The 144179-nt window shown below is 39.1% G+C and overlaps 2 long non-coding RNA genes across 2 annotated transcripts; both read right to left on the bottom strand.

Annotated features, from left to right (window-relative positions):
* Positions 1-843: 843 nt before the first annotated feature.
* Positions 844-119163, bottom strand: LOC105717700 (uncharacterized). Its single transcript, XR_010343329.1, has 6 exons — positions 118988-119163; positions 105148-105228; positions 8449-8626; positions 6259-6309; positions 3993-4135; positions 844-3606 (listed from the first exon to the last, which is right to left on the bottom strand). It is a non-coding gene; the product is annotated as an uncharacterized LOC105717700 (long non-coding RNA).
* Positions 65799-70269, bottom strand: LOC135275755 (uncharacterized). Its single transcript, XR_010343330.1, has 2 exons — positions 70179-70269; positions 65799-66159 (listed from the first exon to the last, which is right to left on the bottom strand). It is a non-coding gene; the product is annotated as an uncharacterized LOC135275755 (long non-coding RNA).
* Positions 119164-144179: the final 25016 nt, after the last annotated feature.

Raw genomic sequence — 144179 nt, forward strand, 5'->3', positions numbered from 1 at the left:
AAGACCTCTAAGAAGTCATCACCTTAGGTGTTTTCTGGAGAAGCGGCATGCTTAGAACATCATGTGCTTTCTCTGAGAGTGTAAGTAAAACCCTACTTCATGGACAATTGTGGGTGTTGAGGAAATGCATAAGAGTGGAAGACAGAGGGGAAAGGAATCAGATTCTAACTTGTATTTAAACTAGTCACCTTGTTTTTAGCTTTTTAAAATATTGACTTTCTAGCTCTCTTTCCTTCTCTCTCCCTCCCCTCCCCTCTCCACCCCTCCCCTCCCCTCCCCCATCACCTCCCCCTTCCCCTCCGCCCTCCCTTCTTCTCCCCTCCCCTCCCCCTCCCCTCCCTTCCCCTCCCATCTCCTCCCTTCCCTTCCTTTCCCTTCCCTTCCCTTCCCTGCTTTCCTTCCCTTTCTGACAGGGCCTTACTCTGTCACCCAGCTTGGGGTGAAGTAGCACAATCTGAACTCACTGCAATCCCAAACTCTTGGACTCAAGAGATCCTTCCTCCTCAGCCTCCCAAGCAGCTGGGACAACAGGTGTGTGCCACCATGCCTGACTCAGCTAGGTTTTTTATTTTTTATTTTTTATTTTTGCAGAGATGAGGTCTCACTCTATATCCCAGGCTAGTCTCCAACTCCTGGCCTTAAATGATCCTCCTGCCTCAGCCTCCCAATATTGACTTTCTACACAAGATTTAATGTGAAGAAATAGTTCCATGGCTTTAAAAGAGAAGGGTAAGAGAAACTTGAAAATCACATCTATAAAATATGACACTTGGCTTCTCAGGTTTTTATTCCATGCCTTTAGGGACAGTGGCAGTCAACACCAGCTTGAGGCATGGGATGGATTTCTACCAAAAGCCTCTGTGAACGTGCTCTGAGAAGTTTCTACAGAGTTTGAAATATAGCAAAGAAATATGCCAGTGCTTCTGCCTATGGAGTAACCGACTCTTCATAATGCCACTCCCAATAGGTAATCGAGGTAACACAGGTGTTTTCTACAGCATGGCATGTTCCTCAAGAATCAAAGTTGGCCAGAAACACTAAACAAGGATAACACAGACCCTTTTTGAAGCTGTTTTTCTTTTATTAAAATGAAGTTAAAAAGATACTGGAAAACTTTCTCTCAAGTATTGATTCTTTCTCTCCCCTTTGCTGAACTTTTAAGGGGAGGTACAATGGAGTACATAGCACACTTGTAATCAGAACTGGGTTTAGGTCTTAGTTCTGTTACTTATTATCTACATGCTTTCGGATCTGTTATCTAACCTTTTACATACAAATGTATTCACCTATAAAGCAGAAAATAAACAACATCTGTGCAGCTTAATTCCTATGACCGTTAAATAGAAAGATGAAAAGCTGGTCACAGCAGGGTCTCTCAGACTAACGGCTACATTCCTGTTTACGTTTTTATTTGAGTTCTTATTGTACAAATTGTTAATAGAATGGCCTGGTAGCTGTGGGAGATATTGAAAATGCAATTGGCTATTATTTTAATATGTATAAGAGTTGGGTGGTCCAGGATGATGAAACAATGCAGTCTTCCATCAAGTTCAGACGCATTTAGAAGTAGGCAGAAAATCGGCCTCCATAACTTAGTATCCAAGGAAACAGGAACTCTAATGAGGTAATCAACCTAAGTTCAAGTTACAGATGTCTATGGGTAGAAAAAAGAATTAGGTAATGTATAAGACATGAATTTAAAGGTCTTGGACCGTGTGCAAACCTCCTTTGAGTTACAGAGCCATTGACATAACAATTATCAATGGGGTTTAATACATCACATCAAAGTTGCTGACAAGAATTTTGTTAGCATCCTGTCTGAAATTTTTCTTTTTGCAACCCTAAGCGTGCTGAGAAAGCAACCCCACATCATACAGGGTATAATATATTAGTATCCTTAATTGGCATAAAGAACTGTCCTGAATGCATGCAACTCTCTATATGTCTTCTACCCATTAGAAGTCTTGACGAAATTCACATTAGTTACTCAAAAGGGTAAATATCCTCCTTAGTGGTAAGTAGCTCATAACTCCGAGAAGAGTTAGAATTCAGCATTGAAATGTAGAAGAGGCCGGGCACAGTGGCTTATGCCTATAATCCTAGCACTTTGGGAGGCCAAGGCACGTGGATTACTAGAATTCAGGTGTTCGAAAGCAGCCTAGTCAACACGGTAAAACCCCGTCTCTACTAAAAATACAAAAACTTAGCCGGGCAGGGTGGTGGGTGCCTGTAATCCCAGCTACTTGGGAAGCTGAGGCAGGAGAATTGCTGGGAGGCGGAGGTTGCAGGGAACCGAGACTGTGCCACTGCACTCCAGCCTGGGTGACGGCAAAACTCTGTCTCAAAAAAAAAAAAATGTAGAAAAAGAACACCATAGTTTTAATAGTTGGTACTTATGAACTCGCTATATTTAAGAATGCTTGGCTTACTAAAGTGGCCACCTAATAACTGCAAATTTAATTGAGTAATTGAATATTTAATTTAAACTTGTGATTTTAACTTGAAATCTTTCTAAATTGACAAACTTTATTAGAATATTTATGAGCACTCAAAATTCAGTATATTGTTTATTAGATTTATAAGGAAAGGTTTGTTTGTTAAGTTAGACAAAGCACTTAAGGAGAAAATCAAATATATCAAATTTAAATAATATTCTAAAATAACTCAAAAGAATTACATTATTAAGTTTATAATTGGGGAAAGTACTATCAAAAGATCTTTAAAAGTGAATGTTAAAAATTGTTAAGAGAATAATATAATTTATAAGCAGAATTTAAAAGCATAAGGAAGAACTAGGCTTTCAACTTTGTAACTGTAACTAATACTAATTTTAGAAACCAGAAATATTTCAGAATGGACTGGTCTGTACATTTAAAACTATCCTCAAATAAATCTTTTTAAAAAATGTTAAATTAACAATAATAACTCAAAAAAAATTTTGTTAATTTAACGAGCAGTACTCAATGGGGTAAAGGCTGAAATCAACCTTATTCTTTTTTACCACTTGCTGTTAAACTTGTTCTGTAAAAAAAGTTCTTTATTGACTCCTAGCTCTAATCTCATATGGGTTCCATTGCCTTTTCTCATGCTGTCATAAAATAAAAATCTCAGTCCTGTCAATCAACATTTTAACTCCAGGTCAGAGTCATTTCAAAATTCCAAATTCCAAAGTGGGGCCTTTTGGGAGGTGTTTAGGTCATGAGGACTCTGCCTTCTTGAATGGTTTAATCCCTCTATGAAAGGGCTTGATGGAGGGAGGGATTTTGTCCCTTTTTTGCCTTGCTGTTTTCTGGCTGTGAGGACACAGCACTCCTCCTTCTGGAGGACTCAGCATTCAAAGCACCATGTTGGAAACATAGATCAGCCCTCACCAGAAGCTAATGCCTTGATCTTGGACTTCCCAGCCTCCAGAACTGTGAGAAGTAAGTTTCTGTTCTCTATAAAGTGTGTAGTCTGTGGTACTCTGTTACAGCAGCACGAAACAAACTAAGATAACTTGCTTCAGGTCAGGAAGCCCAGAGCAGAGGGTCTGCGGAGTCGGCTTCTGTGTCCCAGTTCCACAACTCCCAATTCCGTAGCAGCAGCTCTTGTCTTTTAGAATTGAACCTAGGAAAAAAGGGGAAGGAGGAAGAGCAAGGGAAAAAACTTACTTTGATGGCAAAGTTATAATGAATTTATGTTGGAACTCTCTGACTGTGGCAGATTCCATGACTGATTCTTCTGATAGGGCATTATTTGTGGGTCTCCCATAGGGCTTCCTCTGGGGTCTTCCAACTGTGGTTTTAACTGAGATAGAGTTATGTCTGAGCTTTGTGCAGTCTAACTCTTTATCGAAATCCTTTCTCCATGCAGACATCCTCTTGGATGGGAAACTTTGGAAAAACTATTCTAGAGTGGCTCCATTCTACTGGATCCACACCTAAGCCTAAGGAAAACATATATTTTTTTCCTCCGCCACCAGAGGAAAGGCAACCCACTTTTCAGCTGTTCACCTGTTTTCTTTTCCATCAGCTTCATTTTTCTCCAGGATGCATCACACACTAGACTGTGTCTCCGACATCAGAGAACATAGATCCGAATCTTCAAGTGCTTTTATTTGCCTTAAGTTATAAGGAAGGCAGCTTCTTCTCTCCATCTTGGGGAAGAGGGAGGATAGAGAATTACTACAGTTTTTCTACACTTCTCTCCAAAGTCGTTTTCTCTACATCAGATCTTTCATACCTTCAAGGTGGGTTATGGGCTAATGTTGGCAGAACCTAATTTGCAATCTTTTGGTGACTGTTGCACCTTAATTTAGGAGTAAAGATACTTGAAATTTATTATATTTTGCTCAACTTTGGGAATCTAATCTTGGGAGTTCTATTTTAATGTCTATTGTGCAATCACTACTAAAAATGTTTTGCACTGATAATTCACAGTTGGAAGATATTTTCATAGAATATGACTTTAGTATCATTAGAAATTATTTCTCAAGCTAAGAAATATATACCCTATGGCATATTCTCTGAGATATGTGCAAAATGTTTTGTTTCCCATTTAAAAGTATAAGAAAAATAGCATTCTACCAGAGGCTGAGAACAAATACTTTCATGATAATTCAGAAAACAAGAAACAGACAAAAATATAAACCTAAATAGTGCAACCTTGAGATGACCACTGGTAACATTTTGATGTGTGTTTGTGGAAAATAGATTTCCCACAAGACTGGGATGATATTATTTGCATAATTCTTTTGTGAGCTACTATGTATATCTAAATATTACTTTACAAAACTGTATCTGTATTTCTTTGGTATTTGTAAAGTACAGTAACGTATATCATTAAAAAAGTGAATTATACAAACAGTTTTATGCTAAAAACCATAGTCTTCCACTCCAATTTTTCCTAACCCACATCCTACTCTTTAGATGTGACCAGTTTTCAATGTTTTGTTTTTATTTTGAGATGGCGTCTTGCACTGTCGCTCGGGCTAGAGTACAATAGTGCTATCTTGGCTCACTGCAACCACTGCCTCCCAGGGTCACGTGATTCTCCTGCCTCAGCCTCCCAAGTAGCTGGGAGAAACACTATACCCGGCTAATTTTTGGTATTTTCAGTACAGACAGGCTTTCACTATGTTTGCCAGACTGGTCTCAAACTCTTGACCTCGTGATCCGCCCTCCTTGCCCCCCAAAGTGCTGGGATTACAGGTATGAGCCACTGTACCTGGACAGTTTCTGGTTTTGCTACTTCTGGTGGATCTTCCTATTTTTAAATCAGAGGTTCTCATTTATGATTTCACATTAAAAATCACCTGGAAGTTTTTGGAAGTTCCCCGTAATTGCCTTTCCCTGATATACATTGATCCAGATCCCTGAAAGTGGGACTCAAGCAGTGGCATTATTTTTAATGCCCAATAGGGGCCGGGCGCGGTGGCTCACACCTATAATCCCAGCACTTTGGGAGGCCGAGGCGGGTGGATCATGAGGTCAAGAGATCGAGACCATCCTGGTCAACATGGTGAAACCCCGTCTCTATTAAAAAATACAAAAATTAGCTGGGCATGGTGGCACGTGCCTGTAATCCCAGCTACTCGGGAGGCTGAGGCAGAAGAATTGCCTGAACCCAGGAGGCGGAGGTTGTGGTGAGCCGAGATCGCGCCATTGCACTCCAGCCTGGGTAACAAGAGCAAAACTCCGTCGCAAAAAAAAAAAAAAAAAAAAAATGCCCAACAGGTAACTTCGATGCATTGTGAGAGTTAAGAACCACTGAGATACAGAACATACTTACACAAAAATTCTTTGACATCCATTTTAGACACTGTCATTACTTCGCTGTCATGCAGTGAAGACTTATTTACTTACACAACCCCCATCTTTCCCTATTCCTTGCTTTCCACTTCTATAGTTATATAATTAATGTTTCCTCGTTGATTGTATTTATAATTTAAAATATGCTTATACCTCTATGTCTGGTTTATCAGATTTAGACATTATTAAATTTAGACACATTCCCCATGTAAGATGAGAGTATTACTCTTCTTACCCTATCTTCCACCCAGCTATCAACTTCCACTAACAATATCAGTATCGTGCATTGTAAAGATTGATAGAATTAGCATTGTGTTCTAGAATGATGTATCCATACATTGATTCGAAACTTCATAAACCAGAAATATTATTTATTTATATATACAGCAAATATTTCATATATAAATATATGTGTATATTTACAAAAACAGCACATAACGATGTTTAAGCAATTTGCTCTGTCACTTACTAGCTTTGTGATCTTCGACAACTCACTTCTTTTTACATCCGTTCTTCAGCTCTACAAAGGGTAGAGAATATCAGTCTCTTAGGGTTGTTGTGAGGATTCTAAATTAACCCATGGCACACAGCAAAGACTCCTATTCTGTTAGTTTTTCTTACTGTCTGTATTCCTGTACAGTTTTGTACAAGCATTACATTTCCTTTACTACTTCAATATACTCTCTGCATGACACAACGTATTTTCTGAATCAAGGTGAAAGAGATCTCTTTTACTTATACTTTAACGTTTTTCTTAAAATTCCATTTTAAAAAATTGTTTTATGTTCTAACCACAGATTTCCTGTATAGCTTCCCCTTGCCTTGTCAGGAGTTTCTGAATACTTTCCTTTTGTCTTATTTCTGAAAACATAATATGCCCCCATTATATCTTCAGAATATTCCAATCTTTTCATTACATTATCTGCTAATGAGAGGCATTCACTGTCTTTTTGGGGACGTCCATCCACCCCTCTGACCTCTTGCTACAGTCTAGACCGGATGCTTTCTAGGCTTCATGGGTGCCACGGGAGTCTAATGCTGTTTCCTGCATACCACAATTTCCTCACTGATTTTTCTCTATTTTTGCTGGTGTAAATCCTCAAATAACTTCCTCAGAATGGTACATGGAAGGCAAATTCTCTTAATCTTGGCATGATGCTATCATGCAATCATGGTTTAGCTCCTAGCAGTATTTTTTTTCATTGACAAACTCATCTTAAAATCCGTAGGAAACACAAAGGTTCTAGAATAATCAAAGCAACTTTGAAAAACAGACTTGAAGACCTAATTCTACCTAACTTTTAAGACTTGTTTTAAAGCTATAGTATTCTAAAAAAATTGTCATATTGGCACTCAATGCCTGTAGTATCTCCCAAATTCCAACCATCCTAACTTACCGCATGTTCCCATTTGGAAGTGACAAAACAGACCCAATCAACTGATATTTGGTATCCCCATCCACAGAAATGCATCTCTAGTAAAATATGTCTCCTATTAATAGACCTCAGCAGCCCCATCAATAGCAGGGATGCTGCCTCCATCAAACCATCTTCTTGACAGTGGAAGGTTGCTGGCATCTGCAGTGCTATTGGACACCTTGAACTCTGTCTATATTTACTCATCACCACTAGTGCTACCTTGGTTCAGACTATCACCTCCTTGTCTAGATTTTGACACCAGCCAGCCATTGGCATCCCCGCTTATGGTCCTACCACCTCCCATTCATTCTGCATAGTGCTTTGTCTAAAGTGCAAATCCAGTAAGTTCACTCCTCTACTTAGCCCGTGCCAACCTACACACACACTGACCCCAGATTGCTCAAGATGCCTTAATATTATCTGCAGAAGACTGTTCCCTCTTTCCTCTTTCTGCAATCCAGTTTTTCCAATGCATTTACTTTCTCTCACATTCAGGTTTTTGCACAAGCTTTCTCTATGTCTGGAATAGTCTTTCTTCTCTAGCACTCTCCCTACAACCTTGGCATCTCCATTTAGGTTACACTTCCTCTAGCAAGCCATCCTTGACCTTCCCACAATTGGATTAAATGCCTCTCCACGTGCTCTTACAGCCCTCTCTTACCCTCTCTTAATAGTTTCTTCTTCTGTTCACCCCACTAGACTGTAAGCTTTTTGACAGCAGATACTGTGACTGTTTTGCTCACTGGCTTCTGGTACATAATAATCACTAAATGCCCATCAAAATACTAAAAGAAGAAGAAACATGTGCAAGGGGATAGTTTTCTTAAATCAACACTTTTCCTTTTTCTTGGGAGTGTCTGGCATTATTTAAAAGTTGTTCCAATGCAGTAGGACTGGTTTACATTACCCTTTCATGAGGGCTAAAATAGGAAACCAGGCTGAGTTTTCAAAATATGCTATTAGCAGTGATCTCTTTTTAATGATTGCCACCTCCTTGCCATTTGGAACTAAGACTGGGCAAGTCTCATACACACAGCCTTAAGGGCTGTTTGCTGCCCAAATCTTGGAACAGAGAAGGTGCTGCTGCTTCAGAGAATGGTGGCTCTTTGCCACAGGAGAGTGGAAGACCTGCAGATTGCAGCGGGCCTGTACAGCTCTTCCTGTGACATTGCTGGATGTTTGTGTTAGGAGAAGATGGCAAAACCATTAGGCTTCCTGATGTATTTGTAACTGATACTCACAGTGGAGAAAGGATTCTGGAGTCCAATAGAGAACTGGCTGTTTTAGGGAGCTTTTGAAAGAACTCTTCTTCCTTCTCAAGCCGCATATGCATTCCTGCTGAATGGGCTGTTTTAGATTTTCCTTGTGAACATGCACATAATCAACAGCCAAAAAGAAAAAGAAGTGTTTTGGCGGTGGCTGTATAAGATAAAGACAGGTTGATTTTATTCAAAGATAATGAGATTTTTGGGTTTTTTTCCTCCCAATGTGTATAGGTAATGACTCTGACTTCTTATATCAAACATATCAAATAAGCATAAATGAGTTCAGAAATCTTGAACACAAGACCCTTGGGAAGCCATGCACTTATAAAACTATGCTTCCTCTGCTCATATCCTCTCTGGATTATTTGTGGACGTGGCCCCAGGCCTGTAACACACATTTTTTGGAAGGGATCAAAAATCACTCAGAAGTACAATAGTAAATAGGTTGGATAATTAACATGGGTACTTATCTTTTAGGTGAAGAATGGAAAGAAGGACAGAAAAGGCATAAGAGAGTCAGTGTGAGACAAAACTATAATGCAATGAGTTGTTTGAGTGTTTGGGTATGCCTTAGTGTTCCTGTGGAAGCTGGAGATTAGCCTTGATGCTCAAAATTGACTTCATGTAACAGGCATTTGTCCATTTAAAGTGGCCAGTAGAAGCTTATTCAACATCAGCCAGGGTTCACTACCTCACAGCAAATTCCAAATGTTTTCCTTTAAACAAAAATCTAAAAGAGGGAGTGATGTTAAATGCTTCTAAATATGTGTCTCTTTATTGATGTCCAGCTCCAATAATCTCAGGCAAATTCATAGGTCCCAAACTCTATCTCTCTCTTACTGGCCAGACCTAAAAGGAGCCACGGCCATACATGTGTGTAAGTAAATTCATGACCATGTGGATGCAGGTGGAGGCCATACACCTCAGACCTGTGCTTAGGACAGCTCATGAGGGCTCCATCTTTAACAAAGTGAGGCACACATAATGTGCATATCTACTGAGAGGCTGCGTTTTCTGAATACTTCCAGGCATTCTTCCACACACTTTCCATAGATAGTCTTCTTGATGATCACCACGACCCCATGCAATTACTAATATAAAATCCTCCTATTTTGCGTGAGACACAGAGAAGTGACTGCTCCAAAGCCAGAGAGCCACACTCAGGCAGACTCCAGAATCGGGAGTCTTATTTAGGAATGTGAACTCTCTAAAGCAAAGAGCTGACTGTCTGTGTCTTTCATTCCTCACAATTTCCTTTGTGAGGTTGGCATTAGTTATCTGCATTTTGTAACTAGGGAGCTAGACACAAGCAAAAATAAATAACTGATCAAATATAATCTACAGCAGGCATTAATAGCCTTTGATGATTAATTGGATATAGAGTAGGAAGAGCCAAGTATGTTTCTCAGGTTTCAGGCACACATGGATGGTTTCATTGAAAGAGAATGAAGAAGATGGTATGAGAAAAAAAAAAAAGAAAGAAAATCATCTCTGTTTTAAACACAGGGAGTCTGAAGCAGAGTAGAATATCCATGTGGGAAAGGCTTGTCAGAAGGGGGCTCCTGCTTCTGAGAAAGGTAGAGCGCTGCATGGTAAGTCAGCAAACTGAAGACTAAATTTAGACAACACCCAGTCAGGGATCAGAAAGAGAAAATGCAGCAATGGGAGCCATTGAACGGTTATTTTATTTGAGGTTGTCTAGTAGTCATCAATCAAACTGTGGGTTTCCTTATTTATGTTTCAGGAGAAGAAATCATGGCAGTGACTGAAAGAAAATAAACTTTGTGATGCTTTTCCAAAAACATGATAAATACTTTATAGAAAGATATAGGTGAAAATGAGTGTATAGAAATAGAAGTAGAAACAGATGCTATAAATGTACATTTAAATATAGATATCAATGGAGGAGCCAAGAGTAATGTTTTGCTGAGAATTTTACCTGGAATCCAAAGGTTTATCTGATTTTACTAAGCTTAAACTGTATCTATGTTACTTAAAAAATGTTGCCCCAAAATTTGCTCTAGAAAAGCACCTTGCAATCTATCATCTAATTTTTCCAGCATACGTACCACTTATTTAAGTATTTTAATGCATATGATTTAGTTAATTTTAGTATTTTGGATCAATCTTCTCTCATCATCTGGATTAAACATAACTGGTGATCAAGATTTCTGTCATATATTCTTTCTGTACTGTTATTGCACAGTGATTAACCAATAGTAGAAGCCAATGATTCATTCATTTATTTATTCAAACAACATTTTTTATTAGTACCTTTTTTGTGCCTGGCACAAAAATAAATAAGTCACAAAAATGCTATTACAGCAAGTCACAGAAGACCACATATTGTATGATTCTATTTATATGAAATATCCAGACTTAGCGAATCTATACGAACAAAAAGTATACATATCAGTGATTGCCAGCAGCTTCTGGAGAGCTGGTATGGGTTTTGGTGAGACAATAGCTAAAAGGTATAGAGTTTCCTTTTTGGGTGATGAAAATGTTCTAAAATTAATTGTGTTGATGGTTGCACAACTCTGTGGATATACCAAAAACCATTAAATTATACACTTTAATGGATGAATTGCAAGATATGTGAATTATGCCTCAATAAAGCTGTTACTAAGATATACAGTTACATAGTTTGTTTTCTCTTGAGGAAAACTTTATATTCAAATGCAATAAATGTGCAAATCACCTTGTAGTAGTATGGTATACATGGAGGTATGCATGAAGAATTTTGGAAAAGGAGGATCTTATTTTGTCTAATAGTATCAAGGAAGCTTAATAGCCATTGAATTGATTAATTGATGACTGGCCATGCCTACAGTTCTCGGCGCCATATTGCCTCTAGACTGGATAACTATCAGCTTTCTCAAACTTGGATATTAATTCATGAATTTAAGGCCTGGACACATAGGAAAGGAACATACCCACTAGCTGCTTGGAGCTCCCTGAAACATTTGCTTTGCATTCAGACTGAAACTCAGAAGAACAGGAAATCAAGCTCTGACATGTGCGCATTTGGTCCAGTGGCCAGAGCTTTCTTTCCTTCGAAGATTAATGAAGCACAAAGATGCCAGCTCTTTCCTTTCAACTCCCCACAATAATCAGCTCTCAGCAGCCTGCCAGTTTAATATTACTTCACTTCAGTGCTCAGGAACGGTCCCAGTTGGAAAGGGCCAGGAAAACTTGGTCCAAGAGTTTTTATGAAGAACAGCTTAACAACCCCTCTAGAACATTCCATAAGCAATATTACAAGCTTTCCTTTCTTTTTATATCTAGAGATGGGGAAAAAAGTAGGGGGGCAGCATTGGAATCATGAGTCAAATTTCAAAGTCAATAAGTTGAACCTCTGCTAGGCCCTGGATATTTTCTAAATTAATTGACCATCAAATTCTTACCTTCTACATCTGCATTACATTAGAGATCATAAAACTATTTGGGAGTTTTTTGCTACTTACAGCAAAGATTGTGTGGGCATAGTGCTTTGAGAGGGCCTGTTCCTTTTCAAAAATTCTTTTGAATTCATAAAAAGAAACAAGATTATCTTTTGTGTTTATGCATTGCTAGTTCCCTCTAAAGAGCTCAAAAGACTTTGTGTCATCTTGTCAGTCTTGATAAGGGAAAATGAAGACAGACTTCTGTATCTGCCGCTGACTCTGCAGGAGAACTTGGATTTTCGCTAGGCCTTTTGGTGTTTGCCAACTATCGCATTAGCTGAATTTTCTGAAAGTCATGCATTCCTTCAGTCCATGTATTAATTCACTCATTTATTCATCCAACAAATACCTATGTAGTGTGCTAGACACTAGATAGATGCTGGAGATATCGAGAGACGAGGTTGATAAGCCTCTGCCCTCAGAGGGTTTACAGGTTAGTGCAAGAAAAAGGCATTCTAGAAGTAAATCAATGAAGTAACTACTGGAGAAATAAATCTAGTGTTGTCACAGCAGATAAGACAAAGGGGAGGGTTATCTCATTTACACAGTATTAGCCCAGAATGCTCTTCGAGGAGGTAGCAATTTAGCTGAAATAGGAAGAGAGGATTCAGCCACACCTGGAAAGAGTCAGGGAAATGTGCTCCAGACGTGGGGAACAGCATGTGCAAAGGCCTTGAGGCAGAGAAAAGTTTGATTGTTTTAGGAACATACAGATCACTGTGGCCAGACAGTGTAGAGAAGAGTGACCAACAGGAATATGAGTAGCACCTTGTATGTGGTAGACACTGAGCCGTAAACTGACAAGAATGATATTGGCTAATTGGATTGGCTAAAGCTTATTGACTATTTCCTAGGGAACCACACACTCACCTAAGTTGTTCACGTGCTTCCCCTACTCCAAATTTATAAGATAGGTTTCGTTATCCTCATCCACATTTCACAAGTGAATGAAAAGAAGGTAAAAGGTTGAGTTGAACACTTAATGCACATAGACAACAATTTAAGTTCAAGACAGGGATTTGAACGTGGGTGTTTTGATGCTAGAGTCCAGGCAGTAGGCAGTCTGCCGTGTTATCACGTGGCGGTTATTTAGCACACAAGGAATAGGGCAGCCAGAGGAGCAAACAGGAAATTGACATATAAAGTCTTGGCTCTAGGAAATCAATGGATGCTCACAGAGCCTCTGAGCAAGGATAAGTCCCATGTCTTGCTGGTGGAGAGGGTGAGGTGGGGCCAGTGCTCTAAGAGAGAGATTAGAGGCTTTCAAAGAACATGGGCTGCCGAGATGGCTCAAGAAATTCTGCAAAATCAAAATACGGGGAGCGAGAAATGACTGGGGCTTGTTGAAATATAATGCTGAAGCAATAGACAGGTTCAAAGCCATAAAGATCTGACCCTCCTTGCTGACTTCTACCATCACCTGCATGACCCCAAGTACCAAGAGTGCCATCAGTGTAAAAGTAAACAGCAATATCTTTTTCCTTATGTTTGTTTGGATGCAAATCAAGGGATAGTAATGAAGAGAAATTGCAGAATGTGGTAATAATGTCTGCATTATCATTCCAGCACATCATACTTTTGGCCAGGAAACAGACCGCAAACTACCCAAGTCTCAATCCCGGTAAGACACCTGCTGACTCTCTTGAGTTAGGCAGGGCTATCCCAAGGATATGTAACTCTGTGTTAAATAAGTCAAATGCGGCGCTATTCTTCAGTCTGCCCTCTTGAGTTCAGAAGTCCGTAGTTTGAGTTCTTGGGGAAATTGCCTTTTTCTAAAGATAATGTTAAATTTAGCTCTGGGCCACTGTATGTGAAGGAAAGTAAAAAGCTAAAAGGTCAATGAAGAAAATGTCAAGTTGGAAACGCCTTGGAAAGTTCTTAGAGCCATGTTCTCTCTTTTTTGTGATAGAAGCCAATGGCTATTTTCCCTTCTTTCTTCATTGTGCTCTGGTTTGGTCCCAGGAACCCGCCTTTAGGAGACAGGCTGGGCCCGCAAGCCCAGCTCTGACAATGGCTTTCTCTGTATAATACATTCCAAGCTCTCGGCTAAGCCCAGGATATCCAGGGGCTCCAGAGGACCCTTCGTTGAGGACCTTCAGTGAGTGTCCTGAAAGCTCCTGTGGCCACCTCAAATCAAAGCATCATGAGAAAACCAGACAGAGACACAAATTTAGACTGTGATTCACCGATTGTTCATATTTCTTCTATTTTTTCAAAACTTTATTTTCATTCCAGAAGTAAAATCTATTTACCACTCAAAACTTGGAAATTACGGAAAGATAAAAAACAAGCAAATAAAAATCACCCATCAACTTATTATACTGTTTATAATTTGGGTTAAATCTCTTTAGTTATTTTTACTTAACTATAAAATGTATTTTTTTTTAGAGAAATATTGTTTTTACAAAAAGCATATATAAGCATCTATATGTATAAATATGTTATTACAAAAAATATACATAACAGAAAATGAGTAATATTCCATATATGGTCTCTACTTCCCATTTTTCTAATAGGGGTTTATTATTTTCTTAATTATTTATAAGAATCTTTCCTTTTTTTTTTTAGACAGGGCCTCGCTCTGTCACCAGGCTGGAGTGCAGTGGCGAGATCTCGGCTCACTGCAACCTTCACCTCCTGGATTCAAGCGATTCTCCTGCCTCAGGCTACCGAGTAGCTGGGACTACAGGTGCATGTCACCACATCCAGCTAATTTTTGTTTTTAGTAGAGACAGGGTTTCACCGTGTTGGCCAGGATGATCTCAATCTCTTGACCTCGTGATCCGCCCACCTCAGCCTCCCAAAGTGCTGGGGTTACAGGCATGAGCCACAGTGCCCAGCTATAAGGCTCTTTTCTATATGAAAAGGATTTATCTTTTGTTAGTTGTGCAAAAGCATTTTTCAAATTTATAATTACCCTGTTAGTAGTTAATCCTTTTTTATATGATAAAGTTTTAATTTTTATGTAATCAAATCCCCTGTATTTTCCTTTATGATTGATACCATTGATACTGTCTTTAAAAAACTCTTCACTCATCCCAAAATTACGTAATCACCTGCCTTTTTTAAATAAAGCTTTTATTTTTTTCTCTAAATGTAAATTATTAATTCCCATGAAATTTATGCTGGTAAAGATTATGAGGAAGGAATCCAGCTTGGTGTATTTCAAATTGGTGAGCCAATGACTTCAATATCATTCACTGGCAAATCCATTGTTTCCCCAATGAATGAAAATGTACCTTTATTATATAAAATTTGTATGCTGGACTTCATTATATAAGATATGTTTCTGGACTTCATTTGCAGTTCCACTGATCAGCCTGTCTGCACCACACTGTATCTTGCTATTTTAATTATGACATATATTTTAACTAACAGGGAAAGATCCTCTTCAATACTCATTTTTAAAAAATTATCTCTAAGTGTACTTAGGTTCTAAATTAACTTAAGAATTATGTTGGAAATTCCAAGTAAAATTCCCTTGGGCTAACTTTCTGGAAATGAATGAAATCAGAGCTGGAGGCAGTAACAAGTTTGGGACCCTGTGTTTGCTCTCTCTCTTTCCCTCTGCCCTCTGTCTATCTGTCTGGCTCTCCGCACCTTCTGATGGTCCTTCACAATGGGCTCCCTCCTTTCTTTTTTGCAGCAGCCCCCCATGGCTGGCCTCATTACATCTGCATTCTTTTACTGTAGGCCCCATTGTCAACTGGTTTCATTACATAGCATTTCTCAGTTGTCTTTCTAAAAGCTCAGTACATCTATTTGTACCAGGACACTGGTCACCAACCTATGGCTGAATTGTCTACCCTAGTGTCAGGTGCCTTCTGATCAGCTGAGAATGAGGAGTGAAAGAGGAAAGGTTTACCTATGATAAATCATCACTATGTAACGTCAGGGACAGTGGGTGGGACAGATTTTCTTACATAAGTGTGTATACAGTGCCGGCATTTGGACACTTGGCTTAACTAGGTCCTAAATGTAGCAGAACACATAGTATATAAAACCATACTTTTAGTATAACTCCAATTTCTAAATATATAAAATTTAAATTATATACCTAATTACAATGGCATTTATTGAGTCCTTATAGCCAGCTAAGCACAGTGCTAAGTCATTCATGACCATTATCACATTAAATTGCTTTCAGTCACAAGGTAAATATTATTCTCACCATTTTACACCTGGTAGAACTAAGGCTCAGAAATACTGAATCAAACTTACTCAAACTCACAAGGTTAATATGAAAGTCAGAAATTTAATCGAACTTATTTTGCCTACAAAGCCTGGACTTTTCAGTATTATATTCGTATGTCTTAAGAAGGGTTGTGGGCCGGGTGCAGTGGCTCACGCCTGTAATCCCAGCACTTTAGGAGGCCAAGACAGGCAGATCATGAGGTCAAGAGACCAAGACCAGCCTGGCCAACATGGTGAAACCTGGTCTCTACTAAAAATACAAAAATTAGCTGGGCATGGTGGCATGCACCTGTAGTCCCAGCTACTCGAGAGGCTGAGGCAGGAGAATCATTGAACCCAAAAGGCGGAGGTTGCAGTGAGCGGATACTGTGCCACTGCACTCCAGCCTGGTGACAGTGTGAGACTCCATCCCAAAAAAAAAAAAAAGAAGGTCTGTGACGAACTCCAAGAAATGCTAAGAAGGTTTTCCTGTGATCAACAGGCTTAGAAACAACAGGATTTCTGTAAGAGGGAGTCTAGTGTTTAAGGGCACAGGCTTCAGAATTTGATCTGCAGTGTTTAAATTCTGGCACTATTGTTCATTTGCTGTGTGTTTTGGGCAAGCCACTTAGCCTCTCTAAGCCTCACTTTCTTCAGCTTAGAGAAGCTGTAAGAATTAAAGGAAACAATCCATGTAAGGAGCCAACATGCATGATCATAGAGCAAGTTTAATAAATAGTAGCTAGTTTTATATATATATAAATCACATGTATGATTTCAATGTTTGGGGGAACAGGTGGTGTTTGGTTACATGAATAAGTCCTTTGGTGACAATTTACTCAGGCACTGTACACTACACCCAATGTGTAGACTTATTCCCTCACCTCCCTCCCATCCTTTCTTCTCAGTCCCCAAAGTCCATTGTATCATTCTTATACTTTTGTGTCCCCATAGCTTAGCTACCACTTATAAGTGAGAACAAACAGTATTTGATTTGCTGTTCCAGAGTTACTTCATTTACAATAATGGTCTCCAATTACATCCATGTTGCTGCGAATGTCATTATTTCATTCCTTTTATGGCTGAGTAGCATTCCATGGTATACACATATACCACATTTTCTTTATCCACTCATTGATTGAAGGGCATTTGGGCTGGTTCTATATTTCTGCAATTGCAAATTGTGCTGCTATAAACATGTGTGTGCAAGTATCTTTTTTGTATAGTGACTTTTGGGTAGATACTGGGTAGATACCCAGTAGTGGGATTGCTGGATCAAATGGCAGATCTATTTTTAGTTCTTTAAGGAATCTACAGTGTTTTCCACAGTGGTTGTAGTAATAGCAATTATTTAATATTTTTCAGTATTTCCCCAAATTTCTTAATGATTATATATTTCACCTTTACTAAGTGAAGGCTGAGGCTGGGTTAGTTTTTCTTATGTTTAATAGTAAACACATGTATTTAGAGTGTCAACATTGAATTATATTAAGCTATTCTCTGGTTTCTCTGATAACTAATGGCATAGTTATCATGTTTAAATAAGCCAACAAGATTTTTATTTGTAGTCGGAAGCCCAAAAGTTCCAGAGCAGACCTTGAGTAGAGTGGCACAATCTCGGCTCACTGCAACCTCTGCCTCATGGGTTCAAGCGATTCTCCTGCCTCAGACTCCCGAGTCGCTAGGATTACAGGAGCCTGCCACTGTGCCTGGCTAATTTTTGTATTTTTAGTAGAGACTGGTTTTCATCATGTTGGCCAGGCTGGTCTCAAACTCTTGACCTTGTGATCCACCCACCTCAGCCTCCCAAAGTGCTGGGATTACAGGTGTGAGCCACCGCACCCGGCCATTTCTGGATAAACCTAATAGAGTCAAGTGGAAATCACTGTCTTTAGTATGCTTTTACCAGTCCAATTGCCCAGATATTCCTTGAAGGCCAACCACCATTCTATGTTCTGCAAATATCCTCTATGACAGTGTTTGACAGTGAGTGAATTCTTCCATCACCAACATCAGAGTTCTTTGCTCAAAATTTAGCCCCTCGAGTACCAATTCTCATTTACTAAGTCAGAATCTCAGGAGATGGGCTCCAGGAATCTTTTCTTTTTTCTCTTTTTAAACTCATTGCATACCAATGAGTTTGCAAATCACTACTTTAGGAGACCTAAAATTGATGAAAGAAAAAGGGAAGTGAGTTGTAAGCCTAGTTATGACTTCAACTAGCTATGTAACCTTGAGAAAGCCCCTTCATCTGTCTATGAATCCAGAGACTTCTGGGATTTCTTCCAGGAATATTATCAGTTTTATCCATGTAAAAACATATGGCACACAGAGTAGTAGGTACATGCTTCATGGAGATGGGACTGGACAATACTTAAAACAAAAGTAGGAATTTTTGGACAAAGTATATTGAGTATTCCAGCCAACATGAACATAGCTAACATAGGAGGGGCAATGACACAGCATTCCTGACCTGGATCATGAGCTTCTCCTTGGAAAGTAGCCAAAGGCAAATTATGAGGAAAGACTGCTGTCCTAGTTCATCTAACACTGCTATAACAGAATAACACAGACTGGGTAATTGATAAAGAAAAGAAATGCAGGTGTCTCCTCCTCTTCTTATAAAGCCATCAGTCCTATTATGGGAGCCCCACCCTGATGACCTTGTCTAATTCTAATTACTTTCCATTGACCCTACCTCCAATCTACATATGAATTTGGGGATTCAATTTCTAATACATAGAATTTGGGGGCACATTCAAACCAAAGCAACTGTAAGCTGCCTTAAATGTCAGAATAAAAACGTTTTATTTTTGTAAGTAGGCAATTACTGGTCATTGATAGCTGATGAGCAGAGGAATGGCATAATGGGAAGTATGGTTTTGTATGTCAGAAAATATAAGAGCCTTGTGAAAGAATGGCCAGTTAGGAAGCTCCTAGAAAGCCATGGAAAAAGACTAATAAAGCCATAGAGTGGTCATGAGATACAAATAAGTAATTCAAAATGACTTAGAAATTCCAGTGTTAGCCCTGACAGGGAAGCGCTTAGAAGCCATCCCGTCCATTTTTATAAGAAGAAAAAGCTGGACAGACTGAAAATAGATGGCCATAGCTATGCACAGGAAAAATTTGAATAAATACATGAAAATATTTTCTTGGGAGAAAAGGTTTACTACAGAAAAGTGATAGATTCTCTTCATTTTAGTATAACTTTAATAAAATGCCATTAAAAATTTCACATAGTTTTTGAGGAGACTTGATATGAGAGTCTCAAGGTTTACTTTCTGGAATAAAGTCATAAGAAAAGCAAAACAATCTTAATAAAGGTAAATAAGATCCTAGAAGGACTCTTGACAGATTTTTAGTTGCATTATTAATTTCAGTTCTTAAAACCATAAGCAAAGTTCTGATGAAAAAATTAGAGAGTAGGTGTTCTTATTTCCCCAATATATCAACTTAGTATTTTAGAAATTTAAATGGGAGTATCAAGGAATGTAGTCATTGGTTGTCTAAAATAGTAAAGGCAGGGTTGTGGTGCATGAGGGGCCTTATCCCAGCACACACATCAAATATATCCATTTTTAGAGTAAGTAAGAGAGGTATATTACTTAGGAAGAAATTAGGCTCTGAGGATACAGCCCAGAAAAGTTAGAGGCTCTGCTTCAAATATTGTCAGATTTCTTCTTCCACATGAAACCCGGTCATCTGTAAAGCCTAGCTCTTATCCTTTGAATTCAAGATGGCAGCATCCATACATAGGCAGGAAGAGACTATAAAGAGCAAGAGGACACAGTCACGGGACAACAGCCCTAAAGGACAGCTTCTGAAAGTTGCCTTCTTCTTTTACCACACTGGTTAAAAAAAAAAAAAGTCACATATTACTTCTAGTTGCCAAAAAAAAATGAAATTTTGCCTTTTTTTGAGCATCCTGGTCCCCATTTAAAATTCTATCATGGAAGCAATGGATATTTGAAGACAAACAGCAGTCTCCATCAAAAAGAAAAGGAGACAGAATTAAGGGGAGAAAAGTGAAAAGGTATTGTAATGTGGACTTTGGGAATATCTTTGTGAAATAGTCTCTGAAATGAGCATAGATGTGGATATTTCTTGGCTCCCTTGGTGTGAATGATATCATAAAATAACCCCCAAATTTCCTAAAGTTCTGCAATCCTGAGTCACAGCTTTCTGTAGCCTCAATTCATGTTATCCCAGAACTAAACAAGACACCACTAGGAAAAAGATCTTGTTTTAAAAAATTTTTTTAAATAATGATAATAACGTATGGAGCCACAGCATCATGCTGTATGTAATATTTTAATCTGTTTCAAAACTTAAAGTTTTGATAACAGTGTCTGGAACAATAACCAATACAGTGTAAAAAATTTCCAAAATAAATAAACCTTTTTCTAAATCATTATTTTTTAATGTCTGCATAGCCTTTCACCCTAATTTATTTCACCAAGACCCCATTGTTGGATGACCACATCATGTAATTCTGACATAGCAGGTAAGGCAAAACCTACCTTGACCGTAAGAATCCCTCCTATTATCCAAGTCAAGCAAACAACTGCTCAACTGTTACAGAACCTGTTTAGCTTAAGCCTCTTGCTCTGTTTTCCCATTTAGCAATTGTCCTGGTAAACTGTTAATCCCAAATTGCTCACTTGGCATTAAAGGATTTTTTCCCTCTTTCCTTTAATCAGTGCAACCAAAGAAAACCACAAGTAACTGACTTTCGGGTATCAAAAGTGGTTTTCCTGGTCTATGACAGGTTTAATTGAATGTGTGCAACAGAGGATGGAGATTGATGCCTGGGCAGGTCTGCTACCCAGATGGCCTACCTAGCCTTGTTTTGCTTTTCAGTTGAGCCAACACTGAAAATGAGGATATTTCACGTAAACATGTAGAGTTCTGGCTTCTCTTAAAATATATGACAGTTACTGGCCCACACACTCACATGATGAAATTGAGTAGAAACTGGTTAGTGGCCATCCTCTTTAGGACACACTTTCTACCTGCACTTGGACTCAATATTGTATCTTTGACTCTGAGACCAAGTGGCGGTTGCTTTTATGAGCATACATGGAATGTTGGTTTTCTCACTAAAGGAAAACCCTCCTCCCTGACCATGTCTCTATCACAATTCAGAAAATAAAAGATAAACTAAGAAAGTTGCATGCTTTAAGGAAATGTTAGAGAGCACATCACTTAGAGGAAATTTAAGGTTCTCAAGTAATTGCCTGTCACATCATCTCACTCATGCTATCAACTTCTTGGCTCCAGAAGGTATTTGAATTTGAGATCCCGGGTATAGAGCTTACTCCTGAAATATTTACCCAACAGGAAATCTAACTTGAAGTTTTTTTCTAGTAAGAGAAACCATCTCTGTAACTTTATCCATCTCATTCTTCATCAAAACGTAGCTCTAGGTGACTGTCTCATACCCCTAGTCATGCTCATGATCCCATCCATTCTCAGCATCTGGGAGTTTTGCTTCCAATGCTAAGTCCATCTGTTTTGTATATCTCTACTCTTTTACTGCACAGATCTCATCAGCAATTAAGAAAACTATTACTTCCCTTTACTACTGCTGTTTCTTCCTTTCATTGCCCAGATACGTTAAGCAGATAGTGTGTGGTCCCTGCCCCAAATTTTGTGTCATTTATGCCATCTGCTACACTTACCTCAAGCCAATTTTGAGTCCATGCAGTCTGGGGTTCATTCCAATAACTTCCTTGATTATTCTCTCATCAAGATCATCAAAGGTTTTCTTCTAGCCACTTTCTGTTACGTTGCTTTCATTGAATTTACTGGGCTTTTAACAATACTGAGTTTCCATGAGTTTTTGAGCCCTTGCTGCCCCTGGATTTCATGACAATAGATAATCTAGGTTTTTCCATCCCCTAACTGTGAATGGCTTCCTAGCTTCATTTTCTGTAAAATCTAAAGTTTCTCCTATGAAGACTTTATTTATATTTACAGCTCTCATTATTGCACTTATCTCTTATGCCCCCAAGTTATGCATCTTTACAGAATATTTTACCCAAATATATGTATAAACCTTTTAGATTGTAGAAGTATTCTTCACTTACAATTAGTTTAATGAATGGTGTTTCATATTCCCAACCACTAATGTTGATATTATTAATTCTACTCTCATTTTAGAAATAACTCCAAAGAAGCTAACATGCACCTGCTTATGAATGACTAGAAACTAGTGTAAATTTCAGCTTGATGGCTGCAGAATCTTGGTGCTGGGGAAGGCAGCAGCTGACAATGATGATTAGGCACCATGAATTAATAGTAGGAAGTCCATATGGTGATAGAGACAGAGAATCTTAATTCAGTTCAGAGAATCTTAATCAGCTCTGTCACTTAATTGTTATATGACTTTATTAGCTATTATTAAGTGATTGCTCTGATCTGTTTTCTTAGCTTTAAAATAAACAATATAATAATAATTAAATTACTTGAAATTGGGATCTGATAAGCACTTTTTGCTCATGGCAGGAACTGGTATTCTTGTTCACTCTGTCCAGGCAACTGAGATTTTCTATCTTCCTTTTCTGTTTTCCCTGTCCCCCAAGCAGCCTTGCCCTGAGTGTGACAGAGCACGAGCAAGCTCCCCGACGCTCAGAACTCCTGCTGGGCCTGGCCGGTACTCCTCATCCCCGGGGAGGTGATTATTCTTCCGCTCAGCCGGAACCATGATGAGGTGCTGTGTCGTCTATGTGGGTGGCTGTGATTTTTGAGACGCTCCTGCAGCTGTGACCCATCCTCACAGGAAACTCCTTTGGATACTGAAATAAGTTCCTTGTTATTCCTGATTTCACTGGCTGCAGTGGTTTCTTCAGAATTTCTACATAGGAGGGTGCTAGGGTCAGCCTTTTATTTTGGGGGAAGGATTTGTCTAGGAACCTTCCTTAAAACTGCACATGAATAGAAAGTTCATTATTTTTACACTGATTCCTTGTTCATTTGAGGGGACTGGAAGGTGCTAAGGAAAACATGCTTCCAAGCCACTGAGAAGCACCAGCTACTTTCATTTTGGAGCTGGCATTTGTACCACTGACATTTCTCGTTTAGGGGAGTGGCATAGCCCCATGGTTGCACAGTTTCCACCAGTTCTGACCTTGGTACCTCACGCTCCTTCACTTCTCATGTGTCCAGTCGCTGATGGTTCCACGCAATCTACTGGCTCTTCCTGAAATGTGACACATTCTTCTGAAAATGATTTCATCCTCCCATCCAGCATCATCCAGCTGTTAATAAAATGACCATCCTGTTAGCAGCACTAGCTCTTTCTTCTCTTAAAAGGTTAAGCCATTCCTTAAATCCAGTAGAATCTTATAATTACTTTTGTTGATGGGATCAGTAATGATGGCCTGTCTTTAATTTCCTCTTTTAACCTTGGTAAGCCTGGCTAGAAGTTTATCAGTTTTATGAATCTTTTGGAACAGTTTTTGGTTTCACTGGTTGAGTTTTTGTTTTAAATTTTATTGATTTTTAATCTAAAATTGTTAAATTTTATTCTATTTTGGATTCAGGGGGTACATGTGCATGTTTGTTACGTGGGCATATTGCGTACTGGTAAAGATTGGGCTTCTGGTGTACCCATTACCCAAATAATGAACATTGTACCCCATAGGTGATTTTTCAACTCTCGTACCGCCCCCTACCCTCACTTAATTATTTTTTCTTTCTCTATGTTCACTTTAGGCTTAAATCACTTTTCTTTTTCTAGATTCATAACGTATAAGATTGGATTATTGGTTTTGGATCTTCTTTTTCTAACATATGCATTTAATTCTATAAATTTCCCTCTAAACACTGTTTTTACTGCATACCACAAGTTTTGATAAGTTGTATTTTCATTTTTATTTGGTTCACAATGTTTTCTAAGTGTATATTGAGACTTCTTTTTGATCCACATACTATTTAGAAGCCTGTTGTCTAATCTCCAAAAATCTGAGTATGTTCCTTTCTTTCCGTTCATGATTTCTGGTTCAAGTTCATTATGGTGTAAGAACATATGTTGTAAGATTTCTATTATTTTAAATGTATAAAAGTGGGTTTTATGTCCTAATATTTGGTTTATTTTAATGACTGTTCCATGTGAGCTAGAGAGAAATGTGTATTCTGCTGTTTGGAGATGGAATATTTTGTAAATGTTAACTATGTCAATTTGATTGATAGATTGATAGTGCTTTCATTAGCACTTTTTTTTTTTTTTTTTTTTTTTTTGAGACAATTTTGCTCTTGTCGCCTAGCCTGGAGTGCAGTGGTGCGATCTCGGCTCATTGCAACCTCCAACTTCCAGTTTCAAGTGATTCTCCTGCCTCAGCCTCCCAAGTAGCTGGAATTACAGGCACCCACCAGCACGCCCGGCTAATTTTTGTGCTTTTAGTAGAGACGACATTTTCACCATGGTGGCCAGGCTGGTCTCGAACTCCTGACCTTGTGATCCACCCACCTCGGCTCCCAAAGTGCTGGAATTACAGGCGTGAGCCACTGCGACCATCCCCACTGTCACTTCTTATTAAGTTAACTCTTGGATGTTTGTGTAAATTTTGTTGCTAACGAAATGCCAATTTATTATTTAGTATTTTGATTCTCAGTGCATCATATATACTTAACAAATATTTGAAAGAAAAATTAGGTTAAATGCTTATACTTATTTCCTTCATTCCTCTCATTTTATGCACTATAAAGTATGCCATAAAGAAAATGTGGTTTGGCTGAGATCACTCAGCTATATGCATTTTTTAATGAGAGTATCAAACAGGTACAATGAGAGTGTAACAGTAAAATGAGTACCAAATGAGGGTATCAAACAGGCACAATAAGAGTGCAATGGTAAAAAGTAAAAGTAGTTTACTGTCCAACAGACCAGAATTTGAACCTTGGACTGATCACATACAAACTGAGTAATTGTGGCCTTTCTGCATCTAAGTCGCCCGATCAGTGAAAATTGTGGACGATAACATCAAACTGGCAGAGCTTTTGTAAGGATTAAACAACAAATTGCATTAAAAACACAACCCACCGGCCGGGTGTGGTGGCTCACACCTATAATCCCAGCACTTTGGGAGGCCGAGGCAGGTGGATCACGAGGTCAAGAGATCGAGACCATCCTGGTCAACATGTTGAAAACCCGTCTCTACTAAAAATACAAAAATTAGCTGGGCATGGTGGTGCGCGCCTGTAGTCCCAGCTACTCGGGAGGCTGAGGCAGGAGAATTGCTTGAACCCAGGAGGTGGAGGTTGCAGTGAGCCGAGATCGCGCCACTGCACTCACTCCAGCTTGGGTAACAAAAGTGAAACTCCGTCTCAAAAAAAAAAAAACAAAAAACAAAAAACAACAACAAAAAACCAGCCCACGCGGAGCACATGACGCCGTATGTGTTTCAAAGTGTTCTATCCTCTCTATGTCTGGAAATAGGAGAGCTTCTGCGACTGGATACAAAAAAGAATTCTCCACGAAGCAAAAGTGATGACATTATTCCAACAGCCACAGGGAAAATTGAGAAAATAATCTTCAAAGAATCAGTTGAAATAAGATAATAAGACTGTCTCATATGAAGATACAGAAAAAAACATTTGAACCTCTAGCCCTTAGCTGATTAATGACAGGCCAGCTTTGCTGTAAAGATTCCCATTAGTGTTAGAGCTTGTTTTCACTATGTAATCACAAAGTGTCTTTCATGTGGGTAGCTTTAGTGACTTGGGATTGGAGCCATTTTAATATTTAGTAACTGTGGATGAGAATTTCTGTTGCCCTGTTTTTTATGCCAGTCACTGGAAACCAATCGTTTACTTCTAACTTTTACCTATTATGGTCCAGTAGCCTGTTAGTGTTTTCTTCCTGCTGGGTACCACACCATGCAAATCCGTTCCATAAATCTTGGGTTTCCTTCCAGGTGTCCTGTCCTGGAAGGGCACAGAACACTAATGCACACGGAATGAAGGATAGTGTCCTGGGAGGCAGTCACTCAGACACATGCCAGGTCCAGAAAAGTATAGCATCCGGCCGAGCCTTAAATAATCAATTTCGACAATTAACAGATGGAGTAGAATTTACACACAGGAAATGTCAGTCAGATAATGGCTCTGTGCAATATCAGGAAGGTTCACTGTGCTAACTTCAAATGTCACTTATTAAAAGAGGCTGATTATGTTTATGTTTGTTTATGTTGGACCACATGATAATTTTACGTGTTTTTATGTTGTAGTTGTGTTTAATTATTCCTGGAATAATCTTACTTTGTTGGTTATCTATACACTAAAAGGAATATGTGACTCAAATGTACAATGTCACCAAACAGTTCTTTAAAAAAAAATTATTGTTTTTGACGTGATGTCCAGAAATAAATAATCTTTGCAATAAAGCATTGTTTTGGGGTTCACTGAATCGGGACTATCCTGGTACCTGAAAAGGATAAACTTGGTAAGTAGCTACGCTCATGATATGGGGACTTAACGCAAATCACATATGCTGTTAAAAATTCAGGTAATGGGTCAGGCTCAGTGGTTCACACCTGTAATCCCAGCGCTTTGGGAGGCCGAGGCAGGTGGATCACCTGAAGTCAGGAGTTCAAGACTAGCCTGACCAACATGAAGAAACCCTGTCTCCACTAAAAATACAAAATTAACCGGGTGTGGTGGTGCATGCCTGCAATCCCAGCTACTTGGGAGGCTGAAGCAGGAGAACTGCTTGAACCTGGGAGGTGGAGGTTGCAGTGAGCCGAGATCACGCCATTGCACTCCCATCTGGGCAACAGGAGGAAAACTCCATCAAAAAAAAAAAAAAAATACTCAGGCAATGATTTTACTTATTTCCATTAACTTTTTCACATAATTCTACCTCCTATTATGTTTAAGAATATGACTTATACACTGTGAATTTTTTTTTTGAGACAAGGTCTCAGTCTGTCATCCAGGTTGGTGTGCAGTGGTGCAATCACAGCCTTGATATCTTAGGTTCAAGCAATCCTCCTACCTCAGTCTCCTGAGCAGCTAGAACTACAGGTGCACACCACCATGCCCACCTATTAGTATTTTTTGTAGAGATGGGGTCTCACTATGTTGCCTAGGCTGGTCTCAAATTCCTGGGCTCAAGAGATCCACTTGCTTAGACCTCTCTAAGTGCTGGGATTACAGACATGAGCCACCACCCCCGTAAGTGTGGATTTTTTAAATAAAATTTCATCTCATCTGAAAACAGCTTCATTCATGTATCCAATCATAATTAGTATAAAATCACTATAGAAATCATAAAGAAAAAGGCAGGTATATAACTGCACAAAACTTAACATTTCTAAGTGTCCAAAACACCAAAATACTTAAAAGTAAAATATAAGCTGGAACAAAATGAAGGCTAATATGCTGAGTAAGCATAGATCTATTAAAATATCAGTAAAAACTATTATCCTGAAGGAAAGGTGGGCAAAAAATAAACAGAAATGAATATTAAGCATGCTAAACATTGTTCACACTCAATGAAATAATGGACAGTGAGGCATTGATGAACCTGGAAACCATCATTCTTAGCAAACTAACACAAGAACACAAAATCAAACACCACATATTCTCACTCATAGGCGGGTGTTGAACAATGAGAACACATGGATACAGGGAGGGGAGCACTACACACTGGGGTCTATTGGGGGGAAATGGGGGAGGGACAGCAGGGGGTGGGGAGTTGGGGAGAGATAGCATGGGGAGAAATGCCAGATATAGGTGAAAGGGAGGAAGGCAGCAAATCACACTGCCACGTATGCACCTATGCAACAATCTTGCATGTTCTTCACATGTACCCCAAAACCTAAAATGCAATAAAAATTAAAAAATAAAAAATAAATAAATAAAAATAAATCAATTACAAATTAAAACACAATTTTATATCTTGTTAGAATAAAAACTTCACACAAATCAAGTCTAACACAGTTTAATTGAGCAAAGAGCAATTCTCGAATTGGACTCCCTCAGAACCGGAAGTACAGGAAGCTCACTTCCGAAACGTGTGTAGGCGTTAAAAAACGTTAAATTTTTTGTGCAATTATATATCAGCCTTTTCATTTATGATTTTTATAGTACTTTTATGCTTATTGTATGTGGATGCACGCATGGAGGCGAATTTACGGAGAGAAAACACCAGTGAGGCAAAGAAAGTTTGATTGGTAACAGCGCCAGGTTTGCCAAGTTGAACACAGTCAGATGGGGTTTGCAGCCTGTGACTGGGAAAGCTCAGCTGATGTGATTGGCTGAAAGTACTCGTAGGCCAGGCTTTCAGTTTACTTGTGTAACAAGTTAGGTTGCAATTTATTACATAAGGACTCCAGGTACACAGGCATCTGCGGGTCAAATTTAGTTTAACAATCTCATTCATCAGATTCATAAAAATGAAAATGTTTGCTGCCATTATCACTTGCTAATAAGAATATGGAGTCATGGGGCGTACCATACCTTGCTAGCAGAAGTGGGTAAATTTTGTCAGAAGCATGTAAAATTAAAATGCACGTATCTTATCAGTCAGAGATTCCACTGTAAGTAACTATCCTCAGTAAACATTTGCACACAAACACAGGAGAATAAGTGCAAGGATTGTTTACTGAAGCATTGGTTGTAATAGTCAAACCTTAGCAATGTGACAGAATTTTATAGGGCAGCTATAAGATTTTAAATAATCTTATACACATATGGAATATTATACTGTAATTAAAAGAAAATTCTTAAAAGAATATATCTTCCTATATATTTACTATATATAATATATATTTAAATGTACTTATATATTTATTTATAAATATACATATGTACCTATATAAATACAATATATTTATATATAAGTACTTATATATATTATTTACATATTACTATAGTCTTACATGAGATAATTATATAATGTATAGTTATATATAAATATATTCTTGTATTTAAATTATATGTTTATATATAATTATATAATATATAACTATATGTATAATTATATAATATAAAAATATATTCTTACGTATATATTTACATATAAATATAATCTTACAGTGGAAAGAATAAGGATTTATTTATAAATATATATTTATAGTAGAGATAATAAGTATTTATGTATAAAATGGAAATATCTAAAAAGCACATTGTGTTTTTGTTTTTTGAGTCTCACTTTAGTGGCCAGGCTGGATGCAGTGGTGTGATCTCAGCTCACTGCAACTGCTGCCTCTGGGGTTCAAATGATTCTTGTACATCAGCCTCCCGAGTAGCTGGGATTGATTACAGGCATGTGCCACCATGCCTGACTAACTTGTATTTTTAGTAGAGACAAGGTTTCACCATGTTTCTCAGGCTGGTCTCAAATGCTTGACTTCAGGTGATCCTCCTGCCTCAACCTCCAAAAGTGCTGAGATTACAGGCTTGAGCCACTGCTCCTGGCCTAAAAAACACATTGTTAAGGATGTAAATTACAGAATATGGGTACTGAATTTTACCATTTATATACATTTAAAACATGGACATTGATAATATACTACTGGCTGGGCACAGTGGTTCACACCTGTAATCCCAGCACTTTGGGAGGCTGAGGCGGGTAGATCACTTGAAGTCAGGAGTTTGAGACCAGCCTGGCCATCATGGTGAAACCCCGCCTCTACTAAAAATACAAAAATTAGCCGAGTGTGGTGGCACCTGTAATCCCAGCTACTTGAGGTGGAGGCAGGAGAATCACTTGAACCCGGGAGGCAGAGGTTGCAGTGAGCCAAGATTGCACCACTACACTCCAGCCTGGGTGACAGAGCAAGAGTCAATAATAATAATAATATATTACTTAGAGTTAATGATTTCTGTAGTTATATGGTTATAAAGTATCCTTCAATTTTATCTACAGTGTTGTATTTCTTCTATTAAAAACAGATAGAAATGCAAAACTATGGGCTCACTGTCGATTACTCCATTTATATTGAGGGATGAATAGGTAGAGGACAGAGGATTTTTAGGAAAATGAAACTACTGTGTTTGATACTATAATGGTAGATACTTGCCATTATACATTTGTCCAGATCCACAGAGTGTAAACCAAGAGTGATTCCTAAGGCAAACTATGGACTCTGGGTGAAAACTATGTGTCAACGGCAGTCCATCGACTGTAAGAAATATGTATCACCCTGGTGGAGGATGTTGACCATGACGGAGGCTGTGCCTGTGGCGGCTGAAGGTACAGAGGACGTCTCTACCTTCTGTTCAATTTTGCTGTGAACCTAAAACTGCTCTAAAAAAATAAAATTGTTTTTAAAAAGGTAGAGAAAAAAAATTTTTTTTTTTTTTTTGAGACGGAGTTTCGCTCTTGTTACCCAGGCTGGAGTGCAATGGCGCGATCTCGGCTCACCGCAACCTCCGCCTCCTGGGTTCAAGCAATTCTCCTGCCTCAGCCTCCCGAGTAGCTGGGACTACAGGCGTGTGCCACCATGCCCAGCTAATTTTTTGTATTTTTAGTAGAGATGGGGTTTCACCATGTTGACCAGGATGGTCTCGATCTCTTGACCTCGTGATCCACCCGCCTCGGCCTCCCAAAGTGCTGGGATTACAGGCATGAGCCACCGTGCCCGGCCGAGAAAATGTTTTAAAAGATTAATAGTTACCATTTCTAGGTACAGAGATAGTTGTTTATTTGCTTTTTAGGTTAAGAAAGTGAGAGAAAACATTATTACAAAAATTCACGAAAGGTTGTTGACCAAAAACTTAAGTAGGTAATCTACAGAGGCGAATGCAAGTGAAAAAATACTCAGGATCTCCGTTAGCCAAAGGATGCAAATCAAAACCACAACTGGCACAGATTTCTGATACCATGTATGGTGCACAGTGAGTGCACTGCCTGAGGAAGCCTGGAGCAGATGGGACAGGCCCTTTCCCGCAATCCCCTTCCCAGCTCCCCTCACCCTAGGGGAGCTGGAAGTAGTAGACTGAGAAGAGGAAGGAGGATTAAAAGGGCAAAGAGAAATGAAAGAAGAGATTACACCTGCCTCTATACTAGGACCACAGGTGAGGGCTTATATTGGGGAGAAGGAAAGTTTTGAATTAATATATAAAGTTTTCGGCCGGGCGCGGTGGCTCGAGCCTGTAATCCCAGCACTTTGGGAGGCCGAGGCGGGTGGATCACGAGGTCAAGAGATCGAGACTATCCTGGTCAACATGGTGAAACCCCGTCTCTACTAATACAAAAAATTAGCTGGGCATGGTGGCGCGTGCCTGTAATCCCAGCTACTCAGGAGGCTGAGGCAGGAGAATTGCCTGAACCCAGGAGGCGGAGGTTGCGGTGAGCCGAGATCACGCCATTGCACTCCAGCCTGGGTAACAAGAGCGAAACTCCGTCTCAAAAAAAAAAAAAAAAAAGTTTTCAACTTGACTACAGGACTTTTCTACACCTGAAAGTGTGACTTAATAATCTCAATAAGAATATTCCTGGCCAGGCGCAGTGACCCACACCTGTAATCCCAGCACTTTGGGAGACCGAGGCGGGCGGATCACCTAAGGTCACGATATCGAGACTAGCCTGAGGCAGGAGCATCGCTTGAACTCGGGAAGTGGAGGTTACAGTGAGCCAAGATCATACCACTGTACTCTAGCCTGGGCTACAGAGCAAGACTCCATCAAAAAAAAAAAGAATATTCCTAAGACTCAATGTGACAGACTCAAGATGACATCAGAGGGCTTGGATAAGGAGATTTGATTCCTTACAGTTGAAAGCAGTGACAGAAAAATTGAAACAAAACACCATTCACCATCTACCAACAACCTAGATAAGCCAAAGACTGGAAATTCAAGAGGAGAGTCACATTTTGATAGAGTAACCATCTGTCTGGCTTGCCCAGGCCAGCCTCCGATTATGCTTGTTCCAGAGTAATTAACACCTCCTTTACTCTCTCTCAGAAATGTCCCAGTTTAGACGATGACGAAATTCATCAGGATTAAGTCATTTGTTCAAGGACAATCAGTTAAAAAGTGGTAGCGCTGGAATTCAAATCAGCTCTGTCTGGCTTCAAACTCCACTCCTATTAAATGCTATTAATCTGAACTAGTAACCTGGCTCAGTAACGTTTCACAAATGTAGTTTAAAAAAATAAATCATTAGCATTACTCTCAAGACTATACCATAATTTATAGTTAAACCAATAATTATTGGCACACAGTAACCCTTGGGAGCTTTTCTTAATTAATAAATAAGGTGTGTATACAATATAAGCAGCTTGTTCTAAAGAGACTGAAGTATGTATTTTTTTAAGTGTATCAAACACTTAGAGTTTACATTTTACATTTGCCTACCTGTTTTTCCCATTAGCCAAACAAAGGTAAAAGTCTTTAAATAGTTTTTATGTGTATTACTGAAACTAATAAAAAAAGATCACTATTCATAAAAGTTTAAAATATCAAGTAATAATTTTAAGACTGTGTAAAACAGTATAAACACTGTAAAATTAGCTATCACTTTCTTGTAAATATTAAGTTACAGAATTGTGGGTCTTTGTAAAGAGAGAAACTTCAGTGTGTATTTGCAAAGAATTCATCCTTGGGGATATATTCTGAAATATTAAAAATGACTATGAAAACAACATATACCTCATTGTGTAAGCTGCATTTACACATACAACACATGCTTATATGTGAATGTTTGCTGATATATTTAATCTCACAGTTTTTCTGTGATATGTATGCTATTATATTTTTTAAATAGGAAAGGAGTATTTCCCAAGTTATGAAGCAGTTTTTCAGTTTATGTCTCTCTAAACCATATCTAGAGGGAAATTGCCAAGAGACTCACAGTGAGACAGAATGGTAGAGAGAACAGAAGTTTGTGGTTCTTCCTCCATCCCTTAGCAGCTGTGTGACTATGGGCAAACTTTTTAACCTCTCTGAGTCTCAATTTCTTTTCATGGATATTGGAATGACACTATCTTAAGATTTTTCATGAGGCTCAAAATTCAAAGTGAGCTAACATTTGTGTAGCAATAATTTTAAACATACCTTTAGAAATATGATTCCTCATTTTTCAAAGGATGGTAGTAATTCAAGGTATTATTTTTATTATTGGAATAAACTTCTTCCAACCATCAATAACCTTAAGCAGCAAAGAACACTTCCTCATGTGGGGCTTTCAGAATTCCCAAAGAGAGGGAAGACAGGCTAGGACTGGTGGGAGGTAGAATTAGAAGGCCCCACAGAGGAATGCATCACCTCTCACCAGATTTCTGCTTTTCAAAATGTGCACGTGTTGGGGTGGATAAATCCTGAAGAAAGCTCACAGTCTGACAAGTTCAACCGCAGTTGCCAATCTCTGCAGAGCAGCTAAGCAAAGCCATCTTGAGCTTGCGGAAAGGACTCCTGCCTTGGCCCAGACGAGCCATGCTCTGCAACTGATCTTCCCCCAAGACTTTTAATGAAGTTTGACACTTGGCAGAGGCGGGGAGCCGAGGCACATGCTCTGAATGAGCTCTCCTTCCTAAGAGGCTTTGGCATCACAGGAGCATACCTCCTGCCCAGTTCCTTCTCTAGTTATCTGCCTCCACTCTCAGGGCGGGGGCCAGGGAGGCTGCAGTTAGCTACACGCCGAGAAGCCACATCAGGCCACATCTGGCTGGAGACATTGGATGTCAGCACTCATGGCTAGGGTTCAGGCCAAGATGTTCAGTACAAAGTCCAGGGATCCTTCTTAGACGAAGCGCTCTAAGTTTCTTCTGTAGAGGCAATGCCGGCTGGGCAGGTGGCAAAGCAGTCGTATGAGGGACACAAAGTGACATATATTATCCAGCCTTCTGGGTCATACCTTAAATAGTGCATTATTTGATGAAGAAGACAGCATTCCCTTGCTCAAAATGTGTCAGCACTGCCTGCGTGGGTGGCTCTTGGGCTGCAGCTTACGTGGCGTGGCAGATTCATGAATTCTTTCATTCAACAGATGGGGATGAAGTTCCTGCCACCACCAGATACTCTTCTACCTGCCTGTGGGGGCTGCAGTGGTCACCTGGGTTAAGGTAAGAAAGCAGCTCTTAGCCTTCTGGAGCCTGCATTCCTCTAGGGATGTCATTAAATGTAATGACAAGACATTACATTTAAGGGATCATTACAGCATGCCGTTGGTGTCTAATGTGAAACAATGAGGGGGTCCAGGCACTGAGAAGACCCCCTTTGAGGGGGTGCTCAGGTGGACTCTTTTGATCTGAGCTGGGATGTGCTGCCTGAGCAGAGCACAGCCATAGAGACCGTCAGGGAAGGAGCATCTCAGGCAAAGGAATGACCACGAGAGGAAGCGAGCCCCTGCAGGGGAAGGACTGGGGAGGAGATGCTTTATAAGCCACAAAATCCAGGAGAGTAGGTTGCATTATCACCATTATCACTGTTTGAATGTTCCTCGCCCCACGCTCTATATCTGTGTGTGCTATAGAATGAAGCCAGCTCAGGCTGTGTGGGCCATTGCCTTCTTGGACTCCCATGGACGGTGCCCACCTTTTGCCACACTGCATTCTCCTTAGGGCTTGGCTAGTCCCACTACCCCCTTGGACTGAGAGTTCCTTGAAAGCAGGTACTCTGCCTTCTATTTTTGTACCACCAGCCTCTGGTAGAGCAATTTAGCAAAGGTGAGGCATCTTGCAAATACTCGCCAAAGGTATGAATATAAGAGGCAACATCTGTAGGAATGTTGGTGAATGGGCTGCCCTCAAGGTGGCCGAGGGAGGAAGAGTGGCACACATTCTTTTTATTTTTGAGATGGAATTTGGCTCTTGTTGCCCAGTCCGGAGTACAATGGCATGATCTCAGCTCACTGCAACCTCCACCTCCTGGGTTCAAGTGATTCTCGTGCCTCAGCCTCCCAGGTAGCTGGGATTACGGGCATGTGCCACCAGGCCCAGCTAAGTTTTGTATTTTTAGTACAGATGGGGTTTTATCATGTTGGTCAGCTAGTCTCAAACTCCTGACCTCAGGCGATTTACCTGCCTTGGCCTCCCAAAGTGCTGGGATTACAGGCGTGAGCCACCACACCCAGCCAAGTGGCACAAATTCTTATTGCAAAGTTACAGGAAGAGCTAATCCCAAGGGAATCTGTCACTGCATGTGTATCCATCACCGAGGTTCTCTGATTTGTCTCACCTCTTCCTCTTGGCATGGATTAAAAGAGCCAAAGGTAGTTATTCAGTTACTTTTTATTGTCTCTGATTGGGAGGAAGGATCATCATCTTTATACAGGCCGAATGCAATCCCAACTCTTTAAAACAGAAGGTGTAATGAAATAACAGCAAAGGAGAAGTAAAAGGAAAAAGGAGAATGAAAGAAGAAAAGCAGAGAAAGTATAAGATAAATGAACAAAAATTATCCCTTTTATAATAATTTTCCTTTTACAATAACCAATCATTAATACTTCAGTACCATGAATGAGACCCTCAAGAACAAGTCTCAAATGTGGGTTGCATCTAGGTTCAGATTTCACATGGCAGTTATCTTATATATTTGAAATGCCAATTGATTATTAAAAACACATTTCTTTAGCTCTGACTACCATGTAATAGACAGGTAACTATTACATCGTTGTTAAACCCCAGTAAATACCGCTTATTAGAAACACATTTCTTTCAACTATACAATAAGATTGTGTGTGTATCTATTACAGAAATCTTGAAACCCTATCAATTTGTGTGGAGAGTACATCTCTTTTCTTTTGAATTCATAAGGCTCAAGATATTGTCTCAAATGGAGTGCTATTAAGTCCCCAGTAAGCATCTTAGTAATAAAGGATCACCATGGCAGTCAAAGTTTGGCAGTTTGTTTAATCACTTAGAATAATAACTGGAAACAAGAACACTCTCCACATTAAAAGGAGATTTGTTCAAAGCATGCTGACCACTTTGTGTCTAGACTGAACTACTGCCGGCTCAAATGTTCTGGACAAAAATTTGTAACAGCAAAACCCTTTTTGGGGGCAAATGAATCACTCCGTGGTTTGGGTGCATTTTTCTACCCAGTGGATTTTTCGTAGCATTCCTAATTTCTTGTATTTGGGCTGCGCCCTGAAGCCCTGGGCTATAGCTCTGGCTGGAGCTGCGTAACGAAAGAAGAAAAAATAACAGAATGTAAAGAGATGAAATAATCTGAACTATCTCCTACCTCGTCTGATAAACTCATGCCACACCGATGAGCGACTAGAGGGACTGGGTTAGTTCAGGGCTATTTCTCCAGGTTCTAGTCCATTTATCCTTTTGGGGAGTGTAAGAGAGACACAAAATCTAAACACAATTCTGCTTTACACTTTTTTTTCCCCTAAAAGAAAATTTGCCTTAACTCCCCTAGAACTGGGTGGAGTGTAAACGACATTGACTATTTTATAATGATATTGATTTCCTGCTTCATTTAGTTTAGCATAGTGATTCATACGGTCGTTGTGAAGTCGGGCTGACATTCAGTTTGCCAGTGGGTGAAATATTAGCAACCCTCCCTATAGTTGGGTAAAGCTGTTTCCCAGGGTGCCTGGGGAGTCCCCCACAACCATCACAGCAGTCAGCAGATGCCCCTACACAGGCTTTCCCACAACCCAGCTAAAAGGTTCACACCAGGGTACTTCTGCAAAGCAGCCTCTGCTAGTGCTGACCGCTCACAGCCTGTCCCTTACAGCTGCTACCTATTTTGGATCTTGCTCCTGGATATGACGATACACTTTACTAAAGACTGATCTAGTTCTGAGAAGTGTGACAAACAATCTCTGCCATCAGCTACATGAGCATAGTTAATAGAATGGACATAAATGCTAAATACGACATTTCCACAGCAATCTATTCCTCTTATGATATGAATAGCTTTTGAGCACTTGCTATATATGAGGCCAGCCCTTTTTAATATTCTCAACATGCATTAACTCACTTAATCTCCACAGCAGCCCTATGGAGTAGAAACTACTAATTTACAGATGAAACAACAGAGAGGTGAATTAATTGGCCCCAATTCAAAGAGATAGGAAGCGGTGGAGGCAAGATTCGAGGCCAAGTACTAGGACTCCAGACCCAGAGCTCTTATCTCCCGAGGGGAGTGCTCCCTAGGCAGTGTGTGGATTACGATGGCAGACTTGGATGTGTTGGCACCTTCCAGGCAATAATAAATTGAAATAAACTAGGTTAGTGGAGGGAGGCTTAGACTAAATTTTTATTGTGGCTTAATTCCCTACTTAAAAGTTGGAAATATGCCAGGCACGGTGGCTCACGCCATAATCCCAGCACTTTGGGAGGCTGAGATAGGTGGATCACGAGGTCAAGAGTTCAAGACCAACCTGGCTAAGATGGTGAAACCCAGTCTCTACTAAAAATACAAAAATTAGCTGGGCACGGTGGCAGGTGCCTGTAATCCCAGCTACTCGGGAGGCTGAGGCAGGAGGATCACTTGAACCCAGGTGGTGGAGGTTGTGGTGAGCCAAGATCACACCACTGGATTCCAGCCTGGGCAACAGAGTGAGAGTCAATCTCAAAAAAAAAAAAAAAGTTGGAGATAGGTGTCCTTGTTCAGCCAGCTTTAACCTTTTTGAAATGAACCGTTTTCATCTTGTTTTTCTGATGATGATTATCAGATGAATTAATGAGTTATTTGGATCGGTCACTAAATTACTATTAAATTGAAATCAGAAGTGATTCAAAGACAGAAGGCTCCAAGTTGTATGATTTCATTTTTGTGACATGTTCAGGTTAGGCAAATCCATGGAGACAGGAGGTTGGCAGTTTCTAGGTTAAGAAAGAGGGAAATGGGGTATGACTGCTCAAGGGTTTGAGGCTTCTTTTTGAGGTAATAGAAGATCGTGTGAAAGTTGCACAACGTTGCAAGTACACTAAAGATCACCAACCTGCAAACTTTGAAAGTGTGAATTTTATGGTTCACGAATTATATCTCAATTTTTTAAAAGAATTTTTAAAAGGAAAAGAAGTACACCAAAGGCCCGTCTGTCAGGAGTCCCTAATTGGAGGAAATATTTTGACCTTTTGTTGTTTGAGGATGAACTACTTCCAGAAAGAAAAACAGGACTCGTACCACAAGGAGGTAGTGGGCAATTTTTGATGTAATAAATTGAGAAAAACATCTAGGAAACATTCTATCTAGTGAAATGCGGTAAGTAATTGCTGAGTAGGCACCATATTTAAGGAATAGTGCCACACAGTGACTGACTCTGAGAAGATGGTAGTTCTGATGCAGGGACTTCTAAGTTAGAAAATAAAACGAGGCCAGGTGCAGTGAACCACGCCTACAATCCCAACACTTTGGAAGGCCCAAGTGGGAGGATTGCTTGAACCCAGGAATTCAAGACCAGCCTGGGCAACATAGTGAGATCTCATATCTACAAAACAAATTTAAAATTAGCTGGGCATGGTGGTGTGTGCCTATAGTCCTAGCTACTCGGGAGGCTGAGGCAGGAGGACTGCTTGAGCCCAGGAGGTTGAGGCTGCAGTGAGCCATGATCGCACCACTTACTCCAGTCTGGGCAAGAGAAACAAAGCAAAACTCTGTCTCAACAACAACAAAGAGAGAGAGAGAGAGAAGACAGACCTCTCATGGTGAGATTGAGGAATTGCTATCGGAGATGTGCCCCAGGAACCCTCCTGGTGCCATGGTTTAATGACTGGAGGTGGTCCAGAGTCACTCTCTACATCACCAGATCCAGACTTTGGACTTTAATGGAATATCTAGAAAAGGTCTTTCTCCTTTTCTTAAATGTTACTCAGTGAAAGCACATGAAGCCGATAAAATCATTTAGGATGGCAGAGCAATAATGTGAAGAATTATCAGATACTTGTTTATTTTCCATGCATGCCAGCTGAAGTTTTGGTGCACCCATCAGGCATAACCTCTGATCAAAAGGGACCTTGGTGAACACAAAATAGAGGAAAAGGAAGTGAATCATCTGGAAAACTAGATCATTTAGAGCTAGGCTGGAGTGACTCCACCACACCAAAAACATCCCTCTTTGGCGATGAAGATGCTCAAGGTAGCACCATCCTTCCCTTTCCTGCCTCGTGGTAATGCATTGAATCGGTCAAACCTTTCTGGTCACTTTAGTCATGAGACGATCTCATATCAGCTAAGCTATACTTTCAGGAGGAAAATTCACCACTGAATTTAACACCACTGGATCGTATACTTGCAAATGGTTATAATTATATATGTTATGTATATTTTTAAAAAACAAACTAGTAAACACAAAAGAAAAGAACAAGCTCAATCTCATAGCCAATATGGTTCCTCAGTTTCCTTCAAATCAGGCCACACCCTAAGGATAAACACCGGTGTGGGCAGTGGGTGTCGCTCCATATTCCCTTTTCATTTCTCCATTCTCTCCATTTCCATCCTCCTTCTCATAGCTCTGCTGCTTCCTGTTTCCCTGAGGATAAGGCCAGGCCACTGGAGCAAAATTAGAGGGAAAAGGCAAGAACTTGTCACTAAATATTCTATGGCTTCTGACTTGGCCATGGGTGTCCTCTGTATGGCAGGTAGCCATGTGAGGGCACCTTTCTGGGGTGTAGAGAGAGGCTCTCCGAAAGTCCCTGGGGGAATTCTCGCTTCGTTCTTTTCCAGTGGGGAAGATAGGACCCTGCATACTTTTCTTCAAATGCTGTATTAGTCATACCTTTTTATGTCGTGTAGTTCTGATGCTTCGACATCTTGTGACTTTGCTGACCCTAGAGAGACTGCCCCTCCCGGGACTAGCCAAGTACTGAAGAAAGTGAAGAACTGGCCCCAGAGTGTGCCTTTCATATGCAAACCAGGCAATTCAGCTTTCTCATCTCTCCACCTCCTCTATTGGACTCTCACACTCAGGGGTCACTCTTCTTCCTCTGCCCTAATCACCCCAGAGACAGGTCCCAGAAAACTGGGAACAGCCCCTATGCCCCAGAGCCTGCTGAAATTATTCAAACTAGCTAATGCAAAATCTACTTACCCTGACTCTCCCAATCCTTCTTGCAGAAACCACAATAAAGCTCCTGCTCACATTTTTCCCTGACTGTGTCTCCTGACTGACGCCGGTGATTCCCTAGGTGTCCCTGGGTGGTGTGGTGCGTCTTCTCTTCTTGGACATTGTAACAAACTATGTTTTCAACAGCAGTTGCCCCTTTATCTATTGGCCTCATCATGCCAAATTATAATACAACCTATGTTTTAAAACAAATGAACCCGCACTTAACCCAGGCATGGGAAATTCAATGTCTCCATTCCCCTTCTCTTTGCCCCGCCACCATGGGCTGAGTTAAATAAGAACACTCACTGCAGTACTTTCCGGGCAAGAAGAAACCTTCATGGATGCTCTCACACTCCCTGCGACCCTTGTCAGACTCTGCCTAGAACCAGTTCATTGCTCCCAGTTCTGGTGAATGCATGCCAATGAGCTATTGGGATTTGGATGTTCTGCCAGGGGTGCAGTGCCAGACTCCGCTTCTTTCAGACTCTGATATGGCATGAATGTGTCTCCCAAAATTCATGTGTTGGAAACTTAATCCCCAAAGCAACAGCTCTGGGAGGTGGGTCCGAATGAGAGGAGTTTAGTTCAGGAGGGCTCTACCTACACGAACGAAGTAACGCCGATATAAAAAGAGCTCGTGGGAATGGGTTTGCTCTAATTTGCTCTTCTGCCATGTGAGAACACCACCTTCGCCTTCTCTAACCCTTTGACCTTCTCGCATGTGAGCCTCCAGCAAGAAGGCCCTCATCAGACGCCAGCACCTTGATCTTGGACTTTCCCACCTCCAGAACCATGAGAAGATAAAAATCTGTTCTTTTAAGTTACCCAGTCTCAAATATACTGTTATAGCAGCACAAAAATGGACTGTCACAGATGCTTAGTTTTGATAAGTGATTGTTTCAGTGCTCTCCTCACTCAACTCATGGGTGGGTGGGTAGAACATTAGGGGTGGTGGAAAGCACTGCCACCCAGTGCTGGTGGCAATAACTATTCATTGATACATTTTCAGATTTCTAGTCTCCCTCTTACATGGTGTCGGGGTTATGATTACAGGACAAATTCATCTACCTCTTGATGAGTCTTGAAAGAATGGCCTACTGCAAACATGGGGACTTCTCTTTAGTATGTGTGAATACTTGTTTCTCACTATCACCATAAGCACTGGAGCTCTAGAAACAATTCTAGAAAATATTGATTCTTTTCTACAGTGTTCAAAGCTTCAGGCAAGTCAGTCTACCTTCTGGTTAGTCACACACACACAAACCACAATGTACACACATTCATATCATATAAAATATATGTATGTATATAACTATATCTAAACCTCCTATATAGTAACATCAAGTACATTAGTAAACTTTTCACATCACTCCACAGCAGGATTTTGAATGGCTACATTGTATTCTATCATGTGGTCATGCAATACTTATTTTGTTTCTAATTTTAAACTATCTTCTAGATACTTGTTTTGTTTCTAATTTTAAACTATCACGAATAACATTTCCATAAACATTCTACATACAAATCCTTTCAATAGCTTAATTTTTTCTCATTATATATTTTTATAGCTGACTCAAAGGATGTGACTATTTGGTTAATTGAAATATGTTAAAAACTGATCCTTAAGAGATTTTGCTAATTTAAACCACCCCAAGCAACATAAGAAGTTGTCATATTTTTATTAACAGTAACAATGATTATTTTTGTGAATAAACAAATATATCAACAACGATTGTTTTTTATTATCTTTTTCCTTGACTACTAATTATGTTTTTTTTCCTGTGCTTTTTGATTATTTGTATTATTTTCTTCTATGAGTTATCAACTTTGGCTTTTTTGCCAACTTAACTATTTTATCTTATGTTGTCACAATTTTTACTTTGAGAAATTAAAAAGTAATAAAATGCACACATATATTTTCATAATTATGTGTAACTTAAATTTGCTTGGTCTTTTAAAATGTGAAGTTACAGATAGAATTAACATTCCTGGCCAAGCATGGTGGCATACACCAGTAATCCCAGCTACTCAGGAGCCTGAGGCAGGAGAAGCTCTTGAACCCAAGAGGTGGAGGTTGCAGTGAGCCGAGATAGCGCCACTGCACTCCAGCCTGGGCCACAGAGTGAGACTCTGTATCAAAAAACAAAACAAAACAAAAGAAAAAAAAACCTATTTTTAGTTTGCTTCTACTTTTTTTCATTCATTTTTGATGCTTAGTTTTGCTTTTTTAGTATAGAATTTTAATATTTTTATGTAGTCAAATTTATCTATGCATATTAATTTTCTCTTAAGTTTTATGCCTGTAAATATTGATCAAAATATATTGTATATTACTAGATAAAGACAGATAGATTTAGATAACATTTTAAACATTTGATTATTAAAACTTGACTGTGATGAACATCGTTGTTTCTGAATGCTTGCAGTCCATCAAAAAACTAGTATTAATGTAAGTTTCTACTATTAATGACGTGGAGTCTCATTTCCTCACATACTTTACAGTACTGAGTATTATAATTTATTCTCATCTTCATAATTTACAGGCAAAAAATCGTATTTAACTTTCAATAATTTTTCATGATTCAACTGATAATGAGTATGAGCAATTTTTCTTACGTTTATTGATCATTGACCATTCTGTTTCTTCTTTTGTAAATTTCTAGTTATACACTTGCCTATTTTTCTACTAGGAAAAAGTAGTTAATATGTAGTGAGAATGTGACCTGATTTTTTGTTCCAGCTTACATTTTGCCTTTTAATTTTGGAGGAATATTTCCAACATACACAAATTTTTTATTTTTATATAAATATACTAGTATTTTTTAATGCTTTTTTTCAGTGCTTTTACATCTGTTGCACATTTATTATATTTATTACACGATGCATATGTAGATTTAAGAATAATGCTGGGAAGATATTTTGAGACAAAGAGTAAGTTTGGGAGAATATATACTGTGTTACTTTGATTACTAATTGCACAGGAGACAAAATTTCCATTTAAAGGGAATATGATTTAAGTTAGACCAGAATGTTATCTTTAGTACTTTTTGTTTTTAAGGTATAAGCCAGGCACAGTCGATAAGGCTTGTAATCCTAGCACTTTGGGAGGCCAAGTCTGGCTGGATCACTTGAGTTCAGGAATTTGAGACCAGCCTGGGCAACATGGTAAAATCCCGTCTCTACAAAAAATTAGCCAGGAATGGTGGCACGTACCTATGCTCCCAGTTACTCCAGAGGCTGAGGCAAGAGGATCGCTTGAGCCCAGGAGGTTGAGACTGCAGTGAGCCAAGACTACGCCATTACACTGTAGCCTGAGTGACAAAATGAGACCCTGTCAAAAAAAAAAAAAGACGGAGAGAGATTCAAAGATACAAATACCATACATAAACATACACACGTGCATAACTTTTAAAAGCTTGTATGGCGTTACTATTATTAGGGATAAAACAGCTTTTTAGGAAGATTGCTACTTATCTAGTTCATTCACGGTAAGCACAAAATAGTGCTTATCAAAATGCCTTCATAAAAATATTGAGGTCTTAAGTCTGAGTTCCATTAAAAAAAAATTGTGTTGATGATTTAACTCAGGACTTTGTGACAAAAATCAAGCAAAAGTTCGTTGTGAAATACTCCCACCACAATCTGGATTTGAAAAACATTTTCCTTTTGCTATCCATCTGCTATGAACTCAATGTTTCTGTGCGTAAAATTTGTCTCAGCCTCCAGAGTAGCTGAGATCACAGGCATGTGCCACCACCTCTGGCTAATTTTTATATTTTTAGTAGAGATGAGGTTTCACCATGTTGGCCAGGCTGGTCTCAAACTCCTGACCTCAAGTGATCCACCCGCCTCTGCCTCCCAAAGTGCTGGGATTACAGGCGTGAGCAAATTATTTTTTGGCCTGCTTTTGTCATTCAGCAGTGTCCTGTGAACATTTTCTTAACCCTTTATCTTTGAAATCTCTAGTGAATGCATATTATCTTATTGTAAATAAATATTTGTTGACTGTCTGGATACAAGAATTATAAGTACATACTACAGTTTGTTTAATCTCATATTTCTGAATACTTAAATCTGGCTCAAATCTTCATAGCAATAAGAAATAAAATGGTGATCATCCTTGTACAGATGTTTTTATATACATCTAATCAGTTCCTAAATGTGACATTCCTCGGTGAAAAGATATGCACATTTTAATGTGTTTGAAATGCACTGCCAAATTGCCCTCCAGAAGTGATGTTGCAATTTACATACCCACCACTGGAATATGAGACTGTCCATTTTTTTTTCTGTACTCCGCCTAACAATTGTGTAATTATTCCTTTTAGTCATTGCCAATTTCAGACAAAAACACTGTTTAATTGTAATTTTCATTTCTTTGGCTACCAGTGTAGTTTACAGTTTTTAAATTTGTTTATTTGCCATTTGTATTTTCTCATTGGTAATTTGATTGTTCATGTCTTTGTCTTTCATTTCTGTTGTAGTGTTTTGGCTTTTCTTTCTTACAGAGTTCTAAGACTTCAATATATTGTGGATAATTGTCTCTTTTTGTTAATCTCTTAACAAATCTTTTCTTGTTAATCATTTTAGTTATTTCTCTAGTTTTCAGAAGAAACACTTCAGTTTGGTTAATATGTAAATACTTTTTAAGCACTTAACATTTTTTCTTACCTTGTGCAAATGTTCAAATCAGCACTTTTAGTTTTCTTATATATATACATATGTTTCACCATTTTCTCTCTATAATCCATCTGGATTTTATTTTGCAATGTTGTACATGTTAGGGAATGAAATTCATTATATTAAACAATTTATTGTATTAATCTATTTTTTTATTCAACAATTTGTAGTGCTACCTTACTAAATACTAATTCACTTGTATATCTATGAATATTTATTTTTCTCTTTGCATAGTTAGTGCCTTTTGTGATTACTTTAGGTTAATGATAAATTACAAACAAAGTATTTATCAACAGAATTGCCCCTCAGCCTTATTTTCTTCAATCTTTTCTTCCATTGATTCTTCACATGAACTTCAAAAAAAATTATGGAATTAAAAAAAAATTCTGAAACAGTATTTGTTGGACTGTCATTAAAACCATAAGCTAATGAAAGGTGGAATTGATCATCTATAATATTTTTTCATCCAAAAAGAGGGTAATCTTTTCATTTTTTAAAGTGTCTCTATGTCACTCAGGAGAGTTTTATAGTAACTGCCTTAGGGTATATACATTCCTTTTCAGTATACTTGAATATTGTAATATAATAGATTTTTGTTATACTTAATTGATAATTGCTGCACATAGGAAGTTGATTTCTGTAGAATTATTTTTAAGAATGTAACGATTTTGTACAATTTATTTGTAACTGACCCACTTACACTATCTTCTTATCCCAACCTTCTATTTTTAGGAGGAAGACATTATGATTTACATACAATGACGATTTTGTCTCTCCTTTTCCAGTAATACCTTTTCTGTTTTCCTTGACTTGCTGTATTATCTAAAATATCCAGAGAAAATTTTTAAATTATGACCATCAGCATATTTTTTTCTCCTCATTTTAACAGAAATACTTATGATATTTCACCATTAAATATATTTGGATGTATATTTTTGAGGTGGTTTGAAGCAGTTATGTTAAGAGTATCCTTCTAATCTTAGTTCTAAGTGTTTTCCTTTCGATTGGACTCATATGTAAATAACTTAATCCAATATAAAGGAAACGGCATGAGTTCAAAGCCAAGTACAATGTCACGAAAACTAGAGTCGTCAGACATCCTGTCCATAATGGATTACCCTATATTTCAAAAACAATTGTGTCAGGATGTATAATCATTCTGCATTTGATCTAGGTCTGACACTACCGATGACATCTGTTAGTCTCTAACTTTCTCCTTGCCAGTAACAATACGCCCCACTTTCACTGAGAATACAATGTGGCAGTCATAATAAAAAGCAAATTTTGTGAACAAAATTGCCCAATAGTGGGCTGAGTTTGTTCAGATCAGTTTCTGGGTCCTACTCTCATTTTTAAATCCTATAATCAGCAAAATCCGCGTGCAGTTTTGGACTTCAACGTTAGGTTTCGAAATAATGCCTCTGGAGAAGACCTGAGCATGTCTCCTGAGCCATCTAGTGGCTGCAGAATGCATTGAAAAAAAAAAAAAAACAGCGGTGTGGTCTTCATTTTCAGATTAAAAATGAATGGGAACATCATTTGAACCCTCCTTCCCGAATCAACGCAGTCTAGGACTTTGCACAAAATAGGGTTACACTTAATTTTGACTACAAAGGATTTGACTAATGAATAGAAGAATCCTTGGATTCATGCTGAAGTCTATGCAACTTAGAGATATGTTTATATTAGCTGTGTAAAAACAACCATTGATTTTAAAAAGACAATGTAAGCAAAATATCAGGCATAAGTCACCAACATGATAAAGAAAAACTTTAAAAGATGAGCAGCTACCGTGTATGTGTATTAGGCTTCAAAGGTGGCCACTAAAAGGAAAGAATTTTACTCAGAAAAAAAAATGCATTTCTAATACAGGTATGCTTCGTGGTTCTTAAAGTAACCCACTAGATTTTGACAGTGATAGAATTACTAAAGCTATCTTCCATGTTTTCCTTAAATTCCTACTTCTGTCTACATAAAAACACAGGACCAATAAACAAACAAACAAACAAAAGGAATTACCCTGGATCATAGCTGGGAGTTCTTAGGAACAAAGATAAAGCAAATTGATGGCTTTCCAATGTTAATAGGGTTTGTCACCTCCTAGAGTGTGTAAATTGAAGACATCTGTCTGGTCTAAAATAAATTCCAGAAATCCCAAACTAATTGCTTCATATACACAATGCACAACCTCAGAATTCCATGCAAAAATAAACCTTCATTTGGAAAATAAACTTCATGAAATTACGATAAAAGAGGACCTGTCAATGAGCCAGCGCTTAATACAGAAGGATTATTTTGAAATAAACTTTTTCAGAGCTCATTAGAATTGGAAAGAATTGTGAAAATAGATCTGCCTTCCCAAGTCCTTAGGTATGTGATGGCGTTTATAGAAGCTTAGCTGAAACTAATGCAGGTTTACATCAGAAGTCTTTGTAGATTTTTTTGAAAATTATATGCATTTATAACACACAACGAAAGAAAATGACATGGTTTTTCTTTTCTGCCCTCTGAAAAATAGAAATGCAGCAAAACCATTCCCACAGAAAGTCCTGTTGAATCATGTCCCAGCATCTCACAGCTCTGAAGAACGGTTCTTCCTTTTGTCTGCTCATTCCAAAAGGGAGTTGTTGTTGTTTAAAGGCTACTTTCAATATCCTACAAATGGACAAGCATTGGTAAAGTCTTTTTTAGGAAGTATATTAATTTCTCAAGAATATTTTATATGGTGTTTTAGGCTGGAGCAAAAGAAAGTAGGCTCATTCAGTGTTGCTGGAATTCAGATAAGACCACGACATGGGCAGAACTCTTAGCTACAAGCAAAAGAGATTAAACTCGCACAAGCTTAGGCAAAATGGAAAATGTATTGACTTGTGTAGTTAAGTTGCATGAAGGGCGGGGTCCCAGTGTCTCCGGGATGGCTGAATGGAGGGTTGCAGTGCTACCAGGACTCCCTCAGAGCATTGCTGGACTCTGCTTCAGGCTGAACAGCGGCTTTCTTCGTTCCTGTCACATGGCTTTTCCTTCAACATCAGAGCAAAGTTTTCAGCCATTTTTGGTCTTACATATTCCTAGCTTCACCATCAGAGTAGGAAAAGATGCCACTCAATGCAGTTAAATAAATCTCAATGAAAGGCTCATTGGTTAAGCTGAGTTTTCTGCCTTTCTCCCAGACAACCACTGTGGCTGTTGAGAGAAAGTTCATGCAGAGGCTGGCAGTCACCATTCTGACCACATGTTAGGGCAAGGTGCAGGGGTGGTGGGGGTGGGGGCAGGGGGACAAGGTGTCAACACTGCAAAAGAAGCAGGTAAGCAGGTGGCCACTCGCAGCAGAAGGAAGAGATGCTGGCTGTTTAAACCACCACTTTCCAGCCGAAGAACCAAGCAGCAGCAGCAAAACAGCAGAATGGAGGCTGACATGACAATAAACCAAGGCCAACTGATTCACTAAATTTTCTCTGATCAGGAAGCAAGGCAGGTGGGAGCTGCCATCTTATACCTCAGGCAGAAGGGGTATCATCTCTGCACTTATGGAAAATGATCTGGGTGAACCAGAAACTTTTTTGAGAAGGCTTAGCTTTCCAGCTCATTATTTGTTCCAGAATCCTACTTTGGACACCAAAAACTGAATGTGTTCATTCTCTTTACATTCTTTCAAAAGTAATCACCTACACTCCACTCCAAAGGCGGTTATTTAAAACTTCGGTTTTTTTAATGATTTTTTTTTTTTTTTTTTTTTTTTTTTGAGATGGAGTCTCGTCCTGTCACCTAGGCTGGAGTGCAATGGTGTGATCTCGGCTCATTGCAACTTCCACCTCCAGGGTTCAAGCGATTCTCCTGCCTCAGCCTCCTGAGTAGCTGGGATTACAGGCACATACAGGCGTGTGCCACCAAGTCTGGCTAATTTTTTTTTTTTTTTTTTTTTTTTGTATTTTTAGTAGAGACTGGGTTTCACCATGTTAGCCAGTCTGGTCTTGTACTCTTGGACTCATGATCTGCCTGCCTCGGCCTCCCAAAGTGCTGGGATTATAGGCGTGAGCCACTGCGCCTGGCCAAGAATTAGTTAAGAAGAGTTTGTGCCTGGAAGTGTAAAAGAGATTGATTGTGACTTTTCAGAATAATCATGTCTGTTACTCCCCGACCTCTCCTCCAAGTTAGCCTCCACAGCACATTAAAGGCAAATGCTCTTGCCTAAGAGGACTTTTCAATCCCTGATAGAAAAATCTAGGTCTCCCTCGGATTGGCATCTGTTTGTTGGTTTATCCTCCAAGCTCTCTATGTGTTTGGGTTAAGTGGTACTGTGGGAAGTCTTATGCATCTCCTGTAATAGGGGTTGTTTCTTATTCACTAACATATAGCTTTTTCTTAGAACTGAATGTATGAGCCCAGTTAGGAAGCTCAGCCATATGTGCAGACAAATGTTCCTTGCATTGGATCAACCAAAAGTGAGCAACTGTCTCTGTTGAAAGACTACAGAAGATATGGATTGGCTCCAACCCCATGTTCATTCTCTGACATCCTCCCCAGACTGTCTCTGTCTCGTCTGTAGCTTCAACTTCTAACTTGATGGGCAAACAGATTCTAGCCAAGCTAAGTCTTGGGAAGTCAGCAAGGCTCCCCACTCTGGCTTATCAAGATCTTTCAAATGGCCTTAGATCTGGCCTTGCTAGTTGAGAGTTCTCTTTCTGGAAAGGTCGTGGAATCTAACCTCTCTCTATTAGGCCCAGAAGCAATTCAGTTATGTCTGGCAGTGGCAGTACAGATACAGCCTGGAGCAGCTAGTGTTAGAGTCAGGTTTTTTAAAAACAGTGCTTGCAAAAATGTGGAGCCCATGGGGGTCTAAATGACAACGTCCCTTGTTGCCTCTTGCTCTTTTTTTATCTGATGTTTCTTCTATGTTTGCCTCTGTAGATTTTTCTTTCTCTGAGTCTTACCCACCCTGGTCTTAAGAAAACGTGGCTCTTAAATTTTACTGTTTTTGTTTTGTAGTCAGTGTGTGATGCTAATTTCATGCTGTACTCCAGTTCGGACATCGCCTAGGCATACTCTTCAAGTAGTGTGATCCCAGAGTTACTCATGTCACAAATCAGATCACCAGAGAAAATGCAGTTTCTTTATCCTGACAAACTGGTCCAATCTTCCTCAAAAATTCCATCCACCAGGTAGCGAAGAATTTGATGCCTTTCAAGTGTGATTTGCTGTTGTAGTAAAGATGATATGTTGATGCTGCTGCTGCTGATGTGCTTCCTACCTTTTCCACACTTGTGTTTAAGAATTAGCTCTCCCGGCCTCTCATTGTACCTACAGTCTCACCTTAGCATGGATGTGAACACACCATTGGCCTATGTAACAGGACAGGAAGTGGGATCCAGCGTATCTTATTCCTTTAGGCTTGAGTAAATTGAGAGAACAGATTGAGCAGCCAGAAGGAAAAGCAAGAACAAGGGCTTCGATAACTGTGAACCAACTTCAAGCAGTATTCCATTTCACAGAGATCACAGAATCCTAAATCAGAGCAGAGAGGGAAGATGGAAACAATACGATTATCTTAATAATTATCTGGAGACAGGCGCTCGAGAGTCATCAGCACGGGGATGGTGGAGCTATCATGGGTGAGATTGCCAAAGGAGGCCACAGAGATTCACAAGGGTGTTGGGGGAGAACGAAATGTGTAGAACACTGATACTTTAGATGCAGCAAAGGATAAAAAGAAAAAACAGAGGCTGTGAGGTAATGCTGATAGTGACAGAGGCAGGAGGAAAACAGAAACAAAGAATAGAATCATACAAACTAAAGGAGGGGAGTATTTCTAGAAAAGAAGGCTCTATAGTGGCCAGTGCCACGGATCTCACCAGACAGGAGCTAAAGATTGTTCATTAAATGTCCCAATGAAGAGGTCATTAAATGGACAGTTTTCTGAGAGTTTAGAGATCAGAGATAGCATAGGGTGTTTTTGAAATGAATTGTAATACAATTCATTATAATACAGCTGTATTACAGTTCAGATAAATGGGATTTAATTACTAAAGAGCTTCTGCACAGCAAAAGAAACCATCAACAGAGTATGGACACCTACAGTATGGAAGACAATTTTTGCAAACTATGCATCTGACAAAGGGCTAATATCCAGAATCTATAAGGAACTTCAAAATATCAACAAGAAAAAAAAACAATAACCCAATTAAAAAGTGGGCAAAGGACATGAACAGGCACTTCTCAAAAGAGGACACACAAGCAGCCAACAAATATATGAAAAATGCTCTTCATCACTAATCATCAGAGAAATGCAAATTAAAATCACAATGAGGCACCATCTCACACAAATCAGAATAGGTATTATTGAAAAGTTAAAAAAAAAAAAAAAACAGATGTTGGTGAAATGAAGAGAGAAAAGGGAATGTGTATGTATTATTGGTGGAATTAAGTTTGTTCAACCCCTGTGAAGAACAGTATGGAGATTTCTCAAATAACTAAAAATAGAACTACCATTCAACCCAGCAATCCCACTTCTGGGTACCCAACCAAAGGTAAAGAAATTGTTTTATCAAAAAGACACCAGCCCTTGTATGTTTATTGCAGCACCATTCACAATAGCAAAGTCAGGGAATCAACCTAATTGCCCATCAGTGGTTCATTAGATAAAGAAAATGTGGTATGTATACACCATGGAATACTATGCAGCCATCAAAAAGAATGAGATCATGTCCTTCACAATAAGATGATTGGAGCTGGAGAGCCATTGTCCTAAGTAAAATAACTCAAAAACAGAAAATCAAATATCATGTGTTCTAACATATATGTGGAAGTTAAACAAATGGGTACTCAGGGAAACAAAGATAAAAATAATAGACACTGGGGATTCTAAAAGCAGGGAGATAGGAAGAGGGATACGGGTTGAAAAACTGCCTATTTTGTACTTGCTCACTGTTTAGGTGATGGGTTCACTAGAAGCCCAAACCTCAGCATTATGCAATATCCCCTTGCACAGACCTGCATATGTACCCTCTGAACCTAAAGAAACACGTCTTAATGAGTCTCAGTGGCTTCAAATCAAGGTATTGGCAGGACTGCACTCCTCCCTGGAAGCTCTATGAAAGAATCAATTTCATTGCCTTTCTCCAGTCTCTAGAAATACCTGAATTCCTTGGCTTGTGGCCTCGTTCCATCTTCAAAGCCAGAAATGTAACATCTTCAAATCTTCAAATCATCCTCTGACTCTGACACTCCAACCTCTCTCATTTCCTTTTTGGACCATTGCATTGGCTCAGTCTCACTGGGATAATCCAGGATCATCTCCCCATCTCAAAGTCAACTGACTAGCAACTTCTATCTGCAGCCTCAATCCTCCCTTGTTATAGAACATAACGTATTCACAGGTTTCAGGGATTGGGACAAACATTTAAATGGGAAAATTATTCTGCCTATCACATTCTCTGACTTGATTTTTTTAAACACTCAATTGTATTACGTTGGTGCAAAAACAATTGTGGTTTTGGTCATTTAAAGTCATGGCCAAAACTGCAATTACTTTTGCACCAATTTAGTAAATTTTAGAGTTCTGCTACATGTACTATGTAGTCAGAAATGATATTCGACATGGGTAACAGCCAATGTGCAGGAAAACCAATAGACCAATTTGCTGTTGTGGTAAAGATGATATGATGATGATAGCTGTAGTGCAGAGGCTGGGGGTTGGGGTACTGTTATTTGAGGCATTGAGGTTTCCTCATAATCGGTTGCGATCTCACGAGGAATTTGTGGGGGCTGAGAGGTGGGGCACTGAGAAAGATGTGGGTGGCCCAGCATATGCGGGAGATATTTGGGCAGCTAGAGGCAGAAGGTCTCTGTGAAATACTGTAGAAGTATATCAATATTTTAATAACTGATAAAACCCATACAATTGTATGCCAGCTAAACCTCGGGCCTAGTGGGTTTTTTGTTTGTTTGTTTTTGTATGCCTATAAAATGTGAATGCATGTGAAAAAGTCTGGAAGGAAATATCCTAAATTATTCATAGTAGTTGCCCATAAAAAAGGATATTGGTGTTGAAAATGATTATTAAAGGCACATGGGGTCTTCTCTTAACATTTTCATTTTTTTACAAAGAGGTTCTATGCGTATACTGTTGATGTTCTTAAATTTAAGACTGATAAATGTCTGAAGACATAAACACCAATAATAATAACAAATAGTAATTGTTATTACTAGAGAAGAGCCTAGAACTGCAGCAGGTGGATAGAGGTGAAAGAGGAATTGAAGGGTTAGCTCTGTAATCTGAATGACTTGAGTTTTCAAATGCTCAGGAGTCTTACATAATTTAGCAAATGAACTCTAAAATGTGTCAGTCTAAATCTGGTGTCAATTCTAGCACATAGGGAATTCATAATAGATTCAGTTTATTTGAGAATTTTGTACAGAATAAAGATGGCATTTTAGATCATTGAGGAAAGTATCGATTTCTCATTTAAAGTTCAGAAATTGCTGTATTTTCATTTAGAAAATAGATTTTTGAGTTCTCACAGAAATAAATTCTAAGTATAGTTAAGGAACTAAACATAAAAGCAAAATCATATAAAAGTAAAAAGTGTTTATTATTTCCAGATAGTAATGGCCTAAAACATGACCCAAAAAAAATGTACAGGCAGAGAGTCTGGCTACATTAACATGTAAAATTCACTTATATAGGAAGAGATACCATAAAGATGTTAAAATGCAAACAAAGACGGAAAAAATATTTGAAACACATTTAAACATAAAGAACTAGCCACCAAAAAATATAGAACTCCTACAATCCAAAAGACAAAATAGCAAAGGACCCAGACAAAATGCAAATGGCCAACGTTACAAATAAAAAGATGTTCCATTTCTCTTGCAATTCAGGAGATACAATTTAAAATAGCATTTGGTTTTCCCCTCTCAAACTGGTAAAATAAAAGAGACCATTCATAGCAACTATTGGCAAGCTTGTAAGACAACTGGTTCTTACGTGGTATTACCATCCGTTTAGCCATCGGAAGGCAATCAAGTAATAGCTATTACAGAGTGAGATATAATTTCATCCTACTTAAATTAAAAAATAGATAAGATTCTCTCTCCATAGGTGCAATTGCATGATGAAACTGTTCTGGAATGTGTCTACAAGGAGCACACCCAAATGCTAAGGGCAGTTACCTCCCAGGTAAGTGGAACTGAATTAGGTCACAGGGCTTGGGAGGAGATGCTGGAGAACTGAGAGTGGACTTAGCTTTCCTTTGCTGTTTGAATTTTTACAGTGAGAATAGAATCCATATGTTTCTCATGAAGTAAAAAGAACAAAATCCCTATTAAATTGACTATGACTATTAAACTGTAAATTACAGTTACTATATTGATGGAGGCTTGAGAAGAGAGCAAGCTATGTGAATCCTCAGACCCAAAAGCTTGGGTTCCAGGCCTGGCTCTGTGGCTTTCCAGGAGACCTTGAGAAAACCATTTAGCAACACTGAATGTTAATTTCTTCATCTCCAAAAAACAGAAATTTCATCACGGCCACATTATCCTTTAGGGTTGCTCTGAGAACTGAATGCATTAAATTACACAAAGGCATTTTACAGTTTATAAAGTGCTATTTCAGTATCAGTTAAAACTGTTACTAATTATGCAGATAATTGTCAATTAACATCGAGTTGTTGGTAAATATTTAAATAGCCAAATTTCAGACTATTATAAAATCTACTTAGAGTAGATGATGAATCTGATCGACGATCTCTTCTGAACCTCTCTCTTTCCCTGCCTTCTTTCTTCCCTTTATTCTTCTTTCCTTCATGCCGCCTATTTTTTCTATTTTAATGTTCTACTAAGTTTAAAATTCAAATTGTATATGTTATTTTAAAACACAGATTAATATAATAAAGACTCTTGTTAATACCACTCAAACTTAACAACTGCTGATACTTTTAGTTACTTTTAAAAAATCAAAGAAGGAAGGGAGGGAGGGAGGAAGGAAGGAAGAAAGGACGGAAGGGAGGGAGGGAGGGAAGGAGGAAAGGAGGGAGGGGGATGGAGGAAAGAAGGGAGGGAGGGAGGAAAGAAGGGAGGGAGGGATGGAGGAAAGGAGGGAGGGAGGAAGGGAGGGAGGAAAGGAGGGAGGGATGGAGGAAAGAAGGGAGGGAGGAAGGGAGGGAGGGAGGAAAGGAGGGAGGGAGGGATGGAAGAAAGAAGGGAGGGAGAGAGAGAATTCACTTTTGAGCACTAACTTTTGTCCCTTTCCCATTACCCCTTCCTCATGCACCTGCTATCCTGAATTTGGTTTATAAACTCTAGTACTGCTTAAAAATATATAATTGCATTACATATATGTGTTTCTTCACTCTCTATGGGCATCAGTATTGTTCTTTGTGTTTTTTAAAATTTGTACATAAATTACAAATTATAGCTTCAAGGTCTTTTTTTTTTTCCATGTGTAACTTTTTAGGTGAGAAGTTTGGGAATAAAGGAGAACAGACATTTATTGATCCCCTATTATGTGGTAAGCACTTTCCATATAGTATTTCAAAATGCAAGGTAACCAAAGACAATCGCTTTCATCTCTTCCTTGTCCAGATTATGAACTTAGCTGAAAAGTTTAGGTGATTCCAAGCTCTTCATCTCTCCCAGTGAACACTGAACCAAGCCACCATCTCTCCCCTACATGCCTGCAGCAGGACCTAACTGCTTTGCCTGCATCCCCCGTACCTCCTATAGTCTGTTCCCCACATGGAAGCCAGAATGACATTTTGTCACCTCTTTTCAAGGCCCCCTAGTAGCGTCATATCTTGCTTAGAGTTAAGAAAATGTGGCACATATACACCATGGAATACTATGCAGCCATAAAAAAGGATGAGTTCATGTCCTTTGCATGGATATGGATGAAGCTGGAAACCATCATCCTCAGCAAACTAACACAAGAACAGAAAACTGAACACTGCATGTTCTCACTCATAAGTGGGAGTTGAACAATGAGAACACGTGGACACAGGGAGGGGAATATCACACACGAGGGCCTGTTAGGGAGTGATAGCAGGGGGTGGGGGGATTGAGGAGGGATAACATTAGGAGAAATACCTAATATAGGTGGTGGGGGATGGATGCAGCAAACCACCATGGCATGTGTATACCTACGTAACAAACCTGCACAACCTGCACATGTACCCCAGAACTTAAAGTATAATTAAAAATAAAAATAAAAAGAATCCTTACAGTGGCTGCAAAGGCCCTGCCACTGTTACCTCTCCAGATTACCTCCTTCCTCCTTCACTCCAGCTCTGCCACACAGGCCTCTGTGCTCTTCCTGGGAGCGCCAGGCATGCGCCTGTCCAGAACCTTGCAAAGGGGCAGCCAGCTGTTTTCTCTGCCTGAACCCTCTGCCCTAAGAGACCCTCAAGCCACACCCTTCCTTTCTTCAAGTCTTTTCTCAAGTGCTACCTTCTCAGGAAGGTTTACCATAGCAACTAGCTGATTTCTCAAACTCTGTGTATCTCTCCTTAGTCATTGTCACTTTATGAAATACTGTATTCACTTATTTTGCTAGTCTGTCTTTCTCCAAGAAGAAGTAAGTTCCCTGAAGTCAGGGATTTTTTTTTTTTTTTTTAATTTTAGCTCAGTGACGTGGCCCCAGTACCTCAAATAGGGACGGGCCCATAATTAGTGCTTAGAAACTATTTATTGAATGACTCTTCAAAATCTATTTAACCATTAAGGAATAAGTGTAGACTTGAAACTAGTATCCAACACCAAATAGTGGGTGCTTTCATGCCAAATAGCCTTCCAAGAGAAGCTGAAAAGAATCATGGTCCATACATGGGACTTATTGCTGGAAATCTGTGAGAATAACTAACATCCTCCACAGCAGCTGTAATGATTACACTTCTGTGGAACCCAGTGGTTCTACTCCTGCCAGGGGGAGGTTGGTGGGGATAAAATCAGAATTTTGTTCCCCATCAGTATTTGAACCTGGAAGATAGACCCTACCATCAGATAAACAGACACCTGCCCTTTAAACCATGAGACAGAAAACCCAATGGACTCATTTTCATATCCCTTAAAAAGACCTTATATTTTCCTGACTTAATCCAAACTTTTTCTTGCCTGGACATAAACTCAAACAAGGGATCATTAGAAGAGTACCTAGACATCAGGAAAAGATACCAAGTTGGAAAACCAAATAGCTGAATGTTTGGAAATAGCTTTGATGTCTTCAAGTTTGAAGGACTTAAACAGTTATTAGTCACATAGCATAGAGTTATTTGGGAGTATCCTTTTTTTTGGTTTGAAGTCTCTCTTTTTTCTAAATCATGTACACTCCTTATTTTCAGGGTCATTCTTCTTCTTCTGCAGTGAGCTCCCCTTTGGCTGAAAGTTGATAGAGCAGGTTCTGCAGATCCATAAAAGCAGGGTGAGAATTCCCCTGGCATCCAACCACGTTCCTCAAGAGAAAATAGGACTAATCTGTTGAAAATCCCAGAAACCAACCACTGAATTATTTTCTCCAAGGCCATTACACATTTATACATCTACCACCGACTACTATATTTCATTTCTTTTGTTCCTTTGATATATCAAGTTGTGACAAATGCAAGTGGAAACTTTCCAGGAAAAATAAGTTTATCTGCCCAAGACCCTATGGCATCCCATGGCAATTTATTATTTTTCAATGCAATTTACTGCTAGTTGGCCGTTGTCCTAGTTTAATTTTCTGCTGTTTGTTTACTGAACAGGGAAACACATAATACAAAGCATAATAAAAGGCAGATTGAGTTAATTAAATGTGGAACCAGGAAACTTTAACTCTGCCTTTTGAACAGTTTTCTCATTACATCTCCTTGAGAAAATGTCATTTTTAGCTGAAATTTATTTTGACATCTGCAATACATTTTTTCACTGGGGTCACATTTTCTTTCCTACCACCGCAGGAAGGGAGTTGACATTAGTTCACACTCATTTGTTTGGAAGAGAGGAGGAGATGAGTAGCATTGAGATACCCAAAACATTTAAACCAACTCGATGTTCTTCTGGGGCAAGAAGAGATGGTGCTGTCATCTTCTTTCAGCAAAGCTGTGGTAGATATAATAACCAGGGCACATCAGGAGGGATTAGAGAATAGACTCTGTAATTAGGTTGCTACATTTCAAGACATCTTTAGAAAGTCTTTGATGCCAGTCCTGTGATTACAGTGATTTTTGTAAAAAGAATATCAGCTTCTTGAAAGAAACAACAAAATCCAAACCTGTAAGAGATTGCTTCTGGGGGCTGGGCAAGGAATTCAGAAACTTATAAAAATTTAGTGAACTTTCTTGAGTCACATTTGTCATGTGTATATAAAATATATTTCAGTCTATAACTTCAAAGGGCTTAAGAACTTCTGATGGAAAATTTGAGTAAACTTCTGTTCATCTTATGGGATTTAATCACATATACTAAATTAAAGTATATACTATTTTATACCAGTCCCCATTGCTGGATTTTAATATGTCCTAGGATTAGAGGTATAATTTTCAAGGAGAACCTTTCGTGAATTTCTAAGTAACTCTCAGTCATAATATGTAGACGTCCCATTCAAAGACAAAGAAAAATTTTTTGGTCATTATTTTACTAATCAACTAATTTTATAGGGGGAGGAGTTAGTTTTATACAAATCAGTTCCTCAAAGTATTATACATGTTCTCCAAGATAGAAGAGGAATTAGTGTTTAATTTTGAATGAAAATTATAATTTTTGTCCCAACTAGTAAGCAATATTTTAAAATAACTTTTGGAAATTTCTTGTTTACTGTTTATTATTTATACACACTTGTATCAGTTTTTACATGTTTCTTATTCCAAAGTAATACATGTTTATTATAGAAAACTGTGGGAAAATAGAAAAGCATTTAGAAGAAAAGTAAGTTTACCTTTGGTCTCCCATAGCCATAGGGGTAATTACTGTTTGGCTTTTGCTGGATATTTGACAATAATTTTGTAGGTTCACATACAGTATTTTATTTTTGTTATATCCATTTTAGATTTAATTTATGTTAATTTAATTACACCTACAATTGATATTTAAAATCTCAAACAAAGCGAAGTTGCTATTCCTTTTCCTGCATTCTTCCTCCCGTTTCAACCCAGACCTGGCCTCAGTTCCACAATTTCATTAGAAAATAACCGGTAATATTAACTTCAGGTGCACGTTTCCAGATGTTTTTACAAATAGTTACAAACTCATATGCACATGTAGAAATGATATTTTATCTTACTGGCTTTTAAGCACAATTAGCATCAAAAGACATTATATGTACAATTCTTCACCTTTTTTAACCTAAAATTATGTCACAAATATTTTTCCATGTCAGCCCCCGGAGTTCCATTGTCTTTTATTAGCTGCATAATATTCTGCTGCATCAATTCATAAACTATTTAACTATCTTCATATAGACAGAAATTCAACTTGTTACCAATTGCTTCTACTCTGTAAATCTGTGGGCTCAGGTCTTTAAGGTAAATGTGAGTATTTCTCTGGGATAAATAGCATGTAGACTTGCTAGGTGTAATAATAATCAACAAATCAGAAGCACTTAACAATGTTTAGGTATCGCTGAAAATTCGGAAATCAGAAATAGAAGAAGACAGAGCTGCTCATCTTAACCAAGCAGTGTCTACATTTATTACTTTGAAAGCAAATCTTGTTAAGTTGCTTAGAAAGCTTTTATGGCTGTGTTGTTTAATACCTTTTGGAACTTTGATTAATTTTCACGTTAGACAGTTTTAGGATTGTAATTAATGATCTTAACATTTTCAAACCTTAATTTAAAATGATATCAATAAAAATGGTAGACTAAGGACTTCCAAAAATTATCTTTTCCATGAAAGCCATTAACAACGCTTGCAAAGTTGTCAGAATCAACTGTTTCACAACGTTGGGAATTAACCAAAGACTTCTAGTAATGCAGGGAGTATTTATTCAAGAAAAAATGGCTGAATCTTGGTAAGAACAGCAAGCTTTATGGAGCTGTAGCTATTTCTATTTCCATAGCTGCTCCACATGTTTGCAGTAGTCACCAGACTCCAACCACGGTGAAAACCAACCTTCCAGCAGCCACTAGAAAGTGCAGATCAGGTAGAAACTCCTTAAAAGACCCATCTCCTGCCTGCTGGTTTTCTAGAAGACCCCCTTTGAAAAGGACTGTCTTTATTTGACTTGACTTAGAGCCATTCCAGTGTGAACAGCCTTTTGTCTGGAGACATTTGTTGAAAATAATCAGAGATAATTTTTTTTTTTTTTTGAGATGGAGTTTCGCTTTTGTTACCCAGGCTGGAGTGCAATGGTGTGATCTCGGCTCACCGCAACCTCTGCCTCCTGGGTTCAAGCAATGCTCCTGCCTCAGCCTCCCAAATAGCTGGGACTACAGGCACGCACCACCACGCCCAGTTAATTTTTGTATTTTTAGTAGAGACGGGGTTTCACTTTGTTGACCAGGATGGTCTCGATCTCTTGACCTTGTGATCCACCTGCCTCGGCCTCCCAAAGTGCTGGGATTATAGGCATGAGAGAGACAATTTTTTAAATATCATGACTGGCAGAGGCAGCAGTACCACTTGGGGCACAAAAAAGCTTAAAAGAAAAATCCAAGGGGGCCGGGCGCGGTGGCTCAAGCCTGTAATCCCAGCACTTTGGGAGGCCGAGGCGGGTGGATCACGAGGTCAAGAGATCGAGACCATCCTGGTCAACATGGTGAAACCCCGTCTCTACTAAAAATACAAAAAATTAGCTGGGCATGGTGGCGCGTGCCTGTAATCCCAGCTACTCAGGAGGCTGAGGCAGGAGAATTGCCTGAACCCAGGAGGCGGAGGTTGCGGTGAGCCGAGATCGCGCCATTGCACTCCAGCCTGGGTAATAAGAGCGAAACTCCGTCTCAAAAAAAAAAAAAAAGAAAAATCCAAGGAATAAATGTCTCGAGGGGATTTCGAACAGCTCCATCATGTTGCTAGGAGTCAGGAAGGCTACACGCATACATAGGATTGTAAACCTACTAGGGTAGTGAACACGGTGAGGAAAGAATACGCTCAGAAAAGATTGTATACCTACCTAGGGCTGTGGGAAGGCCCTAAGATTTCACCTCTGGCTGACCTTGAGGCCCTGCGCAAGCAGGAAGTGAAAGCGAAGACAGAGTTGAAAACCATACCCCAATACGCACAGAAGACCCAACAACAAACACAGGGAGACTTATTGGTTACAAGCGCTTCAGCAAATCTTCGTTCAATCATTAGCTAACCACTAAGCCAGCAAGCAAGACTTCAGTGGCAATGCATGACAAAGCATATAGATTCTACAGAATTACTTTGGAAAAGTTATTAAACAAACAACCAATAACAATAGTCATAATAACAAGCCCTGGGGAAAGGATTTGCAAGGTGTATTAGTAGGGGTTATCCAGAAAAACAGAACCAGTGGATGTATGTAAATAAATAAGGTGAGATTCGTTATGAAAATGGGCACACGTAATTATTAAGCCTGGGAAACAAAGTGAAACTCCATTCCCTCCAAAAAAGAAAAAGAAAGGTGGGGGAGAGAGGAAAAAAAGAGAGAAAGAGAAAGAGAGAGGGAGGGAAGGAGGGAGAGAGGAAAGAAGGAAGGGAGGAAGTGAGGGAAGAAGGGAAGAAATCAAAAGGTCTGGCCATGCTCGAATCGCATTGCCTCATGGCAGCCACCAGCAACAGTTAAATTAAGAAATCAAGTTGTGCCTTTTTGGAGAGGACATGCTCTTGCCAGTTTACCAAGGACCCCATGCTCTTGAATTGTATCAGACTTGGCCCACCTCATTCACGCACAAGTAAGCCTTGCCCCTGCAGTCATTTGACTTCCTGACCCTAAGCCCAACTACAAATATTTCTGTGTGTATGAGGAGGCCGAATAGCATGTACCTCTCATTATTCCACTCACCATCTCTGTAACAATCTTTACACAAGGCTGCTGTTTCTCATTATGGAGATAAGAGGGGAGTATATATACCTTCTAGAATGAAGGTCATTCTCAAAGATTACCAAGGGAGTCATCCTGAAGGAGACGGAAAAAAGACTCTAGGCTCCATAGTGGTAAGCAGTAACCTTCACCACCTGCCGAGATATAAGAGGCCTTAAATTGACCTCAGGGATCCAGAAACACTGTTGTCCTTAAGAGTGCAAGGAAAATTGCATGCTCTACCCTTACAGCCTTTATACAGGTGAACATCATAGGCGTTGGATGGGGTGAGTGAGGATAATAAGAGGGAAAGTCTTAATCACTCTGGCTTAGCAGTGGTGAAGCTGAGTGTTTACTATGAGATTATCAAAATGCCCTACAGCCAAAGTCCTAGAAGAATAAATCTAGGCTTTAAAAAGCTGAGTTTATTACTCATTGCATGAGAGAGGGAACATATGCAACAGAAAACTGTGGGTTATCTCAGCAAGAGAATATTAGAAAGAACCTATTATAGGATTTGAGCTTTGGTCAAGTGATTTGGAGAATGATCTAAAGAAGTGGGTGTTTTTTCTAGCTTGGATGCTGGCAGAAAGGAGGGTAATTGTACAATCTGTGTATTTTGCAAATGTCACAGTGACCTTGTTTGTCTATGCTAAGAAAAAATTATAAAGTGGACTTGCTTTGTTTTATTTTATTATGACTTCACAGTAACGTTGTCTGAAGTTGGTAGTTTGTGATATATGAGACAGGAGAACAAAATGACCTAGCTATGAGCGTCAGATTGGCTTGTAATCATATTAAGGTCCATCTGTCAACATCAGGTCAGTCCCAGATGTCAAGGGCTCCTTTCCTACCTCATCCCTCAATTCCTCAGCCCTAGCAGAGTCACTTCTCTGAACATCATTCTTCAGTTAGCGAAGCAAGGGCTGATACATAGCAATTAACTTGGTTTGTTAAAATTCTAGTGTTAGCTTTGCCAATACTCCACCAAACTAGAATAAGAAAGCAAGGATCTCAATTTAGGATGGACAGAGGATTGAACACAATCATGGGTGCAGGGACTTTGAAAGATAGAAAAAAAATGTACCTCACTTTTGAGCAGTGCCTTACAGGGTCCAAAATGCTATCGTAGATAAGATATTAATTGGCCTTCTGGTAAAACAAACATTAGTATTTTCACATGTGTTTATTTCAGTAAGTCTTCGGATGTGTCTTGTTTAGGACTTAGCAACATGCTAGAGGAACAAAGGCTGACCTCCCTACCTATACATTTAGCTCAAGCAGAGGAAGGAAGCTGGCAAGACAAGGGTTTCTCCTAAGAAAGTTGGGCTTCTTTGTGGGGTTACATCTTCAAGAAACTTATTCATTTCCTTACAGTTCCTACCCCCGTCACATCAAGTGACCAGCAATCCACTCTAGAATCACTGCTATTGCTAACAGCAGACACTATTTTCCAAAGAACAGGGGACATTCTGGGGGGAACTTCCATTACACAGACAAATGCCAATGCCAGAAACATTTGCAGAGTCTGGCTTCCCAGAATAGTTTACACTGACTGCTCCAGCTCTGCATGCCTCTACCAAAGTCTGGCCATTGATTTGGGAAGTGTTGGGTGGGGACAGGAAGCAGGGTGGGGAGGATATGTAGGATGAGGCCATGCAAAATACCCAACGTTTGGATAATGCAAGATTTCCTGCCTGCAAAATATGAACTCTTATCAGCAGGGAACCCCACTTCTCTTTAATATTTTTAGAAATACATTTAATTAATAAAAATTGTCAGTAATTGTTGTATTCAGCAGGGATGTAAGGCTTCAGAACATCGCTGAATCCCTCAGCCTCCCAGGGATCACCCCAGGCAATCCTGTAAGATTGGGGAATGGTGCTTTTCACCAGATGACTGGGCTGGCCTCTGTCCATTGTTCTGATCTCGGTTTCTTAGGAAGAAAGAAGAATGTGGGCTCTGTTGTCAGGTGATATTTTGTTCAAGGCTGATCTGAGTCACTTAACCTGTTGAAGACATTGAAAATGACATTAAGGTCGCTACGCCTCAGATTTCCCTCATCTATGAAATAGAGAGAGCAACACACCTACCTCACCGGGCTTCTCTTGGACAGGTTAAATGAAATGATGCGTAGTTCAGGGTTGATCATCACATGTTCAGTGTAGGTCACTCTTGGTATCTGCCTGTGAGTCCCACAGCACCTGATCTCTTCTTTATTCCACACTTTTGATGAACACACCATTCAACTTAGGCCAAAAATCCATCTTGCTATGTTAAAACCTCCATTTCTTTTTCTGAAGGCTATTTTCTTTTGAAACTCTCTTACATTCTGGGAAGTGTTCTATCCATAAGCACATGAGTTCACGCCTCGCATAAGATTCACTTTCAGAGGTGTGATAACTGCTGAAGTAGACAGAGTGCCTGGGTGGGAGGGGGGACTGCCAGAAGAGAGGGAGGAGACCAGGTAGGGTAAGTAAAGGTGCCATTTTTGTCTACTTTTCCATTTTGACCTGGGTAGACACAGACATCTAAGCCCAGTAATCACTCTGGACAGGTGATTTGCTGTCCCATCTTTATTTCTGAAATTATTTTTGTTTTCAGCAGTGAAAGCAACCATGTTTATCATACATTCTGTTATAAATCTCAAAAATTGAGAATTATGATCAATTGTGAAATCTCTAAAGAGTCTAAGCTTAGGCTGGGGACAGAGGCTCATGCCTGGAATTCCAGCACTTTGGTAAGCCAAGGTGGGTGGATCACCTGAGGTCAGGAGTTCAAGACCAGCCTGGCCAACATGGTGAAACCTCATCTCTACTAAAAATACAAAAATTAGCAGGCGTGGTGGTGCGCACCTGTAGTCCCAGCTAGTAGGTAGGCTGAGGCCGGAGAATCACTTGAACCTGGGGGGCAAAGGTGGCTGTGAGTGGAGATCGCACTATTGCACTCTAGCCTGGGTGACAGGAGTGAAACTCCATCTCAAAAAAAAAAAACCTCAGGCTTTTAGCCCCCAGAAAAATGTGGGATTTCTTTTTAACATCATGATCAAAATTTTAAACTCTGATCAAAATTGAGCTTTGATGACTGAAGAGACCATCTAGCTTATCCACTTGATATTTTCTTTTCTCAGTCCGGGTTATACTTGAAGAACCATTTTCTAAGGCTTTGAGTTCACTTTCAGATTCTGCAGAAATGATTCTTCTTTCACTCCCACAGACATTCTCTGCCTTCCCAGAAAAAGGATCTCCCTGGATCTTAAGCTCTAGCTGATCCAGAGACACTTCTGTATACATTGTGCCAAACTGTCTCTAGCTGACCTGCCTTTAATCAATTGGTAATTACCTCCCAGTAGTGGCCATCATGATGCACTTAATATAGTGCTTTCTATGCCGAAACTCACATTTTCTCCTATTATAACATTTCCGAACTTGAAGTTAAAGCATCTTATTATCTGAGATTATATTTAATGTGTTTCTCCACTTCATGGTGCCTTTTATAATTAATCGGGGATTAGAATCAGGTCAAAGCTGCAGATTCCCAAGAGACACTAAGGAAGAAGTGGGAACGGGGAAAGCTGGTTGACAGTGTAGAAATACTTCAATTCTCCGTTATTTTCCTTGACATTTCTAAATTCAAGTATTTTTAAGACCTTATTTTTCAACTGTATACACTTAAAAATTTGATTATCACCTTTATCCAAAAGATATAATTTGGCTCTGTGTCTCCACCCAAATCTCATCTCAAATTGCAATCCCCAGGTGTCAAAGGAAGGACCTGTAATTCCGACGTCGAAGGAGGGAGGCAATTGGATCATGGGGGCAGCTTCCTTCATGCTGTTCTCATGATAGTGAGTTCTCACGAGATCTGATGGTTTTATAAGTGTTTGACAGTCCCTCCTCCATACTCATCCACTCTCTCTCTCACCTGCTGCCATGTAAGACGTGCCTTCTTTCCCTTCTACCATAATTATAAGTTTCCTAAGGCCTCTCAAGCAATGTGGAACTGTGAGTCAACTGAATCTCTTTTCTTTATAAATTACCCAGCCTTGGATATTCTTTATAGCAGTGTGAAAATGGATTGATCCACTAAGGTAATAAGTGTTAAAAGAAACTAGATTAGAAACACAAAAGAAAAATGTTTATTATCTATCATTTGAAATCATGGGACATTCATCTCACAGTTAAACAACTTCTACTTGCAAAAATGAGCCCACTGTTCACATTCTTTGAAAGCAGCACAGATAGAGAGCAAAGCCTTAAGCTTTCACTCCATCAAGTCAAAGTTCATAGAAGTCTAACTGTAGATGCATTACAATTTGTGTTTTGTTTTCAAAGAATCCCTCCACAGAATCTTCTTTATCTTCTTCATGACTAAACTTCCACAGGTCTGTCTTGCCTCTCATAAGCAGCTTCCATCTTTCTCCATCAACACTTTTGCTTGTGTTTTCAAACATAACTGCATATCTCCCATGAACGACTGAAAGAAAAACAGGAATATGGAAGAAGAAAGGTTTGGGACTGAGTGTTGGGATTTTCAACACTAAGTCCTTCGTGAAAAGATTTTGTCTTTATCCTTTCATTATGTGTGAGTTCTAGGCTTCGCAAGTGAATATTAGCATACATGTTATTCACCTAGAACAGAGATGTAAGAGTAAAATGCATGAACACAGTCAAAGCATCTGGTTGGGACCATGGCCACCTGTCAATGCTGGATGCTCCCTTTGGTATGTTTCAGTGAAAATGAATAAACTACATTTCCTTCTAAGCCACTGCATTGAGTTGGGTCGATTTTTTAAAGCAGCCTAGTTTTATCCTAGCAAACACATTCTCTCAGCTCAATGTACAGTCATGTGTTGCTTAACAACAAGGATAGGTTCTGAGAAATGTATCCTTAGGCAATTTTTAATACTAATAAGCTATGCACAATGGTCTAACCTATTGCCATAAGCTCTAAACCTGGACAGTATATTACTGTACTGAATACTGGAGGCAGTTGTAGCACAATGGTAAGTATTTGTGTGTCTAAACCTAGAAAAGGTACAGTAAAAATACAATATTGTAATCTTATGAGATCACCATCATACATTTGGTTTGTTAACTAAAAAGTCATTATGCAATGCATGGCTGCATATCTGAAAGTGACAGGCTTGAGACTTCTAGTGCTCACTTAATATCTCTTTCTTTCAAATACCTTCAGGGATTATACTTTCCTGTTTCTTTCAGTAAATCCGGGTCATGAAACATTTTGGCCAATGAAATATGAACATGTCACTTTCAGGCTAAAATATTTATTTGCTGATGTGAGGCCCTCCAGCTCTCTGTCCCTACTATGCGAACCAAGAAGGTTATACATTTCAGATTGTACAATTGCAAAATAATTGAGTCTTTGTCCACCTCTGCCAATCCCCAGTTATAGCAAAACAGAACTACTCTCTACCCATAATGGACATTTAGTAATAGTGAGAATTAAACTGTTGTTGTGTTAAACACTGAAGTTTGGGGGTTGCTCTTGCTACAGCATGCTCTTAGCCTGCACCAAGTCATACAGATGCTCAAAACTTTATTTAGAGAGTCAGATATTATCAAGTACAATATCGTGTAAGTATTTCAATTAGCGAATATACTTGAAAATCAATTTCCAGATAAAGATAACAGATTAAACATATGTATGTACTTTCCATCCCTCCCGATACTCCATTAAAAGGCAAATAAGGGAGATTTTGTAAGACATATTCCCACAAGGATAAAGCCGAGGGGACAACAGCAACAGAATTTTGGAATCTCAAAAACAAATAAATAAATAATAGAGGGCTTATTATTTAAGAAGGTTGAATCTAAGCCAGCAGTAGGAAAAGCTGAGATTATGCCACAGAACCCTCAAAAGACTGAGCAAGTGTGTGAACCAGCTACCCTAGAAGTGGAGAAAAAGAGAGAGTAGGAGGCTAAAATAACAAGACGTGGTTAAAAGCAGTTAGAGGCCCAGTGTGATGGCTCACACCTGCAATCCCAGCACTTTGGGAAGCTGAGGCAGGCAGATCACTAGAGCCCAGGAGTTCAAAACCAGCCTGAGCAACCTGTTGAAACCCCATCTCTACCTAAAAATTAGCCAGGCATGGTAGCACACAACTGCAGTCCTAACTGCTTGAGAGGTTGAGGCAGGAGGAGCACTTGAGCCTGGGAGGTAAAGGCTGTAGTGAGCTGTGATTGTGCCACTGCACTCCAGCCTGGCAACAGTGTGAGACTGTCTTAAAAAAAGGGGGGGTAACATTTTAGAAATTAGTTTCTATTCAATGTCTGGGCCAATTCCCTTCCCTGGCAGAAGACTGGAGAGTTATGTTCTGAAGATAGTAAACCAGAGAGTCTCTAGAAAATGGATTATAAGTAAAACTTTTGGACTTTAGATAGATGGGTTAAATGAGAATCTATACAAAAAATTCTGAGATGCCCTGACATGGTTTGGCTCTGTGTCCCCACTCAAATCTCATCTCAAATTATAACCCCCATAATCCCCACACATTGAAGGAGGGACCAGGTGGGAGGTGATTGAATCAGGAGGCTGTTTTCCTCCATGCTGTTCTCGTGATAGTGAGTGATAGTTCTCATAAGATCTGATAGTTTTATAAGGCAGTTTTCCCTGTTTTTGCTCACTCTCTCTTGCCTGCCTGCCACCATGTAAGATGTGCCTCTTCCCCTTCCACCATGATTGTAATTTTCCTGAGGCCTCCCAGCCATGTAGAACTGTGAGTCAATTAAACCTTTTTTCTTTATAAATATCCCAGCCTCATGTATGTCTTTATAGCAGTGTGAAAATGGACTAGTACAGCATCCTTTTTCCTCACTCAGCTTCCTTAGAAGAGTCCAAGCTAAAGGGCCTGCCCAGTTCAAGAGGAAAGACATTGGAGTTTTTTAATAAGACAGGCTGGCCATCTCAGTGCTTCCAAACAGCTTGTAGGTTGCCCACCAAATCTGAGCAGAAAAACAATTATCAGACATGTAAAGAAAGCCTGGGATGAAAAATAGAGACCAAACCAAACTGATAGACAAAAGCAACTTGGAGAAAACAGAGACGATATGGAAAAAAAAAAAAACCTAACACTACATTCTCAGATAGGTAAGATAATACGTTACAATCATTAAAAATGCTATACAGATAAATATTCAGAAATAAGAGTTCTGGGAAATTAAAAGTAAAATTAAAAAGTGCACAGAAAAATAGGAAGAAAAAGTTTAGATAGTCTTCTAGAAAACAGATTGAAGGGACCAAGTGATTGGGAACTGAAAAATAGTAAGAAATTGGGGAAATCAGTTTAAGAGATTCAATAATTATCTAATGACAATTCAAGAAAAAACAAACAGATGAAATAAGGGGAAGTAATTATCAACAAAATAATTCAGGAATATTTGACAGAACTGAGGACATGAGTTTCCAGATTCAAAGGACCCATCATCTGGGTCTCCAGGAGAGTGAATGAAAAGAGGCACATGTTAAGGCTCTTTACTTGAAGAGCTCTTGCTTTTGTAGTTTCAGAAGACTGAAGATAAAGAGGAAATCCTACATGTTCCCAAAGAAGAAAAAAAAATGAAATCAAGTTTTATACAACAGAGTAGGAATCTCAGTGACTTCAGATTACTCAATAGCAAATATTGAAAACCAGAAGAGAAATAAGTAATATTTTCCTATTCCTATTCTTAAAACTATGTACCTAGCTAAACTATCTGATGTCAGGAAAAAAAAAGTTTCAGAAATTCAAGGTTTTTGAAATGTTACTTCTTATGTATTCCTCCAAAGGAACCCTAAAAGAAGAATACATGAGATCCAAGAAAAAAGGCACCTAGTATAAGAGAGAAATAAAGAAAAATCCCAGATTGGTGATGAAGGTCAGAGAAGCTAACATAACCCTTGGAAAGGACAACCATTCTCAATATTGATAGGTCAAAAGGGTCACAGAGAAATGTTTTCAAGAAGATGAAAGCATTAAAATACCTAAGGTGAATGAACTTATTGAAAAAAGATGCAGATAACTGCTGGAAAGTTTATGTTAAATTGCTGATAAGTATATAGAAAACCAAACAAATAGTGAACAAAAAGATAATGACTGATTCCAGGAGATGTAAAAATTTGTGCAAGAAAGGAAAAGTTATCAGAGTTTACTACACTCAGCACTCGATAGCATTTACATGATTGTAATAATTCAAGTAATGACTATTTGGGGAAACTAAAATTACAGTATAATTACATTGAAAGATTGAAGGGTAGATAGGGGAGAGTTTCTTTGGAAAGGCCAAAGGAATGTAAAAAACAGTTAAATCTTCATCTGACATAGTGGGAAGTCAATAAATAATATGTAAAGCTGAAAAATCACTAAGCAGCAAGACCAAAGCATTATTTGGAGACAAACAGGAAAACACCACAGGGATTAACTAAAAGAGTTGATAGTGGTTTTGTGGTGAAGGGGTAAATGGGCTGGAAGGGGATAGATAATTTGCATAACAAACCTTGTAGCTTTGTCTAGCTCTCCGGAGTGTGTGCCTATTTATCTACAATAAAATAGCCACTGCTCTCACTGCAAAAGGAAAAGAGTAAAGAATAACAGGCCGGGCGCGGTGGCTCAAGCCTGTAATCCCAGCACTTTGGGAGGCCGAGGCGGGTGGATCCCGAGGTCAAGAGATCGAGACCATCCTGGTCAACATGGTGAAACCCCGTCTCTACTAATACAAAAAATTAGCTGGGCACGGTGGCGCGTGCCTGTAATCCCAGCTACTCAGGAGGCTGAGGCAGGAGAATTGCCTGACCCCAGGAGGCGGAGGTTGCGGTGAGCCGAGATCGCGCCATTGCACTCCAGCCTGGGTAACAAGAGCGAAACTCCGTCTCAAAAAAAAAAAAAAAAAAAAAAAAAGAATAACAATAAGAACAGTAGAGAGTTAAACTCAAACATGTACTTTTATAAATAATATGTTCATTTTTACTTAAATTTTTGTGATATTGCTGTTTTCAAAAATTCAGATAAACCAACAGAAAATATGATTAATAAAAATCTTTAACTTTGTCTTCCAGACACGTGAACATCCTTAAATATTTTAAAATAAAAGTGAGACAGTGCCGTTTCTATAGTCAAGATACATGACAAATGTGTCCAGTAGTTCAAAAACCATGAATTCCAAGTCTCACAAGGAGAAAATGAAGTTGTTAGAAGAGGAAAGAAAATTACAGTATTCTAATATAAATTGCATCTGTTCAAAAAAAAGATAAACTATGGGAATATAACAAGATACAAATTATACTCATAGAGAAACTGCTGAATCCCCAAAACAGAAAATCTAGTATGTTTTGAGAGGAAGAGGTTAATAACAGAGCAACAGTAATATTTTTAATCTTTGCTACTATTACATATTCTAGGAGGTTTTATCACTAACTTTAGCTTTGTATATTGTAATAATCAGCCCTTTTCAGTTTTTCTCTCCAATTATTCATGCTTCTAATTTATTAAACTTTCTTATTCACTCGATTCATTTTCAAAGAATTATGTCCTTTTTCACATATTTAATATTCTTTCAAATATTCTTAATAATTTTAATGGAAATGTTAAGTTAACACCTATTGCCATTGTTAATTTCTCAAGGACCATCTGTTCCACCTGTTCCTGTAGATGTTTCTAATTAATGGTTTGGTTTTCCTCAATGTCTATTTGTAATTACGATTGAAGGATTAGAGTGGTCACTGTTGATCATTCAACTAGCTTTCTTCAGCAATAATAGAGGGTACCATCCCTACAGCAGACCTCTCCCCTGAATGGTAGCATACTCCAGTCCTCTTTGGGTGGGTGGGTGGAATGTTCCTGCAGATGGATTTCTTTCCAGGTTGAGCAAACATACAGCATGTTAAGGATTTGCCTCAATAAATCCAAGTAAGCCAGGGAAGACATTTCTCTGGGAGTAGGGAGTTTCAGGACATTCCATTCCTCTCCAAAGATGCTTTCCTATGATTTTTCCCTTTCCTAAAGAAAGAGCCACCACTTTATAAAAAGAGTTCATCTCCTCTATTGTATCTTAGGAGAAAATACCACAGCCAGCTCTCTGTGTACCAGAGCTGAGGACCAGCCCAGCTGGGCTGGCAGTCCTTCAATTAATTATGTTGCTAATTGCCACACAGGCTGCTCATTCATTCAACATCATTCAACAAATATTTCCAGCCCTTGCTGATGATGATCTTGGAGTTTTTCCAGGGCTCTGTGGGGAAGGCTGGTACTTGCTTCTTCAGTGACCCATTCCAGATGTCCCTATTTGTTTGTGATTTTCTTGGCACTATTTTCCCTGTCAAACCAATCTACTTATAGTTTCCCAAAATTCCTTAAAATGTTTGATCTGCTGATAAAACCTCCTCTTTTTCAGGACTGCTAAGGATTTAATCTCATTCTTATACTTTGTTCATCATTTTCCTGGAATCTGGAGAGGAAATGGAGAGGTATATGTGTGCTTTGTCCACCCTCATAATATGGAGATTAGATTCCTAACTGATTAGTTTCTTAATTTACTAGAGTTTCTTGAGTAAATTTCCAAGATGTATATGTTGGTTACTATACTGCATCCATACACATGCTAGATGTGTATGCATCTTTGCATATCTGAGAATTTTAGCACCTTCTCACATCAACTACAGCTGGGTATAAAATTATGTCTCACAATCTTTTCATCTCAGAATTCCTTGGGTGTTGCACCATAATTATCCGATATTAGGAGACGCATTCTGGTGACAAAGTGCTTTCAGTTCTCATTTAGGTAGCTGTTTTCCTTCCACTCAGATGCTTAACGTATTTTTTCCACTAAACAGGAAATTTCAAAACTATATTTAGAATATAATTCAATGTGGTTCTTGTCATACTTCATGATCCCTCATATCTCTGCTGTCCTTTTGCAATGCAGAAGATACAACTCTCTGCCATTCATTTATCTTCTTTCTTCCATATAGTTCTTGTACATTTTCTCAAATCTCTTCCCTTCTTCCAAGGCATACCTACTCTACCCATTGAACTCACCTTCAATGAAAAACTCTTCTACTTCCTCTAATCACTTCATATTCATGCCATGTTTGAAACCTTATTCTCCCCTTAGAAAACCCTTCCCTGCAGCCTTTCCAAATACTTAAAGGGTCAAGATTTTCCATATGCTATTCAAAGGTTAAGACTTTCAATTACATCCTAGCAGCCTCCTAACGCCCCATCTCCAGGTTATGACCCCTTCACTGTTGGAGAAGAGTTGCAAAGCCTTCCCCATGCCTCCAATTTCAGGTATCATCAGTATCGTCTTAGTGGATTTCTCTTCTGTTCTTAGTATTATTCTCTGCTCACTTTCCATATTTGCTTAGACAAAGATCTTTTCTCCCATGGAAACATTAACCATGTATACGTTAAACTCTCAGAAGGCCCTATCTTTACCCTAGTTTCTCCTTTCCCCGTTCCAACTGCCTATTCAATGCATTAAATTTAACATGTTCAAAGCAGAAGTCATCATCCAACCTTTCTCCTGAGATTTCCATCTCAGAGAATGGCAATTAATTGCTCCAAACCAGATATCTGACTGTCATACTTCTCCTTGATGCCCACATCCAATTAAGGTTGATTTTAATTTTTAAAAATGTCTCATATCTATTTTTATCCATTCCCACGGTCACTCTCCTAGTTTATGTTGCCTTTTCCTCCCTAAATTCCTGTGATGGTCTCTAATCAGTCTCACCATTTGTCTGGCTCTTCTACTGTTGATTGTCCACATTCACTAGAGAGCCTTTTTGAAAATATACATACGATCATTATAAAAAGTCTTTGTCCTTGTGTTGCATTGTCCTTATTTTCATCAGGATTATGATTAAAGCAATTCATATAGTGGACCAAATCTTTTGTAAGTTAGCCTCTGCTTTTCCTTCAACCTCATTAACTCAACTTTTCTCTGATTTTTCAGCCTTACAGAAATATTCTTAGTTGTTTAAATGTGACATGTTCTTTTTCAGGTTTGTGACTTTACCCAGGCTTTTACTACTGTCTGGATTATTTCCCATCTCACCCAAGACATTTTTCTTCATCTAGATAATGCCTAGGTATTCCTCAAGTCTGCTCAAATATCGCTTCTTCTGGAAAGTGATATTTTCCTGATCCCCCAAGCCAATTAAAGTGCACCTCTGGTAAGCTTTTCACGTCTGTGATAGCATTTCCCATGCTCTATGCTACTGATTGTGATTTGCTTGTTGTCTAAGGTAGATTCAGTTGGAATAGGTATCATGTTTGTTTCATCTAATACATTTTTTTTTTTTTTTTTGCTTTTCTCAGTGCCTGTAATATAAATGTGCTCAATAATTTTCATTCAAGTGGCTCTTTAAAATAAGTTGTTTCTGGTACTTGCTAAGCCTTTTAAAATAAGATCATAACCCTTCCTCATTTTAGCAACAATATCTTCCATCACTATTTTGATTATTTCTTCTTCCTAATTTGCTTTCTTTTTCACTTTTGGAATTCCTAATATCCATCCAATGCCAGCTTGCTTTCTCTCTGCGCTCCAGGAGAGTTTCTTAAACTTCCTTCTACTTGACTGATTCAATATTCTGCACAGCCTATGTCCAGTTCACTTCTTTCGTGACGTTTTAAAATATAACCAGCTTGGCAAGGCTGTAGAGGAAAGGGAATGCTTATGCACTGTTGGTGAGAATGTAAATTAGTCCAGCCACTGTGGAAAGCAGTTTGGCAATTTCTCAAAGAACTTAAAACAGAACTACCATTTGACCCAGAAATCCCATTACTGGGTATATACCCTGAAAGAAAACAAATCATTCTAACCAAAAAGACACATGCACTCACATGTTTATCACAGCACTGTTCAAAATAGCTAAGACATGGAATCAACCTAGGTACTTGTTAACAGTGAATTGGATAAAGAAAACATAGTATATACGTTACAGAATAGTATGCATCTGCAGAAATAATGAAAACATGTCCTCTGAGGCAACAGAGAGGTAGCTGGAGGCCATCCATGGAGGCTTAGGCTTATCGTAAGCAAATTAACCCAAGAAGAGAAAACCAAATACTGCATGTTCTTACTTCTAAGTGAGAAACGAACATTGGACATAAAGATGGCAACACTACACACCGGGGACTACTGGGGGTTGGGGCAAGGGTTGAAAACTACTGGATACCAACCTTAGTACCTAGATGGCAGCATCATTGGTACCCAAAATCTCAGCATCATGCAATATACTTAGGTAAAAAACCTGCACATGGACCCCATGACTTTAAAATAAAAGTTGATTAAAATAAAATAAAACAAAATCCTGACTTTACATCAGTATCTTCTTTTTTCTTTACTTTCTTTTTTTTTTTTTTCTTTTTTTGAAATGGTTTCTCTCTATCGCCCAGGCTAGAGTGCAAATGGCGTGATCTCAGCTCACTGCAACCTCTGCCTCCCGGGTTCAAGCGATTCTCCTGTCTCACCCTCCTGAGTAGCTAGGATTACAGGTGCACGCCACCACGCCCAGCTAATTTTTGTATTTTTATATTTTTAGTAAAGACAGGGTTTCACCATGTTGATCAGGTTGGTGTTGAACTCCTGACCTCGTGATACGCCTGCCTCAGCCTCCCAAAGTGCTGGGATTACAGGCGTGAGACACTACCTCAGATCTGTACCTTTTCATGACTGTCGACTCTAGCTCCCCAGATGCCACATCCTCTCAAACTTTGGTCAAAAATATCAATTATTGATTTTCTGATACTTTATTCTATCTCATGTTAGGAATTTCACTAACAGTCTATATTTGCTGGGTTTCTCAGGTTGTTTCCCTTCTTTTGCAGAATCTTTTCTTTGTCTATGTTTAAATTTTTCTCTGTTTACTTACCACTACAGAGTGCGTTTCTAATGGGTTCTGTTTGAATCACTCTAAGTACAATACTTTTAAATCTCTCAGATCCAGGAAAAAGAAGGATGAAAAATCTGGTAGTGCTTTGCTGAAGCTGAGATCCGCTTTTCAGTAAGAAATAGAAAACAGCAAGTGGGAGCACTGCCTGCATGCTGCAGGTTGCACCCTTGGGTTTGTTGTAGAATGAGAAGTCAGCTGGATCAGCACCCCGTGCAATACTGGCTCCATCCCTGCTAGGCGTAGGTCAAGAACGGTTGCCACACCTGGCTTCTCTGCCCTGAATGATCTCTTGTACTTTGAGCTTTCGCCAGAGGTACAATCAAGGCTCATCCTTCCCTGGGGCCAATCTGTCCAAGCTCAGGAGTCATTTCCAGACAACGTGGAATTCTTCCAGAGGACCTTCAACTTATTCCTCAACCAGGCATTTCCTTCAAGCAGTGAAGCCCATTAGCCAATCCCTTCCCCTCTTCGCTTCGTGTTGTAAACGTGCCTTACGATTTCCGCCACGTTGATGGCAACCATCAATTTCTGTTTGGTGAAAATTTTTCTCTGTTCATTCTTTGCCACATAAATCGGAAACTAAAAACAGCCATCATAACCCAAATGTTCTTTGGAGAATCTCACGTTCATAGCTTTTATTTCATCCGTGGTGTGCCGGAAGTAACGTAATCCGTGTTGTGACTGTTACTCGTCCCTGTGGAAACAGTCTGAAAGGCCGAAGATTCCTTTGCACTATGGCTCCCCCTTCTGGTTCTGCAAGGAGCAGTAAATCTGTCCTGTACTTAAAATCTCTCCGCTAGAATACTGATTAGGCTTGAGGAAAGTGGAGAAATTCCCAGTTGGAGAAAGACACTCTCTACTAACTGGTTACTTCAGATTCCTAAGGAGCGTTTAGCGTTTCTTAGGAAACTGCCAGCAGGAATTTGAGTACAACAGTCAGCAACAATTTGATGTGGATCAGGGGAACTCTTCAAGTCAGCCCAAAGATGGTCCTGCCTTGGTCTGCACTCTTTAAAAGGTCAACAGGGAAACACAAACTCTGTGCACTGCGAAGGTATGCCTAGATAGCACACGGAAAAGAATGTTTGCTGCCCACCTGTAGCAATGCTGCCCTTGGAGGGTTGGAAAATGGCTTCAGTGAGTTTATGAGAAGAGGAAACACTCTTTGTGATTGAAAGCACATCCACACCCAAACACAATTTCTATTTTTTTTAACAAGATAAAGATGGGATAATTTAATAATCAGGGAATTCTTTATGATTCCATTTGTCCTTTATTATCATCCATAATGGTTTAAAAATTATAGTCTAATTTGTGTCTTATGATTTGATCAAATTCAACATTATGAGATGTAATCAATAAGAAAGGTCTCTGTTGTTCATGACTCAAAAAAAAAACCTTGATAAAAAAATGAGAATAAATTTGTTTTTCCCTTGCAGTTTATGGTGCTCTCACTATACATGTGTTTTCTGTTTTGAAGTCTGACCTCTCCTTTCCTTGTTACCTCAGGCTATAGTTTCAACTAGTAGTAATAATCATCATGGTGTGAGTATGTGTGTGCCTGTGTCTATGCCTTAGTTTAATAATTATTTCCATGCATGCACATCTATTTGAAATTACTGTCAAAATATTAAGAAAACACTCTGGGAATTATTAATTGACTAAAAATAATGTTTTCCTTGTGCTAGAGACTTTGCTTAATAAAATTATTTTGTTAAGGATAACATGCTCAGCGGTTTTCATTATGTGAATCGGGCATAGTTACTATTTTTTGTGAAATAAGACTCTCATTTTCTTTTCGGTTCTCCATTTATTCGACGTTAGACTTATTTTGCATCTTCATCCCTCTGTAGAGCCTGTCTATGGCAGTCTATTTAAGAAAGTTCTGACACACGTCTACATCATTTGAAAATAATGATGTTTTGAAAAAAGAGTGTAGTGTTTTAAAAAAATCTTTTTAAAAAGTGAGCTCTATTAAGAAACTTAAGCTGCAGTGAGATGACATTTGTTCCCGTTCTTAAAACTCACAGAGGACAAGGGAAGCCCAGGAGTGGTCATTCATATTTCCTTCTGTCTTCAAAATGCTTTGTAATAACAATCATAAGGCCAGCTGGGATGTTATTATAACGGATTCACTATTTACCCTACATTTTTCAAGAAACACTGCCCTACATTTTCCTTGAGTATCCCCCATCCCCAACCCCAGTCCATTTGGTCCATGTTGGCTAATCAGAGCACAAACTTCCTCTCCTGGTGACTGGGGTTTCCATGGCCAATGACTCAAGTTGGGCAGTCAATAAATCCCTCGATTTTCATGGGAGTGTGCAGATATGAGTAGAAGGCAATGTTTCCTGTTAGGTTGAACTGAACCTGGGAGGCAACCACTTTGTCACTGCATGGAACATAGAACACAGAGCTGAGAAATGAAGTGACAATTATGTCACTTGAGGCACTGGATGGATCAATGCTTAAAGCCTTGAGCTTCTCAGTTATGTGAAAAAATGCCATCTCTTTTTTACTTTTGTATATTTTATTGGGCTCTCCACCATTTGCCATGAAAAGAGTTCCAATTGGTTAAAAAATAAATTGCTAAGTTTGAGTTTTAAAACAAAGAATCACAATACATCAGAACGATACTTCCGCACACAAGCTCATCGCTATGGCCGGAAGAACCAGCATGAAGGAGGGCTGGACACACAGGTTTGCCTTCACTTTCTCTGCTGCCTCTCTCCAGGGGCAGAAAACAAAGGCTGAAACAGAAGCTAGAGCGTCTTCGTGACTTCTGTGTAAATTGTACATTGAAGCTCAGAGCACGCTACTTGCCGATTTAGATGTTTCTCTTAGAGGTTGTTCTTGTTTGGTGTTGCATTTTGTAGAGCTGGAATTATGAATAGATAATTTTTTACTCCAATATTGTTCAAACTTGGTCGAATGTAGAGGATTGCTCTAAAAATTAAAAGGAGAGCAGAGCTGCTTGGATTTGATACACATACTCAGTTTTCTCTTCAGCCTTCCCATACCTCTCTGTTCCTCCCTTCCCAGTGGCTGAGGTTGTTTTGAGGAGCTGTGGGAGACCCACAGCACCCCATGAAAAGTTTTCTAATCTTGACCAAGTGCCCTCTCCTGCAGATGGGGAAACTGAGGTCCAAAAACCTTGAGGAAATTCCTTAAATTGCCCAATCAGTCAGGCTTAGCACTGTTATGAAGTCATTTGATGACTATCATCATATTTAAAAAATATTTTATCAATACTTAATGTCTACAAGTAATATATAAATACATGTTAACAGTATCATATTTAAAAAAAAATAGCCCAATAGTCTAAAAATAAAGTTCCTCTGAACTCTCCTGTCTCTGCAGGAGGAACTACATAGTTATTAGCATGGAACATTCACTTCCTGGGTCTTTCATGTGTGTATCTGCAGAGATGCAGAGATTCAGAGTATTCCTTCAAGGGATATTAAATTTTAAAAATAGCATTATTCTGTGCATATTATTTGCATAGTGAGTTGCAGATTGGTTCTTGCAGAATAACTCCCCATGTCTTTTTTTTTTTTTTTTAACCAGGTTACACTGTTCCCTCAGAGTGCTGAACTTTGAGAACAAAGCATTATAGAAAAGTAAAAAAAAAAACCTTCAAGGCCGGGTGAGGTGGCTCACACCTGTAATTCCAGCACTTTGGGAGGCTGAGGCAGGCAGATCACTTGAGGTCAGGAATTTGTAACCAGCCTGGTCAACATGGTCAAACTCTGTCTCTACTAAAAATACAAAAATAGCCAGGTGTGGTGGTGCGCACCTGTAATCCCAGCTACTCGGGAGGTTGAAACATGAGAATTGCTTGAACCTGGGAGGCAGAGGTTGCAGTGAAACCAAGATCGCACCACTGCACTCCAGCCTGGGCAACAGAGTCAGCTTTTCCTGTTTAAAACTTTGTGTTCTGTATTTTATTATCTTCATACACTCTCGCTGATAAAGCTATTTACAGGCAAAGCATTTATTATAGTTAAGAATTGTCTCTGTATTTGCTGTGGGATTAGCTTGTTAAGTGGTATCTTCCAGCCTTTTAAATCTATGCCTTCTATCAGAAATCTAAAACATTGAGTTCTTCTTTAATGCTATTTGAAATTTCAAAACAGATATTACAAATGAAAACAAATATGCAATTATAGCATTAAATACACCTTTTTAAGCTACACTCTCTCATATATTGCTTTCTCCCAGTCACCGCGTGTTCAACATAACCAGATAGTTGCCACTCCACTCAGCGACCTCCACCTCACCTAGCAGTGACATTTCTCTGAGGAACATTCCAGTTGATAACTCAGAGGTGACTAAACATTTATATTCCATATACAGTGATAATGCAGCTGCATTTTAGAATACTGGAGAACACACAATAGACCTTACAACAATATAGGGACTGATAAACTCATTCAGAAAAGCTAGAGTCGGCTTCCTTATGAATTCACGGAAAACTCCTATGCAATTCCTCAAGATTATTCAAACATGGCAGAAAAGTCAGGAAGGTGTGATTTTCTTTTCATTCATAGTGTTATTTTGAGTTTAGTGTGGGAAAAAGGAGAAAAACCAAGTCACCTCTCAACTTTGACTTTTCCTTGAACTATCTATCTGCCCCAAAATGTTTTCCTTCCCCCAACTCCTTAGAGTTTGACACAAACTAAAAGTGGCAAACACTATAGATGAGGTGATGGGCAAGCTGTAAGGAGCTGAGATTGCTATCTGCAGATGAAGCACAGAGGCCCTGAAATGGGGCTGGGATGTTTCAAGAAGAATTTCCCATGAGGCTTCCAGGTCAGCTTATGGGATCAAGTTGGCTCCGCTCTGATCTCGGCTCCAAGAGTTCTGCAAGGTCATTCCTCATCTTTGACAGAACATGGGCAAGCGGGGAAGAAAATATATGAAATGCTACTAAGAAAAGCAATGCGATCTAATTTGTCTTAGGTGGGGTTTTTGTTTACTGGGGGAAAAATGACTCATGAGCTGACCAAAGAAAGGTGTGGAGGGATTTCTCTCAGCCTCCATCTCTGTACTTGCCCACGACCAAATACAACATTGTTTTTTTTCTCCAGGACAAGCCGCTTGGGGGATTGGTTAAGACAGACCCCTGCAAACACACACACGTTTAATTTCCTGTGTGTCTCCTGTCTACCAGACTCTGCTTGCCTGAGTCCCACCCACTCATGTCACCCACCCAGTGACAACTGTACCCCCTTGAGCTCTGTCAAGAGAGCCAAAGCCTCTCAGGGGCACCCACAAATCCATTTTCCACTGAGGTCTGGGCCTCCTTGTTGATGATACATAATTGAAGTAGGATCACATTCATTAGTTATATTATCAAATGATTTTTTTTTTGCTCTGGTTTTTTTTTCTTTTCTTTTTTTTAGATAGAGTTTTGCTCTTGTTGCCCAGGCTGGAGTACAATGGCATGATCTCAGCTCACTGTAACCTCCGCCTCCCAGGTTCAAACAATTCTCCTGCCTCAGCCTCCCAAGTAGCTGGGACTATAGGCATGTGCCACCAGGCCCTGCTAATTTTGTATTTTTAGTAGAGACGGGCTTTCTCTATATTGGTCAGACTGTTCTCTAACTCCCGACCTCAGGTGATCCACCCGCCTCAGCCTCCCAAAGTGCTAGGATTACAGGCATGAGTGCTCTGATTTTATAGTCATCTAGCAAACCTATTATAGTATGAACTTTCATGAGGATACTGATGTAGGAGAATATAAAAATTTGACAATTAATATTTGACAATTAAGGAACTGGCCTTCAGGCTCACATAGCAAACTCTCCTGGACTTGTTTCACATGATCCACGGGCAGGCATCAGGCCAGGATCCTGATGACATGGGCGCCCACATCTGAAAGTCAACGGTCCTCTCTTTCCCAGGTGTAAAATGAGAGGTGATAATCCTGCTTAACTGAGCAAGCAGATTCCCTCAAGAGACGTTTCAACTACAACTGGCTCATCGAGGGAAACATAGATTTGCTGTTGTCAGCTAAAAATTTGCATAGAAAAAATAATGGGAAATAACAATCGGCAAGTTAAGATCCCAAATGGCAGGCTACTATCTTTGGCTTTAACTGTCTTTAGCAGAAAATCATCAAAAGTTTTTGAAGGTTTAGTGAAAGCAGTGGGAGAATAAGAAGGATAGAGGAGGGAAATGGACCATAATTATGTTGTATTTTTATTTCTTATACATAATTTTACCTAACCCTGTGAATATCATGCAGCATAAATGGCTATCCACATTTTACAGATGAGTAAACCAGAGCTGACAGAGCTTTAAGCTGGTCACCTGGTAGAACGTGAAACAAAGACAGATATTTTGATTCCAAATGCAGTGTTCATTTTCATATTATTTAAATAGTTCTGTATCCTTGTAAGACCACTTCTATCCATGTCAAGACACTTTATGGTAGTATTTGTCTGAAACCCTGGAAAGATACACTCCTTCCCCACTGGGGTAGAGGAAGGTCTACAAATAGCTTTCTACTCTATGAAGCTGAGCATAAGCTCAGGCCTAGGAATTCAGTGAACTGTGTGTCTACCCAGCATGTATGATTGTCTTCACCAATTTGCCCCTGCTAGGACTAGACCCTTACCCTGGGTTCTAACTGACTGACTTACGTAAGTTTATCATATGTCTTGAACCTGGCCTTGCCCCTTCCATCTGCCCATCTTATTAAAGGATAACACATTATATTAATAGTTTGGTGGAGGGTAGGACTAGATATGGGAAGAAACTGGTTACTATAGACAATTGACCTAATGATGAATGCCGACATCAGTGTATGAACTTACAAAAATAGCCCAACAGTTTTGGTATGTTTGATAGTCAAAATGAAAATTTAAATAAAATATACTTTTGAACACAAAAATTGTTTCATTGTTATCTAATAACAATTATCCAAAGGAACAGAGTTCAGTGGATATTGATAAAGGGAAAATGAGGAAGTTCTTATGTAATTATAACAGTAAATGGGGATTTAGGTATCTTAGTTTAAAGAACTTCATGATTCCAAGTAGAGAGATAACATGTATAACTAGGATAACGAAGAATATTATTCAATTTCAATGGAAAATCCTAGAGACTGTCATCCATTAACAGAAGGTTTTTTTGTTTTTTTTTTCAACACTGATGATCCAGAAAACAAGCTCATATTACCAAGTGTGAAATTAGAACAAGCATCTACAGGCTGAGAACTGGAAAAGACCGTCCCCGTCATGGCGGATTTTTACAACCAGTGGTGGAGAGTAACTCTAAACTATAGCATCTTTCTACTCATCTTACAAAAAAAAAAAGCTCTAAGAAGGTATTCTACAAGGTAAATGCAAAGGTAGATAGGCAAAATAATATCTATGTTAAATAAACAAGGCACTTCTTCAGTCTTCTCTACACATAGAACATGTCAGCCAGTTTTCTAAGACATTGTAAATGGTCCCACTGAATTGCCTTAAATTTAAGCTTAGGCCCACACTATGCTATAAACTGCTTAATAGATACCATTCTGTATTTTAATGATTAATATTTCTTACAGGGATGGAAGAAAATGAAGAGAAAGAGTAAACTTTCTTTACTCTTATTATAACCAATTGGCCTAATAATTAATGTCAATATCAGTCCACAGACTTACAAAATAATCCAACATTTTTGATAACCAAAATACATAAATAAAATATACTTTGAATATGAAAATTGTTACATTGTTAGCTAATAACAATTATCCAAAGTAAGAGAGTTCAGTGGATATTGATAAAGGGAAAATGAGGAAGTTGGTATGCAATTATGGCAGTGAGTGGAGGTTTCAGTATTTTGGTTAGAGTATATGCTAAACACCATACAAATATTATTTTATTTCAGCCTAGCAACAACTATGCTATATTTCTCTATTATGATAATGACAACAAGGCTCAAAATAAAAACAAGAAAGCTTTACGAAATTACACAAAGTGTATGTGTTTGAACCTGGATTTGCGTCCAACTCTGCTTGACTCTGAAAACCATGCTCTTTCCCCTATGTGATATGTTCATATGCTCTACCCTACTTATGGGTGGAAACTCCTCAGTCAACTTTATTTAATCAATGAATGAATGACTCCTCCAAAGGCAGATACCAGCAGATTTGGTGGTAGAGCCAGTACTGCAAATATGCTCCATGTTTTAAGCCACCTGGCAGCCAGACTCCAAAGGAAAAGATTCAACTTCTCATGAAAATGCCTATAACAGGCCAGGCTCAGTAGCTCATACCTGTAATCTCAACACTTTGGGAGGCCGAGGTGGGTGGATCACGAGGTCAGGAGTTTAAGACCAGCCTGGACAAGATGGTGAAACCCGTCTCTACTAAAAATACAAAAATTAGCCTGGCATGGTGGCAGGCGCCTGTAATCCCAGCTACTTGGAGGCTGAGGCAGAGAACTGCTTAAACCTGGGAGGCGGAGGTTGCAGTGAGCCGAGATCGTGCCACTGAACTCCATCCTGGGCAACAGAGCGAGATTCCATCTCAAAAAAAAAAGACCTATAATACATACTTCCATTTTCAACACATAACCCTCTTCCCTCTCTGGGCCATGAGGAACCATTCGTTGCTTTGTTCTTCTGTACCTATCTGAATGATTTTTGACCCCTAAAGGTGTCTAAGTTGGTTACGTTCCTACTCCTACTCCCTGAATCTCTAGAGAAAAGTGCAAGTCTCTTTGCTTTGGGCTGACTTAGGCCAGAGTTGGATGCTGGCATGAGATGCAATTTGAGATGGAGTCTCTTCTGCTTTAAACTTATGGAAGCCTTTGAGTGCCTGGCTGAGATGCTGAGTTCAGCTGAAGTGAATATTAAGGGATAAACAAACCTTTTCTTGCAGATGGAAACCAGTCATCCTCTAGACCCATTTTCAAGTTTCTGGCTGTCCGCCCCACCATCATCCTGTTAGTGTCTGTAATGTGTACTATGATGGTTCTGGCTCCAGAAGTTCATGCAGAACACATTAGACCTAATCAAACAGGAAATCTAGGTAACTCCACACTGGAGACATACATTTCACACTCTGAGTCTAAAACAACAACAACAACAACAACAACAAAAGCGCTAGATCAGAAAATCTCCCTTGCTTTTTTTTTGCATCTGCCAAATAAACAGATTGTCACCAAAAGAGGCATCGTTCATTTCCTACAAAGGACCAACAACACAATATGCATTGATTGATTGATTGATTATTTCTCTCGCCAAGCAAATAATTCTGGGATGCAGAGGGGAAGAAAATGGAAGATGTAATTGTCAATTACTGTGTGTTGCCATTGGAGGAGGAGAAAGTCTGCCTAGAGGAGAGGCGTGCACCGTGGAAGGAGAGAGGTTTTCAAATGCTATTAAATTCCCCTCTTTCCTGCATTCAGAATTTGCATGGGCTAAATGAACACAGATGACAATACAGAACCCATAGGGATATCTTTTAAGTCCCTCAAATCTGCAGGATCTTTCACATCATCACCATTTTACTATTTCTGTATTGAATCATTCCATGAGGATCGTATGCAGAGTCCTACTCTTTCTTGGGCTGCCCTGAGGCAAAGACAAAAGCTCTCTTGGGTCATGGAGACACTGCTGCCTTCTTCCTCGTCTGCACTCTCCTGAAGTAATCAATGTTTATGGCTGCAGTTACAGTAAAAATAGCAAAAGTCAATATTTGTGCTCCGTATCTGTCAGATAATAAAGCTGGCTAAATGCATGGCCACATGACATCTGCATGCAACACACAGAGGCTGGATCCAACCCCCCCAACCCATCCTTCCAGACAGTTTGTCTAAAGGTGGCGTCATATTTGTACAGCTGACATTCTCAAATCCCCCATGTGTGTCCTTAGGGAAGCTCAGAATTTTTGTTTGATTTTTGATCCTGTTGATTCTGGCTTTTAGACTGGAAAAATGTTTAAAAGAAAGAAAGACAGAAAATATAGAAGTAAGAAAATGAAACAAGAGAGAATAACCACTCAGAAAATCTATCTGACAGTCCTAAGTTAAATAGAAAAGTTCTTTCCATCCTAGCCACCCACTTCAATCTAAGGTCCTTAGTGAGTGACAACCTTAAACTGACTCTGTAAATTTTCAACTACTGCTGTTTACGCCTTGCTCATATCCAAAAGGATAGAAAAAGACAAGAAATTGGTGGAAAGATTATAATAAAATCCCCTAAAACCAAGTGAGAAATTCAAGTTCCTTTTAAGGATTGGATTTTAGTTAAAGACCTAGGATTCAGTTTTAGCTCTATGACCTTGGGCAAGTATTTCACTGTAAATAGACCCCAGATTTCTCATCTATACAGTGGGAATATTAATAGAATATAATATATAGCATTGTTGCAAAGATCAAATTAGATAGTGTGAGAAAAGAATTTTTCACAACATGTGGTAATAAATACCGCTGATTGTTATCATCAAAGCAAAGTGATTTTTGAGTGAAGCAGCTTTACTTATTCAACTACTCACCTTGGTTAAATGACTAATTCAAATCTCTGAAGAGGGTAAATGTGTTAGCCAGGCGTGGTGGCACCCACCTGCAGTCCCAACTACTCAGGAGGCTGAGGCAGGGGGATCGCTTGAGTCTGGGAGATCAAGGCTGCAGCGAGCCATTGGAATACAGTGATATCACCACTGTATTCCAGGTTGGGCAACAGAGTCAGACCCTGTCTCCATTAAAAAAAAAAAAAAAAAAAAAGTGGAAATTTAAAACCCAGATTTTTAAACTCACTTTGATGTTCCATTTATTTAATGTTATTATTATCCTTCCTTAACCTAATTCTTATGCATTTCCATCTTCTTTAATATTTCCAAGTTAGAATGATTTCCCTGGCCAGGTGTGGTGGCTCACACTTACAATCCCAACACTTTGGGAGGCCCAGGTGGGCAGATCACCTGAGATCAGGAGCTCGAGACCAACTGGCCAACATGGTGAACCCCCATCTCTACTAAAAATTTAAAAAAATTAGCTGGGTGTGGTGGCGAGTGCCTGTAATCCCAGCTACTCATGAGGCTGAGGCAGGAGAATCACTTGAGCCTGGGAGGCAGAGGTTGCAGTGAACTGAGATTGTGCCACTGCACTCCAGCATGGGCAACAGAAGTAGACTCCATCTCAAAAATACAAAAAAGAATGATTATCCTAGTCTGGAGACATAATTGTCATTTTCTTTTTTCCTGAAATTTGGCATCAAATTTCCACTCAGGAACCCCACAGCATTTCACAGTCTCTTTGAGCAGGCCTTCCCATGTAATGTCATTTCCTTCTTCCTCTCCTGCAATTGATTGCAATCAGCAAGCTAGTTTTTCCTCTAAAAGTGACGCATTGTGTAGTAGGTAGAATGATTTTAGGTGGCATGTGGATGAAATTCTGTAATTCTAAAAGTCATATATTTTAACATGTATTAGCGAAAATATAATAGCAGACCAAATCCATGATTTCCCAGCTACTATTTTTAAGGTTGAGGATAAAGTAATAGAAAGCTAAGCATTATGCCATTTAAAAATGATGAAATAAAAGATTGATTAGGTATTATGTACTTGCTCATATTTCCCAGTTTGTTTTTATTTTTATTTTTTTGAGACAGAGTCTTGTTCTTGTTGCCCAGGCTAGAGTGCAATGGCGCAATCTCAGCTCGCCACAACCTCCGCCTCCTAGGTTCAAGCAATTCTCCTGCCTCCACCTTCCGAGTAAGTGGGACTACAGGTGCCCACCACCGCGCCCAGCTAATTTTTGTATTTTTTGGTAGAGATGGGGTTTCACCATATTAGCCAGGCTGGTCTTGAACTTCTGACCTTGTGATCCACTTGTCTCAGCCTTCCAAAGTGCTGGGATTACAGGCTGCAGGTCAGTGGTGTCACGTTATTGTGATGCAGGAGCATTCTGCAGCTTGCATGCAACTTTCTCATTGACTTGCCGTGTGACCGAAGAGGCTGAATGTTCCAGATGATACAGATAGTAGATGGTGGACCCTCCATCAGTCTGGGTACTTGAGTGGCTATATAGAGCAAAACTCCCATCAACCCATGACAGATGCATAATATGAATGAGAAATAAACTTTTGTTGTGTTAATTCACTGTTTTGGGATTGTTAGTGAAGTAGCAAGGTAGTATAAGAAGAACAATTAAGCTGGTCACAACAGTGATGACAGCTTTCTTTACTGCCCCATGTAGCATGACTTCAAGTGTTTGTCATTACCTTGACAACTCTTATGTGAGCATGTTTTAATTTGTCAAGGGCTTTCTTACAATATGATGTTCAGAGATGAATATAACCCACCAGATGTGACTGGAATATAACAGTTTCTCTCCATCTCTATGAACTGAGCCTACAATCCATAAGCCTTTCATTAGTTCCTTCATCCCATTGTTGGGCCATATCAAATAGGTATTACTCAAAATCCTTGTCTTGTGATTTTTGTTGAAGCCTGGGCTTTTCCATCTTTTCCTTCAGTAGACGATTGTTTGTTGTACTTGGGCAATTTTAATCTTTTTATATTACTGTTTAACGTCAGCTTGTAGATACTTTATAAATCCTGACTCTTTCATGCAACATGAAACTGTCTCTCCAAGCTTTGTTACACATGTATTGGATATGCATGCATTCTTGGTCTTTGTGTAAACCAGGGCTTCTCAAAATCAACCACCGGGGAATCCAATCACTGAGGGGTCCAAAATGATCTCGTAGAGATTGGATTCACTCAAAGCCAATATGGCATTTGTTGATTTTTAAAACATAATTCATGTGTTTATTTTTTCATTCAACATAAAATGTATTAGTGCTTGTTGTGGCATGATTTCCTTCGGATTCTTTGTACCAGATAAAGTACAGTGCTTATCTTGTGTCTGGGGTGGGACAGATTTCATTTGGAAAAAAAAAAAGAGAAGATGAAAGAAAACAGAAGGAAAGAAAGGAAGGAAGGAAGGAAAGAAAAGAAAGGAGGGAGGGAAGGAAGGAAAGGAACGCAGGAAGAAAGAAAGAAAGGGAGAGAGAAGGGAAGGAAGGAGAGAAGGAAGGAAAGAAGGAAAAGGAAGGAAGGGAAAGAGAAAGAAAGAAGAGGAAGGGAGAGAGAGAAGGAAGGAAGGAGGAAAGGAAGAAGGGAAGGAAGGAAGAAAGGAAGGAGGGAAGGAATGGAGAGAGGAATGGAGGGAGGCACAAAGAAAAAGAGGGAGGCAGGGAAAGAAAGAGAAGGTGGTAGGAAGGGTAGGAGGAAGAGAAGAAAAGAAGCAGAAAGGGAGCATAGTAAGAGAAAAGTATGAACTGTAAGAATGAATGAATGTAAGAATACCTGAAGTCTATCTTTGGCCCACATTACACCATCTGTCTCCAAAACGATAATTTTTTATGATACTTTTTTCTGTTTCTAACATATACTTATTTAATTTCATTTAATATTTTGAATCTCTCATTCTATACTATTTTTCAAATTATTTAATTTCTTCCCCTTTCACTTCATTTTCCTATACTCACTTCTTTGTATTGGATTACATATATTGTGTTGTGTTAAAATATGGCCTCATTTCTTTAATAACTATTTTTGACCACTAATTATATGCCAGGAACCTTGCTTGCCATAGTAAATACAGTCATAAGCAAAACAAGTGTGGCCACAGTTGATATGAAATTAGGTCCTTGGGCAGCTCATTGGTTTCTTTAGACACCTTTTATCTCATCAGAATTATTTTCAGGTGGATAGTCAGAACTGTGTGTTTCAGGAACCTAGTATCTCTCATAAACCACAACCCCATTAAATGCCACTAGCTACTGAATAATAACTACATTTTCTCTGAAAATCCGTTCAAATTTCAGTCCAAGTACTGCTGTCATCTTTTCAATATACCGATGTGCTCCTGGCTGAGAAAGAGTTTTGCTTCTGCAGAGGGTGGACGTGCTTGGCTCAGGTGGGGAGAACGATGAAAGGGATCCCTCAGTGAACGTCGCTGACCATGAACATAAGGTCCTTCTCAAGATTTGCTTCCTTCTCAGATGAAGCATGTTGTGTGAAACAACCTACATGATGATTTTCCCAGCTGGTAGCAGTTTGGAAAGGAAAACGCTGTTCTGCTCTTTCTTTCTGAACCCAAAAAATTTTCAAGAGGCTTGCTGTATTATTATAACAACTTACAGCATTTTTATTACCAATGTTTACTGTAGAAATATTTGAAAATATAAATGGGAAAACAGAAGACAGTTTAAATAAACTAGGACATTCACTACTCAGGGGTATTGATATTTTGGTGTAGATCTTTCCACATTGAAACTTTTAACATTACAAATATGTATAATATTTACTGTTTGGCATTATACCATAATAACATATGATATTTTTCTCTTAATACATGTTAATAGTCCTCATAACAATACATAGTTTTCTAAGATACAAATTTAATTATGGTTTAGGGTGCTATCATATAACTTATTTTTAAATACCTTAATATTAAACATGTAAGTAATTATTAAATTTTTTACTATTATGAAGATAGGTCTGATGAATTTTGTTATGATGTTTTTCACATCAATTCATACATATTTCCTTAGGATAAGTTTCTAGTAGTAAAATTATTCAGTAAATTTCTAAGGCTGTATATGTAAGTTTTGAAAGCGTTTGGTACCTATTCTCAAATTATTCTCTGGACGTTTTCTATCAATTTATATTTCTAATACCAGTGTAAGAGATTTTTCATTTAACAAGGGGCATTATTATAAAAATCTTTTGTATCTTACAAGAAAATATCTCATATTTCTTATTGTGTGAATTGATTGCTGTTTGTCTTTTTTCTAGTAGAATATGTGTCTTTTTAAACTTTTTAAAGTCTATTATATATATATTATGTTATTTCATTTTTATTCTACATGTTAAGAAAATATTAATATTATCATTTTACAGATATTGTAAATATTTTCTCAGGGTTTTGTCATTTGAATATTAATTCTGTTGACTGTGTTTTGGAGGTAGACCTAATTCATTTTTGCATTGTAGTAAAATACATTTATATTTTTAAGGGTTGCCTTCCATGTCACGCTTAGGTTCTGTCTTTAATTCTCTTTCTCTCCAAAAGTCCCACTAAAAGCCTATATAAATGGGGGATTTCTATCAGTGCTGACACTGGAAAAGTATAAATTTCATATGACAGAATTTCCAAATTATGTGATAGAAATGTAAATGAATTTCTAAAAGATATGTGATAAGCAAGACCAAATTGAAGGAAGAGTTACCAGCCAATGAATTCTACATAAATAATTATAAGAAAACACAACACATTTAGGTTCAATGATAAGTTTAAAAAATTTTCTTTTTTGTATCTTCTATTTTCCAAATTTTCTATAGTCATATATGTTTATATGGTGATTCCAAAAGATCAGAAAATATGGATGAACATCAGGGAGTGCAGACTGTGGTTATTTAATAGACTGTGTGAGCAGTGGATCTATCTTTCTACCACAGAAGATGTTGAGTGTGAGCAACTCTCTATGGCTTTAATCTGTACACAACAGTGGTTCTTAACCAAGCATGATTGTGTTTTCTGCTCCCCACCCTGCAGGGACATTTGGCAATGTCTGGAGACATTTCTGGTTGTCACAGCTGGGGAAGGTGCTCCTAGTGTCAAGTGGATGAGGGCCAAGGATGCTGCTGAACATCTTGCAAGGCACAGGCCAGCTCCCACAGCAAAGGATTATCTTGTCCAAAATATTAACAGTGCCAAGACTGAGAAACACTGGTGCACAGACTTTGAGATGAATGATCTTCAAATTGCCTGAGGTGTGGACAACCCATGAAGAACACAAGGCAATCTATTGAAGTAAAAGAAAAAATGTAACCTATTTGTATTAATTTTTATTCCAAAAATGTGTATGAATTTTTATTCATACTTAAAGAGTAGGTGGATGCATTTCTCTTTACTTGGGCTGAGTGTTCCTCCAGTTACATGTCACGCTTCGCCTGAAATGTCCTGAGGGATGAGAAAGAATATCACTGCATGGACGGGGACACAATGGCATCCATTTTTTTGCCTGCTTCCCAGCACATTGTGATATCCTACAGTTTCCAAGGGCCAGGTCAAGTACATTTATGGATGACATTATCCAGTTTCGATTCACCTACCTTTCACAACATCACCAATAACTTTAAAAGACAAATCAGATGGATTGAAGATAGCATCTATAATGCAAATGCAAGCAACAGGAAGATAATGGCAGAGCTGACCTCTAAGAAAGAAAAAGTATATTTCAGAAGAAAAGGATAGCATGCCTGTTATAACATTCTAAGCCCTGACCATTGTTTTTGAGTTTTTATTTGTTTCCTACAATTTGGACTGAATCTTGAATTATTTCCTGACTACAAATCTCTAAAGAAAAACTGGTTTTTAATTTTCTTCACAAGTTTTTAGTCGGCTTCCTAATGGAATAGGTTCTGGTATACAAATACTTTTTTTAAATTGTAATTTATAAGTACATTACTAATGTTGTGTATCTCTCATTTTACTTCTTCCAAGAAAACTAAAATCATGGAATTCCGAATATCAGAAGGGACTCAATAAACAAAGCAATTATATCAATCAATGATTTGGTTGAGGTCTCACTTATGCCAATCTAGGATGCTAATTTGGCTTGGGGGCACTCTTAAAGATTCTTCAGGACTATCTGCGAATGAACCTTCCCAGTAAAGAGGGACAGCTTGACACTCATATTTTTGTTGCTAGTGCTTTCAAAAAGAAAGACTTTTTCAAAAGGAGAAAATAAGAAAGAAGAAAAATCAGTATTTTCATCTGAGGAATATAAGCCCCTTTGGGTCAGATAGGCATTGGCATGAAACAGCAGTCATGTCTCATTCCCTCTTGACCTAAATAATTATCCCTTGAATGCACCTACTGTGTGGGCTCTAGACTAACTGATGCCAAATAGCCATAAGATACATATGCTGGACACTGTAACTATATTTATGTTCAACTATAGTTGAACAACTATAGCTCGACAATGTACAGCCAATTACTAACCAATGTTATCTGTAAACAAACAAGGATTCCTGTTAAACAATTTTATATTGGCCCACTCCTTTGCCTTTAAAAACCTGCCTGTATCACAATCTGATGAAGCACTCCCCAAGGCATTTTGGAATTATGTCCCTAGCAGCTGTCTACCCCTTTGCTCAGGTAAACTCTTCAAATAGTATTTTGTGCTTTAGTCTCTTTCTTTTAGGAAGACACATGTATTTCAGAGCAAGCTCCTTGAGAAGTGTAACTATAAGAAGAATTGACAATATAATTCAGTCTATACTGGAGAAGGGGATGGGGACTCTGCACGGGATAGCCAGTAAAGAGTAGCTATCTCTTCTCCCAGGCCCTATTCCACTGGGTGGAGGAGACGTAATCTGAGTAAGCCCAAGGGACCTTACTTAATTTGGATAACACTCAGGAGAAATGTATGCTCAGGATGTGTCAAAAACAATACAGCGATCAGCTGGCAATTAGTGGTAGCTAACAGCTCAAGGTTAACACCAATGGCAGCCCAAAACCAGATGTTTAATGGGAAGTGCAAGGTAAGAAACGGTCAAAGAGGACCCTGCTAAAATCACAGCCTTGTCTAGTGGTCTGGGGAAGACCGTGAGCGTGCCCAAGGCAGTAGCAGTGGGAAAGGGAACTTCTGAGCTGCTAGCCCTGAAAATGACTTTGCAACATTATGGCAGTAAGAGATATCTGACATAGTTGATTCCATCTTGCTTCTGACCTCCAAGCTGTCCTTGGTCATTTGTGAGCATAGGCCAAGCTAACTTTGATAGGAATTTAGTTTACGGTTTAACCTTAAAGCAAAGACAATAATAGCCCTTTGCAAACCTAAACTGTCTTTGTAAAACTAATAAAAGTCCGCAACACGGGGGTTAAAGGAGGGGCCTGAATTCTGCTAAGATTTAGGCATAAAGGATAACCAGCCATTGTTCTGTTGGTCACAAGATTTGTAACCTCCCCAATTACTACTGTAGATGACATCACTATTGTACAACCTAAGACTGGCCTTTTGAGATGTCTTTTCAGACTTTTGCATTTATGACAACCAGCTGGCTCCACCCAGAACCATGACTCCTGACTCAAAGAGTCCTGTGGCTCCCACACAGAGGTGGACTTAGTGCATGGAGATTGTTTTCCACATGCCCCCATGGTTTTATCCCCAAGCAACCAACATTCCCCATTCAATCCTAACCCCTGAACCTTTCTGAAGACTTATTTGAGTGATAACTCCATCTCTGGAGTGGCCAGCCTTGAGTCAATTAAACTCTTTCTTTACTGAAATTCTTCAATGATGTTAGAAGCAAATTTTTCAGTGCTGCAAAAGAAACAGCAATCGAAAGTAAACTTTCACAGCAAGGCAATTTTTACTTCTATAGAAGGGTGTGTCTCATGGATAGAGTAGAGAGCACACTTGAACAAGGGAGCAGAAGAGGTTCTTATCACTGACGCAGGTAGTCCCTACCACTATGTCATTCCCCTATTGGCTAGGGTTGGACTGCACAGTCTAAGCTAATTTCTATTGGCGATTTTAAAGAGAGCAGGGCTATTTTTAAAGAGAGCCAGAGTGTCAAGGTGAGCAGTTTCAGTGGGAAAGATGGTTACAGAACAGGTGACTAAAAGTGACTCAGGTCAGAACAGGTGACCAGGGGTAACTCAGGATGGAGCAAGTGACCAGGGGAACAGATGTGAACTACTGATTAGGGCTGGTGGGAAAGTTGCTTACTGAAACTAGGGACAAGGAGACAAAGATAATGAGGAAATTAAACTTTAAGATGGAGAACGAAGAACACAGAAACTGAACATACTGGAATACTGATTGTCTAAAGAGAAATTTGAAACTCACTGTATTCAACAATGAGGAATTAGTTTACCATAATACATGCAGTACCTCAATATACTACTTCAGTGGTCCCAATGAACTGGCTTTGTCTGTGCAGCAGGTAGGAAGAACTCTTCAGGCAACTATAATCCCTGGCTACATGCAAAGCAAATTTACAAATTCTATGAACTGTGGACATAGTCTCCAAGCTACACACTGATCCAACAGTAAAAGATGAAAATCTTACTCTCCTGAAAGTGTCTTAGTCAGCTCTGGCTGCCATTAACAAAATGTCATAGACTGGGTGGCTGAAAGAAAAAAAAATCATTTTTTTGCTGTTCTGGAGGCTGAGAGTAATGATCAGAGCACCAAGAAAATTGGATTCTGGTGAGCACCCTCTTCCTGGCTTGCAGATGGCCACCTTCTCACTCTGTTCTCACACGACCTTTTTTCAATGTGTGCACATGGAAAGAGATGGGAGGGGAGAGTTGGCTCCATGTGCACACATTGATGGACTACAGCACTAATCCCATTGTCAGGACTTCATCTAACCCTAATTATCTACCAAAGGCCCCCATCTCCAAATACCATCACACTGGAAGTTAGGACTTCAATGTATGAATTTGGAGGAAGACACACAAACATTCAGTCAGTCCATTAAAGGGGGCTTAAATACCACCTCTGCCCAAACAGTGGCTGAACAGTAAGCTATGCTGACCCAGCAGCCAGTCCTAGGAAGCCCCACAAATCTATAGGCAGAGAAAATGAACTGGTGGTAGCGTGGGCTCAGAGCATGGAGGGAAGGAGAAGTGGCTATGAGTCAGAAGGTTTCTTCATGGAGTGATGAAAATCCTAAATATCCAAAAGTTGGATTATGCTGATAGTTGGACAACTCTGTAAATATAGTAAATACTCTAAAAATCATTGAATTGTATATATTAAGTAGATATATTTTATAAGTTATAACTCAAAAAGTTGATTTTTGGAAACTCATATGGAATAATTATAGCCCCAGATTCCCTCCCAAATAACAATTCAACTAGTCAGTAATAGTATCACTAGAGAATAAATAAGCTTTCTGAATTTTAACCAAGACTTAGTAAAAACGGAAACCAGCCTTAATATGGACTTTAGTAATTAAATTTGGCAATGAAGAAGTTTAATGTTTTCAAAAGTAAAATACTGAAATTAAAAGTATGGAAGCATCTTTGCAGGCCTGCACTGAAATATAGGAACCTGAGTTTAAAATTTAGGAGAGTCAAATCACAATACTATAGAAATGTAGCTTAAAGCCTCTAATGAGAGAACCATAGAGTTATGAACACAAAATTCATCAGATGTATGAAAGAAACTGGCAGTAGCTAGACATCATCTGCTAAAAGCAGAAAATAATTTTATTAATTTACCTTGATAATAAAACAACAAAACTTATCTCAAAACATTATGGTGGAATTTAAAGTAAGAGAAAAGAAATTGACTTTGCTCACCCATCTCTAATTTCATGGATGAGGCTTCCATAACAAAAGACAGATAAACAGGAGAACACTATACAAATTTATTTAATATAGGTTTTACATGATAAGGGAGTCTTCATGAGAAAATGAGGACCAAATAAATAAGGAAACATGTATATGTTTATACCTTGGTTTGATGAAGCATAAACAGTTGTGGGGAAGCATAATTGAACAAAGGGAGTATGTCCTAATGGTAATAAATCAGGGGGAGCTTAGCAAAGCCAGTTTGTTCAGATTCTTCTCAGCATCATTGTGTTTTTAGCACCTTTCCTCTGGGTATAGAGGGGAAGATTTTATGACCTGTTTCAGGGGAAGATCAGAAAATTCCTTCTAGTTTTTATGACCTGCTTCAGGGGAAAGGTGGGGGAAGGTAAGAGTGATCTTTCAACTGCTGCTATTTACTCAATCGCCAGAGTGCCCTATTTTGAAGTAGATACATGTTCTGAACACCATCAAAAGACGGTGTACAAAGCTGAAGTAATCAAGGCTGTGTGTGGTATTGACATAAGGATAGACCTGGAGATTAATGGAATATAATTGAGAGTCCAGAAATTATATATAGATAAATATATGACCAACGTATACATATATATGGACAATAAGCACATGAACAGATGCTTAACATTGTTATTCATTAAGGAAATGCATATCAAAACCAGAAACTGCAACTCTTACACATTACTGATGAGAATATAAAATGGTACAACTCCTTTGGAAAAAGTTTGGCAGTTCCTCAGAAAGTTAACTATAGAGTTATCTTATGACATTACAATTCCAATCATGGGTAAACACCCAAAAGAATTGACAACATAGGTCTGGCCAGGCACAGTGGCTCACGCTGTAATCTCAGCACTCTAGGAGGCCGAGGTGGGCAGTTCACCTGAGGTTGGGAGTTCAAGACCAGCCTGACCAACATGGAGAAACCCCGTCTCTACTAAAAAAGATACAAAATTAGCTGGGCATGGTGGTGCATGCCTGTAATGCCAGCTACCTGGGAGGCTGAGGCAGGAGAATTGCTTAAACTCAGGAGGCTGAGGTTGCAGTGACCCAAGATCGCGCCATTGCACTCCAGCCTGGGCAACAAGAGCGAAACTCCGTCTCAAAGGAAAAAAAAAAAGGAAAGAAAGAAAAAAAAAGAACATATGTCCACACAAAAACTTATACTGTAAATTTGTTCAGAGCATTACTCACAATAGCCAACATATAGAAATAACCCAACTTCCCATCAACTGACCAATGGAGAAACAAAATGTAATATATCCATATGGTGAAATATTATTCAGTCATAAAAGGAAGAAAGTACTGATATATGGTACAGCATGGATGAACCTATAAACCAAAAATAGAATTCTAAGCCCCCCAGTCATCTTAATGGATTCCTCCTCTTGTCCAAGGGCATTGTAAAGTTAACCTGAAAAACTAGTTTAGGCCATGATGGGAAGTGGGAGTCAGACATGCCTCATTACCATTAACATCAACACAGACCTTAAGACTGATAGAACAGGCTGGGTGCAGTGGCTCACACCTGTAATCCCAGCACTTTGGGAAACTGAGGCGGGCGGATCACTTGAGGTCAGGAGTTCAAGACCAGCCTGGCCAACACGGTGAAACCCTCTCTCTACTAAAAATACAAAAATTAGCCAGGCAGGTGGCACATGCGTGTCATCCAGTTACTTGGGAGGCTGAGGCAGGAGAAGTGTTGGAACTTGGGAGGCTGCAGTGAGCCAAGATCGTGCCACTGCACTCCAGCCTGGGTGACAGACTGAGACTCTGTCCCCTCCCCAACCAACCAAACAAACAAAACGACTGATAGAACAGACTCTATAAGTCTGATAAGATTTACAATATATTCTCTCTGAAGCTTGTTGTCTGGAGCCTTCATCTGCATGATAATACCTTGGTCTCCACAACCCCTTACCTTAGGGAGACATTCCTTTCTGTTGACTCCAGGTCTTTAGACAGTAACTCAACTAACTGCCAATCAGAAAATCTTTGAATCTGCCTATGACCTGAAAGTCCCCACTTCGAATTGTCCCACCTTTGCAGGTGGAACCAATGTACATCTTTCATGTACTGATTGATGTCTACATCTCCCTAAAATGTATAAAACCAATTACCTTGGGCACATGTTGTCAGGAGCTCCTGAGGCTGTATCACAGGCATGACCTTAACCTTGGCAAAATAAACTTCTGAACTGATTGAGACTTGTCTCAGATACTTTTTGGTTTACAAACCTTTTTCAAGGATTTGACATTATGTTAACTGAAAGCAACCAGATATAAAACATATTGTAGGATCTCATGTATATAATGTTTTCATATAGGTTTTATTATTACTTAGATATAGTAATAACAACACATCAGATGACTGCTGTTGAAAAGATGGCTTGTTATTCACAGTTCCCAAGAGGACAGAGCAAGCCTCACCACAGGGGGGCCACATGAGAAAGCACCTCGGTTACTCAAACAGCAGAAGGAAGGGGAAAATGTGGACAAGGACCTTTATTGTGGTGTCCATGGGGACAAACAGGCAAGATAAGGCCAACAGGCTTGAGACTGGCTATTGCGAAGAATTTCATCAGGCTCTGGAGTACAAAGGCTGACACTAATTGCCTGGTACATAGCCCTGAGATGATTATCACAAGGGATAGTGTGAGAGGCCCACAGAGGAGGTGGCTGGGGGCATAGGCTGTGGGTTGGCTGATCCACATTTGAAAAGTAGGCGAATTACTTACTATCTGTAGGAACTGGGTGTCTAACTCCAGAAGGAGTAGTCCCTCCAGATCAGCAAGACCCCAGATGTTAAAGCCTCAGAATACAGAAAGTAAACCATGTGGTTGATACAGGTACAGATGAAATATCCAGCCTAGGCAAGTCCATGGAGACAAAAGGTAACTTCATGGTTATCAGGATCTGGGCGTAAAGTAAATGGAGGCTGACCACACATGAATGTGGGGTTTCTTTTCAGGGCAATGAAAATGTCCCAGAATTAGCTAGAGATTGTGATTGCGGAACTTTGTGAGTATACGTTAAAAATCTGAATTGTTCACTCCAACAGGGTGAATTTTGTGTTATGTAAATTATATCTTAAAAGAAACGAAAAAGAAAGTTATGTTAGTTATGAGAAAAACTGTTCTGTGAAAAAAAAAATATTCCCATTAACTCAGAAGAACTGGTTTTAGTGAAATACGTTTTGGACAAAATTTGCCTTTAAAATTTTCATATAGTCAAATAAAAGAATTCTAGGCAAAGTCAGTTTCTTTAGGAAAGCAGATTTTTCTTTAACTTTCATTTAAGACATAAAGTGTCTAAACTATCACCCTAGGCCAAAACTCTAAAACAAAGCATATATCATGTCATAGAGTATAATGGATATCCATTCTCACCAATTTTTGACAAAAAACTCCACATACTGAGGTGGGGCTAATTGTACACCTGTTTTACATGGTGGCTGAGTTCCCATGGGGACGGAGACCTGACCATTCAAAGCATCACACTACCTTAGACGCAAAGATTGGCTAGAACATTTAGATCAAATTATCACTAAAATTAAACCTTACTCTGGCCCAATTTGAGACTCCTGTATGAAGGAAAGGAGGGTGTTTCTTTCAAGTAGAATTGAACCTGACAATATATGGGCCTAGAACTCCTAGAATCCAACTATAGAGAATGAGGCCAATATGGTGCCATTGAGGAAGGAGACCCAGGCATCTAGGATGACCTCCCCCTTGACCTCCACACTGCATTTCAACAGAAGAAAAGGCTGGCTGACTGGTGGTGCCTCCTAAATCACCTTCCTGTAAATAGCAGGCATGGTACGGGGGAATCTCTCTGGAAGACATTGTTTTTACTTAAGACCAAAACCCCACTCCACTCCTCCATCAACCAAGACCCTTTCGTATGTGATTTCTAAAACTGTAAATCCAAGACCCTTTCATATGTGATTTCTAAAACTGTAAACCCAAGACCCTTTCACTCCTAATTTCTAAGGCTGGAAACCTAAGATCCTTTCATGTGCAATATCTAGAGTGTAAGTAAGCCTATATAAAGGCAGAGCTTCTCTTTGTTAGGGGAGCTTGGTCATTTAGACAAATTGTCACCTAGCTCCCAGCCATAGTAATAATAATAATAATAATAATAAACACTTCTTCCTTCCCAGTTCAGTGTTTGAGGCCGCTCCTGCTTCATTATGATGCAGCGAAGACTGGGTCATGGTGGCATTGCTATGAACCTCGGAGAAGCCAGGCCTAAAGTCTACACCCAGATTTTTCTGTTGTGAAAGATAATCTTTTTGCTGTTGTTGTTAAACTAGTTTTATCTGGGTTTCCTGACATTTGCAATCAAACAAGTCCTCAAGGAAACCCAGAAAATATTTTCAGAAAAAAAATTCAAATAAAGAAACAAGCTAGTGTTTACAAATGGCTTTATGGGCTTTATTTTGTCTGATCTTATGTACTCAGCTGTTGTTATTTACATTTTACATATAAAATTCGGTATCTGATCAATTTTTTTAAACTAAGGATGGGAAGAGTAATGCAAGTTACTGAGCAACCACGTAGCTAGTTAGCAAGCAGAAAAAAAAAGGCAAAATCCCAAGTCTTCTGGCTCTAGTTAGGACCTGAGTCGTCTCCTTGATAAAGTAAAATGATCATCTTTCTTATTTTCAAAGCCATTGAACAATTTCCACCAAAGGCACACAGACCTTAGCTTTGCTTTAGATTAAAAAAAAAAAATCTTTGCACAAACATGAATGTATAGCTCTTGGGGTCTTGAAATTGTTTCTGAATGTCAAATATTTCTCTCTGTACTAACTGCCAACCATTTATCTTATTATGATCATCTGCTTTTTCTCTTTTGGAAAGATATTTGAAAGGGGGGAAAAAAAGAGAAATATGTTATCTTTCTACAGACTAGGCCTAGGTGTTTATTAGCAGTCCTCACTCTGGGATTGACAACCCCAGCTGTTGATAGGCCACTGAGAGACAGGAGAGAGAGAATGCAATTCATCAGGTCACTGGGCAAATGGGCTTGTCTTAATGTTACCATTTTACTTATGGCCATAATAACTCCCTGCATAGCACACCTGGAATAATTTAACTACATTTGACTGATCAGTTGAGAAATTATTTGGGAAGTATGTGCTCTCTCTTTTTCTGCCAGGCGCTGGTAGATTCAACAGTGAGCCAGCCAAAGCATGCTCTCCAAGGCTTATGATGTGCTGACATATTACAGAAGGGTGCTCACCTTCATCCTCATACTGGCCTTGACTATCTCTGACTGTGTCAGCCCTGCTCCCAGTTCTACACAGCAGCAGACACAAAGGTCACAGGCTGGCTGCAAAGAGGTCTATGTTGTTTTTGTTTTCCATAGAGGTAATTGCCATCATTTCAAATTTATGAATTCACATGAAAAAGATTTTTTTCTGGCTTCTCTTGGAATAGCAGAATGTTTAGTCCTACAGGGCTGTCATTTTCACATGACAATAGTTGGTTGCTGGTGGGTGGGAACTCTCCCATTTAGGCAGGAGGTATTCCCTTTAGTTTGCTGAGGCCTCCAGTACACCTGACACTCTCATTTCATTCATTTACGCTACCTACTTGGACTCTGGAGGTATCTGAATTTGCAACCTCTACGTGAGGAAGTGAAAAAGAACTTGGAAAATTTCTCTTAGACCTAAGATTACTGATTAGGCTCACATTGTGACCAATCATTGCCTTTGTTAGGTTTTGGAACTAACTGCTCATCCAGATAGGATTGTTTTAAACTTCACTCTCTCTATATATATTTTCCTAATTTTATTTTCCTTTTTGACTCAGTGAGAAATATTCAACTTCCAGTTGAAGAAACCCACATCAGAAAAGCATGTTTGAAGTATTAATCAGTCATAGAGTGATTCTTTATCTCAGTCTTGCAAATGGAGAAAGTTTCTTGCTGTCTCCAGCCATGTGTTAATGGTTTCTCTGAGGTCACCTGTACAGATAGATCTTTTGAATTTCACTTGGAGCACATGTGGTTTTAAGCTAGATGTTAATTGGAAACATTTAGAGTGTCAAACATTTGATTAATGCTCTGGGTTTTAATTGAAAGGAGTAAGCATTTCTTAAATCAACTCAGCACAGTAATATGATTTAAAAAAAAAATTCCTATAACAGGTTAAAATTTATTCGAAAACTGAACAAAAAGCAATCCGCATCTAGTAATCCTGATTTGCCATCAACCCTTTTAAGCAAATAGTTTGGGGACAATTACTTGCCAATTGGTAATTAGAAAAAAAAATCAGACGTCAATAAATGCAAATACTGCTTTTGGTTAATGGCCAGTAATAGTTCAGGAATATGTTCCTTGTGAATTCACTCTACTGTGGAGTTTTTGGTATAATGCAAAACTCCCTACATGCTTAACCCATTAAATAACATAGTATAATAAAGAAAAGCCCATTGCCTCTCGAATAAGAGTTGCTCTGTGTGGCTGGGATGCTCTAAACTAAAATAATTAGGACATAGTGTTGGGATCAAGCATAAGGTGCAAGAAGTCCAAAGTGGGACCCAGTTACCTTCAGAAGAAGGAACATTTTGACTGCAATTTTTGCTCATAAAGCGCACAAATTAGGTCTCCAGATGGTGCCCTGTAGACATAATTAAGCATTGCAATAAATCACATGGCAATGACATGGCAATTACTCTTGGGCCCCCACCTCTCCCTTGTCAGGTACTTGGGGAGGTGCACCCAGACATTCTTTCAGGTGTTCTGAAACAATGATGTGCCATCTATTAGGGGCCCAAAGGGGGATGCTGCCGTTAACTTTTTACTGTCAGGACAGATAATAGGTGCAAGATGTATTCTGGTGCTATTAGTTCTCACTGTTGTAGTACACTCAGTATTGTAAAAGAGAAAACAAATAGTGAGGGAAAAAGTGTTGCAAGGCCAGGCCTGCATGATTGTTCTAGTTTGAAATGTAAAATAATTTAACATGCCAATTAGTTATTTGATTTCCACACCACAAAACGACTTGCTTTACATGTTAAAATAATTTAACATGCCAATTAGTTATTTGATTTCCACACCACAAAACGACTTGCTTTACATTTTTTTCCCACCGAATTATATACCGAATTGGGTTTTCTTGAAACATGTATCCCTTTGCTCCTTCAACATGTGTGTATTTCAGTGTCCCTCAAACTTTAGTTAATTTATAAATGTCTTTAAAACCCCAAGAATACATCCACAGATCCACCCCCCACAACCAGGATACAGGGACATTTGCTTGAGAAACACTGACTGAAGAACTGGAAATCTGATTTTTATGAAAATGTCCTATAATGAAAAATGTTCAATGCAAAATATAAGTAAATTTGATTTTTATACTGGGAAAAATATTTCCATAGAACTAAAAAACATAAAATTTTGAAATTCTCTTTAGTTTGAGAAATTATATATATATTATAATAATTTATATATATAATAATATATATTTATATATATAAATATATATTAATATTATAATAATTGTATTATTAATATATTAATATATATTAATATTTATATATAATAAATATATTATTTATATATTATATAATATTTATATATTATATATATAAATATATTTTTATATTTATAATATATATTATAAAAATTTATATATATTATATATATAAATTGTTATAAATATATATATATAATTTCTCAAACTAAAGAGAATTTCAAATATATATATATATATATATATATATATATATATATAAAATTCTTGTTTGGAATAGATGGGATTTTGCTATGTTGCCCCCACTGGTCTCAAACTCTGGCCTGAAGCCATATTCCCACTTCAGCCTCCCAAAGTGTTAGGATTATAGGCGTAAGACACCATGCCCAGCCTGATGTACTTTAAATACCTACCACATATCAGAAACAGGCCCTGGGACTACAAAGCTCATTAGGTATTTCCTTCTCCACCAAAAAGAGAGAGGGAATGGAACGCAACAGATCATCTGTGTTCTCATGGAGCCTGCATATGATCCTGAATTTCTGGGTGACCTGAGTGGAATTTTGTCACTCCCCACTCTGTTGCAGGCTATTGAAACAGAACTGAAAAGCCCTCCAAATGTTGGATGTGTTTTAGTTACAGCAAATGAGGATCTTCTCTTTTCAGTGTTCACTAGGTCTTTGCGTTCATTTCCCATGGCTGCTGTGACAAATTACCACAAACTTGGTGGCTCAAAACAGCACACACTGATTATCTTACAGTTCAGGAGGTCGGAAGCTTGAAATCAGTTTCACTGAGCCAAAGTCAAGGTGTCAGCTGGGCTGTTTTTTTCTGGAGGTTGCCCACATTCCTTGGCTCATGACCCCTTCCACACATCACTCAACTCCTGCCTCCATCATTTTACCACTTACTTACCTCTGATCACTCTCATTACTTTTATAAGAACCCCTGTGATTCATCAGGCACACTAGGATAATGCAAGATCATCTTCTCAAGATCCTTAAGTTCATCATAACTGCAAATTCCCTTTTGCCGCATAAGGTGACATTCGCAGGTTCAGCAAATCAGGATGCAAGCAGTTTTGGGGCCATTCTTCAACCTACCACTGTCCCCTTAGGTCCCAAATCTCTTTCTGTGGTCTTCATGACTGCATGCCTTCAACCATATATCTCAACTTAACTTTGACATCACTTCATAGTGAACACGTTTCAGCATAAGTCAACTCCTTCCCATAAAATCTGTTCCACGATATTAATTTTCTTTGTCTGTATCTTTTGTAAAATTAAAAAACATGAGTGTTTTTTCAAAAATCTATATCCTTTCTTTATCCCCCCATATACTCTCTGCCTCCTAAGACCCAACATTCTGCCTTTGCGATGCCTCCCAGTCCATCTCAGCTGCTGTCAAACTCTGCCTCACAACAGTCATGTGTCCTGGTGAGAACTGCATAAGATTCCTACCTAAGTGTCTATACTTTTGGATGCTTTTGGGCCAGTTTTGTTTGAGATGGAGTCTCACCATGTTGCCCAGGTGGAAATGCACTGGTCCAATCTGGGCTCACTGCGACCTCCACCTTCCAGGTTCAAGCGATTCTCCTGCCTCAGCCTCCAGAGTAGCTGAGATTACAGGCACGCACCACCACGCCCAGCTAATTTTTGTATTTTTAGTAGAGACAAGGGTTTCACCATGTTGGCCAGGCTGGTTTCAAGCTCCTATCCTCAGGTGATCCACCTACCTTGGCCTCCCAAAGTGCTGTAATTACAGGCATGAGCCACCACGCCTACCAGTTTGCTCTTCATTCAACTCAAGAGAGTGCCTGGAATAGAAAAAAATGAGTAGGTAAAAAAATTTTTTGCATGAAAATTGGTGGTATCTGTATGCAATAAAGCCTAAATAACATCTTTCTAACTGCTTAATTAGCAGATCCACAATTTTTTTCTTCAAAAATGCATTTTGTATGTCAAGCAGAAGTTACAATAGATACTATTCTCAACTTCAGAGCTTCTCTACACTGGCACATCGCTACCATCCACTGTAATTGGGGCCCCGCCATTCTTTGAAATTTTCTCCTCTGTTCCCATCCACTGTGTGGCTCACATGAGGGTGGGTGGGGGGGCTTGATATCTTCCTCATCTTTCATTCACTGACAAACGCTGGGCACTCAGGTTTTCTGTTTGTTTGTTTTTGTTTTTGTTTTGTTTAGGGAGTCTCGCTCTGTCACCAGACTGGAGTGCAGTGGTGTGATCTTGGCTCACTGCAACCTCCGCCTCCCGGGTTCAAGCGATTCTCCTACTTCAGCCACCCGAGTAGACACGACTATAGGCACCCACCACCACACCCGGCTAATTTTTTGTATTGTAGTAGAGATGGGGTTTCACCATGTTGACCAGGATGGTCTTGATCTCCTGACCTCATGATCCGCCTACCTCGGCCTCCTGAAGTGTTGGGATACAGGCGTGAGCCACCGCGCCTGGCCACTTTGCTCTTTTTTTTTTCTGTTTTTATTTTTTTATTGCATTTTAGGTTTTGGGGTACATGTGAACATGCAAGATTGTTGCATAGGTGCATACGTGGCAGTGTAGATCTAAGATGCTACCTGCTTGAAACCCCTTGATGACCCAGTCCCATAGAACCATCAGAATGAGACATGCATGAGTCAAAGCACATGATTTCTTAGGTGAATGACATGTCTCTTTCCTAAGGTCAGAAATTCTTTGAGGACAGGGACTATGATCACACGTGGAAGATATTATTAAATACGTAATAAAGCTAAACAGAAGCATTTGCATTCATTCAAAGTTAAAACCAACGGTTTGTAAGGAAGCTAATCTCAGCACTTGACTAAATTTTTACCAGTCATAAGCAAACCACTTTTTTGTAGGTAATGAACATTAAAACATCCATTTACTGAGATAACAATTTTTCTGGAGTTTATTAAACTTAGCTTATTTTTGATCTCCTAATCCAGCTGTAGTTTCGCAGAAATAGTGTAAACTTTTAACAATAAATTTTTTGTCTCTCAGTTTTAATCCAGAATCTCAGTTGTCATATCACAGGAATCATGTACAGTGTGAATAAGGAATTTCTACCCCATGCTTATATACAGAAAGAAAACTATGCATCTGCTTAAACATTTACTACTTAAAGATAGGCTTTGAATTCTTACTTATTCCTCAGGAACTCCTCAGAAATTTACACTTGATTTGAATTCCCATTGAACCACCTGTAAATGTTAACTTTGAAAATGCAACATCAAAGGCATCTTATAATAGATTGCTGCCTTAATACTCTGTAAACGACTGTGCATTTGTGTGTCAGGAAGAGGCAGTACATCTAACTTCATGTTTCATTGGTTCGGGGTTTTAGGTCTTCTTTATAGTTGGCTGAAGTGTTAGAGCAATAGGATTTACAGAGGCTCAGAGTTATTTTTCCTTCTAAAGTCTCTTTTATTAAACTCCTTGGAAATTTTTTAAGGTTTTATTAACCTTCCATGGAGATGAAAAAAAAAATCTTTATTCTGAAATTATAAGAAGAAGAATATTTTTAATAACTGCACCCCATGTGTTCCCTTTTCTTTATCAGAAGCTTTTGTCTCTTCCTGCATTGCATCATTCCACTGAGGCAGGACGCTAATCCATGAGGTGTAGAGTCCCTAGGAAGAAGAAAGTATCAGGTAGAGGAAGTGAAATTAACAGGGAGTAGGAGACTGCCTGCTTCTAGCCTAGAAAAGTATGGGGAAGAAAAAGAGTGACTGAGGCAGAAGAAGTTCGGATATAAATCCTGTCCTCCACACATGCAGGGCTGATTCACAAAAAGAAGAGGTTGTAGAGATTTCCATAGTGTGGGGAACCCTGGAAAATAAGACTAGTGACTGTCTTCTCAACTGTGCCCTGAGAAGACCACAGGCTTGTTTCTAGGTGAGAGATCATCAATGGTGCAGCACTGATAGATGGAGAGAATTAGACAAATAAGTTTGAGTTCACACTGTTGAATGTGGCCCATGTCCTGACTATGGTGTGCAAGAGAGCCAGAAATTTGTATACCCCAAATGATGAAATGTCAAGGTGCTAAAAGGGTCAGGGGATTCATATCCTCTTGGAATTGAAATGGAGATACAGACTGTTGAGAATTAGCTACCAGAGGTAAAGAACCAAGATCATGGATTACAGCTCTGGGTACCTACAAACTGCCCTCAATGGGGTCAAACTCCACCCCCAGTGCAGCCCAGCCCAGCCAGCTGTGAGGTCAGCACATGGCTCTGAGGTCCCTCCCATTGCCATGAGGTCACCTAAGGGCCCTCGTATGTATGGATAGGAGTGGGTGAGTTGGGTCAGTGACACTTTCATAGATTGAACATTATGCAAAAAGGTCTAATAAGTATAAAAGTTCAGTTTAAAACCCCAAACATTGATATATTAATTGGAAAGTTAGAGAGCACTCCCTGCCACTAGTCAACATACAGTAGGATAAGGGCATATAAGAAAGGTTATATCAGGCCGGGCATGGTGGCTCATGGCCTGTAATCCCAGCACTTTGGGAGGCCAAGGCGGGCCGATCATGAGGTCAAGAGATTGAGACCATCCTGGCTAACATGGTGAAACCCCGTCTCTACTAAATATAGAAAAATTATCTGGGTGTGGTGACACGCATCTGTAGTCCCAGCTACTCAGGAGGCTGAGGCAGGAGAATCGCTTGAACCCGGCAGGCAGAGGTTGCAGTGAGCTGAGATCACACCACCGCACTCCAGCCTGGTGACAGAGCAAAACTCTATCTGAAAAAAGCTAGACTGTTTTTTGCACTTTGGAGTAGTGGAGTTTGCAATTTTTCTACCTTTCTACCCACATGTCAAGTTCTCTTTATGGAGTTAGCCATACCCAACATCAAAATGGTGTGCATTACACATACTTGTTTCGTAAATATTTGCTAAATGACTCAGGGAACGCCATCACTGATTCCGTGGTACGGAGTTACAGAAGGCAATAAAAACCAACACCTCATGCCCCTTCCCTTTTTTCTCATCAGAAGCAGAAGCATTTTGATGAGGGATTAGGTAGTTTGACATGATACTGTTACCTTTTTTAATGAAATGTCACACATGCTTTGTCTTTATTATTTGTGACTGCTCCTATAATTTGTTTGGGCTCCTGTAACAAAATATCATAGACTGTGTAACTTACAAAAACCAGAAATTTATCTCTCACGGTTCTGGAGGCTGAAAGTCCAAGACAGAGGTGCTGGTAGATTCAGTGTCCAGTGAGAGCCTGTTTCCTGGTTCATAAATAGCTCCCTTCTAATTGTATCCTCTCATGGTGGAAGGGGAAGGGAGCTCTCTGGGGTCTCTCCCTTTTTTTTTTTTTTTTTTTTTGAGACAGAGTCTTGCTCTGTTACCAGGCTGCAGTGCAGTGGCGCAATCTTGGCTCACTGCAACCTTCGCCTCCCGAGTTTAAGTGATTCCCCTGCCACTGGGATTACAGGCACTCACCACCACATCTGGCTAACTTTTTGTATTTTAGTAGAGACAGGGTTTCACCATGTTGGCCAGAATGATCTCGAACTCCTGACCTCATGATCCGTCCGCCTTGGCCTCCCAAAATGCTGGGATTACAGGCATGAGCCACCTCACCCAGCCTGGGGTCATTCTTATAAGGGCACTCATTCCGTTGATAAAGCCTCTACCCTCATGGCCTAATCACCTCCCAAAGTCTCCACCTTCAATACCATCATCTTGGTGATTAGGTTTTAATATATAAGTTAGGCGTGGGGGAGACGAAAACATTCAGTCGATAGCAGCCGCCTTCAAGTTCTCAGATTCAGTGAAGTATGCAAGATGGATACTTGTAACTCCAAACTCATATATGGAGGGTAGATGTGATTTTACAGTCACTATTTTACTAGGGACAGTCTCACCTGAGGACAAAAAGTGCACATACCAGAGCAATGGGAACAGATCTTACAGGGAACCGTAAATGCCTAAGGGAGTCACCAGGGATGACTTCCTTGTCAAGCAGGCACGCAGGAGCTGCTGCTCATAAATAGGGAGTCCAAAGAAAGAGTCAAAACAGCATATAGAATCCTCCAGTTCAAGAACTGTGACCTCATTTATAGGATTTAGTAAAAAGGCAGCGTCTTCACTCTCTCCTTCCAACCACAACTGAAAGGCAGGAAGGAGGGCAGAAAACAGGGAGGGAAGGAGGCGCCTTGTCAGAGGAGACCACCCGGCCCATCCCTTCTGCTCCCAAAGCCACCATAGCCACAGGCCTAGCCCACCCAGGCAGAAGGGAAAAGACAGAGGTTATTAGGAATTCGATGGAAGGTTTTAAATAAACAGGACTGACTCTTAAGAACCCAAATGAGACACTTCAAAAAACCAAGAGACCGAAAAGTCAGAGAATCAAGCTGAGATGTCATTAAACATCCCTGCTGCCCAGAATAGAGAATGTGGTTGACAAGATAATTAGAAAAAATAAAACTGTTTCACGTTTGTCCTACAAAGCGTGTAGATTCCTCATTAAACTGGTTATATGAGGCTTATGACTCCAACATCTTATGGTTACTTTCAAAATTAAATGCGGTTAAAGTCATGAGACTAATGCCTACGAGGCACTTAATACATGCTATTAACATTCCTCTTCTCTTCTTTTAAATGGTTTCTGGTATCTTTTAATCTTTATTTACCTCCATGAAATAACATTATGTATGTATACATTTATAGATATAAAGTCATTTACAGAAGAGTTTTAATATAAAATTACTGTATATATCTGTGTATATATGCACGTATGTGTGTGTGTGCATGCATTTGCTTTTATGTGTGCATGTGTGTGTTTAAATGAAATGACACCCCACTGCCGTCTTCATCTCTTTTCTAGGGATAAGACTGGACCTCACTACTTTGATCCAGAAATAGCACTGGCCTACAGTTGTCTTAGAAAAGACCAAGGGAGAGGGGACATCTAGGTCCAAAAAAAAAGAAGAAAAAGAAGTGTGAGAGTCAAAGTGTAAAATTGGTAATGAATATAGTCTTTTGAGAAATGATTAAGAGACCCAGTCACACTAAAGCAGAAGATTCCCATTGGAGTTATATTAAGAGACAAAGTTGGGTGAATATGGAGGATTAAGATGGGAGGATTAATGTGGGAGAATTAAGACTTGATTCTGTGGGCACTAGTTTGCTTCCTTCCTTCCATTCCTCCCTCCTTCCCTTCCTTCTCTCCTTTTTTCCTCCCCTTTTTTCCTACCTTCTCTCCCTTCCCTTCTTCTTTCTTTCCTCTCCCTATTTCTTTTCTGTAAGCACCAACAGATAAATTTTCTACAAATGAACTCTCACTGAGAAGTTGAACACGTAAAGTAGAAGAAGGAAAAACTATCCTGGTTGAAGAAGGGAGGAGGGGCCCAGAGATTTCTCTACTCAGAACCCCCAGGTTGCCTTCTGCAGAATACCTAAAATCCCTCAAGAGAAAACACACTTGCCACAAAAAAGCACCACAGCAGCCAGCGCCAAATTCTTGCTTTTTTTTTTTTTTTTTTTTTTTTTTTTTAATAACATGGTGATAAAATAATTGGCTCAGTACAAAGGTGAAACATGATGTGGAGGGCCAGGGACAGCACTTGTTGGGGTGACTGTGCACAGTGTCAGCATGACTAAGCTACAGCTGTGGTCCCAGATCTCTCTTCTCTGCATGGTTCTGGGTTGGAGTTGGCCACAAGAGATTCTTGTGTGGGATTCGAAAGGCAAAAATGAAGCACAGTTGTGTTCATGATCGGCTGTTTTTGGTGCCTGGTGCAGCTCACACATGCTGCCGTGAGCCCACGGTAATTCCAGTTCCTGCCACATCTCCTTCAGTTTCTCAGATGACTTCTGGGCTAGCTGTATATTTAGCTCCTGAGACAGTGCTGCGACAGAACCATCGCATCCTTGAATTCGGCTGCTTAGAGGAACAAGAAAAAGATGTGGGTTTCAGTTTTCCCTTGCTTTCTTACACAGCACAGCCATCATTTCTTCCCAACTACTTGTTCTATTGAATTCAAGCTCAAACACTAGAGGCAGGATCAAAGGAGTAAAGTCACATCTCCGTAATGAACCCCTTCTTCCATACCCTCCCCTGTGTTTCTCCTGCTCTGACAGAAGCCTGGGTAATGCCCTCAGTTTAAGATGTGAGTGGTAATTTCCTTCCATGGTAAGTTGATCTGAAAATCATGATGGGTCTTCCAGTTCATTTGGAGATAAAGGACTGAGGCTCAAGGATGTTGAGATCTCTTAATCCTGATTTAGTAGTATGGGATACCAAGATAAGAAATAGAGATGATGAAAAATGCCATGAGTTTTCTTAGGGGGAATACGTGAAGTAATAAACAGAAGGCTAATAATTAGACTCTATGGGGCTTTCTAGGGGAGAGCTGGAAGCAGGGAGAGAAAGAAATCAGTGGGATTTGAAAGGCAGACATGAAGCACAGAGGAGTTGGCGTAAGTCTGGAAGAGAATACTGTCATGAAATTCACATAGGTGTGTTGAAGGAGGAAAAGCTTGGTAGTTTCCAAGACTGAAAAGAGATCAAAGAATACAATCTGTATTGAGTAGAAGGAGAACAGACTTTGCAAGAATAGTTACGATACAAGCATTGGACATTCTGGCATGCAGAAACCAGGACCCATAAGGGGCCCTACCAGATCCTATCCCTTTTCAGGGCCTGGGGCTGGGGTCACTCTACTTTTCTCACTTCAAGAGAAGAGATTTGTTTTTTGCCATTTAGCTTAGCAGTTTATCAAAGCAGTCTTACTTTCTTCTCTGAAAGTAAGAGAAATGCAAGACAAGGTACTATGGTAGGGAGGCGAAAATGGGAAAAAAAAAAAAGGAGTGCACTGGGCTGGCAGGAAATAGTAAACTCCCTAGGTTACATTTTCCATGTCATGTGCCATAGAAATTCATTTATTCCATCAAGAAATATTTAGTCATAATTATATAGTCTTTTTCTATTGGCTACAATTTAGACTGGGAAAGATTTACTTGGCAATAAATTGAACTCAGTGAAAATTTGATCAGTGATTTTGTTCTAGAGCCATGCCCAAACCCCCCAGTGAAGTACATAACATCTCAAAGAACAGGGGATAAATTACTGTTAAATTGGAGAGGACAAAGAATACAACTTCCTAGATGTAGAAATCTTAACCCAAGCAAAGAAACAGCTTGTGTGCAAAGAAGGTGATCATTCATGTGATTTTCGCTGAAGTCTTCTTGAACTTAACTGCCGCTTACCCCATTAATTATCCCCTACACACATGATGGATGGCATGTGTGACCCATTACCGTGTGCATACACTACGCTGTGCCAGACTCCCAAGATTTCACTGTAACTTTGTGCCTTTCTTTCAGGTTGGAGGAAGTATATTGGAATATAGGTAACAGACAGATTTTCTTAATAGAAATAATCTTGAACCTACTCAAACATATGAAAAAGGTAAATTATTTGCACATATTGTCACTAAACCATTATTATTACAGAAATACCCAATAGTTGATTATCATCAGGCAACAGTGTTTTGCAACTTTCTAGCTGAGAACTGGTGGTTTCCAAAAAAGAAAACTAATATTTCCTTCTGAGACTTCAGAAGACCACCTATATTGTCCATGTGGAAGGCACAAGGTGTCCCATTGACTGAAGGAATCCTGTGTCTTGGATAGCTGCTAGCTGCTTTAGTAATTAGGCTTCCAAAAACACAACCACAGGCACTCACCAGCATCTTTATGAGACCTCCTAAGCACCTGGATATAGAGGCTGAAAATATTGTTTGTTCTGGAAAGGCCAAATCTTGAGCAATGGAGCAAGCTTGGAGACATGAAACTGTAGAAATGCGTGCTTTCTCACTGGCATCTGTTCCTGTCCAATTCTCAATAAAAGTGTCCATTAAAACGCCAAATAACACCAATGCAAAGAGAACACATGTCAGGAGGAGAGGTTAGTCAGGTTCAGTTCACACCTGTGGGTCAGCTCACTCCAGGTTCTCCCCTCATGTGCAGATGAGTCAGAATCTTAGGAGTTAAAGATCAAAAAGACCTAACAGCTCATTTTATCCAGCCCCAGTCACCAATGCAAGAATGCCCTGGGTCTCACTTTGGAGGGTCTGGTTTTGTGTGTTTGGGGTGAGGACAGCTCTCTTTGAGATCACACTGCTTGAGCAGAAGGAAATTCTGATCTCCCAAGGAGGCAGAGGTGGGCATTTTACAAACAGAAAGAGCTTTTAAATGTGCAAAGCCCTTTATTTTCAGGGGGCTGAAAGAACTTTTTCCATGTGTACTGTTAAGAAAAAAAATGCTATTTAAACAAAACCTGACTGCAGCTGTGTCTGCTTTCTTGGCCAGTGACATAATTCATCTTTGGGGTAAATAGTTCTTTTGTTTCAGCCTATTTTTGCTCCCCCACCCCAACCCATGGGGGAAAAAATGAAGACCTGTGCACACAGCATGAATGAGTTAGTATAAGACCAAAAGTATAAACGGACATACAGACATACCTAAAAGATCTCAGATTCACTTTAATAAAATAAGATAAATTTTTGGTTTTCTTGGGAATTCGGAGAGAAGAGTTCAAGGGTTTGAGAAAATATATGAGAGAGATTAAGAAAGCTCTCAAGCAGTGGTTCTCAAACGTGGTGAACACTAGAATCAACTGGGTAACTTTAAAAATGTTGGTGATCCCACCCCAAATGCTTCTGATTTAATTGGTTTTGGGTAAGGCTTGTGCGCCAGGATTTTTGGAACGTCTCTAGGTGATTCTAATACACAGCCAAGACTGAGAACCATGATATGAAGAGAATGAAGCAGAAGGTTCCATAGATGGATGCAACTTATAAGAGGGTCTCTCTTTTAGGAAGTAGCTAATACATTTATAAAACTATAATGTTTGACATTAGATCAGAAATTGTTCTCTTCTCTGTAATATAATCAATTCTCACCACCTACCTGCTAAACATAATTAAAGCTCTCATCATCAGAGGCTCTGTGGGAAAGAGGAAGACAGGTTCCCATGAGTGGGACAGAGCAGCGCAGAAGTGAGATCTCAGCTCTGGGAACTGTGATGGAAGGAGGCAAGGGCACTGGGAATTCAGAGAGGCAGAAACTCACAAAGTGAATGTGAAAATGGAACACCCATCCTTCTGCCTAACCCTAGAGATTTGGGGGAAAATGCTGTCATATCCCAAGCCATTTCTATTTAAATGTTAATGGGAAGGAAGACAAGGGCAAACCAAAGATTGAAAATATCCAGACAACAAAGACTTGGGTTCCCAGACCATCTGGGGTGTGGGGAGTGGACTTCGTGATTATTATTGTGGAGAAAAAGAAAATCAAACAAAAGGGAAAGGCACTGCCGAAAGTCCCTGGTCAAGGCAAGATATGACGTTGAGTATTTGACTCTCAGGTTTGGATTCTTCTCATTAGATTCTAGAACCCCATGATCTGGTGATTATGTCCCCTTACTGCCAGGGGAGTTAAAACTAGAGCTCTGGAAATACAAACTGACTTGGCAAGTCAGCCAGACTTCATGTTATGGAGACAGTGCTGGGCACAAACCAGGAAGATTATGATCTAAAGCAGATCATATATTCATGTCCACAAGTGAAAGCAAATTCTGTAATTATTATAGCTAACATATCATTATAGACCAACAAAGGTAGGGTGTGTGTGTGGTGGGGTGGGTGTGTTTTCAGGAAAAGAACCTTGCTTTGAGGTGGGCATGCATGAGTCAAAGGAATAAAAAGGAAGTAAAGAACATGGAAATTCCTCAAGTGAAATAACTGACAGCTGGCAATATGTCACAAACAGCTCCGTTCAGAGTAGATTTTATTAAAACGATGTGAATTTTTAAAAATGAGTCTCTAGGGAGAACTGATTCTGTTTTCTCAGCTCACAATTATCTTCGAGTTCTTTTCTCCTTCTTCCTGTCCTTGTTTTTTATTTGTTTTTGGGCACTGTTCTGTGAAATTCACAGATACAAATTTTAAAATTTCAAGACATCATATGTTCCAAATGTTCTTCTTTGCAACTACTTAAAACTTTGCTTATAAAGAGCCATGAAATCAACTGATGCATTTCTGACTATACTAGATGTATTAAATGAGATAAATGTGAAACCACCAACTCAGATATGGCGCCCAATAGGTGCTCCCTACACATGTATTTAATCCTGGGTCTCACTTCTGTGCACCAAATTTGCTTAGGTAGATTGCTGGGTCAGAGAACACATATATCTTTTATAGGTAGACATTCCTAGATTCCTTTCCACAAATGCCAAACCAATTCACTGTCCTCAACACAGTGTTTAAGAATACCATTCCCTCGTGTCCTGCCCTTTGCCATATGTTTATAAATTTTCACTTTTAAACTAGTTATTTTCATAATACATACAGACTCACTACGCTAAAAAATATTCATGCTTTTACCTTTGGATCTTTGTGAGACTGAAAACAATTTTTGAAGACATTGACTATACCGACATGAGTCATTGAACAAACATTTAGTAAAGTCTATGTCTCTTGATTTACACAATGAAGAAACTAAACAGCATGGCTTTCATCATCAGCCCTTGAAGATGCTGATGATAATCATGACGTTCCTTGTGCCACTGGAGACTCCTTAGCCAAGGCCCTGCTCCTCGAGGGTGAGCAAATAAACACGTTTATAAGAAACAGATGGTTATTCGAAGACTTTCCACTATAACAAATAGTATGTCAAGATGATGACTTTTTTCTCCAGTACTGCAAAGATCTGGGATTTCCTTTGGTGTGGATGGCAAGTCAGCCAGACCTCCAATCCAAGCGTGCAAATGATGAAGATAAGGAAGAGGAATTGCCCAAATAGTTTAAATTCCAACTTTGAGATTATATCTAGATCTGATGGTATCTAAAATAAGACTTATACTCATGCTTCATTTCTTCCCAATTGTGGTTGATTCCCCTTTGATAGAGGGACAGACTTTCTACTCTCAGATGTTCTTTTGATAGATACTTTACTTTTGCAAAGTTCTGACTTAGAAAAAAGAAATCAGTGTATCTCCAGGCAGAAACAGGCCTAAAAATAGGCTTGCAACACTGATAGGAGTGAAGAAAAATTTTAAGGTTTTCTTGCCTAAGGAAAAGCAATTCATGGAGGTCAGAATTATTTACATGCTGACGTATATAATTAAAATGCAGCCCCTCTCCCTTCACCATCCTCTACCAATCTGACGCAACTCGGGGGAAACAACCTGACTCTTCATTTTCTTCCCAAATACTGTGACCTAGACCTTAAGAGCAAAACCATTTTTAGCTATGGTAGGGAATCGTAGGGTTTCACTGTCATACTAATTAGAAATTTGGAATTTCATAATTACAAGGTAATGGTAAGGGAAGCTTAACCCACATACGTAGTTTTTAAATTCCAGTGTGGGCCGGGCGCGGTGGCTCACGCCTGCAATCCCAGCACTTTGGGAGGCCGAGCCAGGTGGATCACAAGGTCAGGAGTTCAAGACCAGCCTGACCAACATGATGAAACCCCATCTCTACTAAAAATACAAAAATTAGCCGGGTGACTTGGTTCACACCTGTCATTCCAGCTACTCAGGAGGCTGAGGCAGGAGAATCGCTTGAACCTAGGAGGCAGAGGTTGCAGTGAGCAGACATCGCGCCACTGTACTCCAGCCTGGGGGACACAGCAAGATTCCATCTCAAAAAAAAAATATATCCAATGTGTTTCATCTACAGAGTAAATGTATTACTTCCTTGGTTCTTAAGACAAAAAGATACTTTCTACTGAGTTCTAAGAGGGCTTTAGTTCCTGCATTTAGGTCTAATTGCTGTTTCCATAGCCTCCTGCTACCTGATACGACTATTCTTATTCCTGATCCCACAGCCATACTTCGTGTTATTTGAATATACACACATTTTCTGTTACAATAAACCAAGAAAAATCATGACAACACTGAAAATTATGCCCAGCAGGCAAGGTAGTGACACAACTCTAGAGAAACTTCTGCTAAGTTTAAGATCAGTGGAGCTGGGTTGAGAAAAAAATATGCGATCTACTTCAAAGGCCACCAGGAGAGAGTATTTCTTTTTTTTTTTTTTGAGACAGAGTTTCGCTCTTGTTACCCAGGCTGGAGTGCAATGGCGCGATCTCGGCTCACCGCAACCCAGGAGAGAGTATTTCTAATAAATCAGAGAGGAGGCTGGGTGTGGTGGCTCACACCTGTAATCCCAGCACTTTGAGAGGCCAAGGTGGGCAGATCACGAGGTCTTGAGTTGAAGACCAGCCTGGCCAAGATGGTGAAATCCCATCTCTATTAAAAATACAAAAATTAGCTGGGCACAGTGGCAGGCATCTGTAGTCCCAGCTACTCGGAAGGCTGAGTCAGGAGAATTGCTTGAACCCGGGAGGCGGAGGTTGCAGTGAGCCGAGATCGGCCACTGCACTCTAACCTGGGCGACAGAGCAAGACTCTGTCTCAAAATAAATAAATAAATAAAATAAATAAAAATAAATAAATTAGAGAGGACATGAAAGAGGGGCTTGAGGGTGATATTCTTCCATCACTCATTGTCCCAACGTCTGTTCCAACCAGGAATCAAATTAGCTAATCTTCTACCTCATGCACAGGTGCTGCTTTCTGATATGGCCAAAGTAGAAAGCTGAGGCAAATGTTAATAATAATAAGTGCTGGAAAGAGGCTAATTTCAGAAAATCAATCAAAACATAACCCACATTGAAGACATGGTCATCAATATTTAGATGCCAAATTACAGATACCACTCAAAACTATAAAACAAACACAGAGAAATTAATAAAAATCAATTTGAATGAAACTTTTTGATGTCTTTTTGGACTTTGATAGATCAATTAGACAAAAGTAAATGAGCGCAGTAAAAAAATTAAGAATTTAAATTTTTTGTAATATTTTGAATTTATATATAAAGATTTTATTGCATTTCAAGCATCTATAGAACATGGATGAAAGTCGACCATATATCATGATGTTAATAAAAGCTGGTTGTAAAAAGCTCTTACAAGAGTTTTTCCAAAGTGAAAAGAAATTCCTCAGAGTTCTAATGTGCATAATGTACAATGAAATGATTGCTTCCAAAGATTTATGCCAATTTAAATGTTATTTGTAATGTTAGTAGCTAGAAGTCAGCTAGTAGGTGAGCATTTTTTGCAGAGTTTATGCTATGTCTGCTATCATACCAAACAAGAGAATGATCCCAAGGTATCAACTATCTGGATTTCCATTATACTAAATTGCCTTTTCTCCTGATTAAGTCAATGAAAATAGTCATACTCAGCTAAAATAAATTTAGAAAAAAAAAAGTCCTTCCATATAGCTGTTACTAGAAGATACTCTGTGCTAAAATTGAAATAGTCTCAGAACCATGGGATTATCATCTTGGTTCATTTCACACGTAGACAACTTGATGCAAATCTTGCCCATGTGTAGAACTGGTCCATTGAGAAAGCCTGGGGGAACAATATCTAGCTCTCAGACTAACCAATCACAGCAACACATTAATTCTAAATAGACTCAAGTTGATATTTTTCAATGAACTACTCACTTTCCAATTTATGTCAGAGAGCAGTTGGTCTTGTTATTAGGCAAATTCGTAAGTTCCAATCTTCAGCTTTTCGTAGTCATTGTTGATATGCTCTGGGCCTAATCAGGGCCCATGGAAAAACTGCAGGTATGGACATTTTGAAGCAGCAGCTTTCAGTGTCTTTCAAGGCTCCAAAATACAGCTTGAAAGGAAAAAAAAAGGCATTCGGATGAACTTAGAAGAATGCCAAAGTGAGAGAAATGAGGGAAAAGAAAAATGGGAATGTGTGCAGAATGATAAATTGACTCTACGTCAAATGAAATAGATTTTGAAATAACTGTGAAAAGTGTAAAATGTCTGAGCATAAAGAGCCTGCCACTGACAAAAGATGAATAAATGGGGCACTTCAAAGAAGGAATTTTCCAGCTGTGGCTCACAGGAATCTTCAAAAGCTGTTCCATATGAGATAGCAGGAAAATATTTTAATAACACATAGAAACAAATAATTTACTCCCCATTATAAAGACCAAACAGAGATGGTGTTGGTTGCTTTTAAAGACATTTACCTTTTAAACTATTATCACTTAAATTCAGACAAGGAAAACTTGAGTGTGATTTTTTTTTTGTATTTCCAGGAGAATGAACATAAAGTAATTCTCAATAATCACTGGGCAAATACCTGACAGATGACACAGAAGTGAGAAGAACAGACACTGAGCCCTGTGGCCTTGATTTGGGCATAAAAGGAAAATGTTTTATGTGCTCATGTGTTATGAGGGATGAAACAAATCTCTCAAATGTGGGCAGGGGGCCATGTCCCTGAAACCAGAGATGAAGTCAAGAGCCGGGGTCAGGTAGCACCTCCTGTGCTCACACTCAGCTCAGCGCCATTCCCTTCTTCAAGGCCTCTGTATGACTTGGCTGAGCTACTCTCATCATTCACACAGCAGGGCTTCCACCCCTTGTCTTAGAATATCTGATCACCTGTTCTAGTGGAAAATCTTTTCTCTGATGCAGCTGACATAGTATTCTCATGGTCATCTTCATCCCCTGAACTCTGCGCTCAGATCCAAACCAGACTGGCCATTGACCAAAGAAGAAGCCATCCAGTATTCTCCTGAAAGGATATCATGACCAAGACCAGTAGACTCAAACACATGCGGTCACACAGGGACCCATGCTCAGAAGGGCTGGCCTGAGATTTAATGCTCTGCAGTATCTGTCTTCATGGTCTTGATGATTTTATCAGTGAATTGTTATTTTGCAAGTGGCAGCTGATGGAACCAGGGGAACGTGCTTTGGCAACTTATAACTTCGACTCACATTTTGTCACTCTTCCCATTGCCTCTCAACCTCCCAAGGATGGGTTTCTGGTTGTTTGATCTCTGTCTCCGGGCCCCAGGGCCTTTCCTCCTCCCCTGACCTTCCACACATCGATGATTGCTGCTGCCCAAGTGGCAGCTGGGCCATGTCGGCTGAGGGGAGGAAGCCTCTGCCTTTTGCCATCACCCTCTGTCCCCCAGAATGGGCCAGGCATATGCATGCCCTGTCATTTCTGAGAAAGGGAATTTTGGCAGCAGCTCCCAACCCAGGTGGCTCCATGGTAGCCTTTCACCCACCTTCTGTTCAGGTACAGAGTTTACAACCCCTTGAGGATGACTCGAGCACAGTGAATTGGGGCTGTCGGAGATAGATTTCCCTGCCTCTGGCAGGTGCCTCACAACATTATTTAGCTAGATCTAAAGAAACCCTTCTATACCAAGTCTCTGCTTAGAGACCCATGAAAAACAAGAAACTGATAACTTTGTGTTGTAAAATGCTGAATCCCTGGGGAATTTTAATTCAAAAGTTCTTTATAGACCAGGAACGGTGGTTCACACCTGTAATCCCAGCACTTTGGGAGGCCAAGGTAGGTGGATCGCCTGAGGTCAGGAGTTCGAGACCAGCCTGGCCAATATGGTAAAACGCTGTGTCTACTAAAAATACAAAAAATTAGCTGGGTGTGGTGGCAGACACCTGGAGTCCCAGCTACTCAGGAGGCTGAGGCAGGAGAATCACTTGAACCTGGGAGGTAGAGGTTGCAGTGAGCCGAGATCATGCCATTGCACTCCAGCCTGGGCAACAACAGTGAAACTCCATCTTAAAAAAAAGTTCCTTTTATTAAGCTGAAAATTGGTACTACATTATTATTACTTACAGATACTAGTTCTACCATCTAGAACAAAGCAAACAAGCCTGTGTCTCTCTTCAATAGAATAACTTCCAATATTTGAAAACTGAATATCATATTTTCCCTATTCCTCAGGAAAAACATTCTTATTTTGTTCAGCTTTGCTAAGTATAGAGGTATCAACACTTCTTTCCAGACTGGCTAAATTCCTTTAGAATCACTTTTGTCGCTTAGAGTGATATACGATACACCAGATTTGCTCTGACAAATATATAGTTCAACAGGAAGATTCCTGCCTCCACCTGGACAATAGGATTTACATTATCACTTGTAATAACAGCCTCATGGTAATGGCTAACATTGAGTTTGTAGTTAATTAAAGGCCCAGGGCTGACATAAACTCAAATGAGTCTTGCCCCATCCTTTACTGATCCAATTGATTTTTTAAATCTATGCACTGGACTACGCTTTTATTTCTATTAAGCTTTATCTTTCATGATTTGACTGCATTCTCTAGTCAAATGAGAACTCTTAAATCTCCATATTTTTGTTATCAGACCTTGTTCCAAGCTCTGTGTTAACAGCCAGTTGTAAACGTCCTTTCATATAAATGTCACTCATTTACTTATTCAAATATATATTGAATTGATCAAAGGAGTAAGAACTGCATTGATGCTGGAGTCAATGATGCGCAGAACTGGTTACCACATTCATGGTGCCAATGGTCTCCTGATGGTGAAGATATGAGTCACATATCGCACAGGTGAGTGTGGTTAGAGCTGTGGTCAGCAGAGGTCATGAGGACATGAAATGGGAGGAATTTATCTAGTTTGGGAGGGCAGGGAAAGCTTTTCTGAAGGAGTGAAGACAGGATAGAGAGCTAAACAGAGCTGTCCAAGAGGACTATAATGGGAGCCACATATATTATTTTAGATAATCTAGTAGCTACATTAAAACATATATTTTTAAGCGGAATTAGACTGAGGGACATGAGAGGGATTGGGAAGATGCTGGTCACAGAGCACAAAATTTCAGCCAGACAGGAGGCATATGTTCAAGAAATCTATTGTAGAGCATGGTACAATAGCTGTATACTTAAAAATTGCCACCAGGTGTGGTAGCTCAGCGTTTTGGGAGGCTGAGGCAGGAGAATCACTTAAGCCCAGGTTTTCAAGACCAGCCTGGAGAGACCCCATAACTACAAAAAATTTAAAAATTAGCTGGGCAATGTGGTGCACGCCTGTCGTCCCAGTTATGCAGGAGGCTGAGGTGAGAGATTGCTTGAGCCCAGATGTCCAGGCTCCAGTGAGCCGTGTTGGGGTGCCACAGCACTCCGGCCTGAGCAGTACAATAAGACCTTGTCTATAAAAGAAAAAAGAAAATTGCTGAAAGACTAGATTTTAAGTGTTCTAATTATAAAAAATAAGTATATGAGGTGATTCTTATGTTAATTATCATTTTACAATGTATATTACAACATAAAGTTGTACATCATAGATGTAAGCAATTTTTATCAGCTAAAAAATAAAACGGAAAGAAAGAATAAAAAATATGTCACATTCAAAATAAAGAACAGGAGAAAGGGAACAAAATCTAGGGCAAGAATTTTTAGTAATGAGATTCTATGACTTCTTTATTAAAGCTTTTTCTAGAGTTGTTAGAGCTGTTTTGCTAAAAAAGAAAGAAGTGAAATTAATTTTAATAATATATTACACCTAATCCATTACATCCAAAATATCATTTCAGCATATAATCAATAAAAAGTTATTGAGGTATTTTATGTCTTTTTTTTGCATTCACTGTTTGAAATCTAGAGTCTATTTTACAATTTAGACAAACCACATTTCAAATGCTCAATAGCCACATGTGGCTTGTGGCTTCAATATGGGGCAGTGCAGCTGAAGCTAATGAGGTGAGAAGTGGAGGCGGGCCCTCCAGCAAAGGGGACTGTGTATGTCCTGACTTTCTGGCACGAAGAACAAGACCTGTGGGAGAGACAACACAAATCAGTGTGGAGCAAGATGAGAGTGAGGAGGTAGCTGGACCTGATTAAGCAGGCCTTAAAGGATGTGTTCATTAATTTTATCTCTATCTCAGGCTGGCAAGGTGGCTCACGCCTGTAATCCTAGCACTTTGGGAGGCCAAGGCAGGTGGATCACCTGAGGTCAGGAGTTCAAGACCATTCTGGCCAAAAAGGTGAAACCTACTCTCTACTAAAAATACAAAAATTTGCTGAATGTGGTGGCGGGCACCTATAATCCCAGCTACTTGGGAGGCTGAAGCAGGAGAATCACGTGAACCCCGGAGGCAGAGGGTTCAGCGCACAGAGATTGCACCATTGCACTCCAGCCTGGGCAACAGAGCAAAACTTTGTCTGAAAAAATAAAATAAAATTATCTTTATCTAGATGTAATGCTGAGCCAGTGAAGGATTTTAAGCAAGCATATGACATGGTCATATTTAAAAACCTCCCTTACCGTCTATGTTTTCATACAAATTATTGGTAGAAGCACTGAGTTCTTTGACCAACTACAGAAGGCCAGCACTATTCATTGCTTGGACTGATTATGATGTACTAAACTGTAGACTTCAAAAGGTAAAATATGTTTTTTCCAACCACCAGAGTGCTGACATATAGTAAGTCTTCAATATGTATGTGTTGTGTAAATAATGAATAACAATTGAGGTCTTCCCCAATAAGCTACTTTCCAAGCACACACAGTTGCTTAAAGTCAGATAACTCAGCTGTTTCCATGAGAAGCAAGTTGGTCCTTCCCTGAGGCTTCCAAAGTCACAGCTCTCATAACCCTGCATCCCTGACTCACCCCACAAAAGGTCTTCTTTCCTCTCAGGGGTAGGAGTTGCTGCCAGTTACAAAACAAACAAACAAAAAATCTAAAGCCTTTAGCCCCTTTAGGCTTATCGGAGCATACTCCCCCGCAAAATCTCTATTCTGAGATTTGAGACATTTTGTCCTGTTACACCAAAACCATTAACAATCCACCAAGACAAAGTACTAAGAATGCAGAACACAAAGCTTGATTCTCTCAGCCTCCCACAGACCTAGAAGGAAAATACCAGTTAGCACCTTAGAGGTCAGTCACGGCAACGTAGTGAGACCCTATCTTTACAAAAATTTTAAAAACTACCTAGACGTGGTGGCATGTGCCTGGGGTTCTTGGGTGCTACTCAGGAGGCTGAGGCAGGACGATTGCTTGAGCCTGGGAGTTCCAGGCTGCAGTGAGCTATGATCATGCCACTGCCTCCTTCAGCCTGGGAAATAGAGCAAGATCCTGTATCAAAAAAAGAAGAGAAGCAGAAGCAGAAGAAGAAGAGGAGGAGGAGGAGGAAGAGGAAGGGGGAGGAGGAGGAGGAAGAGAAAAGAAGAAGAAGAAGAAGAAAAAGAAGAAGGAGAAGAAGGTCTTACAAATCATCTAGCCACCCATAAGTAGTTCTTTAGAGGTTCTCACCCAGGTTAAAGGGAATTTTGGCTGTGCAGAGAAGATACAGAGATACTCCCCAAAAAATGTCTTGTAAGTATTTGCATGTTTGGTAGCTGACAGAGGAGGTGTGTTTGAGCAAGAAAAACTTGGGGAAGAACAAAGGTATTGGAGGAGCATCCATGTCTGAGGTCAGCCTGAGGAATTAGTTGTAAACTCTGAGGATAAAGAGGTTAAGGACCAAAGCAAGAGTAACTGTGTCTCTGGGTGTTTGAGTCTTGTTTATAGGCTCTGTGATTCTTAGGCTCATTCAGAGAATGAGATACCAATATGGAAGGGTCCTAACACATCCTGCCACAGGTTTTGAAGCATCTGGCCTTGAGAGCCAGGAGCATAGGCTCTCGCCTGCAGAGATGCTGTGGTTAATGATGGGCAAAGAGGCATCAGAGCAGGTTCTTATGAACAGCACTAGTGACAGAGCATTGCACGTGGCCAACTCTCCCCAAGGAAAGTGAGGCTGATGGATATTCACGTGAAGCAATGCCCAGAAAGAAGCTGGTCAAATAAAATATAGAACACCCAGTGACATTTCCATTTCAGATAAACAATGAATGATATTGTGGTATCATTCATTGACATGTTAGGTATGAGGCCTAACATCAGTATTATGTGCTGCCTTAACATTTAAAACTAAGAGAGTGTTGAATGACCTAGCTGCAAGTTCCCCTCTTTACTGTATTCCACAGATAAAATTTGCTGGCCAATCAGCCCTCCTTATCACAAAAAACAGGCACAGTGCCTGCTTTTCCCTAGATAATGGATTTCAGTTCCTTGCCAGCCCATGGAATTGTTCAAACAAGTCAATTTCATTCTCCTGCCAGAGACAGGGCTCACCTCACCCTCTTGATACTACAGTCTGCCTCCCATGGGTCCTGATATGTTTACTCCACCCCCAAGTTTAACCTCCAGGTGGCCCTGCGTGGCGTGCAGAATTCTCCCATACCATGTTGTATATGACTATCAAGCGGCTGCCAATCTCGTCAGTCTAACGTCAGGTGTCATATGTTTGACAATCCCCATAACCGTAAGGTGAGAATCCTCCCTCACCAATGGAGTAGACAGGTGATCAAGGCAGATATCCCATTTGGAATATATTTGTACAAAAAAAAATGCATGTTTCTCTGAAATTCAAATTTACCTGAGCATTTTGCAATTTTTGTACATGTGTGATAAATCTGGTAGCCCTATCTGGAAAGTACCATAAGTAAGAGGCATAGACTTCAGAAGGAGTTGAGGTCATAGAGCCCTGCAGTGAGAGAAATTCAGCCTTGAGGTTCTGGGTTTTGTTTGTTTTCTTTGGTGTTAATGCTACTTGGACCACATTTGCACCCACTCTTGTAACCTCTGAGAAACTCAGTTTAAACTTGTGTTATTAACTTGATTCTTCCCAAGAAACTGTTTTTAACGTTTAATTTTATGAGGAAATTGTTGCACATCGTTGCTAATCAGTGCCTCAAAGTTGAGATAAGAATTCCAAATTTTTGACCCATAGCATTCTTTCCATCAATGACTTTTTTTTCTCTGCCATTTAATTAGCACTAAAAGTTAATGGAGTTTTTTTAACATGTGCCATCTCATTGGGTCATGGCAGCATTATACTGACTGTGTTGGAACCATAACTCAGTAGTCATTCATCTCACATGTGTCTTTTTCTTTCCATTCTGTCACTATTTAATTTTTCAAAGTCTGTCCCTACAATCAGCCATTCTGTAACTGCCAGACTAATCTTCCTAAATCTCAGCTCTGATTTTCTGTCACTTCCCGTCTCAAAACAGTAATTCACCCACAGAGTAAAAGTTACATTCTTTAAGCTGACATTTAAAATCTTAAATGTCATTTTCCAAGAATTTCATCATACAAAATATAAATCCTAACTACCTACTGCAGTCTGTACACACTTCGCATTTTAGTTTCTCAGTTTTTCTGGTAGACCCTTTCTCACCTGATGTCCATACCCCCATAAACACCAACATTACCCATGGTATCAGACCTTGTTTCAAGGTCACCTTGAGTATCTCCACGGTTGAATGAAAACTTTCTCCAGTGTAAGCGCCCAGAGCATATGATCTGCTTCTCTTGTGATGGATATCACTGCATTGCTTATAGCACGTTTTCATACACGTCTTTCTTCCTTGCCGGATGAAAAGGTCCATGAGTACAGGAGCCACATCTGATGTCTCTTGAAAATCTTAATTCATTGAATTGGATTTATTTGGTTTTATTTTTATTTAATAGATCAACAACTCTTTCTAATAAGAACCTTGAGGTCTTTTTTTTCTCATCTGAAAATGAGCCCAATTTGCATTTTTTCAAACCTCTGGTCCTGTGGAATTCCACTACTGAGGGTCATCCAGGAGAGCTCCCCAGGCACAAGCCCCTGCTCCCTTCCTCACTCCAACAATGGAAGCACCCAGTTTTCTATTTCAGTATTGAGCTTTCTATACCATGTTGAAGAACAAAATAAAGCAAGAAGGAATCTACTAAGAAAACGTTTCCCAGCACCAGAATTTCTAGTTCCTCCCTACTGTAACAGTGGATGAGTCTAGACTGTTATGTGTTCCTGGAGTAGTTATTTCCCTGCCTTCTGGTTCCTTCATGTGAAGATTTTCCAGTGCCAGAATGTTCTCAAGTCCTCCTCCTCCTCAAGTCTTCTTCAGATTCCCAACATAATCGGTTTTGTTGTTCTATTTGCTGGTTTCCTTGCTTGCTTGTTGTTTTCATGCTGTTTCGTTCTGTGCTGAGAAGCACACACCTGTCTTCCTGGACTGAGGGTGAGAGAAATGTAGACGGTCTAGTCAAGCCATGCATTTTCCATCATTTTAAGTCAGTATTATTTAACTATTTGTCCAACATTCATTTAGAGAAGAGTGTGAGCCTCGTATGGGAGAAGAGGTGGCAGGACCTAGCTGCTGAGCAATGTGTATCTTCTGTTGCTCAGTAGATACAGTCCGAACTGAAACCTTGCAGACTTTCTGCAAGAGGACAAAAGTCCTGTTAATAAAGCACAGTCCTTAATTTATAGAGTTTAGAAATTGTCAACGCAGATCATTGCTGTGCCAACCAATACTTGCTGCCTTCTATTTCAGGCATAAGCTAGGTTTGGTTTAAATATGACTCCCTACCTGCACCCACCCCTTCTCATAGCTTGCGTGCACTGTGTGTTATTTGAGAGGAAACGTGCCATTGAGGTGTGGAAAGTGCATGGGCTGTGGGAAGGAGGCCATATCCACACTGTTCTGTTCCCTAGGCTTTCAGCCCAGACACAGTTCCTGCCATGACGAGTGATTTGCGAATGATTGCATATTCCTGGGGAGACGTGGGGAGAGACATAAAGTGAAAGCAAGGAAATGTGTTCCTAAGCTGTGTTCACTTTGTACTCACCCCAGAGAATTTTGTCACCTGGATTTCTTCCAGAAAGTTCTGACACCTTTAATTATTTCTGTTCGTCCATCAGGAGCAGACCAGGTGCTACTGATGGAAGACTTAAAGCTTCGCCTTTGTGGCAAGCTAACATAATGCCAGCCCACAGATTTCTTACAAGAAGAAGAGGGATTCACTCTCAGCTTTGACCCGAGTGACCTCTGCCAACATCTCCCCTCTGGAAAGGTTGATGTATCGTTCATAGCTGAGATCTCATTTCTTTTCTTCCTTCTTCTTGGATTTCAGTTGGGATTGGTGTCTTCCCCTGGGTTTATAGCAACAGCAAAATAAAACTCTAAAATGGCATTCAGCTCATCATACAAAAGCCAGTTGGCCAAGTCTTGTCATCCTAAGGTGAGTGGCAATCACAGAGCAGAGATAATTCTGGGTGTATTAAGTATCATCAGCAAATCGGAGGCTTCATTCTTTCTTTCTAGTGGAAGGATAAGAGAGTCGCTGTCTTTGCCTGCGTTAGAGAGGATTTCCAACCCTTCTACCCAGGCTTAGTTTTCAGGGTGTTTACATTTTAGTATACTGCTCCATCCTCAGTGAAACGAGCCAGCTTTGTTTATTACCAACTTCCATTTTTATCTGAAATATGATTCTTCCGAGCTTTATAGCCTCATTACATGATATCCTATCGCATGCAATGCTGTAAAGAAGAATGAGATCATGTAGGTGAAAGGATTAGTCTTAGGAAAATAATTATTTGTATTAATATTAAGTTTATGTTGGTTTAATTTTTTTTTTTTAACATTTCAGAAAGCACTCTATCTTGAGTGTTTGGCAGGAATGGATACAGGGGTATTGTGTTTCTTTTTCTGAATGACTAAAATTGAGTCCAAAATATGTCAGGACATAGTTTTTGTGAAGAAAAAGTGGAATCAAATGCCATAAAATTTTGTTCCGCTTTATGCCATAAGTACCAAGGTTCAGTTAACATGTTTAATTTATTTATATGGCTTTTCTCCTCCTGAGATTTCAAATTTAGGGCCCAGTCTTTGGCAGATTGTTGTCACATCCCATAAAAGTGCAACTTCATCTTCATGTCCAATGACACCTGTGTTGTCTTCTTTCAAATATATGTTTTTAAAGTTCTTTTGTTTCAAGAGTTTGTGAACTTATTTTGTACATATTCCTAGAGAACCAAATGGGAAATTTCTGAGCAATGGACCTTTTGTTTATAAAAAGAGAAGACCAGAGTCAATAAGCAAATATCCTGCTCTTGAATGAATCATGCTAAGGATTGCAATGGAAACCAAGGTGGGAGATGGAATTAAGGAGCTCAGTCTCATGATATAATTATGTGGCATTGCAATATAAGCCAGCATGAAGGGTTCACAAAAGAACGTCCTGAATTATACATGACTAAAGACTCTAACTGAGCCAACATTTTTCTTTTCTGATTTTTGTCATCAAGTTGTTTCATCAGCTAGATCTTCTTCATCATACTGTTTACAGCTTGTTTTTAGAGATACAAGTTTCAGATTGACAAATCATGTCTGTGGCCATGGATTACTAGGCAACTTTCAGGTTGGTTTGGCCCATGTTTGCATTACAAAATTGCCCACATTAGTAAAACTCTGATGCTAACACATACTCTCCTCCATCCCCTCAATTCCTTGCATCATCTCCTTTCATCCATTTACTCATTTGTTCAACAAATATTTATTGAGTGGCTGTGATATTCCAGGCATCCAGGTGCCAACCAGCCAGCTGCCAAATAGGGTCTAAAAACTATTCATCATCTTTAAGGTAGTAATATGTACAAAATCCCTACCCTCTCCTGGAGTCTGTCATCTAAATATATATCCAAAATATTTGGTTTCAGCTTTGAGTAAATTCACTCACCACCCCCATTTTGTAGTCACATATCAGAGAGCCAAACCCCATACTGTGTAATGTTTGGGAGAACAAGTTCTCTTCCTCAATCTTTCTAGTTTAAGATTCTAATGACCTAGGACTTAGATTTTTAAGGCATAGCCATTTTATCAGACATAACACATGTGATTGAAAGTAATAGAGAATGCTTTTAAATAATAAATATACATAATCATGGGAATAAAACATCTGGAGATAGGTTTGCCTTCAGACATGGTTTGATCAAGGCCCTTAGCACTATTGCTCTGCGTGCCTCTCTCCTCTGCTTTTCTCTACGCTTCAGCTGTGCCGTCAAGTTGGCTTCCAGTTGTGGGGCAGAGATGGCTGCCAGCAGCAATTCAAGACAAGCTTTATAGTTGAAATTCCAGGAAACAGAGAGACATCCTGAGCTTTAGAACCAGTTCTCCGTCCAGCAGCAAAATGACAAACAACAAATAATTGGCTTAGGCTTGGATCCTAGTTCACATCACTGAACCAATTACAGTAGTGATTCAATTGATCACTGAACCAGTGATACAATTGGATCACTGAACCAATTACAGTAGTGAGCCTACAGAAGGTAGGCTCAGTCCACCCCAAATGCGTGGCTACTGCAAAGTGGGAGAAGAGTAAAAATTCTGTTGGAGGGTAGAATGACATTGCCTACAGATGCATTGTTAAATTAAATACAATTTTAAAAAATGTTATATTATGATATTACAGTTGGAAGGTTAGATGCAATTTAGTTCAAGCTATTTACGTTTTGTTTGTTTGTTTGTTTTTTGAGATGGAGTCTGGCTCTGTTGCCCAGGCTGGAGAGCAGTGGTGCGATCTTGGCTCACTACAACCTCCTCCTCTCGGATTCAAGCAATTCTCCTGCCTCTGCCTCCCGAGTAGCTGAGACTACAGGCACGTGCCACCATGACTGGCTAATTTTTTTGTATTTTTAGTAGAGACAGGGTTTCACCGTGTTAGCCAGGAGGGTCTCGATCTCCTGACCTCGTGATTTGCCCACCTTCATGTTTTAAGTGAAGATAATGAAGCTCCTTCAGTTAGTTGTCTGACTCACTGAAGCTTCCCCAGACAGTAGGTGGCAGAGCCACAACTCAAACACTGGTTTCCCAGTTCCTATTCTTGGGCCCTTTCAGCAACTTGGGGCTTTGATTCAACCTGGCTGTGCCGCCTGACTATGGTTTATCGACATTACATCTCTTCTTATGCCAGGAGCACACCGTCTCAAATACTGCAGGTTTACAATAAGTTTTAAATAGGGCAAAAGAAGTCCTCTAATTCTGTTCTTTTTCTACATTGTTTTGGCTGTTCTTGGTCCTTTGCATTCCCATATATATTTTAGGATCTGCTTGTCAAGGTTTACGCAAAACCTACTGGTACTTTGTTAAGGGATTATACTGTGTTATATATAAGATTTTCATGAGAATTTTATTAAATCTACAGGTCAATTTCAGTGAGTCATTATCTTTACAATATTGAGTCTTCCAATTCATGAACACAGTGTGCCTTTCCATTTATTTAAAACTTCTTTAATTTCTCTTAGCAAAGATTTATAGTTTTCAGTGTAAAATTCTGGAATTCATTTGCTAACATTATTCGTCTTAGTTTTTATGTAATTTGAACTGAATTATTTTCTTAATAATTCTGATATATTGTGCTTTTATTTTCATTCAGTTCAAAATATTTCCTAGTTTTCATTGTGATTTCTTCTTTACCCTTGGTTTATTTAAGTCTTTGAAGATTTCCCAGTTTTCTTTCCATTGTTGTTTTTCTTTATTCAAATTTGATTTATTCATTTTTTAATTTTTATGAGTACACGGTAGGTGTATATGTTAATATTTATGGGATACATGAGTTGTTTTAATAGAGGCATGCAATGTAAAATAAGCACATCATGAAGAATGGCATATCCATCCCCTCAAGCATCCATTGTTGTTTTTCATTGCTCTTTAATTCCATTGTAGTCAAAGAACATATTTTTTATTATTTAAATCCTCTTTTTGTTCTTTGTGAGTTGAAGTCTCACTCTGTTGCCCAGGCTGGAGGACAGTGGCACAATCTCTGTTTACTGCAACCTCTGCCTCACAGGTTCAAGCAATTCTCCTGCCTCAGTCTCTCAAGTAGCTGGGATTACAAGCACCCACCACTGCATCTGGCTAATTTTTGTATTTTTAGTAGAGACAGGTTTCACCATGTTGGCCAGGCTGGTCTTAAACTCGTGACCTCGTGATCCACCCGCCTCGGCCTCCCAAAGTGCTGGGATTACAGGCGTGTGCCTAATGGTTTCATGGTCCAGTATATGATCTATCCTAGAGAATGTTTCTTTGGCACTTGACAACAATGTGTATTCTGTATTCTTGTATGGACTGTTCTATAAATATCTGTTAGGTCAAAGTAGTTGATAGTGTTGTTCAAATCCTGTATATTCTTGCTGATTTTCTGTCTAGCTATTTTATTAACTACTGAGAGTGGAATATTAAAGTTTATTACTGTTGCATTATCTATTGCTCCTTTCAGTTCTGTCAACTTTTGCTTAATGTATTTTGGGGCTCTGTTTTAGTTGTGTAGACACTATAATTATTATGTATTGCTGATGAATTGATCCTGTTGTCTCTAGTCATATTTGCAGTCTTCAAGTCTATTTTGTCTGTTATTGATAAGTATTTTATATCTCTTACTGTTGGAAGTTACTTTCAACTTCTTAAAATCGAAAATGTATCTGTTACAGAATGCATATATTTGGATTCTGTTTGGTTGTTTAAAAATTAAGTCTGATGATCTGCCTTTTGATTGAATTATTTAGTTAATTCACCTTTTGATAGAATCATCAAAATGGGTAGATTTACATCTGCGATTATACTATTTTGTTTGCTATATGTCTCATGTATTTATCCCTTTTTTGCTGCCTTTTAAAGTAAATGACTATTTTTTAGTGTATTATTTTCTTTTGTCTTTTTTAGCTATACATATTTTTATATTTTTAGTAGTTTCTTCAGGAATAATAATTTGCATTTTAGTTTATTACAATGTACTTCAAGTTAATACTAATAATTCAGGTACAATAAAGAAACTTTGCCAATATAGCTCCCTTTTCTTCTTTTGTGCTAATGTTGTCATATATATTGTATCTTTCTGTTATAAATTCAATAATACGATGTCATAATTATAAATATTTAAAGAAATTAAGAGAAAAGGTAGTACAATCTCTCTCTCTCTCTCTCTATATATATATGCAATCTTTTTTTTTTTTTTTTGAAATGGAGTCTCTCTCTGTCACCTAGGTTGGAGTGCAGTGGCATGATCTCAGCTCACTGCAACCTCCCCCTCCTGGATTCAAGCAATTCTACTGCCTCAGCCTCCCAAGTAGCTGAGACTGCAGGCATGTGCCACCACACCTGGCGAATTTTTGTATTTTTAGTAGAGATGGAGTTTCGCCATGTTGGCTGGGCTGGTCTTGAACTCCTGACCTCAGGTGATCCGTCCACCAGCTCAGGCTGGAGTGCAGTGGCATGATCTCGGCTCACTGCAACCTCCACCTCTCAGGTCCCAGTTCAAGCAATTTTCCTGTCTCAGACTCCGGAGTAGCTGGAATTACAGGCATATGCCACCACACCCAGCTAATTTTTATATTTTTAGTAGAGACAGAGTTTCACCATGTGGGACAGGCTAGTCTTGAACTCCTGACCTCACGATCTGTCCGCCTCAGTCTCCCAAAGTGCTAGGATTACAGGCGTGAGCCACCACGCCCAGCCACCTCCATGCAATCTTATATGTTCATCTACTTCCTTACATTTATAGTGTTCTTCATTTCTTCATACAGATCTGAATTACTGTCTGGCATTGTTTCCTTCTCAGCTGAAAGACTTCTTTTGGCATTGCTTGTAAGGCAGATCAGTCAGCAACAAATTTGTTGTTTGTTTGTTGAGGAATAGTGCTTTTGGTCTTAAAATGTCTTTTACTTAGGAAGGAAATTGGCCTTATCTATGTGTTTGTTCCACTTGTAACTATTTATATTTATGTAAAGTATCTTCAAGGCAGTGATTGGTGATAGTAAAGATGCAAGATGAGTTGTTTAAATAAGTATTTTGAAATGGACATTTTGTGTAAATTTGTGGAGCTTAATTGGTAACTTGACCTCATGTGATGCTCAGCACCTTGACAGGAGTACCAATCTCATTTTGTGGTAACTTAATCAAATTTTAACCAAATACCTCCAATGCCATTATAAATACAGGCTTATAAATAATTTGACAATATAATTCTACAGTATCTTTGTTATACAACTAGCAGGATCAACTTTTAGCTCTGTTTGCGTCGCAGATCCTGAAAAACAGGAAACCAAAAATAAATCTGGGGGGATGGGCAGAATATACCAGAGATTATTCTATTGGAAAGGTTAGAAAAGGCAGAAAAAAATAAAAAAATTAAAAAAAATTAGAATATTAAACTGATGTTTTATTTACTTGAAGAGAGTGGGGGGGGGGTGTGTGTCTGTGTGTGTGTTGTAAATTCAGGAATAATCTATGTGAACTACATACTCCACTTTCTGGAATTGCCCATATTACACATGTTAGATGGATTAATGGTTTATTAAAAAGTCTGTTCGTTTTACATCCTAAAGTTCCTTCTTGCTTGTGCTGTCATATAATAGTTCATCTTCAGTAAGTATCTGTACCTTGGGACAAGGGTCTCCAGGGGCTTGGCACATAATTTATAACAATAATGGAAATGGCATGCTTAGTATCGATAGCCATGGGACCCCTGCATATTTGGAAAGAGGGAGAAGTTATATCATCCATGAAAAGGCTAATGAGATAGGCAGATTTCAGGGGAAAATGATCTTTCTGTCTTGCCCTTAGACCTTGTTCTACAAGTGAGACTTATGTCTAAAGCATAATGACTCCAGCATGCTCTTCTGAGTATAAGATTATATGACATACGCTGGTGAGCTACTCAGAAGTCAGAGCATTCACCAATAAATGCCAACTTAATTGGATGCCTTAATTATGTCACCTTCACTCCCCAGACATAATCCCAGGGACAGCTTGATAACTGGTTTTCACTTCAAAATCTCAGTCTCTAGTCTCCAATTTTCAATGTTTCAGGCAGATAGCTGTGGTCCTCTGCAACTTGGGGAATATTTGTGTATTTGACCATTGGAAATACAGTTCTGGGGCTCAGGAGAGAATTCAAGGGAGTAGACAGATAGCTCAGAGTTAGAATATGTCTAAACCAGGTTGGCCTGTTTTACAAGGCAATTCTGATCCTCTTCCTCCTCTTTACTCAGCAGCTGGGAGTCAGCCATCTTGAAGCAGGTGGTGTATGAGGATGCTATTGGCGGTCTACTAGCCAGCGATTATTCCCCTTGGTATCCAGATGTTGCATAAGTACAAGACTGTTTCAGAATGACTAGAGAATCTGTTACTGTTTCAAGTTTTTCTGAAACCTTAGGATCTTAAACATGAAGCAATTCTCCAAGCTAACAATGTGCTAGCTAGCAGGACACAGGAACTAATCAGAGAAAACGGGCATTTGGGATACATTAGAAATTCAATATCGGCTTTGTGAAGTTGTTAATAATTAGCCACAGCTTTTGTCTCTGTCCCTGCAGCTAGTGACATGAAAGTGATTACGTTTCTAAAAAACAGTTTAAGCTTACTAAATGTATTAAGTAACAAGGTTTTTAATCAACAGTTTATTGATTCCAGCAGGACAGTTGTGAGAGAAAAAAGCTGTGGATACTGGTAGAATAAATTTGTAGGGCAGTTCATTGCTACTTAAAAACATCAAAGCAATAGATATTTTAGAGGAGTTTTTTTTTGTTTATAGTAGTAACTCTAAGACAAGGGAAAAAGTTACCAGAATGGCAAAAAATATTATTCTGATATAAAATCGGGAGCTTCGCACCTTTCTCTTATCCTTCTTCACATTTACATCTTAAATAAAAGAGGTTAATCCTGACACTTTTATAGTCTGTACTCAATAAACATGTTTTGAGATTTTTCCATTTAAAATACTATGCCTAAGGCAGTCCATTAAAATAACCCAAAATTCAGAAATAGAAAAATTTGCAACTATACTAAAAATGATAGGCACTATAAATGCCTGAAACTTGGAGTCTCTCCTGACTATGAGACTCATAGCAGTCAATTAAGAAACACATATCTTGGCTTTTTCACCTGAAATAGAGAATCTGATAAATAGAACATTCAGATCCTGAAAACGGAAAGCCAAAAATAAATCTGGGTGGAAGATGGGCAGAATATAACTGAGATTATTCAATTGGAAAAATTAGAAAAGGTAGACAAAATCAAACAAAAACCATTAATAAAAATTGGAATATTAAACTGATGGTCTTATTTACTGGAAGAGGGGTGTGTGTGTGTGCCTGTGTGTGTGTGTGTGTGTATGTGCCTGTGTGTGGTGTAAATTCAGGAAAAATCTATGTGAACTATGTACTCCACTTTCTGGAATTGCCTATATTACATGTGTTGAATGGATTAATGGTTTCTTTAAAAGTCTGTTAGTTTTATCTCCTACAAGCCTCCTACAATGAAGAAGATTCTTCATTTCCTACAAATGAAAAGAAGGATTCTTCATTTCCAATTTTCTGCACACAACTCAGAAATCTAGGGCTGCACTAGTCAGCACACCAGGCAGCCACCCGTTTTTCATGAGGGTGTTACTGTTGAGGCAGCCATATTACAGATCACTGTGTCTATTCAGTCCCACTGTCTACGCCCATTCCAGGATGGCAACTTGCAACAAGTAGGTGGAACTGAGGGTGGTGTAGAACTGTGTTACCTGACATAAGTTGAGGACTGAAGATGATTCCACAACCAGCTGAAAGGGTTCCAGAAAGAGTGAAAAGATGGGAAAGAAATCATCAAAGTAGAATCTTCCAGGGGTGAACAGTTATAAGTTTAGAGAAATAAAAATTTCACATTAAATAGGGCCACAAATTGCCAAGTAGGCTGAAACCTAGACATCCCCATCCCACGTGTTTTTAAAGAAAAAAGAAACTAACAAATTTTGTTTTTAATTGTGGTTCTGCCCTGGGGGTGGGGGTGTGAAGATCTTTCATTTTTCATTGTCTATACTTCTACATTATTTTGATTTTATTTTGACAATTATGTTATAATGCAAACATTTTAAAATATTTCTATTAAAATATAACTAAAGATGCAATCTAATCAAGAAATGAAAAATGCAGAGGCCAAGAATAAGGCAGATATGGTCTAAAAGATAGGAGGCAGATATCATATGGTATGGCTTGAGCCTAGGAGTACAAGGTTGTTGTAAGTAATGATTGCATCACTGCACTCCAGCCTGGGCAACAGAGCAGGACCCTATCAGAAAGAAGGAAGGAAGGAAGGAAGGAAGGAAGGAAGGAAGGAAGGAAGGAAGGAAGGAGAAAGAGGATGGAGGGAGGAAGAGGAAGGGAGGAAGGGAGGAACCAGGAAGGGAAGGAAGAGAGAAAGAAAGAAAGAGAGAAAGAAAGAAGAAAAAAAGAGAGAGAAGGAAGAAGGAAGGAAGGAGAAATGAAAAAAAAAAAAGAACATACACAGAGAGGATGTGTATTTGTTATAAATGCAAAAAAGCATGTAAATGTAAAAAAATTCTTGAAACGGGAAATGTAAAATGTACTAAATAATTCCAAATGACCTAATTTTTTAGCACAATAGATGAAAGCAGAAAGAAACCATACAAATTGCTTAATTTCTCATCTGTTATAAGAGAATGTAAAAATATTCATTGAATAACAATTAGGAAAAATGGAAATTAAACCTAAATTTAAATATATATATATATACCATTATATGCAATATATATTCTTTCCAAAACACAGAAAAAAGTCACAGCAACAACAACAAAAAAATCAATGTAGACCAAAACGTAACTTAAAGGAAACAAGGATATAGCATAAAGCAAACCTACAGGGGTAAAACAAACCTGCCTGTTTTAATAATAATCAACAAAATACTTTAAACTTAGTATGTCATTTTTAGGCCTTGTAGTTCTTGACTTCTCAGCAATTGGCGATGTTATTAACCACCTCTTCTGAAGACACTTTTCTCCCTTGATTTTCATGATGCCACATTCCCTTGATACCTCCCCACCCTCCAGAACACTTCTCATTCTCCTGGCCTCCTAAGCTCTAAATATCCAGACATTAAATACCAAGATCCCTCATGATTTGGTTTTACACCTACTCTCAATTCTGTGAAGTTTGTGAAGTTCAAGGCATACCTACTGACAGTTTCAGCTACCATCTGTATGACAGTGACAGCCAAATTCATCATTGGAACTCAGGTTCTTCTGAGCTCCGGAGCCACACATATCTCTGCCCATTTGTCTTCCCTCAGAGTGCCTCAAAGTCACCTGAAACTCATCATGCCTGAAACTGACCTGAACTCCCAAACCTGCTCTTCCATCACCAGGGATTTTGCTGCCGTAGTCTGCTTTCAGGTCTCTTTGCTTTCAATTAGACACCACTCTAAACAGCTCTCCACACTACAGCCAGAGCAATTTTTCGGCAACAGAAATCAGATGAATCACCACCACTTCAAACCGTTTAGTGACTTTTCTAATTCTTTTGGGACAAAACCAAAGCAACTTAACATAGTCAATAAAGTCCTCAGTGTCAGCCCCCTGCCTGCCTTATCTACCATCCTCCTTTTCATTCCCTCTCGCCATCTACACTGGCTTTCTTCAGGGACTAAGAGGGCCCTGTGCCCTCCTGCTCCAGGGCCTTTGGATATGCTGTTTCCTCTGACTAGAAGCTACTTCTCTCATCCCTTTATTCAGTTAATTATCATTCAAGTTTCAAATCAAATGTCATTTCTCAGAGAATATCCCAGACCAGGGCAATCTCAGATACACACCTTCACATAGCACTCCGTACTTTCCCATTGAGACATTCATTTCCATTTTAATTATATATCTGTTTGTATGTTCTTTAGATAATCTCCATCTTCTACTTCTATCATCTAAGCTACATGAGTCCAAAGATTATGTTTGAAAGTGTATGACATCTATAATAAATAATTTTTTGCTAAATGAATTATATATGTGTGTGTGTATATATCATACATTCCTATAACCATTCACTTATTTAGAAAATGCTATTCTGTTCCCTGTGAGTAGAGAAGGAGCTTGGACTCAATGTATTTCCAAACAAATCATCAAAAGATTATATTTCTAAAAGGCAATGTCTTTTTCACTCATAACTGTGCTTCTGCAAAAGCAAATGTGATTTTATATGAAGGGACTCTCTTTTCTCTGAAACTAGAGCAAACCAACAGCTGGAGTATCCATGGAGACTGGTAGTCCAGTTGTTTGAGGATAGTAAACATCTGCCTGCAGGCCTTATTTCCACTTTACATTTGGGCCAGTGCCTAAATGCTTTGCTTTCCAAACACATACCACAAATCAACAGCTACGATTGTTCAGAGAGCTACATTTTTACATTTACATTGGAGACCAGTGAGAAGTTCCCTATGGCTAACTCTGCAACTCAACTTGCAAATGTTGTGACATGGGGGATACATCAAGAATTTGGTGTTGTTTACCAGATGCTTTAAATTCTGCATTTGGATATCACTGTCATGAAAAATGAAGTTTCACTGTGCAACTGCCTACGAGGGCCATGTTTGAAGTTGTAGACCTTGTCTTTGACCAAAAACTGGGGGCGGTATAAAAACACTTAGAAGAAACTGAAAGAGTATCACATTGTGATATGACACTAGCTTGCATTCTAGCTTACAAAAATTCATGATTATTTTGAGGAGCCGGGAGGAGAATGGGAATGATCTCTGCTGTAGAAGAACCCAGAGTTTTACGAAATCCCTGAGAAAACTGAGGAATTTGTGGGGTTGGACCAAGGTAAACTCAGGCCAGGCGCCAACCTAGAAAACCTGATACAATACATAGTCCACATTGAAAATGGAATAATCACACCGGAGCTAAAAAAACAGCTCTTTCAAGACAGTAAGACATTTGCAACGTATATGAGGGAAAATGTTTAAATATATAAAAGACTGGCTATGCCTAGCGTTGGCAGAGGTGGGGAGAGACTGGAATTCTCAGACACCGCAGAGAATATGAAATGCCACAACCACTTTGGAACAGCCATTTGGCAGTTTCCTAAAAGTTAAACATATACTTTTCATTCCACTCTAGTTATTTACCCAAGAGAAATAAAAAGCATTTGTCCATGCACGCGCTTGCACACAAATGGTCATTGCAGTTTTATTTGTGCTAGCCAAGAACTGGAAGCAGCCCAAGTGTCCATCAAAAGATAGATGGATGATGTGGTACATCTGTATAATGGAATACTACTTAGGAATAAAAATAAACGAAAAAAGAAATGACATAGATGAATATCAAAATAATCATGCTGAGTGAAATAAGCCAGAACGAAAAATGAGAGTAAGATAGAGAGAGGTAGAGGTAATAGTCTACGAGATTCAATTTGATACGAAGTTCCCAGAAAATGCAAAGCTATCTATAGTGACACATGGTGGATCAGTGGCTGCCTGATGATAGTGTAGGTGGGTGCATAGAAATGAGACAGAGGATTATAAAGGGGCAAGAGAAAAGTTTAGAAGATGGATATGTTCATTTTCTTGATGTCGATGGTTCTATGGTGTATATATACAGCAAAATTTATCAAATTTTTTACTTTAAATATATGCAGTTTGTTGTATGTCAATTATACCTCAACAACTCTGCTTTTAAAATGAGTGAACATCTCAAAAGAAATAAGAAATGTGGCCAAGCACAGTGGCTCATGCCTGTAATCCCAGCACTTTGGGAGGCCAAGGCAGGTGGATCATCTGAGGTCAGGAGTTCGAGAACAGCCTGGCCAACATGGTGAAACCCCATCTCTATTAAAAATAGAAAAAAAATTGCCTGGGCATGGTGGTGGGCGCCTATAATCCCAGCTCCTCAGGAGGCTGAGGCAGGAGAATTGCTTGAATCCAGGAAGTGGAGGTTGCAGTGAGACAAGATCGTGCCATTGCACTCCAGCCTGGGCGACAAGCACAAAACTCCATCAAAAAAAAAAAAAAAAAAAGGAGAGGAGAGGAGAGGGGAAGAGAGGGGAGGAGAGGGGAAGGGAGGGGAGAGGAGGGGAGGGGAGGGGAGGGGAGGGGAGGGGAGGGGAGGGGAAGGGAAGAGAAATAAAGAATGTCAACCATCGATTCTCATGAAAAGGATAAAGTCTTAGAAAAAGACATTAAAAACATTTGAATATTGTTTTAACTGGCCAAATAGAAGATTAAAAGTAAAATAATGAGATGATTTATTTTTCTATCAAACTGGGATATTGTTTTCAAGTGGCAGCTTCAGTGCCAAGGACTGTGACGCATAGGTAAATGGTGCAGTTTCTCCAGAGGATACCTTAGTGATATGTACCAAATACATATCAAAGCTCTCAAAATGGTTTTTCTTTTGATGCAGTCATTCTACTGCTCCCTAAGCAGGCATCCTAAGGACATAATCAAGAACGCTTGTGCACAAGGATGATGTGCTCTTAAGTGTCAAGTGTGTTTGCTATCAATTCGCAGTCATGGTTGCTATTCTGAGGAAATTGCTCAGGCTGTTCCCAAGGGTAGGAAACTGTTCCCAGGCTCTCTTGTCCTCAGGTTTCTGGATAGTTTTTGCTGTAGGAGGCACTGGCAGAAAAGCAGATCAGAGGAAGAGAGAATCCAAGGTACTTCTCAACTCTGTCTCTGCTTTTGTGATCTAAACAGAAGTAGCTCTGTCTTTTCTGTGCTTTGGCTGCTAGCAGACAGAAATCTCTTGCGTTTCCAGTACAGTCTCTGCCATATTTCCAGTTCCCACTCAGTAGCTCTGCCTTCCAGTTCCCCATATTATCACTCCTCCTCCAGGGTTGACAGCAACCTCTCACTCTCTCTAGATGCTGGGTTGTTCAGTGACTGGTTTTTCAGCTCCTCATGTATAATAAATTCCCTGAATTAAATTCCTTCTAAAATACCTAGAGTGATTTCTCATTTCCTGGCCAATCTCTGACTAATACAGGTATTGATTATAATGATAATTCTCCTAACAAATATTTGAAAATTAAATATCCAGCAAAAAGTGGTTTGATAAACTATATTGTGGTATATCCACATGATAAAATACTTTATAGACACTAAAATCATGATTTCAAAGAATACCCACGGAATTTTTTAAATGTGATGTAAAATTACATAACAGCACCTAATTTTATATAAAGGATACAGATTTAAAAGATGTGAATCATATATTGCTTGTGAGGATGTGAAATGATACAGGCACTCTAGAAAAGAGTATGATAGTTTTTAATAAAGGTAAATATATACCTATCATATAATCCAGCAATCCCAGTACTGGGTGTTTATCTTAGAGAAATGAAAATGTGCCCGGGCATGGTGGTTCACACCTGTAACCCAGCACTTTGGGAGGCTGAGGTGGGCGGATCATAAGGTCAGTAGTTCGAGACCAGCCTGACCAACATGGTGAAACCCCATCTCTACTAAAAATACAAAAATTATCTGGGCACAGTGGCAGGCACCTACTCCCAGTTACTCAGAAGGCTGAGACAGGAGAATCACTTGAACCTGGAGGACGGAGGTTGCAGTGAGCCGCTGCACTCCAGCCTGGGTGACAGAGTGAGACTCTGTCTCAAAAAAAAAAAAAAAAAAATTAGCTTTCTAAGTAATTAGATTACTGGTAATTTATATTTTTACTTAATATTTTCTTATTTTTTAAATGCTGCAATGCACAGATGTGACTTTTATAGTTAGTTAAAAATGTATGTAGACATACTTTTTAACATAAAAAGTATATATAAAAAGATAAGCACAAAGATAAAAAGCAGTTTACAAAGTAATATGTATGGGAGGGTTCATTAAAAAATTTAGTATTATAATTGTGTATAATTGTATGAATAAGAATAAAGTTGTAGAAAAACACATACTAAGTTTCATACACTGATTACCTGGAGATGGAGGAGTAAAAAGAAAATCAAGTGCCAGTTTTGTTCTTTTTTTAAAAAATCTAGACATCCTTGAAATAATAAGAACATATTACATCTTTAATTTTAAGAACACTTAATAAATAAAATGTCTTAAAACTCTGTTTTAAAATATATGAGGCTTTACATGAGAAATAAAAATTGAATTTATGCTTTTGCTCTAAAGAAGGCTTTATATAATTTCTAGCTTCATTTCCTATGTGAGACACAACATAATTTGTACCATTGAGTGGAACTTTCTACACACAGTGCTGTTAAAGAAGTGTATTGAGACCATTAGTTGAAACAAACCATATTTTGGACCAGATAAGTATCTATGGTATAGGAGGAAAATTGAAAGGTAGATAATGATACATGTATTTTTCTGACGTTCAAATAATTTAAACATACTTTTATATCAAAAAATGTCTGCATAGTTAAAATATTGTAAAAAAATAATAAACATCTTTGTATTTTTAAAATAATACTGTTTACTTATTTTTATAGACTTTGGATTTGGTATTTTAAAAGAAATATTTATTCCTTTGAAAAGCCATGTAAAACAAATGTTAGCACCTGTGTTTAAAAATAGTTTTGATGTATTATGAAAAAAATTAAACATTGCAGAAGACCTCAAGGTTACATATTCCACCCCCACCCCCCAAAATGAGATTTTTGGCTTGATCTGAAACCCAGAACTCAGGTGTTCTGAGGATCTGGCCCCCCAAAATTGTTGTAGTTACATTGCCAATACTGGTATCGCCTTCATTGTCTGAAAGCCAAATCTTTAGTGTTCCATCATTACACTTTTGATGACAGAACCACCAAACGTGGTGATAAGTCTTGCTTTAGTAGCTGAAATATTGGACATCCATAGGTAAACGGCATTTCCAATGATCTTACAATAGGAGAAACCAGTTATCCTTATTTATTGCTTTTTACTTTTTTCAAGCACAGATAATTAGAACCTCAACTTTTTATGTGCTATAGAGTCAAAGTAAAGCTTAAGTTCAGATAGGAAACAAGTAATCCCATTGAGCTTTGGCAAAATTATTCATTGTCTGGGGATCATGGGGATATATACATATATATATCACAAGATAAACTTCAGAAAGAAATGGCCAGCCTAGCCTTTGGTCATAGGGATTTTTCCATTTCTCTGGGTGTCTCACCTGAAGTAATAATAGTATTTGAACCAATTTTCTTAGGCTACTTTCCAGAAATAACTCATTCCTTTTCCCTTTCTAT

Source organism: Aotus nancymaae, unplaced genomic scaffold, assembly GCF_030222135.1.
Source record: "Aotus nancymaae isolate 86718 unplaced genomic scaffold, 86718_ANA_hifiasm-v0.15.2.pri h1tg000018l, whole genome shotgun sequence".
Classification (NCBI taxonomy): domain Eukaryota; kingdom Metazoa; phylum Chordata; class Mammalia; order Primates; family Aotidae; genus Aotus; species Aotus nancymaae.